Below are 144,179 nucleotides of genomic sequence, written 5' to 3'. Positions count from 1 at the left end.
ATTTTCATTTGAAAGGCTTATAACATCAGGATTGGCTACCTTGAAGTTACCTTGAGGTGCTTCCGGGGCTTAACATCCCCGCGGCCCGATCGTCAACCAGATCTCCTGGTTGCTAGGCTGGTCAACCAGGCTGTTGGACGCGGCTGCACGCAGCCTGACGTAAGAATCACAGCCTGATTGATCAGGTACACCAAACTGCGTTTCCCAGTTTTCAATATTGAAAATCTTCGTCTGATGTCACTGTAAGCTGTAATTTGAGTGTCTTAAACAAATATAGTTATATTGTAGTTCCCTACTTTATGTATATACTTTACGTATATGACTTTATGGATAGTCAACTGTCCAATATAGTCAACTGTCCAATATATTCAACTGTCCAATATATTCAACTGTCCAATATATTCAACTGTACAATATAGTCTACTGTCCAATATAGTCTACTGTCCAATATAGTCTACTGTCCAATATAGTAAACTGTCCAATATAGTAAACTGTCCAATATAATCAACTGTCCAATATAATCAACTGACCAGTGCAATAGTCGTCGATGGAAGAGCTCTAGGAAGAAGAGTATCAGTAAAGGCATCACAGTCATCTCTACACGGTGAACAAAGCGAAACCTGCAGAAGCACAATAAAGATTTTCCTGCTTTCCTTCCTTTAGTACAAGCAGTGAAAGCTATACTATAGGCACTATAGTGCGCCTATAGCCCAAATACCCACTCAAGCCTACATACCACAACACAACTAGCATGCATCATTTACAGATAACTCAAAATAATCGAAAACAAAGAGTAACCAAACACAAGCACTCTAAGAGCTGCATGAAAGTCTTTAGCATTCAGTGTGTAAACTCTAAGCCTACGATTAAAGCAAGATCCTACTCTAACCTCACTCAGCAAGATCCTACTCTAACCTCACTCAGCAAGATCCTACTCTAACCTCACTCAGCAAGATCCTACTCTAACCTCACTCAGCAAGATCCTACTCTAACCTCACTCAGCAAGATCCTACTCTAACCTCACTCAGCAAGATCCTACTCTAACCTCACTCAGCAAGATCCTACTCTAACCTCACTCAGCAAGATCCTACTCTAACCTCACTCAGCAAGATCCTGCTCTAACAGTTGCCTAATTCCCGGGTACCTATTTACTGTTAGGTGAACAGAGGCATCAGGTGAAATGAGACGAAGCACGAGACCTTCGATTTGGGAGTCAAGAACGTAGACTACTGTACAACAGGAATCATATGTTACATGCTCACTGATGTTCAGTGATGTTCACTGGTGTTCACTGATGTTCACTGGTGTTCACTGGTGTTCACTGGTGATCACAATATGTCCGTGTCTTATTGTAATATGTTCGTGTCTTACTGTAATATGTTCGTGTCTTACTGTAATATGTCCGTGTCTTAATGTAATATGTCCGTGTCTTATTGTAATATGTTCGTGTCTTACTGTAATATGTTCGTGTCTTACTGTAATATGTTCGTGTCTTACTGTAATATGTTCGTGTCTTACTGTAATATGTTCGTGTCTTACTGTAATATGTTCGTGTCTTACTGTAATATGTTCGTGTCTTAATGTAATATGTCCGTGTCTTAATGTAATATGTCCGTGTCTTACTGTAATATGTCCGTGTCTTACTGTAATATGTTCGTGTCTTACTGTAATATGTCCGTGTCTTACTGTAATATGTCCGTGTCTTACTGTAATATGTCCGTGTCTTACTGTAATATGTCCGTGTCTTACTGTAATATGTCCGTGTCTTACTGTAATATGTTCGTGTCTTACTGTAATATGTCCGCGCCTTACTGTAATATGTCCGCGCCTTACTGTAATATGTCCGTGTCTTACTGTAATATATCCGTGTCTTACTGTAATGTATACGTAGTTTACAGTAATGCATACGTGGTTTACTGTAATATGTCCATGCCTTACTGTAATGTATACGTGTTTTACTGTAATATATCCTTGCCTTATTATAATGTATTCGTGTCTTACTGTAACTGGTCCTAGCTTCATTAGTGCGTATTTTTGCCCTACTTGTGCATGTCCGTGGCCTGCTAGTATGTGTCCGTGACCTGCTAGTATGTGTCCGTGTGCTACTAGTATGTGTTCGTGTGTTACTAGTATGTGTCCGTGCCTCCCTGGTATGGGGCTCAATGTTACAATGTGTATCTCATTGCACAGTGTCCACGTCCTAATAAAAACAAATTGAATCCGTGTCTCTGCTGCAGAATGTTCGTGTCTGTCTGCCGTGTTCTCAGTTTAGAATCCGGATCCCAAAAATGTCTTCATGATATCGGTTTTCTTCCTGAAAAACAAAAGATGATAACTGATTATATCCGAAATGGAAATAATAATAATAAATATTAATACAAAATAATTATAATAATCTTGGTGATAACGTTAGTAAGTTCCTGGGGCCAGATTCACTAAAGCACTTACGCAAACACTTACGAACCTGTACATCTTTTCTCAATCTTTGGCGGCTTTGTTTACAATTATTAAACAGTTAAGGAGCTCCGAAGCACCAGGGAGGTTGTTTATAACAATAACAACAGTTGAATTGGCAAGTTTTCATGCTTGTAAACTGTTTAATAAATGTAACCAAAGCCGTCAAAGATTGAGGAAAGAAATATACGTTCGTAAGTGCTTGCGTAACTGCTTCGTGAATCTGGCCCCTGTTCCAGGAAAAAATAAATGAAAATATCGGCTTCCTCAACGAAGAACTAACACCATCTCGTAAAGCTGCATAAGAAAAATCTAATATATATTCTAGCAATCAACCCTTAGACAGTAGTTATAGCTCCTCTAAGGGGAAAATAATAACAATTAGGGGTCAGTAAAAAGCGCCTTTCACATCTGATTTTCTGAATATCAGATCAGTTGAGGTAAGGCTTTTGCCTCTGGCCAACAGAGGGCTCTGGAGTCAGAGGCTATGAGGTTGAAATTTCCCAGCTACTTAGTGCCCTCAGAACCACGACGAGGAGAGTATGTTGTCTGCCTTCTGCTCACTATAGGCCTCAGATTCCCCGCCTCGGCACTTTAGCAAACTGGAAATTCGTGAATTTTTCATTGATGTTAGTGATGATTATATTATTAGTGACGACAATAGGATCTCCTTGAGGGTACTTGTGGAAATAGTGGACAATACAAAGATGGAACAGCACGTCCCTTGTGATGATGACGTGGTGTCATGTCATGTCATATCATGTTATGGAAGCAAGTTATGACAGCTGTGATTATACCAACATCGCGGGAACTAATCTCGCTACGCTCATAGTAAGGTAATTATTTTTGTATTACTATTTATTCGTGATATCCAAATGATTTTTGATAACTTTATATGAATTAAATATTAATTTCATAACATTTTAAAGGTGGGGGGGGAGGGGAGGATTACAGAGGATCTCAAGAGGCTAAATTGGGTCCCGGTAATACAGTCGGGGTTTATTCTCAACTCACAGCCGGTAACTCCGGGTTCGAGTCCCGAATGGAACAGTAATCGTCGTAAGCGTTTCCTATCACCTAATGCCTATGCTCACCTAGTCAGCTTGTTGTGGGGGATGCATCCTGGGAAGGGTCAGTAGTTTGACCTTGGGGGGGGGGGGGAGAAGGGGGTACCTTGATATAAACCTAACATGTATATATACACTGGCTGCCTGTCCCTCGACAAAATTATTAAATTCGTTTTATCGTTCCATAAACTGTACGAGCTAGAAACTTCCAGGTAGTGATTACAGCACACGGGAGAATAGCCTAAAACCTTGAACAGGAAAAAAAGAGCAAGGTTTTACTCTAAGGAAAAAGAGTAAGAATAACATTAGGAGAAAGCGGTTAGTTAACATATACAATACAATTTTATTTAGGTAAGGTACATACATACAATAAATTTATACAAGGATTGGTTGACTTATAGGTAGAGCTAGTACATACAATGCCTAAAGCCACTATTACGCAAAGCGTTTCGGGCATCGACTTTATGACTTTACTTTACTTCAACATGACTTTATCACTGCTGTAGCTGTTTTAGATTCAACTACTCACAACAAAGGAACATGCCTAAGCCACCCAAGAGGTGGCACGGGAATGAATAGCCCGTAAGTGGTAGATTTTTTGGGGGAGTGAATGTGGGATCTTCGATCGAGCGGTCTCTCACCTGAAGCTTGGATAGGAAAGCGAGCGCCTGGTCCTGGGTGAGGCGGGAGTTCTGTTGTAGTATGGCGGCCAGTGTGTTCTGGACGTCCTGGGCCATGGCGTCGCTGCCACACACGTAGACGTGCCCGCCTTGCTCCAGCAGGTGCCTTTGTACCTCCTTTCCGTACATCACCAACAAATCTTGCACGTACATCTGTCCGCACGTACACTCGAATTAGCATGATATGCACAACATCAGCAAGCCACATAACTTATCAGAAACATGGGTCCTAGTTGAAGTAAGACTCGTGTATAAGAAAGATATTCCATATTAGCAACGTTTACCTCTAACAAGATATTTTAACATATGAGACACACAGCAGAATACAATGGGAAGGTGAAAGGCAAACTGAAGCTGTCTCTGTCAATATAAGGCAAACCGAAGCTGTCTCTGTCAATATAAGGCAAACTGAAGCTGTCTCTGTCAATATAAGGCAAACTGAAGCTGTCTCTGTCAATATAAGGCAAACCGAAGCTGTCTCTGTCAATATAAGGCAAACCGAAGCTGTCTCTGTCAATATAAGGCAAACTGAAGCTGTCTCTGTCAATATAAGGCAAACCGAAGCTGTCTCTGTCAATATAAGGCAAACCGAAGCTGTCTCTGTCACTGTAAGGCAAATGGTCAGCAGCTAACGATCCAACCCGTCTTCTCGCCTAATACAGTACATTGTTAACGGAACTGACCAAACCGCTAATAAGTGCGACGTATGAGTAAATATCTAAGCACCATGTTGCATTATGTTGCTTTAATTGTTACTGAGCACACAATCTAGCACTAATAACGCTCCACGTATATTGTGATGCCTCACATAAAAAAACACATACTGTATATGATTTCGCATATTCTTAAGAGAACAACTGAACAATTGTCCACAGGTGAACAACAGTGCTGTATTGTAAACACGTGTCATGAAAGCTCTAGTCTATTATATAAGTTGCGTGAAGAAAGGCAGGCATGGGTGTTTCATACATACATAAAGCACTGTACCTTGGGCACTGTCGGTTGTCTGGAGAGGGCCAAGTGTATCCTGCTGATGGTCCCAGAGCGGATCATAGTCCACTTCTCGTCATCGTACAGGTCCTCAGCGTTGGTCCTGCAGCCGTAGTACAGCACCAGCTCTGGCAACTCTCCTGACAGAAACCCTGTCATTAATATCCTGTCACTGATGTCTCCTCCTAGTCTTGTTAATCTCGCAATATTGTAGCGTAAATCTAGTTCTCCCGACACTCTAATATTGCACATAATGTTAATACACCACCTTGATAATGGTTCAAAACGGATCTTGATAATGGTCCAAGACGGACCTTGGAAATGGTCCAGGGCGGACCTAGAGAACATGAAAGTATATCTGTTCAAGCACTCTTACTGTAACTTTTACTCTTCAATTATGCATGACTAATACGACCATTGGTAGCATATTGATACTAACGTTACATGACACCAGTATAATACCCCTTGGATAATAAGAGCACTTGCATAATCAAAGGGAGGCCCTAAAGAAAGTAATTAAACCAACCTGTTCTCACGTTTAATGCCCTGCAGTTCAGACGCTAATGATCGTAGCGTGAAAATCCCTGATCTATAGTGAAATTAAAAGCACCGTTTCTCGAACTAATTTAGTACTCTTTTGGTTAGAGGCAAAACCACTGTAATTTTAAACGCTTCTTAAATCGTGTGAATGAGTTGTCTAAAAAGGCACTGTTTGATGTTAGGTTATTAAGGCCGCCACCAGTGCTTACTAACCAACCAGCAAGTACACTTTAGTCCTGAACATAGTACAGAGCTAAAGTAAACTCTCAGTGTATCCACACCGAGGAGCTGGGCACACCTAAGAGGTACTTAAATTCTTCGATCCAAATATGAGAGCACCCTGTGGCTCTGTAAGGCTTATAAATAATAAATACATCTGAAATTCACCTGAGTTGGATTTGACAATCCAAACATTAATATTTTGGTATCGTTTATTATCTTATATAAGAGTTCCTGAAATCGAAGACAACGTGCAAGTCTTAAGATGCCAAGTGGAATGTTTTCTATAGTCTAGATTGCAATTATATTTTTGAGGAGGGGGGGGGGGAGGAAACTGAAAGCAAAACCTCCAAGGTCATTTGGATTCCATCACAAACGTCACGCGGGATGCCCCATACTCCTTGGCCAATATTTTGGCCTCAAAAGTTCAAATATTATAAAATTATCAAATTCACAACATTTTTAAGAACGCAGCATCATTTTTATGTGAACTATTCTATATTGCATTGACGTCGACCATCGCATATCATGTCTCATTGATGCATACGTGTGAGATGGTAAGTCTTCCTCCTAAGTTATGTTACTGAAGCCCTAAATGAGTTCCCCGTGAATGTATATGCGAGAATACGTTGTCATACAAAGCTAAGATCATTATCAGCAGAACGCGGTAAGCCATTATGACTGCTGAGCACTTAAAAGGGACACGGGGGACAAGGAGCTGGAATATGAGAACGGGATGAAAGAACGGTATTTAACCACTTGGATCATTGGGTATCGAATACTGACCCTGTATTATACAAGACCCTGTACTATACACCGACCAGTTCATACAAAGCTAAGAAGTATTCGGATAGCAAGTCACAATAACGTGACTGAAAATTAGACATCTAATTAATACATCTGAAAATAAAAGTGGTGATGATGTTTCGGTCTGTCTAGGACCATTGTCACACGACTTGACGCTGGTCCAGAACGGACCGAAACGTTGTCACTTCCTTTATTTTCCGATGTTCGGGTTGTGGGAGTCTAAGAGGTATTGCATTTTGTGAGTCACCTTACTTGTATTATATTTCTAAGTCTCTAAAGTTACCTTTTCCTTCTGTTTTTTTGTGGTGGTAGTGTTGCCAGAAGCCTCTGAAGGGCGCGATTCCGCTGCCAGCTGCTACCATCATCACTGGTACCGTAGGGTCACTCGGCATGTGGAAGTTGGTAGCACTGAAATTATACAAATCAGACGACCATAGACCATGACCAACTACACTATGACTGAAATATACAAATATATATAAGTTTATAACGAGGATAGTAACCAGGTGCAAAATATATACACACAAAATAAAACACAAAACAATTTATACAAATTGAAAAAAAATTATATATATTTAGAAAAGACCTTTAAAAACATTATAGGCGTGGGATCTCAGGATTGTAGTTTCCTTTTTTTATGGTCTTAACTAGAGACCAGGGCATTCCAAGAGACATTAACTCCCCCCCCCCCCATAACAGACCATGACCAAGGATAGTTAACAAGACTATGACCATCGCCAGGAGTAGATCAACAAGAGACCTAGTGACCAAGACTGAAGGACAGGTCAACAACAGACTCCTAGCGAGTGGTAGCTAAGGCTCTCACTCACCCTCACAAGACTCACCTTCTGTGGAAGAGTTCGAGACTTCCCCCGGCTTTGTTCTTCTTCAAGAACCCTGTAGCGACGCCCTGGTGCACGGCGCCTGCTCCTCCTGCAGGAAAGGCAGACCTCACTCAAGACAATTGTGGTAACAAGTGATACTAATTAAGATGCTGTACCACCTGGCTTTATCCCACGACAGCTAATATATCATCTTGTGTCCGTGTGCCTCTAAACTTTACCCCAGGAAACTGGTAGCGAAGTTAGATGTTCAACATAACTTGAAAAAAGTTTATATATTTTGTAAGCGTGCAAGTGGTAACACGTTGGCCTTGTGGGTTCTTAGGCCGAGTGCTACAATATAAGTCAGAAGAGGGTTGTATGGAAACCGCAATGTCGCTTGGTAATTGTTTAGCTTATGTAATGGTATAGTCGCATCACGTGACGTCACTATGATATGACACCACATGACGTCACTATGATATGACACCACATGATGTCACTATGATACCGCCGTAAAATTTATCTTCCAATGTATTTCACATAATTTACAATTAAGTTGTAATATTTTACTGAAGCGAGAACACGGCCGGAGGCTAGACGAGGACTTGAACTTGGAGGATTGAACTTGAAGAGACTGTACTTGAAGGATGTAACTATAGATAACCGCTGACTTTGTTTATAAACAAAAACACTATTTAAGAGTGACATAAATATCACTTAAATACAGTCTCTGATCAGGCAAATTTTGTCATGAAAAAATCAACTATTTCCTATGCACAACTCCATATCGAATTTATGAATACACATTGTGTTCTAATATGTCATATTGGATCATTTAAGATATCGATAACCTTACCTCTAGTGCGGTATTGGAGGCCAGAGACAGTGAGGTGCAGGAGGCCAGGGTGGAGGTCGGGAGAGGTGCTGATGGAGTAGTACCTTGGCTGGAGGAGAGGCAGGGCGCTCAGCACAACTCCGGCCTCCACCTTTACGCTGGGGAACTCCTCCAGGACCTCCAGCAGGTGCGGGAATTGCCATGACCTCCACTGGCGGTACTCCTTCTGGTCCTGATGGAAACAGAACAGCCAACAACTTGAGTACCACGAATAATCGTAGAAGAAAACTTGAAAGTCCATATACTTACAGCTTGACTTCTTGCACTAAAGCTCTAAGCTGAACTTCTAAAACAAGCGTTTTTAAAAATACTGAAGGTCCACAATAATCTTAGCAGACAGGTTTAAGTTAACCAATATATCTTCCAAAATTAATGAACACAATTTATTGACAATAGGAACAGATCAAATGACACATGACCCAGAAACATGACACGAAGGGCATCGTCCTGGGTCAGAGGAGACAGCCCGGTCAATAGGTATAGGAAGAGGTGATCAAATGAGGGGCATTAGAAATGATAAAGCTGAATAATTAAGTGAACAAAAGGTAAAGCAAATTACACAAACGAACATTGACAAGAAGACACAGACTCAAGTTAACTTTTGCGTCTACAGAGAAAAATAATTATAGCCGTTACAAAGCCTTGGATTAGTGCAGCTCCACTAAATTTAATGTCAAATTAGTATATATAAAAGGCTAAACAGTATTTAGCACTATCTTTGTTAGAAAGGGTATGAAATATACTAAAAATTAAGGTAAACATCTGATAAATACTTTCAAAGTTAAACTACAATCTCTCATTAAACATCACAAGAAAAAGTAATGAGAACATACACATTGTGTATGAAAAATGTGAATTTTCATACACAATGTGTATGAAAAGGGAAGGATCGCTTTATAAGCGTTCCTTGATGCAGCAGTGCCAGTAGTGCAAACCGGCCCATACAGGGCAGGTGTATTACTAGTGGTTGGGCATCATTCTTTCACCCCATACCAGCACCACAACTCATTGTCCCCATATCTCTTCCAAGTGCTATATAGTCATACTGGCCCAGCTCATGGAGACTGAGTGATGAAGATTAAGCCACCCTAGAGGTGGCACGGGCATGAATAGACTAATGCAACTGATGCAACTAATGCATCTTCGTAACGCAAGATGCAACTGAGAGACTTGTGAAATACCGAGGCGAGCTGGGTGAGGCGGCAAGCCTGGCGGTTGTTTGTGGCGTGGGCGGCCAGGAGGGCGAGGAAGGCGGGCGAGGGCGGCGTGGTGATGTCCAGGAAGCGAGACAGGAGGCTGCGGATGCTGGCCACGGGCAGGTGAGGGTGATGCTCCCAGCACACTCCTGTCGCAGGAGATACATCTCTCACTCTCTTGATAGTCACACACACACAAATATATATATATATATATATATATATATATATATATATATATATATATATATATATATATATATATATATATATATATATATATATATGTTCCTGGCTGGGTTTGGGGAGTAGAAGAACTCCCGAAACCCTCTCAAGGTACGCTCCAGGTATAGCTGTCTATCTGTCTCTGCTATATATGCACAATGTAAGGATAGTAACATTGTGTCCTGAAAAATATAATGTTCTGACAAATGAAGTTAAAATCTGACCGATTTGGGCTTTTAAACCTAAAACCCAAATACTTCTTGTGATTTTCTATAAGTTCACCTGTGATATTCTGACAACCAAACCTACTTGAGGACACACACACGAACCAATTTCTGTACACCTGTCTCATCCTCTCAGCTCTGTGCACCGCTGCTATCTGTATACTATTGAACACCATAAATGTCCGTCACTATTTAAAACTTCGTGATAACCGCAGAAACCTGCTAATTCCAAGGAACCAATTTAGCGCCTACTTCTGGAAACCTTCCAAGTACTTCTCGGCACCTGGGACGCATTTCTTACCTTTGTTTTCCTAATGAAATCACTCCTCCTGCGTACTACACTACAGCTGCCACTACAGCCAACACAACATGTACTTCCTTAGCAATCAAGTTTATGTATGACCACCTGACTCTCAGCACTATCTGTGAACCCCTGATACCGCTTTTATCTGCAGATACTCGTGAAACAATTTTCTGGTGTCCCGGGAGATTACTGAACCAACCTTCTGGTGTCCCAGGAGATTCCTGAACCAATCTATTAGTGTTCTACGAGACTCATGAACCAACGTTCTAGTTCCTTGGAAAACCTGTGAACCAACCAACTTTGTATCTAAGGAAGCTTGTGGGCGCTGTGAACCAGCCTACGTGTAGTGTCCACCTACCTGTGGAACCCTGTCGACGTTGGAGGAGGATCTGAATGGGAATGTCTACATCAGGACAGCGGTGAAGTCGAGCGATGAGGGCCGTCACCATAGCCGGGCTGTTGGCGGGCAGGAGCCCGACGTGATCCCCGGGCTGGTACTTCATCCCGCCACCCTCACTCACATCCACTACCACCATCTGGGTCCACCTGCAGGACGACGCACACAGTAAGAGGAGGTACTCGTCCTTATACCGAGGTATACCGAGAAGCTGAATATATATCTATTACACTGAAACTTTACTTCGGTTCAGAGCTAAAGTAAACTTGCTGGTTGATCAGTAAACAATTGTCGAGGCTCAAAGCTGATAATCAACTGTTTCTTTCAAGAGCTATAAGTGAGTCAGTAGCTTTTAATTGAATATTTGACAAACTAAATGCAAACGTTAATGCTGATGGAGAGGTTTATAAGAAGATCCTCATAAGAAGATAATCTCCACCGTCTGGAACTAGCAAAGCCTAAGTGTAAACATATTTTGCTTCAGAGAAGATCCCCTGATCGTAAAAGAAGCTTACTTCTTTATCCTGGAGAGTTAATGACCTAACAAATAAATCTCAAATATTGTCTATAAAACACAATTCTCTCATTGAAAACTAACTTGGTCCTAGTACAAAATTCCTCTCCTAAAAATTGTATATATTTGTGCCTACCATAAACCCCCAGATTTTCATATTGATCTTTATTCATCCTTCTCAAATATCCAGTATTTACATACAGAAACACTCCAGCATTACCGCTTTTTGGATAACAATATCTGCGCATCATTTTCAGTGGTCATTAACTCACCTGTCCCACTTAAACCTTACCTGTCTCCTTCCTCGTGTAAAATCTTTGTCTCCAGCACCGGGAAACTTTGAATCTTCTTGCCGTGAACTTGGGACAGACCTGGAATATGTGTAACATCTGTACAAACTGAAACTTAATGATTTGCTTTACTGTTTTTATTACTTTGTTTGGATAAGTACTGCGCCTTACATGTGATATTGAGCCTGTTTATAGTAACTCGCAGAGAGAAGATTGACACATTTGATTGGTTAAGCACATTGAAACATTTATGGCTAATTGGTGCACACTCCCATTGATGGTGAAGCTGCTTCTTGTGACAGTGAATTAGTGAATAATTCAAATGATTGTGAAGAGATTATTGTGAAGCCACATTGATTGATCGATGATGATGTGTGAGCGATACAGACAAAAAAGGAAGATGAATAATGACTGCCGAATTTTCAGAGAGTGCGATATAGTGATAATTGATAAGACACTGAAAGTGAGGGGTCGCTTATGATGAATATTAATGACACGTATATGGTGAAAAAGCAGTGTGTTGCATGTTATCAAGAGATTAACTGAGGAAGAGTGAAGGGGCACATTCAAAGACGGACGCAAACATTTTCCATGTCACAAAGAGAACATGGGACTTTGAACATGGTCCCTTGGTTGAATTCCTGACTTTTGTAGTGAATAGGTCAGTTTCATTCTAATCATGATATTAAATCTCATCGAGCAACCCATTTCCTCAGGATATAGTCTAGTCTTCACAGTTGGGACGATAAAGTAGAAAATAGAAAGGAACCAACATTGTAACAAAGCTGTTTGGTAGATTGTGATATCAGAAGTCTGATGACCACACCACACATCACTGTGTGTAGAAACTACAACGTTTCGGTTCCTCCCGAACCATTATCAACTCGTATGTGTGAAGGATAGATGAAATTGTTTATGTAATAATCTAAGATGTGGTCTGATAGAGACCTTTTGTACCCTCTGTAATGTTTTTGCGCTACCGCTCACAGGATGAGTATGGGGTGCACAATAAACTAGCCGCCTTCGGCGGCAACAATCAAAAATCAAATCAATCGTATAACCGAAGCGTCGTCATTCCTTAACTTTTTGATGCGTGGTTTGATCATAATATCTTCAGCCACGTTATTGTGACTCATACTCTGCATCTCACAGGTTTTTATCGAAACTACGTTTTGGCTCGAGTGGACTTACAGTGACTCGTTTCAGAAAAGTAACAATCACAGATAAAGCTCCTGTCTACATGAAAATGTTTAGATAGCATGATTTTGGGAATTATACAACTCTGGTGGAAGAACAGACATTTAAGGAGTAGAACAGACGTAACGGCCACTGCAATAGAAAGCTACAGTTCGATCGGTCAATCGAGAGAGAGAGAGAGAGAGAGAGAGAGAGAGAGAGAGAGAGAGAGAGAGAGAGAGAGAGAGAGAGAGAGAGAGAGAGAGAGACGGACGGACAGATAGACAGTCAGACAGACAATATTACTCACCTTGTGCCAGGGACGTGTGGTGTATGGCAGGTGACAGTTTGACAGCATCGGCAGTAAGCTCCTCGATCCTGAGGGTGGCATCTTGACAGTCCTCGGCACCAAACTCCTCAGCCGCCGCCTGGTACAACACAATGTTGCGGTTAATTACAACTTTCCTTGTTAACACTACTCATAGCCCAGTCGATAGAGCTTTGGCCTCACACGCGTGGGGTCCGCGGTTCGAAACTCCTACAGCCCATGTGAATGGATCGTAGTTTATTGCCCGTCGGCCTAGATAAATATTGTTAAAGTGTGTTGGGTAATTATCTAATATTTCAGCCTATTATGCTAACTAATAATTACATTTGCTTTGTTTTTTCTTATCCTCCACAGGGTGTATGTGACAAAAGTACTCACCTAGTTGCGCTTGCGGGGGTTGAGCTCTGGCTCTTTGGTCCCGCTTCTCAACTGTCAATCAAATGTGTGCGTGCATGAGTGGTTATGCTTAAGTTCGTCACCTGTAGAGCATGCATGTGGAGGTTGAGTTACTGAGTGATGCTACCTGGAACACCTGAATGAGGCTGGTGTGAGAGGCATATGTTTCTAACACAGATGTGCAGTCCCAACAAACACACAATGTAACTACAACATTTGTTTATGTTGTAGGAGTAATAAAGTTGCAGCAAAGTTGCGTTTAATTTGATGAGTCGTTATTGAGCTTCCATAGAGCGTACTTTAGATCAAGTGTTTAGGATGTGGCATTCACTAACTGTAGGTACTTGTCCACAACTGTGCAGCTTAAAATGAGAATATGTATTACCAACTGTGCCTACTTTAAAACATCTGTGAGGACGTGAAGTCATAACTGGCCACTAACTGTATTAATATAAGAAGCTTCAATACTAACATACGTATTAATATAAGAAGCTTCAATACTAACTGTATTGAAGCTCACTGTATTCAACAAGTCAGTCACTTAAGTGACTGAATTGGTTTGTATTTTATGCCTTGCCTGCCTTAAACACCCTTGTGGACCAGATTAGGATGATGTACTACCAGCTGTGCCTACCTTGAAAACCTGTGCAGACCAGGTGTTGAAGGCTTGTTCTTGGTTGTCAAGGTCATCACCACAAGCCAATTTCAGAATACAGTCACCACCTGACAGGTGTAGAAGGTGATCCACGTACTTGCCGAAGGCACAGAAATGTTTGTAGTTGCTTGACCCCAGGGCAAAGACTGCGTACCTGACACCAAAAAATCATTCAACTTCCGTCTGAATTTGTAATACCCAAGAAGTATCCTAGTATTAAGAGTTTAAAATGTTATCCTTAATAGAATAGTAATGTTATCTCTTAGGCTGCACAAAACGTCTATTGACGTGATTCAGTACGTATGAGCACAGTACGATTTGCATCAGTAAACACTCGCATTTAAATAATTATAAGGAATTTAATTCTGCATATACACTCTTTAACCCTTAAAAGGCGCAGCAATTTAAAAGTACTATAGGGAGGTGCACATGATTAAAAAATAGTTAAGAAATCAAATGAAAAAAAGTTGCCTATGGGGATTGGATTGGAGAAGATAATTGAAAATACCAATCGAAGCAGTGCAAGGGTTAACACTAGAAAAACTCTAATTTTATAACTAATAAATAACTAAGGAAAATTCATTTATATTATATTTAAAGTCATTAATTAGATGATTTTCAGAACGTATTGCAACGTAGAGCTCGAATATATCGCTCGCAAAAAAACTATAATGAACACATTTGTTTCTCTTCAGACAGAAAGAAAACATAGTAATGCTTTAACGTTAAAGGCTAATTTCAGCGCCTGAGATTGATATAAAAAATAAAATTAATGTGAAATTTGTTATATCCCAGGTACAATACAGAAACTTTATTAATTATTTTTCTTTTCCGTTTACTCGTAGTTTTAACTCATTTGTAAAGAATATAATCGGTCAATAATTTTTTGTCTGAATATTTAAAAATGCGCATATTGACTTAACCACTAGACTTTAACTGAACAACCAAAGAGTAATAAGAACGCCACACAATAACTAACATTGAGAAATTCAACCACGATTTATATATTACACTGGCTGCTGTGAAGAGGTGTACAATCATAGTATAAGCCTATAATGTCCAATAGGAGATTATACATAACCAAAGCACTACACATGAAACACTCTTCCAGCTGTCACCAGCCAGCCCTCAGGTACGTCGTACCATTAACAAGACTAAGACCAAAACACCTACTTGAAGCTGACGGAGGTGGCCGGGGTGGAGGTGCGCCTCACCAGGTCCTGCTGGGGTCCCTGACGTAGTCCCAACATGCGCAGGAAACTGCTGAAACCGTTCATCATCTTGTGGTCGTTCTCCTTCATCTTCGGGTTGGTTGTCATTTCTTCAAGTACAGAGCTGGTGGTAGTGCTGGCAGGAAGGTGAATGTACTCGTGACTTCATGTATGTTTCATTAAAACACACACTCATACACACTCATACACACGAAAATATGTATAAACACACATAGAATAAACATGCACCCAGTTAAATAAACAAAAACAGAAATCACATTAAGATGCTTCGAATGTGAATAATAATACCAAATATTTTTTTTCTAGATACTAGATATTTACTATATTTTTTTTTAATGGACACATCACCAGACTACTTAAATGTAGTTAATACATAATACTTACATTTTGAAACTGTTGTAGTCTTCCTGGAAGGATAACCTACAGAAAATAATAAAAATTGTGCTTTATTTACATATGCTAACACTCGAAGGAGATATAGTGCCAGAATTTTTTTTAACTACTGGGATCAGCTGCCATGCAATTAGCAATCTCTGGGGTTTCCATTACTTTTTTTATACGTGTTTCCAATCGGTTCCGATTGGAAATGAAAGTCTAGCGGTTTCTATCCGAGTTTAGCGGTTCCTCGTGGTGTCTAGCGGTTCCTAGTGAAGTCTTGCGGTTTCTATTTGAGTTTAGCGGTTTTCTAGAACTAGGGAGGACCTTGATAGCCTATCAGGGACATATTGCCTCCTCCTTTGGAAACCTGGAAACATTCATTCGTCTTCAGTAAGCAGGTCTCGATGATTGTTTTGTCTCTATAAAGGTTATATTCTCTTGGTGTTTTTAACTAATTATGGTTTTTAGAAGTCTCTGAACTTATTTTTTATAGCAAATTTGTTGCTAAGATGTTTGTCCTTTTTGTTTGTTTAATTTTGAATTAAATTAATTTTTTAACTAAAATATTATCATAAGGCTAATGCTGCAAGACTGATGGCGAATATACGAATCTTAGATGAAGTTAAAACTGCGCTACAAATGTATTGATCTTGTGGTCGGGTGTCGTAAGAGTGCAGGTATTGTTTTCATGATCTTATGTGGCTCTTTATTCCACAAACATTTTCCTGTTAGAAGAAACTATAATTAAGTTTGACGGGATTTTTTAGTTTAACTTAAGTTTAAGTTAACTTACAGTTTAAGTTAACTCCTAAATTGTGCAGATATTTAAAACTTCTACATTGAGGCGCGTCAACTAAAAATAGTTAACAAATCAAATGGAACAGAATCCCATATGGTGATTAGAGCACAGGAGGAAATTTCAGTTATGTATTCAATATAGTAAACATGGGTTGATATACTCAGTCTCCCACTAAATATATGAGCATTATACTGAGGAAACCATACAACAAAATTTACAAATATCAGCACCAACAATTAATGAAATATAATTTAAATAATTTTAATAATACACATAATATTCAGTGACTGCATAAATGTATATACAACAAAACATTGAAAGATAGTTTACTAACTTTTGAACATTGGTGTTCCCAGAGTTAAGCTCTTCCTTAATGTTGTACAAAGTCTTGACGAACTCCTGCGGACAGTAAAGAGAATCAGAGGAAGGTCAAAGCTGAAGCTAACTAAATCGTAAGCTTATACGTAAATATGACTAGAAAAAATGTTTTACTCCAATTACCTCGAACTAAATATATTTGGATGGCCGGACCAGGGGCTAGATTCACGAAGAAGTTACGCAAACACTTACGAACCTGTACATCTTTTCTCAATCTTTGGTGGCTTTGTTTATAATTATTAAACAGTTAATGAGCTCCGAAGCACCAGGAGGCGGTTTATATCAATAACAATAGTTGATTGGCAAGTTTTCAGGCTTGTAAACTGTTTCAATTATGTAAACAAAGCCATCAAAGATTGAGGAAAGATGTACACGTTCGTAAGTACTTGCGTAACTGCTTCGTGAATCTGGCCCCAGGAGCTAACGCTCAACCCTGCAAACATATTTAGGCATATACACAGAAAACTAGAAAGATCTGGTTATCCATAACCCCAAACTTGGTGTCTTCAATACAAATTAGCAAAATAAAGTCTGCAGCATTCAGGAACATATAAAATATCAAGCAGCTTTCAGGCACATACTTAGAGAGACCTTCAGAACATTATAAAGATCCTACGTAAGACCAACACTAAAATATGCAGCCCCGGTCTGGAGGGCCACGTAAAAAAAATAATAATAAAGTAGACAATTTAGAAATCCTCAACAAAACGTGTCCCAGAACATCACCTTCACCTACTTAACTCACAGCATTCAGCCGTTTTGGGGTTTGGTATTTGGCTTAAGGCTTATTAACCGTTGGAGGGTTACTAAGGCCATCACAATAACTTTGTGGCCAATTAGAAAATATACCTTTATTGTGAACATAGTCCAGGACTAAAGTACACCTCTTAGTGTATATAAACTGAGAAATTAACATATGTGTATATATATATATATATATATATATATATATATATATATATATATATATATATATATATTAGATTGTGTGGTATTTGTCTCATAAGCTCTCATATTACCCGGGAAGCTCCAACGCTAGCTTCCCCTGGATTTTTTACCTCTACAAATATTACCAAGGTACTGGAACGAGTCTGGGGCAAGGATATAGTCAATCTTCCGTGGCTAATTACTGCCTATTTTACTCTAAACTAACTTCCCTATGACGAGATACAATCCAAAAATCTTATTAAATATTTGCCGTACATTAGAGGTGGAATAAGAAAATAGTACAAAACGAAATAAAAAAAATAGCGAATATAATACCATTTACATTTGCGTGAAACAATCATTACTCGAACGACAGTGTGGCTCTCTCAAGAATCCGAACAACCGTTTGGCAACGTTTACCTCCGAGTGGACCCCGACGCCCTCACCTCGATGGGTGAGAAGTCACCATCGTATTCGCAACACAAGCGGACGTCGGCAACACTTCTTTTGTGCGAGTTGCAAGCAAGTGCAAGGGCCATCAAGAAGAGGTACTCGAAGCGAACTCAACAAGCAACATACGGAAATATGAAAAGGAAGGTAAGTCATTGCATTAACTAATTGGGGGGAGGAGGGGTTAGGAAAGTTGGCTGGGGGAGGTATAGACCTATAATGCTCCTCCTCTGCAAGCACGTGTATGTGAGAGCGCTTGCGCGCACGTAATCGCACGCACATATCCACACAGAGGATCTCGTGATCTATTGGTCAGCGTTCGCGACTGACACTCGAGAGACCCGGGTTTGATTCCCGGCCGAGACAAAAATAACTGGATAGTTTCCTTTCACTGGATGACTCTGTTTACCTAGAAGTGAATAGGTACCTGAAAATTTCCAGGTACCTATTTACTATATATAATAATTATGTGTTTGTTTTTGCGTTTTAGAGAGAGATATATTTAGTAAATATGAAAGTAGACAGGTAAGGAGTCAGTATATTAGACAAGCGACGGCTAGAATGGCGTGGGGTCAAAGAGATAATAGCTCGCTCGTGCAGGAACAACTGACGAATACAAATAAGTGAGTACACACACACACACACACGTACCCAAACTCCCAGAAATACACTCACGAGCAAACAACAACATACCACATACAAACATGCACACAGAGTCACAAACAAAGTGCTAACTACACCTCCTTGACATGTTACAATAGATTGCCTGCGTCATCTCCGCCTTTCCCCACCACCACCACCACTTCCTCCCCCACCCATCTGACCAATAAGTGGGAATTCACTTGATTCTTTCCTTCTTCTTCGTCCCTTCATCCACTTACCTGACCGTTTTGTGGAGGTTCCCCTGCGCCTGTAGTGGCGGCCACCACCAGCAGGAGACCTTCGCCCGATAACGCAGCTTTGCTCACCTCGTAGTCTGCCATAGACAGTACCTGTAGGGACAGAGGTCGTGCTCTCACAGCTTTTATTTACGGAAGGTGGACAGTAGCAGGGAAAGCACATTTAGAGGAAAAGTTTGTTTTTGGAAAAGGCGATGTGAACCGAGATTAATGTGTAATAGCAAACAGTAATTGAAGTAGGAATGGATTATAATCCACGAAGACGATTCAGAGAAAAATCGTCGTTTGTGTAGGGGAAGAAAGACAAAGTGGTAAAATTGCAAACGAAAGGGAACAGAAGAAAATGCGAAGTGAGGACACAGTGAAAGACAATAGAAAAGACAAAAAGCTATAATTACAAGGACGAGACGGGACTGCATTACAGGCAAGGAAAATATATAGCAGGTCATCTTAACTCTGGAGGCTATCGATCTTTCTTTGATCATAAAATAGGTCTTATTAGATAAAAACAAAAATCTCATCTTGGTGATCTTGACTAAAATATATACTAACGTCTTGGAAGTTGCTAATGTATAGTATAAATATATATATATATATATATATATATATATATATATATATATATATATATATATATATATATATATATATATATATATATATATATATATATATATAGTATGCCAATTTTCTTTGCAACTTCTCACATCCGACATATAAAGCCTGCAACAGGAGCTAATAAAAGAAAACGAAAAAGTCCCAATAACTCTTCCATGTATGCGATGTTTAAACAGCATTCTTAAATGCTTAAATGCTGGAAGGACTGCAACTATTTGTCATATAGGACTTGTGTTGTTACGAGGTGAAGGTAACATAAACTTGAGTACACCACGAATGATACTGAAGCATCTACCTTGGGTTTGAAGTTCCGTTTGAAGACTTCAGAGAGACTCTTGGCGTAAAGCTGGGACTTGCCAGTCTCTGTGGCGTACACGATGGTCACGTGAACCCGCCTGTTGAGGGCCGCGCTGTAGAGGGTACTGGCGAACAGTACACTCCTGCCAGAAATGACGAGTTATTTAAGTAATATATATATACAAATGTAATTAATAACAGAATACAGTTAAAATGTTAATTATTACTATTAATATGTGACTTTTTTGAGAGAGAGTTGAGTATATATCCCCAGTCTGTTTCTAGCTAGTCTAAAGAGATAAGCTTTACATCCGTTGTGAAATATGTAACTCTAATAAAGGGGTTATGGTTAGGTTATATTTAGACAAACACTGTTATTCTCCACTGGGAGTGGCATGTCGAAGGGAAAAATGTATAAAATCCAGCAGTCGTAATATTTGTACTGGGCCTCCTCAGCATGTATTAACGTCAGGAGGTCATGTGTTATTTTGTAAATTTTGCAGCTTTGGGAGCCAACTGCCGCTGCCTCTATACCAAATTTGCAGTTTCAAGCTTCAAATACTGCGCTACAATCTGGGCTAAATATGGCCAGGCACGCCGGGCAAAGGTCATAGAGATGATTCTAATTCAGATGATATTCAGCTCCAAAAATGGTCACTCTCCAACAAAACGCGCCGTTATGAAAATACTTATGAGTAGCTAAATTATTAAAAAAAAATACGTTTGGCTTATAAAGGATTTACAGTGTATATGGAATAAACTGCTCTCTGCCCCTCCAGCACTATGTTATGGTCAGTCGGGCAACGTTTATACAATTTACTTCAACATATTCATATATTATAAATATTGCCCTATTCGAGATGTTTTTCTAATAATTAGCAATTCGGTAAAATATATGACAGATTGTTACGGACCTTCAGATTCAGCCAGTAAGAGTTTAACATGTAATTATATATCTAATTAAATTAGTACCAGAGAAGGCGGCTTGTAATAAATCTCGTGCGATCTGTCATAGAATGAACCGTTACTAGAAGCAATCAGACAGTGACGAGTATCTGATTGGTCTATAAGAAGTTTGTTTTTATATTTCTGCCACTGAGTACTCAGAGATACGTAAGTGAATAAAGCCCTTATCGAGAAAAATTCGAACTAGGTCGAGCCAAGTGCTTTCAGTTATATAAAAAGTGAGTGGGGGACAACTGCAAAATTTTGTATATATTAATAATGTTTTGAGGACGGGCTGAAGTCTCATTAGCTGCAGTTTTCTAAACACAGAGTTACTGTGACGTTAGCTACCAGTATTAAACTGATTATTTTTCCTATAAACGAGCATTTGGTTTCGAGCGGTTGGTGCTCCTGAACATAGTATTCAGACTTACAGAGCGACCTTCCTGAAGAGTTTCCGGGAGTTCGAGGAGTCTAGTCCCAGCAGGGCTTTCTTGTACTTGGCGTACGTGATCCAGGCGGGCACCTGGTACTCATAGGCGGGCTTGAGGTAGTACAGGGACATCTCCTGGTGGAAGACCGGAGTAAGGGCCCCAGAGACGGGCGGCACGATCCACGCCCAGTCTGCCGGACACCCGCCCCGCTGCTGGTACTCGTTCTCCGCGAACTGCATGAAAGACTCCGCCGCTGTATAGTGATCCATCAGGGTCACGTTTGCCTCCTGAAGCATACACGGACATATTTAGTAGACCAGAGGATTTTGAGATTACATACCGAATTATTTTGAGACTTTGATACCATTTATTCTGCATGATTTGTTGAGCCTTTCTTACCCCTAATTCGTTCCATGTATTCAGTCTTACAGTAGATCAATGTTTCTGAAATATTAAATACATGGAAGGAAGTAGGGTATGAAAGCCTTAACTATGCAGAAAGAATGGTATTAAAGCCATTATCCTGCTTCCAGGTTATCCTGGAAGCAGGATAACGAAGACAAAACCATTTAAAATACAAAATTCTTATGACTAAATAATATACATTGGAGGAACGCCTGAAATATAATCAACACGAGTAGAAGCGAAGACTAAACCAGTGCTAACAGAAAGACGTATAAGATTTATACAAACAGCCCGAAAGGAGGGTGTAAGAACTCATATAACTTGAAGGAGAGAGTCAAGGACCCATCACTTACTTTGTAGGAGTGCAGAACAGCGTGGTGGACTTCAAGAACAGCTGCGTCCTTCCAGAGCGTGATATTAGACCTGGTGTCCAGACCCATTTTCTCGCCTACGACCTGTGTAAGAATTTGTAGCTATAAGCCATCCAGAGTGTCTTAGTAACACATTGTATATTGTTGCATTAAAACATAACCTAACCTTTTAATACCAACATGAACAGTAAATACTTCTCAAAATTAGAATAATGAATTAGAATAAAATAAATATTTATATTTTTCATGATCACGGAGCAAATATTATTTATGAAGTGGACATTATTGCAATCGGAAGGTGGCATTATCAATCGGCTATAGCAGTCAGCATGATTAGTTACTACACGAGGTAAAATTGCCAGTCAGATAACAAATTTTATTTGGAAAGCCAATTGGTCGTACTCGGTACGTTAAATAGTCATTTTCTTGGTTGAAGTTTATGTTCATATACAGACAATATCAATCAATAGTATATAAATTTGTCCAATCAAGACTATTTTACGGAAATTTTCCGAAAAATAAAATTCAATTGAAAAAATATAGAAAGGTATTAGAGGTATGATTATTAAATCTATTAGATGGGACAACAACGAAAGCCTTAGTGAGGTCAAGGTACCCTCAGTAAATTTTGTCAATCCTTAGACCAAAAACTCTACCCATATATCTAACTTGGAAATCGGCAACAGCCCATATTTTTCTAACTTTATAGGCCTGTATTCTCGAATTTAACTAGTATGACCACCAACTGGAGCGCTCTACCATCCCCTGATCGCTCGCGCTGCGAGCCAACTCTCTCCTCCACGAACTACTCGTCCTCCAAAGCAGAGTGAATTGGATGTCATGGATTTCATCAGGAACGGTGAGACGACGTTGAGAGACGCATCTAGAGGAGGTAGTGAGAGACACACCTGGAGGAGGAAGTGAGAGACACACCTGGAGAAGGAATTGAGGGACGCACCTGGAGGATGTTGTATCGCTGAGAGTCACACAGGTCCCTGGCCGCCACCTCGGTGGACATGTACCAGCCGTTGAAGGGGGCAGCGGTGAACTCCACGCCTCCACAGTCGAACATCATGGACGACACCGCAGGCAAAGCGAACCACTGCAGCTCCAGCTCCTTAAACCACTCAAACCTATCCAAGGACTGAAGTCAATTCCAGTGATGGCTTACCCCTACTAGTGGCGGCTTACACTGTTATTGGTCACTTTTGTGGCCTACCTCATTGGCTATTGTTTACCCTTACGAGGTAAACAATAGCCAATTATAAGTGACTCAAGACAAACTCGCCCCCTGATCACGAGAGACACAAGGAATCCAGGACACCCACCTGGGATGGTGAAGGGGGACACGAAGCACCAGGTCGTCGGGGATAGGGAAGAACTGAGGTTCTCCCGTAGCTGCAGACAACACCAGAGGCAGCACGTCAAATCTGCCTCCGCCGCCTTTCCACCCGAGGCCCTCGCATATCTGCCTCACACGTGGAACGTATTAGTCAGATGTTACTAATAACAGCCAAGGCCCTTTCCCCTAACACACCTGAATAGATACAACGCCCACGAGTGAGGTTACCTGAGTGAAGGTGACGTACGCAGGGTCTCCCGTGACGGTGCCGTCGGGGTTGGCGTAGCCGGCGAAGCTGATGAGCTGTTGGTTCCACACCCGGAAGTCTGGCTTCCCAGGCCGCCGCTGAGGGAACACCGTGATCACCGACCTGCAGGAGGAGCGCCAGGCACGTCTATAACCTCTACCGCCATTATGACCTCGTCACTTACCCCGTCCACTCCCCGTCCATATACAGTACATGCAAAAACAAATTCTGGGGCAGGATAGGTTGGGTTAGAATAGGATAGGTAGGTTAGGTTAGCTTAGGATAGGTTAGATTGGGGTAGGTTAGGTTTGTTTATAAAGTAGCATTGGCATTGAGGCAAACATATCTTTCTCATGTCTTAAACTCTACTAGAGGGAAGAGGAGACAAGAGGACCGGTAGCTATGTTCTCGCTTTCCAGTAATTAAAACTATATGTATTTGCCTGAATTTACCTGGTCACCATCTCTAGTGACCTAGAAAGGGACAGGAAGCCAACAGCTTGTCGAAGATCACCCCCGACCCCCACCCAACTATACCTGAGGATATAATCCAGGAGGTAAGCATATTGTTAGGTTAACCTGGATTAGATTGTACAAAGTTGGATTAGGTTTAGATGATTTTGAAATGAACAGGATAATCCGGTGGTAAATCTTTTGTATACGAAATTACCCGTATTCATATACCAATGAATGCAGTCAAATATCTCTCAGTCGTATCGCATATAGATCGTTTTCTACTTTTTAAAACTGTATATATATATCGTTGATTTAGGTTCTGTTGCTTGTGGTTAGAGTGTAGTTTATTGGGTTAGGATTGGTTGATTATTTAGGGATAATGACAGGTACATTCGGAAAGTTGTTTATGAGGTACAAGAATACCTCATAAACTTTGACCAATACTATGAGGTTCTATGGCACCTGCTAGTATAGGTCAACGGGCCTGATGCACTTCTTTCAATTTTTTATGTTTTTATTATGTTGAATTTTTATGTAAGTAAGGATCGCCATCCATTGACGATCCGCTTTAAGTCCAGGGTGGGTTGTGCATGGTTTCCCGTTATCAGGGACAGGAAGCCTGTACTTAGACTTATCCAGGTCCCTTCCTTTGGCCAATTTCCGACCTTCCTGAGGATGCAACCGACAACAGTTGTCAAGCTCTCTGGTTTCCTATTTAGTGCTAGGTGAACAGTGCCCAACTGTCTCTGTCCTGCCCGGTAATTGAACCGAAACCCTCGGTTGTGCGCCGACAGATGTGTAGATCACTACGCCACAGGACCCATGCAAGGGAAAAAGAGACCACCATATATTGTAATGTCCCTTTCGAATATCGTAGTGTGTCTCTCTCGAATATCGTAGTGTGTCTCTCTCGAATATCGTAGTGTGTCTCTCTCGAATATCGTAGTGTGTCTCTCGAATATCGTAGTCTCTCTCGAATATCGTATTGTGTCTCTCTCGAATATCGTATTGTGTCTCTCTCAAATATCGTATTGTGCCTCTCTCTCGAATATCGTATTATGTCTCTCGAATATCGTAGTGTTTCTCTCGAATATCGTAGTGTCTCTCTCTCTCGAATATCGTAGTGCGTGTCTCTTTCGAATATCATGGTGTGTCTCTTGAATATTGAACTCTGATATCATCATATATCTGCTGAAACATAATGATATCAGATACGCACATAGAGACAACTCACATGCGTCATGGGAACGTCAGGATGTCTCCACACTGTTAAACAATCCGGTGAGCTTATACTGACGTGTACCTATATTCTGGCGGGTACACCAACGTCAACAGGCAGGATGGAAGATAATGATTAAATGGCAGACACACAAAAGGAGAGGGAAACCCACCTGATGTTGCCGTCATTTGTACCGTACTTTAGGTGTCTACAGATTGCTGCAAACATTTCTTGGGGCGTTGTGACATCTCGTGCATCAAACACCTGAAAATTAAGAAGAGATGTGTGATTATACATATCTATATATAATACACTCTCTCTCTCTCTCTGTCTCTCTCTCTCTCTCTCTCTCTCTCTCTCTCTCTCTCTCTCTCTCTCTCTCTCTCTCTCTCTCTCTCTCTCTCCATATTACCTTCAGTCTGGTCCAGTTAATCCTGCCGATACATCGCGGGGCGTTCCTCCAGGCCAACTTAGCGCCGTATTCCATCTCCTCTAAAGTCAGGTGGTAAGTTCCCCGAGCCAGGACGCTCGCCTCCACCTCCTTCCAGCGGCCTGTGTGTTCCTCACTCGACAACCTGTTAAACCCAGAGCTCTGTTACATGGTATTTCTCTCAGCTCCTCCAGCACGTTATACTTGCCTCACCACACTACTTCTCTCAGCTCCTCAGTGTACATGTCACATGCATTAACGCTCTTCCTCGCCTGTTTCTTATATCCCCCTGTGCCTGATCCTAACATTCCTCAGCGTGGGAGTGCCGTCGTGGTTGAGGCGTCTAGCAACATAATGGTAAATACAAGAGATATTGTGATGTTGCAATACCCTCAGTAAGAGTATAACTATGGCAGGACACCGTCTACTTCCCCGAGATATAATAATGTATTTCTTATTTCTTTTTACGTGTAAATGAGATTAGGTTTTGTTTATGTGGATGGTTATTTTTGTGTGTAAGTAATACGCAATGGATTAATGATTTTTCATTTTTTTCATGATTTAGGCTCTATAGTGGATGGCTCAATGCTTGTTTTCTAAGTAGGTCTCTCATGGAGCGAAAGTAGTTAAATTATTAGCTAAATCACTGTGGCTATTATTGCACACACACACACGATTTTCATCATTTTCACGATGAAAATTTGCCACAATGAAAACCAACACTTACTTTTTCATGGAAGTGTAGTAGTCATCTAAGAACTCCTTGGCCTGGGTGAGGACCTCCGCGGGAGGCCGAGGCGTCGTGGCCATTCTCCTGATGTTCATTAACGAGCCATTGCACACCTGCTCCGTGCACTCACCTTGCTGAAAATACATTTGAAGTACTTAGGTGTGTCCATAACATGTAGGTTATGGACTAAAACGATAGGCTACCTCTTGCTAGTTTTGCAACGCAATGAAATCGAAATAAACGTCAATTAATCTCACTGATGATTATAAGCAGCAAGCGTGTGTACTTCAACACCTGAATTTTTTGTGTGTGTTCCAGTTTACTTATTTTCAAAACGTTACGGTAAACCGTATCAATAAGTTCGAGAACCATAGGAGGATTTTTTTTAATGCTCTGTGCGGCTCCTTGGTCAATATAGAGGTGTCATCATCATTGCAAGTAAATGTAAATAATTATTTTAACTATGCCTTTCATCACTCAAAATCAATTTGTGTTAATTCAGAACAAGTATGTTTTGTTGCCAGAGCCATAGAATATATTATCATACTGCACGGTTAGGTGATCGCTTGGCAAGAACACTCTGGAAGCCTTATTCACTCTTGTTTCCACTTTGTGTATGATTACACATTGTGTCCAGCCTGTGATAGAATAAAATAAAGTTAAAAATAATCTATGTTATGCTGCTGGGTCCAGGAGCTGGAGTTCACTCCATGAGAGGAGTGTTGTGTACAGAGGTTGTAACAAACTTTGGGAATTGCAACGTCGTTGTTTGTAATTTTATATTGTGAAATTGTTTAGTCGTATAGAGATACATCTAAACTCACTTTGGATGAAAGGGCAAATCAACTTATAACAAATGATAAAATATCTGAAATTCTTGCAATTCTGGGAGGTGCGTGTTGGCATGCCTAACCCCGGCGCGTCTCACCGTTTAGTCAGCATTGAGAGAAACAAAATCCTATAAATGGCGTAAAATAAAAGCTTATAAATGGCGTGAAACAAAAGCTCACAAAGACATGAAACGAAAGCCTATAAATGGCGTGAAATAAAAGCTCACACTGGCGTGAAACAGCAAACCAATTTTTAAGAGTCACGCAGGACAAAAGACCAACCTCAAAATTGACCTTCAAGGTAAACTGACCGCCCGGTTGTCATGGCAAGTAGTTCCGGACGTGCCTCCGGAGCCTCTCGGGGACTCCACACCTGCTGGACACTAAACTATTTTATATACCTGACTTTACCAAACTGCTCATAGCTTTATATAGTTTAATTCCTTGTAGGTTTTAACAATTGTGTATACCTGACTTTACCAAACTGCTCATAGCTTTCTATAATTTAATGTCTTATAATTTTTTAGAATTTGAAAGTTTTTGTTAGCAAAAATATTATCGCATTTCTCATCATTTTGTCGAAAATGTTTGTTCATTGATGTTAGCTGTTTTTGATGATTGAAAATAAGTAACTTTACCAAACTAAACCCTAATCTTGATCTAACCTAACCCAACTTAATGTAAACCAAACCAAATTTATGCTAACCAAGTCTAACCACACCTTTTAAAGTATCTAAATTGCCGTCAACTACGTTATCGAACAGATTTATATAGTAACGTCCGATGCCAACATCGCATAATTTATGCAAAATTATGTATCATGAATCTCAAGTGCTTCAGATGTCTTTGATGAAGCTTGTTTCTTCAGCAGACATGTTACTTCCCCTGTAGACACTGAGGGTTAAGTACTGATAAACTATTACAACGTAAGAGAGTCGTCAAGACTTTCCAATCGTGTTGTGCAGGAAGCCTCACGTTTATTGTGCAGGATGCCTCCTGTACGTTGTGCAGGAAGCCTCGTGTGTACAGAGATAGCCTCGCGTGTATTGCTCACATCCTCTGCTCCGCTTAGTAGCATAAATGTGATGATATTTACCCGCAGAGAAACCCCCTCGGAGTGGCGCTTAATTTATGCTGTAAAAAATATTTCCGGTCTTTCTATTTCGAAATTACTGAGCGAGCTTAGAATTGTGAAAATGTTCAGTGCTTCAGTAACAGCTCTCCACAATTGGGGCTACAGTCGCACCCTTCCAAATTGGGATTACAATCACACCCTTACAAATTTGGGCTACAGTCACACCCCTCCACAATTAGAACTACAATCACACCCCTCCAAAATGTGTACCTAAGTCGCAGCTTTCACACAATGCTGAGAATGCCCAACTTTAACGCCTTAATGAATACATGAGAAGAGGGATAACTTAGCTCCTCCTCACATTCCTTTAGGACCATGGCAAACACCTCACCAGGGACTTGACTGACTGATTTTTCGAATAGTTTATGATATCTGTTCGCTAAAATGTTTTACTCACAATCTTAAACAATTAGAATAGAAACAGACAAATTGTGGGGTTGTTAACAATTGTATCATGCCCTTCATACTCTCAAACCTATGGGTCTTGGTAATATCCGTGCGTAATCATTTGGTTATACAAATACTGGTCTTGGGAGTTGAGAGACATTGGTCCTGTTTTAATTAAGGCTTCAAAGAACATTTTTTGAAGGATAATTTCACAAAACCAAAATTGTACTGTGCATGATTTTTGGCAGAGTTTTATAATGTATAGTCACATGTTGAGTCGTACTTGAGTACTGGTGGTGATTTTATGGTGGTCGTTTCTGTACCCTAATTCTGCCTGCGAAGTGGCCCCCTTTCCCCTGAAATGACTCAACCTACCTGATTGGTTGATGAAGAATAAGCCACCCAAGAGGTGGCACAGGCATAAATATACTTTGTGATAGATTGGTTGATTGGTAAAAAGTGGTAGATTTTTTAGAGTGAATGTGATCTTTGATCGTGAATCAACTTACCTATTTTGTCACCGTACCTGAGGAGCAGAGTTGTAGCAGAGGTGTATATACCTGTCACTAGTACGCAGGCAGGTGTAGTAGTGGAAGCTGCATGTGTCTAAACATACCTGTGAGGCGTGCACCTGTAGAGAGTCACAGTACTCCTTCCCGTAGGCGAAATTAGCCAGCCGTCGGGGCTTCGACATCTTTCCCTCCATCTCTGTGGGTAATTTAAACATTCATTTTAACTCTTAATGATTATTCCAAGACTTAACTTTAAATTTCCTGAAAATTCTTTTTTTTATTATTTAATATACATTTTCATAGTAATTAACGTGTTTTTGTTCTCGTTATCTTATCCCTATTTATAATCTTTGGATAATAATTTGCATGTTTATATTCTTCGTGAGCCTCAGTTGCTGCTCTTGGGTCGGTGTTGTGGAGCAGTGAGGGGAGGGAGAGAGGCAGGAAAGGGAGAGAGGGAAGGACAGAGGCAGGGAGGGAGAGAGAGAGAGAGAGAGAGAGAGGGTGAGAGGCAAGGGGAGAGTTAGGGGGAAGAAGGTAATTATCTCTGAATACATCTTTTCCTAAAAAAAATTTTTTTTAACTCGATTAGTTTTTAGGTTTTCAACATAACGTCCTCAATTGTCTTTTTATTATACATATTATTTGTCCACTTTCTTCATCTCAGTCCACTCTTTGTATTTTGCCACTTCTAACTTTGACCATCTGTCGCAAAGACAATAGGTTGTCATTACTTATGGTGGAGATCCACCCCATGCAATAGGTCTCCACCCCATGCAATAGGTCTCCTCCCCATGCAATAGGTCTCCTCCCCATGCAATAGGTCTCCACCCCATGCAATAGGTCTCCACCCCATGCAATAGGTCTCCACCCCATGCAATAGGTCTCCACCCCATGCAATAGGTCTCCACCCCCATGCAATAGGTCTCCACCCCATGCAATAGACCTTGAACACTGAATTACCCAATATACATACTGTACACATTCACTATACTGACCAAACCATCATGGCCACCCGTCCTATTAGAGAAGCAGTATAACTTAAAATACAACATCAATAGTTGGGTTTCCTTGACGTATAGATTGGAACAGGAACAGTTGAGAGGAAATCCTTAGGATTTTATCACATTTTTAACAAGATATTCAGAGATAGAGTCTCATTTTCTTCAAGGATAACCTCAGTTAAGAACCCCTTACTGAGTAAGAATACAGAACTATCCTTAACTCCTATTCCCCCCTCCAGCTCAGCTAAATCAACCGCTGCATCAGCTTATACAGTAGTAATAAACTCTTCCCACTTAAGACCTCATCACTATGTCTTGCCTTCCTGACAGCCTGCTCAAGTTCAAGTACGTTTATTGAGACAATAAAATGCATCTCAAAGGGATAGAGTAGTTTAGGCTATTTCTACCCTCCATCAGCTTGTCCAGTCCCACTGAGCGCTTATCATCTGGCCCTTCCGGATCCACTCTCACCTCTAGACCAGCACAATCCACCTTCAATCCAGCTAAGAATATTACAGTTGCAATTTCTATAAAATAGAGGAAATGAAGCCCCTCTTAACTGACCTTATACCCTCTGAAGTTAACACCTTCCGCCAAGGAAGCGAGGCTTCCAATGATAACCAATTTAGGAAAAGTTATGGGAATCACAGTACAAATGGTGAAGAAACTCACAACGTCAGCCCAAAATTAACCTTCAGAGCCTTGAGGTAACACAAAACAATGCCATGCGATTGTGTGTGACGCCCTGTGTTCAACCCTGATCCTCGGCCTTCAGGGTGACACAGGCCTCGCAAGTCTAGCCACCAGACGAGACAAAATGTGTGTCAACTATCCGTCACTCCGGATCACCCAACACAACCATACAGATCAAAAATTAACCCAACAGTTCACCCACATAACCATCCTTTACACGGCAGCCAATAGCAACAATTCCAGATTCGTGTCACAAATAACCTTAGTACAGACTTATATATACCAAAACTATGAAATCCAATTTATTGTCCCCACCATATTCCCCCTTGGTATTACGTAACTCCTTAAACATCAGCACTAGAAGGCAACATACCAAAGTCTGCACCGAAATCAACCATAGCTTCAACCTTTGCCTCCACAGTGGAAAGCTGCTACCAGAATATCACAGCAATTTACACAGATGGGTCTTATGTTCCTACTAAACAATGAAACCTGTCACTAGTACCGTATGAATCCCGTTATCAATATTCACAGCTGAATTATGTGCCATACACCAAGCTCTACAAATCATCCCAACACTACCAGCTTGGAAATACACTCTCTCTAGTGACTTCAAAAGTGCGATGCAGGCAATTACAACTACACCAAAACGTGCAAAGAGCTCGTTCACCCATGCCTTCAATTTCTCCATGAACATCATATAAATGTATATGACATTTCCATCCAATGGGTCCCACACACTCCCCGTAATGAGCTTGTAGATGGACTAGCAAAAGCAATGCACGATACAACTCACATCATTCAATTTTCCATATTGCACGAAAATCAGCCTTAAAAGTGGCCATCACACAAGATTACTGAGCTTAACAATATTTGGTTAAGCCACTGTGAGCAATAAATGGATCGCTCGTTAAACTTGTCGTGTGAGAGAGGAGTCGCCGCCTTACCTGTGCTACGGGAGCCGTCAACACTGATACTGACTTCATACCCTCAACACATTCTTGAGACCAACGCCTGCAGAGGTGGAACAAGGACAAGAAGGTTCTTTTCGTACCCTCCCTTCCCCTCCTCCCTTCCCCCCCTCCCTTCCCCTTCCCTACCCATCGCTACCTCCGCCCTTAACCCTTCCTCTACCCAACGAATTTTATTCGTCAACTCCTCCTCAATAATACACGCCACCACCTCCCCATACCACCTCCCCATACCACCTCAAATGCGCCCTCTTCCCCTCCCACCCTCCTACACACTCTCTAAGGCTCCATCACATACAATATGTTTTAAATGAACAAATCCACAAGGGCCGTGACGAGGATTCGAACTTGCGTCCGAGAGCATCCCTTCCTTGTGAATTTGCATCCCGGCCCTTGTGGATTTGTTCATTTGATGCATCACGCAATTGTGATTTCTGTGTGCAGTATGTTGTTGTTGTTTAAGATTCGATGCTTGGAACAAAAAGTTCCAAGTAGCACGGGCTATGGTGAGCCCGTTGTGGACTTACCTGGCACAGGAGCGGGGCTGACATACAATAAATCTCCACCCTATACATAGTTCTCACTCTCATACGTTAGGTATACACCATAATCAACATACAAAATACTTTGACAAGGACAGATGATTCAGCACACGAATACTGGGACACGTAGGAAAAATAAGTTCCCAAGTGAGTCATTGAAACATAAGGAGAAAATAATTCAGAGTCAGGATAATGAAAGAATGAAATGAGTTAAGAATGTTTAAGACAAACGTCATTCACAGCTTTAAATACAGATATGACAAACCTAAAAAGGGCCTGGAACCTACACTAATCTATTTAAGGGTTGAGAAGAGGGAACCCATGACCGTAGCTTGCGCCCTGCAAGTACAACTAAGTGAGCACACATAAATAAAATATAAACTGCCCCTGGAGAGCTGAATATGGACTCATTCAGTTAGTCTCATGCACCGTCTGTCAGAATAAATCTGGAATCTGCAACACCTGCTTGGAGTCTTTATCATGTGAAACACAGAATGATGATGGAGAAAATCCAGAGGTTTTCCACCAGACTAGTCACAAAATTTTGGGGTATGAGTTACTTGGAAAGACTAATGGAAAGACTGTGTTGATATTTATATGAGTACCTTTATACACTGAATTTATATATATATATATATATATATATATATATATATATATATATATATATATATATATATATATATATATATATATATATATACATAATACACACACACACACACACATATATAAATGTATGTGTGTGTGACAGGAAACAAATCAATGGGAAAAGACAGAACACGAAACAAAGGGTATATACAGGATATATAATCACAGGTGTACAATTTATTTGCTTGCTTCTGTGCTGTTTCGTGTTTTTGACGTGGGTAGAATGTAATTATGTGTTAAATGGCTGTTGATTGCTGGTTTTGACTTTTTGATGTGTAGGGCCTCGCTGATGTCGAGTCTCCTGTTATCGTTGTATCTGTCGATAATTTCTGTGTTGCTTGTTAATTTCTGTGATTTCTTCGGTGATGGTCTGGTTGTGTGAGGAGATTATATGCTCCTTGATGGAGTTCTGTTGTTTATGCATTGTTAATCGCCTAGAAAAAGGTCTTGTTGTCTTGCCTATATACGACGTTGGTTTCTTTCAAGGCGTTCTATATATGTATATATATATATATATATATATATATATATATATATATATATATATATATATATATATATATATATAAAGTTGTGAGGGGTACCACCTCGATCTGGTGCAAATGTGAGGACCCATAGCCTCGGAGAAGAAAATAAGGAGTATTCAGAGAAGACCTTGTGGATTCTCACTGAATACTTTAATATTTTCTTTCCTACCACCCCCATTATTTTGTATGTACACTTATATGTTTGTTTTATTTAAACTGCGTTACAAAAAAGGAGTTACATATACGGTACAAAGATGATTATTACAAGTTGTCGAGTTCCTCCAGCTCCTCAGATGGCGGGCAGGTACCCTGAATGCAGTGTGCATTTCCCCTCTGCTATATATATTCAACTTAGCTGGAATCCGAAGGAATAAAATTAGCTGAGGTAGATTTTCAGCGACAGTTAAAAGAAGTTACTACAGTTAACGTTAACATAAAAAGTGTCATTTATAATATAGTTCGTTATTTCACTTACGTCAGGTCTTTATTTCGACATTCCTTATGCACATATTCGTGCCACGTTCCCATCATAGTCACTGGTGGACATACACATTATTCCCTCAGTTCGAACCCCCTGGAACAAACCCCGTGGTACACTATGGTACAAAACCCATGGTATAAACTCTATAGTACAAATCTAGTGGTACACGCGGGTCGTGCGCTAATGACGGAGAATTCACTTGAAAACACCAAAGGGATCTTTTCCACGAAAATCAGATTGGTCGCGGTGGTTATCCTGCTAACAGGGAAAAGAGATGCATGGGCGTTGGTCAGATTCGTTTACAAAACGTGTGTTTGAGAGAAATGCAAGAGATTGTGATTGATAACAGGTGGATATCGTTTATCTTTTCCACTTTTGTCGTGGGTTTTCGTTAGTAGCATCAATGTGGAGTACTGCATCACTAACATCAATGTGGAGTACTGCATCACTAACATCAATGTGGAGTACTCCCCATCACTAACATCAATGTGGAGTACTGCATCACTAACATCAATGTGGAGTACTGCATCACTAACATCAATGTGGAGTACTGCATCACTAACATCAATGTGGAGTACTGCATCACTAACATCAATGTGGAGTACTACATCACTAACATCAATGTGGAGTACTCCCCATCACTAACATCAATGTGGAGTACTGCATCACTAACATCAATGTGGAGTACTGCATCACTAACATCAATGTGGAGTACTGCATCACTAACATCAGTATGGAGAATGACCAGCAGTCAGACCATTGGAGACTGACCACACATTTCGCCTTCCTGAGAATCGAACCCGGGAATTTGCACAAATGAGAAATATTGGTACGAATTTAAAAGGGGGAGAGAGGAAACTTTACTACAAAAGTAAGACGAGATCTTTTTTGCCTACAATGCCGTCTAACGTTGAAGTAAATTGCCTTTGACGTAGGCGCGAATTTAATGCAACTTTTAAAAAGCGTCTTGAGTGGGTTTTTTGAGAGCATATGGGTAATTCGATTCACATTTTTAACCCTCTGTACCACGTGCCGTAATAATGGTGGAAGGTGTTGAAGTGTCTTTACTGGTGGTAGAGTGTGCTGTAGCAACCCGTTCTCGCACTTTTTTTAAGTCAATATTGACTTATTAAATAAGTGCATATGTGACATACTAGTTTATTGTGAATATTTTAGTTTACCTCGAAAAGCTTCATAGAAAACACCGACCTTACCTAACCTTGTTAGTCTGTTAAGATAAGCGTCTTATTGCTTCGTAATTGCAATTATTACTTAATCTATTATAGGTATAGGTTACGAAATAATTGTAATTACGAAGCAATAAGATGCTTATCTTAACATACTAACAAGGTTAGGTAAGGTTGGTGTTTTCTATGAAGCTTTTCAAGGTAAACTAAAATATTCACACTAAATTAGTATGTCACATATGCACGTATTTAATAAGTCAATATTGACTATAAGAAAGTGCGAGAACGGGTTGTACAACGGCTCTGCTGGTAGAAATAGAAGTGGTAGTACAGATTGTTGTAGTGGCTTTGCTAGTAGTACAAGAGTGCTATAGTTGCCCTACTGGAAGTAGAAGCAATGACTAGTCACGGTCAGAGTCCTGTTATTAACAGTAGTGTAACAGGCTCGTTATTTTTCCACTCGTGTCAAATTACCATCACCGCTTCTCACCACGGACGCTGCTGCTTCCCAGCATTGTTGATCCTTGACGAGTATGAGCCGCAGGGAACGGAGGCGTGGCAGAAAAAGTCCGTTTTACTTTGATATACAGATCTATTGGTATATACCCCTATACTGTTTAGATATGTTAGAGAAGACTGTATCTTTCTTTTCCCCCACATCTTGCCCGAAGTGCTGTGCGTATTAGTGTCTTTAGGCATAGTATATGCTAGTAAATATACTATGTATATACACTAGTAAATATATTCTATCTAGGAATTGAACATTCTGCTTGTAACTCATTCTGTTTGTGTTTACTTTTACTTAAATAAACTATTATTGTTAGATTTTTATTATGGAATATCTTTCTCATTTTCTGGCAGATAACAAAGTCGTGGATTAAATAGCTGTTACGTTTTCTATCTTTCTCGCATATTTTTGCGGGTAACTCAAACAAATTTCATCACTTTCAATCGACGAATACAAATATACACCGCATCAGGTTTGAATATGGGACACACCAAACTAGCAGTACACAGCTCTAAGTACAGAACAGACATCAAAGAAGTCTGCATTCACTGTCAGGTGCCTGAAACAGTCGAACACTATATCTCCTTCACTGCTTCCGACATCATAGTGCCAGAGTAAATTTCAAACAAGTCTGTATCGCACTTAAAATACCCTTTACCATCGAGCATATATTAGGAGGCGGTGACCACTCGTTAAAAGAAAAATACCAAATAGCCAAAGTACTGGCTAAATATCTCCAGTCGACTAACAAATTGGGTCACATCTGATCCGCGCCACATTTATACCTAGCGCTACCAACAGCTAAACACAGAAAACAAATGCCTCGTCGCAGCACCAAGGATCAGCTGACGCCATAAACACAACATACCGGTGCGGCAATTCTCCCTACAACACACACCTCTGTTTTAGTCACCGTTCCTCTATCTACAGCACAACGCAACAAGCACCTTTGTAACTCCGATCATCCTCAACATCAACGCGTCCACCAACATCAGTACTGGTGCAGTCATCGGGAGGATAAACCCTTCATGCAAACTGCACCTACTATCAACAAGAAGAAGAAGAATACCAATATGCGTGGAAAATTGGTTTACAAACTCCAGTGGAAGAAAGGAAATGTCAGAAGTGTTGATAAACGCCCGACAGACCTCTTGAAATAATGCATTTGTAACAATGCAGAGTTACAAATGGCTTCACACTAACCGTGAAATTTATTGACGAAGGAAAATCCAAAGTTGCCTCCTTACCGAAATCAGCATATACGAGTTATAACCACAGTACGAGCAAGACAGAACAACACATCGACTAACCCAGCATCAATACCATCACCGCAACCTTACACCACAGTCTTCAACCACACCAACCATCATCATCACAATACCACTGTATTGTCAGTCACTCCTAGCACCACCACCACCATAACAATAAACCATCACTCGCCCTCAATAAATTATTATCTCAACCGAACATCTTAACTCCAAAACAATACAACTACAATTGTCCAAACTCCAAACACTATTTAACCCTGAAACCCAAATTCTCTCCCCCCCCCCCTCTTAACTACTGTAACGGTTCTATTGTTACGTAAAGTATGGTGACAATAAACACAGATACTAACAGAAAATATATATTTGGTCGAGTATACAGAAGTATGCAGGTGATACCTTGGCGAGCAATGGTGTGAGTTGAGTGCACTGAGAGTCGGTACAGTATCTGACAAGTGTCTGTTTTAGACCACACTTGAAAGTAGACTAGTTATTATTATTCACTACTCTGTTGCTTATATGCTCGGGCATCACCTGACCGTTCTCTAAAGGTTGGCAGGAATATTAACTAGAAGTAGGGAAAGCGATGAGTCCCACCATCTTGTCACCACTTGGTCCGGGAGACATCTCCCGTCACGCAGGGTGCAGTCGCTCCTCCACAGATCTCAAGTATCAGCTCTTGATACTGGTAATGGCTCAAAAGGCCCACCACTTACGGGCTATTCATGCCCGTGCCACCTTTTGGGTGGCTTAATCTTCATCAATCAATCAATCAGCGATGAGTCACAATAACGTGGCTGAAGTATGTTGACCAGACCACACACACTAGAAGTTGAAGGGACGACGACGTTTCGGTCCGTCCTGGACGAACTTTCTCAAGTTGATTGAGAATGGTCCAGGACGGACCGAAACGTCGCCGTCCCTTCAACTTCTAGTGTGTGGTCTTGTCAACAAGTAGGGAAAGGTTTGAGTTCCATAATTAGTACTATGAAGAGCTTTGCTTCTCTCGTTAGGCTAATGCATTTAGAGCGAGTATATTATTGGGATAATCTACTCGCCTCACTACCACCATAACCATCACATAATACCATCTCACCCTCATTGTCACTACCGGTACCATTACAGCACCATCATCAACCCTATGCTACTAACACCACCACCACCCCAACACCTTACACCAGTTGATTGACGGTTGAGAGGCATGACCAAAGAGACAAAGCTCGACCCTCGCAAGCACAACTAGGTGAGTACAACTAGGTGAGTACCACCCCTACACGAATGGGGGGGGGTTGTTTTCGGGACTAAAGAGCCAAAGCTAAACCCAAGCAAGCACAACTAGGTGAGTACATACTCGCCACTACCCCAACACAACCATGCACACCCCCCCCCCCCCCCCCCCAACGCCCCAACAAGGTTTGATTGGGGTGTTGGTGGTGAAATTAACTAAATCTCACAACCCTAGTAGAAAGAAGAACTCGAAAGGACATGATCCTGACATGCAAGATACTGAGGGGGAACAGACAAGGTGGACAACAACTTTTTCTTTAAATTGAGAGAAAGTGGAAGGCACAAGCGGGAGCCGGAAACTAAAGTGATTCGAAAAAATATAAGGAAATTGTCGTATCCTGTACGGGTGGTTAACAAGTGGAATTCACCGAAGGGAGATGCTGTAGAAGCCACCTCCATCCACAAATTTAAGGTTAGATTCGCCAGAGAATTTGAACGTCAAAATACTTAAATTATTACGTCACAGGGACAAGAAGGTTAGTAGGCAGGGCATAAAGTTCTCACTTTCTCTGTATTCACTGACAGGCAGCTGCCACCACCACCCCTCACACCACCACTACCACCCCTCACACCACCACCACTACCACCCCTCACACCACCACCACTACCACCCCTCACACCACCACCACTACCACCCCTCACACCACCACCACCACCACCCCTCACACCACCACCACTACCACCCCTCACACCACCACCACTACCACCCCTCACACCACCACCACACGTGAAAATTAACAAAGCATTTCCACAACCGAGCTTCCTCTTGTCCTGACAGGTGGCCTCGGGGGCCAAGCGACCTACAGACGCGTGGCCCGGACACAATACCCTCCCAGGTACCCATACTACGCAGCTATTACCATCCCTCACACCACCGTAGTCTGAACAGTCACTATACAAGCGAAGGCTCCCTGGTTCTCTTCCCGCTCCAGGACAGAGACCTGTGTGGACACCTTTCCTTTCCCCCCAACTGCCACAGTTCTCCTAGCAGTAAATAGGTACCCGGGGGGTCTTAGGCAACTGTTGTGGGTTGCATCCTGGGGTAGGTGAGTATGGTTGGTCTAGGGAGGACCTCGGTAAGCCTCACAGAACATCCACCACCACATGGTTGTAAATTGATTGGTGGGTAGCGTTCCAGGAAGAGACAGTGAATCATAAGATGAGCTATGGGAAGGGAAAGTTCTGAGTCTATTAACTGAGAGTCAGAAGTGGTAGACAGTCTCTTAACTACCCCCTAAGATGATATTAAGATCCCAGACGCTACGACATTCCCTACCACTTCCAACCTCTCATCGCCCTAACTCAAAAGATGTCGATGTTGAGATGTCACAATATGCATGAATAAATCGGGGTTAAATATGCATGAAAACGTTTCTTCAAGGTCTGTATTGAATTTTCCTTTACGTCAGCAGTGGGACAATATATTCCACAGTGCTACGATCATGTAGGCAAAGACTCTCTGTCCCCCTGAGTCACACTCACAGTCAAATATGCTTGCAACTCCAATACTTTTGTCATGTTTGAGTATGTCTAAATAATTCAGACTCACAAAAGTTTCGATAATCCAGAAAGAGCCGGATGATTGCCTTCTTCTTTAATATTCTGATGTCTTTTCTAACAGAACTTTGTGTAGACAATTGTGTAAAGTCACTGTAATCGGTTTCTCTCTCTCTCTCTCTCTCTCTCTCTCTCTCTCTCTCTCTCTCTCTCTCTCTCTCTCTCTCTCTCTCTCTCTCTCTCTCTCTCTCTCTATCTCTCGTCTCTCTCTCGTCTCCTAGCTGATAACCAAGTCGTGGATCGATAGCTCTTCTGTTATCTGTATTTCCCATGTTCTTCTCTGTTCTCTGACCCTTCCTTGTACTCTAATACTCTCCCCCTTTGCCATTCCAACTCCCATATCCTCACAACCAATCTCATTCTCTCCCCCCAATCCTTTCTACTCCTGAGCTTATCTTCTACTCTCCAAACCACCCTATGCTTCCCAGAGCTCATCTGCTTCCTAATCTTCATCCCCACTCCAATACTCTCTAACCAACTATGCCCAACCACTTGGGATGGACGGTAGAACGACAGTCTAGCTCTACGCAGGTCGGCATTCAATCGTTCAACACACTAGGACGGTCGTTCCCCGGCCGTCCAAGTGTGTTGGGCACCATTCTTCCCCACCTCCCCGTCCCATCCCAAATCCTCATATCCTGATCCCTTTCAAGTGCTAAATGGCCGTAATGGCTTGGTGCTTTTTCCCTTCCTCCCTCCGCCTATACTTCTCAACTCATCCCTTACAATCAACGGACATTTGCAACTATTCCCTTCCGTCTCTTCCCCTTCTCATCGACTTGAGATTGGTCCAGGACGGACTGAAACGTCGTCGTCCCTTCACTTTCTAGTGTGTGGTCTGGTCAACAACTTCAGTCTCTTAATCTGTCAGTGTCCGAGAACACAGCTGTGTTCTCGGACACAGCTGTGTTCTGTCCGAAAATTTTCATATCTGATAACTATGGAGGTGGTGGTGGTCGTGTGCAGTATGTGGTGGTATGTGTGCAGTATGTGGTGGTCGTGTGCAGTATGTGGTGGTCGTGTGCAGTATGTGGGGGTCGTGTGTAGCATGTGGTGGTCGTTGTAGTATGTGGTATGTGTGCAATATGTGAACTACAGTAAACTGCGCGTCATATGGGAATTCTTGAACAAATACGTGTGAGACCATAGTGTATATTATTCATTTTGTGTACGTATAATACCTTGGTGTACATTGTTCATACAATAAAGGTCTATGCACCTATAAAGGTATACACCGGAGCATGTATACCGCATACATCGAATGTCTAAGACCTATGAGTATACTGCTCATTCGGTATACGTTTCATACCAATAAATTTAGAATTTGTTCAAGCCAGGTATACACGAACTCTAAGAGGTGTGTTATTAAGGCACTAATTGACAATTTAAGGTGAAGTATTGTTTACCTTTGCGTCAGTTAATGAACCTGGAACAACGAAGATGAGTCTGACCACGAATGAAGAAGCTGCCTTACTCAGGAGGCTGATTGTGTCTTAGTGCTTCTGACGTGAATAACACCCATCCTTTTATAATCGACCTGGAATACGGAATAGTAATTGGTGTAATTGTCACTTAATGGAATCTCCGGTAACCTTGAGAGGATGATCTTTGTGTGTGTGTGTGTGTGTGTGTGTGTGTGTGTGTGTGTGTGTGTGTGTGTGTGTGTGTGTACTCACCTAGTTGTGTTTGCGGGGGTTGAGCTCTGGCTCTTTGGTCCCGCCTCTCAACCGTCAATCAACAGGATCAGGTGTGTGTGTGTGTGTGTGTGTGTGTGTGTGTGTAATTACCTAAGTGTAATTACCTAAGTGTAGTTACAGGATGAGAGCTACGCTCGTGGTGTCCCGTCTTCCCAGCACTCTTTGTCATATAACGCTTTTGTGTGTGTGTGTGTGTGTGTGTGTGTGTGTGTGTGTGGGTGTGTGTGTGTGTGTGTGTGTGTGTGTGTGTGACAAATCCTGCAAGCATAAATTCGTCGTTATCATATCCTCTCGCATAAGTTATCTCACCGTGTGAAACAGCATGACCAATTATTAAGCATTTGTCTGGAAACATTAGTAGAAAACACACCTTTCCAATTATCTATAAAAACCTAATCTAAACTAATCCTAACATAGCCTAACCTCTCGATAGTCTATCAAATCTGAGGCAGCAGCACTTAACTGAGGTTTCAGTCATCGTGGAAACGATTAACAGCGAGAGTGAGGAGGAAATAGCCACAGGCAATAATCACCAACCACACACACTTCCTCTGGGAACACGAAGGACTTTGAATTTAAAGGGAAATCGTCGATTAAATTAACGAGTGATGTCGCAGCCGAGAAACGATAACAATGGAGTTTCATTTCTATATATCACAATCTCTCTCTCTCTCTCTCTCTCTCTCTCTCTCTCTCTATCTCTCTCTCTCTCTCATACTAGAAACATACTAGAAACATACAAATATACTAAAAACATACAAACATACTAGAACACAACGTGATTGGACATCCACCGGGATATGTAGTTTACCTGAGAGCCACTAACACTAGTGGCCTCGACGAGGACAAGAAGTCGGCGGCTTGTCGAAGGTCCCCCCCATTTGGCTTGAGGATCTTTTCCAACTGTACTTTAAAAGTTAACAGAGTTAACCTAGGTGCGATATAGATATACAATATAGATATACAACCTGGATATATAACCTAGATATACAACATAGGTGAGTTGGGTTCGTGACTAGAGGCACAAGAGTGAAGAAACTTGTAGCAGAACCTTAAAATAAGAATAACAATGATAATAATAATCTTGATTCTTGTCTTTAATTGTTTCAAATTTTTTTTGACATATAACATCGACAAGAGTTTTTTCCGAGGCTGTCTTCGCTATCTCATCAACTCCCTCATTCAACAGTATTCCCACATGTGAAGGGATGCACATGAATCTTACTTTATACCCATTTTTGTCTAATGTCTTAACATTCTCTCTCTGCCCGACAGACCACTGGAACATTATCTAACACAGTGCACAGTTACAAACCCATTAAGATTTCAACTTAGATTCAACAGAGCAGAAGAAGTTGTTAAACACATATGGCAAAATCTTACTGAAGCGACCATACGAGTAATAAATACTCATAATCCGCCCAAGTAAAACAGAAACAAGCAACACTTAGTGGGCCAGCCAGAGGCTTAGGGCCCGCGCAGGAATATCCCTGCAAAAAAAAAAAAATCTCTCTCTACACTCGATCACAATATTCTGGTATACTGGTCGTCTGCTATTGAAAGATTCCAACGCTCCTTTACTGTCTATAAAGAAACAGGCATTTTTACCACATTTGACTACTTACTCAATACCCAAATGAGCCATAGAAACATTAGATATAATTTTGTTCAGTGTTAGAATAGTTAACAAATAGAATGCATTAGGCAGTGATGTGGTGGGGGACAGACTCCATACACAGTTCCAAATGTAGATATGATAAAGAATCTGTACACAGGTTGATTGACACTTGAGAGGTGGGGGCCAAAGAGCCGAAGCTCAATCCCGGTAAAGACAACTAGGTGAGTACATGCAGCCTCTCCCCTAAGTAAAAAATAGGCTGCCTCTTCTTCAGTGGTAAAACACACTCAATGACTCCCTGAGTGGTTAAACACTTGCAGCCTTGTTTACGGTGGTGAAATGAACTTCATCCAAGTAATTATTAATCATATTCTCAAGCCGCCTATACCCGTCGAAGCCGTAAATGCCAAAACAATGTTAATTAACCTATAAAATCTACCTAGAAACAATCATCAGAGCAAATGAAAGTGGAAGTGGGGTACATTTGACATTCCTGCCTTCGTCGAGGCCACTAGAGTGTTAACGGCCCTCAAGTAAATTCAGGTGAATATTCCTTTTTAGCTAAATATATACTACAATGAAAGGTATAAGTAATATAGAAAATTATTTACTCCGTTTCCTTAAAACAAGAAAAAGATTTCAAGAGAAAGGGGGTTCAACGAAAGTACAACCTTTAGCTGGAATTCAGAAACAAAAGAAGTTAAATATGCGATGCGAAATTGTGTAAGAGTCATTTAGAGCGATATAAGTGCCTTTATTCCACGTTGTAATATGTTCGCTCGTGAAAGGACAGTACGCTAAAGCCAAAATAAAATTTGATAAAAGAAATACTCTGTTAATAAATATTGTCACATTTACCACCTGACGAACGGCACTACAGCTCTTTGTGAACTTGGATCAAGGCAAGTGCAAAATTTCCCAATCGTAAAACAGGAAGAGAAATTAATTTGTCAGCTCCTTTACGAGCAATTCTCACAGACCTCCCTCTCACAGACCGAGCGAGGCAGGAAGGCATAATTCCCCCATTTTGCCAGATTCCTGTTATTGAGTTGGCTTCAGTCAAGCCAGGTCAATACCCAGGAAACTGGCTTGAACCTAAGTTCAAGCTAGCACTTGGAGTGAGATAATCACAAGTCAGACGCAATAACTGCTCTCCAACCCTGAAGAACAATGAATTTACTGCAATGATATCACGGCTCTGGCATTGGTAATGCTGTTATCTATATCAGGATAAGCCTAGATAAGCCTCACTCCCCCTTCTTACAAGAATGTAAGGAATTTTATATATATAAGTAAATAAAAAAATAGATCAAAGATGACATTTGAGGGATGAAAGGTGAGGGATGTATAAATAAACGTTGCACCGACGGAAGATAATTATTCTTTCACTTCCTCCCGGCTCCTCTCGTGCATCCTGCTCTCGCACAAGACAGCACATATATGACTTATTGCTTATAGTCACTATTTCGCTTATAAATAAGTATATATGTGACATATTCCAAGATATATATTTTTCAAGATTTTCTATTCTGTTTTCTATTCGGCTTTTCAAGGTAAACTCAAATATTCACAATAAAATAGTATGTCACATATGCACTTATTCATAAGCAAGATATTGACTATAAGCAAGTGCGAGAACCATTTCCTATGGACCCCCTGACTCCTCTCACACCCTCCGGGTCCCCTGACTCCTCACCTCCATGTCTTTTGTCAGCTAATGCTCCTTCCTCCTCCTTCATTGCTCTTCCCTCTTTCTTCCTAATCCCTCTCTGCTATTATCTTATCGTCTCCGTCAGCATACTATCATCCCCGTCATTATATTTCCTTCTCCAGCACTACGCCTATTAATTCTTTCATGTCCGTGGTCTGCAATAAGCTGTCTTGCATTATAAGGGTTTGGGTTTCTGATGCCGCATTGATCACATTATGCAGCTCAGCAACTTCCTCTGCTGCTGCTGTTTCAACCCTGCAGCATACTAAGCCAAACTCGCACAAATTTAGGCAGAAAACTTTTACTTCTTGCATGTGCAAGATCCTTGAGAGGATTGTTCTCAGTAGGCTAATGATGCAAATCACTAGCCTACTGATTTGGAGTCAACTCACTCCGAACCTGTAGGGCTTTCTCCCATTGGAGGACACAATTATGCTTTGCTGAGTACTTCATCAGACAGATTGATTGACTGATGAAGATTAAGCCACCCAAGAGGTGGCACAGGCATGCATAGCCCATAAGTGGTAGATTTTTTGCAGTGAATGCGATCCTTGGTTGTGAAAAAAGATGCATCAGGCGGGACCCAAAGACTCATGTAGCTTTTCTTGGGCTTCAAGCTGATTTTGACTCAGGTAATAGAAACTCATTCTGGAACAACTAGCATTTTTGTGGGCCAAGGGAGATTTGTTGAAATGCATTAGGGGGGAATTTAATTAGAACTGCGTAGTGTGTTAAGGAAGTTAAGCGTGTGTTTACACTGGCGGGCGTTGTTCCTATGAAGCCTATATTATGTCAATCACATCACCGAACTTAATAACATATATATTTATGAACTTCACTTATTAACTATATGCCTGCTAAGCAGAAGTTTTTTAGCTGTTAATAGGGTTATATTGTGGTTTTATTAGAGACCAATAATTTGTATACGGAACGTACAATTTTTTAATATTTTTGTGTCCGAAATGGTTACCATATGTGTTATGCGTCTTCAGTGCCAACTAACTTGTATTCGTTGAAATACGTTTATTGAGGAATAAATACTCACAAAGGGATGATCGAGGTAGCTCAAGCTACTTTAACCAATTCTGCACAACGTGTTCATTTATATAGTGGGCCAAATATGTTTAATTAATTAAAAATTAATACGTATAGTTTTGTAATGTAATCTGTAGTATATTTTTGACATCATATTATTCTATCGAACCTTATGTGAAATGTCGACAAAATTTCGTGAACCAACCGATCGATCATTCAAAACAACAACAACCATTTCTGTTTCTACAGCCAATCGTTAGGTGGAGGAAATCTTCACCTAATTTGCACGTATCGCGTAGAATAAGAAGAAGAAAGAGGAAACCTTCACACAAACTACACGTATCATACGGAAGAAGAAGTCTGACTTACTCAGAAGGAGTGTCTCCCAAAGAGGATAACTCCTGCAGTCATCGAGAAGGAAAAGCCTTTGCAAAGCAAAGTCTGGGCTCATTGGCCCTGTGTGGGTCGCAGTTGAGAATTTTTTTATGGTTTGTCTTGCAGAGATTTTTGTGAGGTAATTTGAAATTTAATAAATTAAATTTTCCTTGGCAAAAGTTTGTAATGATGCCAGAACATGGAAATTGGCTAGTCTGTCTGATTACAAAAGCTACCAAAAGCTACTCAAAGCTTCCTAGCATTACGTAAGTAATGAAGAACTATGATATAATAACTCATTATAATGTTGGTGCTGAATATAGAACATGAAAAAAACTTATTTTTACTCTGAAATAATGTCATCTATAACGAAATTGGGTTCATCTAATTACCCAAAGCCGTAACATTGTCTCTTGGATCATTGATTTCTTGTGGCGTCACCTGCCGCTTAGTTTAGTCTAATTTCGCTATAAAAGTGATATTGTTTCTGAGTAAAAATCTGATTTTTCATGTTCTACATTCAGCGCCAATATTGTAGTAAGTAAATATATCATATTTCTTCATTACTTACGTAATGCTAAGAAGCTTTAGGTAGCTTTGAGTAGATTTGGGTAGCTTTGTGTAATTAAATGGACTGGGCATGCCTCAGATGGGTATGGTAAGGTAATTATCTGAAGAAAGTGCTAAGGCAATAGGGCTACAGCTGGATGAACTGACGTTTAAAGTAGGTTATAAACGCATTGCAGTCAAAAACTTTGCACAAATTAGTTTAATTAACTCATTATGGCTCCATACCCATCTTGTGGATGGGGGCAGAAAGGTTATCCACATAATGAACTCAGAAACTGGACTACAGTTCCTGAATCTAAGAAATTTACATATTTGGTGAACTGGTTAGTCATTTATTTATTTATATATTGTAATATTTACAAGTACAATGGATGATTTTTTTAAGGCTTGGTGCATGTAAAGCAAGTAAAAAAACTTGCTCATAGTATAATCTTTTACAGTACTGACAATATTTGTTCTTCACACAGTTGGCGAACTTGAGAGAGTTGGTAATTGAGACCAACCCGCTTTCGAGCTTGAGAGAGGGTTGGTCTCTTCACTCAGATCCAGTATGGGCTATGCCTCTACCACCCAAAATGCTATGCATGTTAGTGGCTTTGCAAGAATGTAAAAATACCAATCTTATTTAATCTCACACACACCCATTATACCTTCTTGTAAATAAATATTCTTATTATTATATAGGGGAAAGTTTGTTGATGTGCTAGCTAGGTAATTGACAGTTTGATTTTTGTTAGTTCAGTACTTGTACAAACTTTTCTTGGAGAGGGGTTGAGTGTTTTGTAACCTTTTGAGGCTTTTGCAGGCTTTTCACCTTACACTGGACGATAACTTACACTCATGAGTGCTCCTTGCCTGTTAGATGTGGAAAGAGATATTCAAAGGTTCTTGCCTCCAATGAGTGCTCCTTGCCTGTTAGATGTGGAAAGAGATATTCAAAGGTTCTTGCCTCCAATGGGTAGTGTATCTCACAGGTGCCCAGAAAAGAACTTTTCATTACACTCTACATTCTATTTTTTATTGTATTGGCATGCTATATGTTTTTAGGATTTATTTTGAAATTGGTACTATACTGTATCTCTATTAGTATTTTCTAGGCATAAATATATAAAGGATGGTGAAAGGAATAATAATTTAATATAATATTCTGTGTTTAATTATTACTTATATTTTCCCTGATTTAATTGTTTGGCTGAATTAGAAATTCACCTTGGGTTGGGATGGATGAAATTTAATCTTGTGCCAAACTCAGATTTTGTATTACTAAAGTGAGAAAGTTGGCAATACTGGAATATTAGCTGTACTGCTATTTGGGCTAAAAATGTAACAGGTATTAAAAATGTAACAGGTATTTTAATAATTTATGTAATATTTATAATTACGGAATGAAACTTAAATTCAAATGAATTTAATTTGAGAAGATATATTTGTCTATTTTTGTTATTTTTTATATTTTTAGTTATGTATTTTTGTTTTCATTAAAATAGTCTCAAATTTATTTTTCAGCTCAATTACCTGCTGCTATAAGAGTTACCAGATCATATTTGATCGATCACCAGAATCGATCCCAGAATTCTGGTGCTTCCCCTAGCTGCTGTCAAATTTCTTCCTTCTGTTGAGGCTCTGGGATCCAATAGGCATGTAGAGTTCCTTCCTGGAGTTTCATTGAAGTTGCAGTAGAGAGGTCCTTGGCTGCCCTTATCACACATGTTCACTTGTCCTATCTCAGTACGAGCCTGACACTTTTCGAGTGTAACTCAGCTGTGAAATTGATGGTGTTTCTGAATTGGATCCATCCTCATTTTTGTGTGGGTTCTTTCCCATTTCCTGCCTGTGGTATGAGGTCCTGGTTGCATCTTAAATGGCAGACAACCATTAGTTTTGTTTGGCACATGCACTGTTTTTTCAGGGTTTTCCTTGGAGAATCTTCCTTTGTCTGTCAACTGTGAGCATTTCTTCATGTCATGTCAGGGCTTGACAATTCCACATCCAGGTGCTCATGATACCTTGGGCATTGGTGGCAGTGCGTTTCAGGGCTTTCTCTTGCTTAACAGTAGTTCTCTGTTCTTGTGGGCTGCAGAAGCTTATTCCCAGGCAGTTCCATGGGGATCTCGATCCCCTTTCTGAGTTATCTTCATTTTCTGCTCTGTTTGTTGCTTCATTCTAGTGGGATGCTCACTTGTCTTTGCTTTGTCACTTCACTCTTGTGGATGCTTGTGTAGACTACTAATTTGAGATTCACATCCATGCATGTCTAGAGAAGATATGGAAAATGTAGAAAAAGAGGGCTAAGGAGATTAATATTAAAAAGCTTACTGTCCTACTAACTCTGCTTTACAATTTTGCAGCATTATGGAGAACCAACACCATCTTCCTCCAGCAAATCATCCAAGGCATATCTGATCCAATTCAGAGAATAGAGTTTTAGTATCCCTCAAGAGCTGTTTAAGACAAAATGTCACCAGTCCCTCTTAACAAACTACTTCCACTAAATCTTGCTCAGTTGCACTTCGTGTTTTTCATTCATAATCGAGCTATGCTTAAGTGCACTTAAGGAAACTTATGTTGAAATGATGTACTAAAAAAAAACATGAAAGAAATTCTTGGTAACAAATCTGAGATTTTATGGGTAAGCATATCAGTATTCTGTATTGATAAGAAATTCAAAACAATCTTATCTAATGAGACAATAGGTTCATAATGAAATGGATTTCATTTGTATTATGCATGTCTGAAAAGCACAAAAATGTACTCTAGTCACACATTAGAGAACTAATTCAGAATAGGAACCACATATGTATTATGAGGTTCATAAAACTTCAGAGATCTTCTTCCATTAAATAGAAAATTTGATTCAGAAAAACATGATACGTAATACAAAAGAGCTGCTATATGAGTGTTCACTGTGTCAAAAATGTTTTTCAAATAAATCGTATCTTGTAACACACATGAGAGTCCACACTGGAGAAAAACCATATCAGTGTTCAGTATGTCTAAAATTATTTTCACAAAAATCAGCTCAAGTACAGCATATGAAAATCCATACTGGAGAGAAACCACATCAATGTTCAGAGTGTCTAAAACCCTTTTCGCGGAAATCGGCTGTAGTACAGCATATGAGAGTTCATACAAGAGTGAAACCTCATAAATGTTTAGAATGTCTAAAAAACTTTACACAAAGATCCTCTCTAGTACAGCATATGAGAGTACATAGAGGGGAGAAACCATATCATTGTTCAAAATGTCAGAAAAACTTTTCAACTAAATCAGATCTAGTACGGCATGTCAAAGTTCATAGTGGATTGAAACCATATCAATGTTTAGAGTGCCTAAAACACTTTTCAAATGAATCAAATCTAGTACAGCATATAAGAATTCATACAGGAGAAAAGCCCTATCACTGTTCTGAATGTTTAAAACACTTTTCAAGTCAGTCAGCATTAGTACGACATATCAGAGTTCATACTGGAGAAAAACCACATCAGTGTTCAGAGTGTTTTAAATACTTTTCAAATAAATCTGATCTAGTGAAACATATGAGAGTTCACACAGGAGAGAAACCATATCAGTGTTCAGAGTGCCTGAAAGTATTTTCAACTAAAACAAGTCAAGTACAACATTTGAGATCTCATACAGGCAAAAAACCATATCAATGTTCAGTGTGTATAAAAGACTTTACAAATAAATCAGATCTAGTAAAACATGAAAAATTTCATAGACAAAAGAAACCATACCATTGTTCGGAGTGTTTAAAAGGTTTTACAAATAAATCAGATCTAGTAAAACATATGAGAATTCATACAGGAGAAAAGCCATATAAATGTACAGTGTGTCTAAGAGACTTTTCTCAAAATTCAAATCTGATAACACACATGAAAACTCACACAAGAAAGAAACCTTAAGTATTCAGTTTTATTAGCTATGTTTTCAGCAAGGGCATGGTAATATAGGAACAATAATATTGTTTTATGGGTTGGGTAAAGCTACTGTTTGGTCTTAAGTCACTATATTATAAAGTATAAGGTAACAATATGGTATATTGTCCTCAACATCCTGAATATTTGTGAACATGGGCTTTCATAATAACTTTTCTAGGATTTGATTATCTCTTTGACTTGTATATCCTTAATGTATTATAGAAATTGTAAATTAAACTTTTATGGTTTTGAGCTCAAGTAATCAATGAGTGATCAGGCAAATTCCTCTTCTTACTACCTTCTAAATCATCTACAGCATGTCCAAATCATTGAATATATATATATATATATATATATATATATATATATTTGAATCTTTGACATATATATATATATATATATATATATATATATATATATATATATATATATATATATATATATATATATATATATATATATATATGTCGTACCTAGTAGCCAGAACTCGCTTCTCAGCCTACTATTCAAGGCCCGATTTGCCTAATAAGCCAAGTTTTCCTGAATTAATATATTTACTATAATTTTTTTCTTATGAAATGATAAAGCTACCCTTTTCACTATGTATGAGGTCAATTTTTTTTTATTGGAGTTAAAATTAACGTAGATATATGACCGAACCTAACCAACCCTACCTAACCTAACCTATATATATAGGTAAGGTTAGGTTAGGTAGCCAAAAAAAGCTAGGTTAGGTTAGGTTAGGTAGGTTAGGTAGACGAAAAAACATTAATTCATGAAAACTTGGCTTATTAGGCAAATCGGGCCTTGCATAGTAGGCTGAGAAGTGAGTTCTGGCTACTAGGTACGACATATATATATATACTGTATATATATATATATATATATATATATATATATATATATATATATATATATATATATATATATATATATATATATATATATATATATATATATATATACATACAGTATATATATTTTGACTACTGATTTTGGAAGAAACTGGAGACAAGACTACATGTACTTGGGTGCTAGATAATTAGACTACCAACACAGATTTTACAAAAGCATGACAAAGAATCCTATATTAAAATGTGTAGATAGCCTTTCTCTGTCTGAACATTTTCAAGTCTAAATAAAACTACTCAAAATTACAAGTCTTTATATTCCTTTGAATTTGAGGGGAAGAGAAAGTGGTGTCAGTTGATGAGTTGATGGATGCTTACGGTTATATTGAGTTATGTTGACTTGTAGCTTATTTCCTTCCTGAGAAGGTATGACAGGGGTTTTCAACCTTTTCCCTCGATGTACCCTTTGAGCATTATTAATGTCATTCATACACCCCCTGTAATGATAACTAAAAAAATACGTAGAACAATATTGTTGTGTATATTTGTAAATAGCATCCACAATGGCATCTACATAGCAATTAAATAATGTGTGAAACACAAATGACAATTTAAATGAAAATTATAGAACAAATATCATTCACCTCTGGTTGTGTAGTATTAATGTCAAGGAATTTGGACTGTACTGGGTTTTAATTGTACAAAAAGTATGTAAATAACAATCTTTAGAAAATATTTCACACATGAACTGCAGTGAAAGAAAAGGAAAAGTTTCAGCTGTTATCTGATAACTTACCTGAAAATATTACTAATACTGCCTCAACTGCAATGGGAATTGTTGGGTGTGTTTCCTATCACCTAATGTCCTGATCAACTAGCAGTAAATAGGCAACAAGGAGTTAGTTGGCTTGTTGTGGGGTTGCATCCTGGGAAGGGTCATTAGTTCGACCTTGGGGGGTAAGGGGGGAAACTTGATATAAACCTAACATGTATACAGTACTGTATATACGTTGCCTGCCTGTCCCCCAACACAATTAATTATAATAAATATAAATTATACACACAGGCTTCGGCTTTTAAGACAGCCTACTGAACTAAAAGTAGAGGTTGATACCACAGTAAATTAATATGGCCAAGTTCATAAAGCAAAGTGCTCTCAACAATAGGCTGTTTAGATTTCTGTGCTCAGATATAGATTCTGATCATGAAAACACCTGGTATCACTCAGGTTCTGTGGTAATCGTGAGAACATGTCCTGAGAGTTTGTGAACTACAGGATGAGCTAAAAGAGCTCATTCTGTAGTTCATGACTGGAGCTCCTGACCTAACTGGACAAATGTGGTGAGTGGGGGTTCAGCAAGGTTCCATATTGGGTCCAACCCTTTTCATTATAGACAGTAATGACATAGATGAGAATATTACAAACCACATCAAATTTGCAGATGACACCAAGATTTATGGTAAAGTAGAAAAATAAAATGATACTGAGGCGTTACAAGAAGATCTACATGAACTCTACAAATGGTCGGAAGATTGACAAATGGTTTTTAATATCGAAAAATGCAAGACCTATGTGGAGCATAACAATGCACACCACAGCTACCAAGTCAACATCATTACCTTTGCAGCAAATTGATGAAGAAAAAGACCTTCAAGTCATAATCTACCAATCGCTGAAAGTTGTACAAGTGAGAGCTGCAGTAAAAAAAAAAATGAAAGCCTAAGCCTAGGAATAGTAAAACGAATCATTGTCTTTAAGAAAAAGAAGGTTATTATTCAACTGTTTGATTCTCTGGTGTGCCCCATTTGGATTTTTGTATCCAAGCATGGAGTCCTCATCTTCAGATGGGCATACAGTATCTGCTTTGGAGAAAGTCACTGGACAACAAAAATTATCCTAGAATTAAGTCTACTCTCATATCAAGAATGGTTGAGAGCTACAGGGCTAACAACATAACTCGACCTCACACTAGGCTGTTTAAAGCAGCGGCCGTCCTTCCCAGATGCATTCATCAATTTTAACCACCTGTGTATTAAAAATTGGTTTGTTCTCATATATAAATTAATATTATACATAAAAGTTCTCTGTATAGTTAGGCATAGGTTAGATGTTTAGGTTCTGTTGGCAATTATTTGTTTTTGAAATACAGTACGTGGGCAACCCGTCCTCAGACCAAGCCTATTCCATCCAGCGGTCGACCCCACAGACGCATTCATCAATTTTAAGTTACTGTTCAATAAAGATAGTAATTTTCTCAAATATAATTTAGTACTACAGGTATTATATATTAGCAATTGTGCATATTTCGGCACTGGTAAAGTGTATAGGTTCTGTTGCCGACTATTTGTATTTATAGTACGTGGGGTGAAGCATTTCTTGTATATATATATAAATAAATAAATAAATAAATAAATAAATTTACAGCGTTGTAGTTCAAACAAAAGCAGTCTCCGTGGTGTAGTGGTAAGACACTCGCCTGGCGTTCCGCGAGCGCTATGTCATGGGTTCGTATCCTGGCCGGGGAGGATTTACTGGGCGCAATTCCTTAACTGTAGCCTCTGTTTAACGCAACAGTAAAATGTGTACTTGGATGAAAAAACGATTCTTCGCGGCAGGGGATCGTATTCCAGGGACCATAGGATTAAGGACTTGCCCGAAACGCTACGCGTACTAGTGGCTGTACAAGAATGTAACAACTCTTGTATATATCTCAAAAAAAAAAAAAAAAGTCGTCAGTGAAGCACTTGTTCCGGAAGTATTCGGACGTCGTCAGTTGTGAGTCGTGTGTAAACCGTTTTTCATTCATAAACAGTAGGTTTGATGGGTGCATGGATTGGAACTTGGGTCTTTGTCTAGAGGACGGGCTCACATGGGTGAAGCATTTATAGAAGTGAAGCATTGTGGTTTGAACAGAGGACGTGAGCGAAGCACTTGTTCAAGAAATGTTCGGATGTCATTGTAACGTACGATTATGTTACGTTGTTGGGTTGATTAGATACACAGTGTTTAGTGAGTTTCATATTTATTTAGTAGTCCTGGATACAGCAGTGTCGTAGACGTTGAGACGAAGCCTGGAGCAGAGCAGAGAGCTAAGTGAGGCCGGAGTCGTGGAGCTCTATGTGGTAGAGGGTGGCAGCTCGATGCGGTCGTAGTCTGCTGTCTGCTCTGTGTCAAAGCTGTAGCGTCTTGGGTCGATTAGAACTGTACACGCCGAGTGCTACATTGTTGACTGGAAATTGAACTGTCCGCTATTCAGATGATTGATGAAGATTAAGCCACCCAAAAGGTGGCACGGGCATGAATAGCCCGTAAGTGGTGGCCCTTTTGAGCCATTACCAGTATCAAGAGCTGATACTGGAGATCTGTGGAGGTGTAAATGCACCCTGCATGACGGGAGATGTCTCCCTTGTGAATGTGTTAAGATGAAGATGAAGCCACCGAAAAGATGGCACGGGCATGAATAGCTCGTAGGTGGTGGCCATTTTGAGCCATCACCAGTATCAATAGATGATACTGGAGATCTGTGGAGGTGCGACTGCACCCTGCGTGACGGAAGATGTCTTGTGCAGTATCAATAGATGATACTGGAGATCTGTGGAGGTGCGACTGCACCCTGCGTGACGGGAGATGTCTCCCGACAGGCCCGCTATTCATCAAATCGCTTGCTTATATGGTGATTACACCTCAGCTTCCTCCAACAAGATGAGAAGGGTACGTATTACCTGTAATTGGGGAAAGGATTGTAGCTTCTGTAGTTAGTGCTAATTAGTACTATTAAGATAATGAGATAATGGAGCGAGTATAAGATTAAGCTACATCATCAATTGTGAGGTTTGTGTAAACTGCTTTTAATTAATTCATAAACAGGAGGTTTAGTGGGTGCATGGAATAGACATTAGGTCTTTGTTTAGAGGACGGGCTGGAATTAACGAGCTTGGATCTTTGTATATGAGGCTGGGCTGAATAACACAGCCCGTCCTCTAAACAAAGACCCAAAAGTGATTCCGTTTACTTGACAAACCACCCCTGTTTATAAATGAAAAATGGTTTACACACGACTTACAACTGATGACGTTCGAACACTTCCGGAACAAGTGCTTCACTGACGAATTTTGTTTGAACCACAAGGCTGTAAATTCTTCACCCACATACTACAAATACAAATACAGCCCGTCCTCCAAACAAAGACCCAAAAGTGATTCCGTTCACTTGCCAAACCATCCCTGTTTATGAATGAAAAACGGTTTACACACGACTCACAACTGATGACGTTCGAACACTTCCGGAACAAGTGCTTCACTGGCGAATTTTGTTCGAACTACAACTCTATAAATGCTTCACCCACGTACTACAAACATCAGCCCGTCCTCCAAACAAAGATCCAAAAGTGATTCCATGCACCCGCCAAACCCCCTGTTTATGAATGAAAAGCGGTTTACACACGACTCACAACTGCTGACGTTCGAACATATCCAGAACAAGCAGCCCGTCCTCCAAACAAAGACCCAAAAGTGATTCCATGTACTTGCCAAACCCCCTGTTTATGAATGAAAAGCGGTTTACACACGACTCACAACTGCTGACGTTCGAACATATCCGGAACAAGTGCTTCACTGACGAATTTTGTTCGAATCGCAACGCTATAAATGCTTCACCCACGTACTACAAATACAAATAATCGCCAACAGAACCTAAACACCTGACCGAGCCTATCCTATGCCTATATATACACAATATGCTAATATATTATAATATTAATTTATACTTGAGAAAATTCCCGTTTTGAATGAACAGCATGTTAATTAAAATTTATGAATTCGTCTGTGGGGTTAACCGCTGAATGTAATGGACTTGAGTCGAGGACGGGTTGACAAATATATATAATCACCAACAAAACCTATTAAACACCAAACCTAGCCTAAACAGTGCTGAAATATGCACAATATGCTAATATATAATACGTGTAGTATAAAATTATATATGAGAAAATTACTATTTTTATTGAACAGTAAGTTAAATTTGATGAATGCGTCCGTAGGGTCGACCGCTGGATGTAATGGACGTGAGTCGAAGACGGGTTGAATAACATTACAACCCTTGGTCTTTGAATTTACTACTTCGGCAGGTAAGCGGTTCCATGGGGTTTATAACCATATGAGTGAAAATTAATTCCCTGTGTTTTGTCCTACATTGCGGCTTGATGAGCTTAAAGCTGTTGGAACACGTATGCGTTACATTTGACCTTTTAAAGAGGTGGTCTGGATCAATATCCTCTAGCTTGTTCATGATTTTAAAGGTCGCGGTATGTGAGATCACCCGTGCCATGTCTCGTTTCCAGTGCTGTTTGTCCTGTGAACCTCAACTGACTTAAGGTTCTGACTTAACCTTAAGTCAGTTGAGCTGGCTTAATTCTGGAATTACTTTTCGTCGCTCTCTGTTGAATTTTCACCAAAGAAGGTATGTTCTTGCATAATAAATGAGCTAAACTAAATAAAAAAACTAAAACCCCGTAACTAGTATAGTTTAATTCCCGTTGTGGCAATTAAAAAAGTGATAATTATAATGACTGTCATTAGTATTAACGTTATATTTAAACAGTATTTGTAATTTCTCTTTCTTTTTAATTAACAATTATAGGTGTTCCTCTATAAGTTATGACCCAGCGAGCTCTGTACATCATCATAACAATAACAACAATCAAGGGTGGTCCGGGGCGCATCCGATCCCACGATCGTCGTCGCCCCTAAATCAACACAACAACAACAACAACAATCAAGGGTGCATCCGATCCCACGATCGTCGTCGCCCCTAAATCAACACAACATAACAACAATCAACGTAACGCTTGAGTCCAATCCTCTCCCACAAAACGTTCAACTGAATCCCTATCTTGTTGAAACATTTGTCACTGGCATTAAAAATACACTAAAAAAGACGCTGGATAGACTCCTAACAAAATTCTTTACACAAGTAAACCAACCACCCTTAGGCTGACCTAACACACCTCATCCACATCTATAGAGAATGACATCCAACCTAACCCAGCTACCATTGCTGTATACAAATCGTTTGAACTGATGCTGGACAAACTCCTAAATAACTACTTAGCATGCCTTACCCAAGTCACTCCCCAGGATGACTTGCCACAAACCCCAACTACAGTCACTAAGAGTAAGAAATCTCCAGCTATACAAACCTCCCAGCAACCTGACACTTTGACTGAAAAACTACATATACCACTCTCCCATGACACATCCTCCAACAACTTGCAGATATTCAACATGCTGCACTACTGGCACGTCAAAGATCAATGCAATCACATCCTAGACATAAAGATCCGAAATATGACAACATAACCCATCTTCAACTAACCTACCCTAACTTAACCTAACCTTATATACATTAACCCTATGTTACTTAATGTACTCTAACTTACCTTAATCTACCCCAAACCTATCTGAATTGTGACTAACTCCCAAACATACGGCAACCCTCAAACTCAGTCTCCTGACTAAACCACATACTTTTCATAGAACAGCAACACTTTGCTATTGCCATCAACACAACTCCTCATCTTTGCCATCCTGAGTCCATTTCTGTTCATATGTTTATTTTTGTCTTTATCCTCACACAAATAGAAGACTAATCTCTGATCTCTGCCAAATCATGAACATTGATGCACCACTGTGAGTGCCACTTCTCTCAATATTACCACTTGTGCAGTCATCGAGAGGAAAAAAATTCATGCAAACTGCATGTATCGCGAAGAAGAAGAAGAAGAAAAAGAAGAAGGAGAAGAAGTGCGTCTTGGCGCAGGCTGACATTTTTAGTGACATTACCTTGTTGTGAAGATATTTTAACAGTTTGATGGAGACAGATTGATTTATGTGGTAAGTTAGAATGTAAATGGAATTCCATTAATTTGTTTAATGTTAGTAATGACCCAGAAAAGCGGAAAATATGCTTTGATGAAGTGTATGTTAGTGACGTAACATACTCATTTATTGGCAGTTATACACAGCTATGAAATAAACATATAAAAGTTAGAATATTAAGCAAAACATTTATAATAATTAAAACTTTGTATCAAACGTGACTGGGCAATAGAGCTTACTAGCCTAGGTATTAATCCAAATAACTTCCTCTAAAGGTCAAATGTGGCACAAGGGGCAATATCCTCAAGCACAACAAACCACAATGTAGGACAGAAATCAGGACATGCTTTTTCATCAATAGGGTTGAAACCACCTATGGAACCACCTACTCACTAAAGCTGTAAATGTCAAAACATTACTGCAGACCACCATTAACTGAAAGTTGCACAAGATGGAGTTCCAGTAAAAAAAAGTTAATGAAACCCTAGAAATAGTTGAACAAACCTTTAACTTTATGGAAAAGAAGGTACAATAATTATTCAACTGTACTGTATAAATCTGTAGTGGACCCCCCTAGTGGGGGTCCACTAGGACAGTGTGTAGTGGACAGTGCATCGGACTCGTGGTCCTGAGGTTCCAGGTTTGATCCTCGGTGGAGGCTGAAACAAATGGGTAGAGTTTCTTTCACCCTGATACCTAGCAGTAAATAGGTACCTGGGAGTTAGACAGCTGCTACGGGATGCTTCCTGGGGGTGTGTAACAAAAAGGAGGCCTGGTCGAGGACTGGGCAATGGGGACGCTAAGCTCTGAAATCATTTCAAGATAACCTATAACTCCACTTCTAAAGACACTTCCATTCTAGGGACTTATATTACAAGCTTCTCGCTTTGCCCAATCGACCAACATTTAGCAGGTTACCTGTCAGCTGACCTGAGTGATGCCTGTGCACTTGGGAATAGATAATAATTGTAATTAGTGGACTAGGATTAATGTAGAATTTCTGGAAAGTGGAGTTCTCAGGGATAAGTTAAGTAACATTAAGAAACACATCTAATTATCTACATTGCAACTAATGAGGGTTTGGAGCAATTATATTACTCCTTAATATAATTGCTACAGAGTATTTATTTTATTATTGAAAATATGGTCCAGCTCAGTACCTGGTTATGAGTGTTTCAAAAACAATAATATCAATACGTATAGAACCAATAAGAATATTTTTTTTCTTTGGGTGGTTATCTCCATTTGCATTACATTTGTACAATGAATTAATAATTAGCACTACATCTTCCCATATATCATAAATGTTAGCAGAAATATAATGCTTGTTAACATGAGAATAACATGTTAACATGAAATAAAATGTAAATACATGTAAATAAAATGTAAATACATGTAAATGCAAGTTATGTATAGGATTCTTGGCTTTAAGGAATTAAATGAGTGGTGGAGGTGGCTTGCTGAATGAGTGAGGCTGCCAATATGAACCACGTACCACCACTGCTGTCCATCACTCACCCACTGTAACTACCTCATTTTGTTATATCAACCCATCCACACTATTTTGTCATTAATGCAAAGATATTCTGTTATTGTATATCACCGATATCATCTGGTGATTGAGTGTATAAGAGTACAGTGTACTGTACTGTATATGGATAATGTTGATGCTTACAACTTTTAGTGCTTTGCATTACTGAAACCTTACAGCTTGTATGCTATGCAAGATTGCATGGTGTTAACGTTCGCAAGAATGATATCGCTGAGTAGTGAATGGCTGAACTGTGGTTTGCCATGATTGATGTGCATCTGTTTAGTAATGCAAATACAGGAAACTAAAGCATTAAGGATCTTTTTCAATATGGCAGACAATCATCAGAGCTGTCTCAGAATGGAAGATGAAAGTTAGCATCTCAAGCCATGCAAAATAATCAGCAGGCCATTTACTTCAATTTACCCGAGGTCTACCATCACTAGTTACCTTGAGAAGAGGAAGTCAGTGGCTTGTTATAGGGCCTCCCATTATTTTAGAAGTTTAAAGGTTAAAGTTACTGTACAATATATAAGAAAAGTAGGGATATATTTATAAATGCATAAATGTTGATACATTTGAAGTTGAGTGCTGGGGTTATATGTGAAGAAGTTTCTTGAAGGAAGAAGTTGATGGAAAGTCATCAGGGTTAAAGAATTTATCATAATCTGATCACTTTTTTATGTACTGTATAGTTTGCAGTCTTTCTGTTAATGTGTCTGTCTTATGTTGAAGAAACTTGTTAGTGTACCAGACAAAATTCATGATTTTGTAACAAAAATTTATGAAATTCTCAAACAAAGTTAATGAATTAAATTCAATCACTTAATAATTCATTCAATCACTTAATAATTCATTCTTTTCTTTTTGCAGCTCATCCTTTCACCAGAAGAAATATGCATAAGAGTACCAAAATCCAGCACCATAAAACTCAAGTAAGTGGTAGAAATCACTGCATGTGTGCTATGTTTAACCACTGTGATGCACTGCATTTATTGTGACATTCTGGCTGTGCACCGAAAATAAAGTTTTCCAAAAACAGTATTTGTTTTTTGTTTTTTTGTATTGCTAATTAGCACCAAGGAAGTACAAAGTCTCTATCTCTTGTAGTTTAGCCATAGCTGCCTGGAGAAGTTGCATTTTTTCGGGAAAATTAGGAGATTTTCTGCATGGGAATAACTTTGATGACCTATTTTCAATGTTTCTCACTGTATTTATTTAGTTTTTTTGCTGTAATAAGCTGTATATATGTGTCAAAGATGGTGTTTGTTATGTATAACTTTGAAAATATACATACATATATATTCAGATATATGCGTGCATAAATACAGTACAGTATATGTACACCATGTATATATATATATATATATATATATATATATATATATATATATATATATACATGTATGTATATATATATATATATACATGTATGTATATATATATATATATACATGTATGTATATATATATATATATACATGTATGTATATATATATATATACATGTATGTATATATATATATATACATGTATGTATATATATATATACATGTATGTATATATATATATATATACATGTATGTATATATATATATATATATATATATATATATGTCGTACCTAGTAGCCAGAACGCACTTCTATGCCTACTATTCAAGGCCCGATTTGCCTAATAAGCCAAGTTTTCATGAATTAGTATATTTTCTCTAATTTTTTTCTTATGAAATTATAAAGCTACCCATTTCATTATGTATGAGGTCAATTTTTTTTATTGGAGTTAAAATTAATTTAGATATATGGCCGAACCTAACCAACCCTACCTAACCTAACCTAACCTATCTTTATCGGTTAGGCTAGGTTAGGTAGCCGAAATCGTTAGGTTAGGTTAGGTTAGGTAGGTTAGGTAGTCGAAAAATAAATAATTCATGAAAACTTGGCTTATTAGGCAAATCGGGCCTTGAATAGTAGGCTGAGAAGTGCGTTCTGGCTACTAGGTACGACATATATATATATATATATATATATATATATATATATGTATGTATATATATATATATATATATATATATATATATATATATATATATATATATATATATATATATATATATATATATATATATATATATATATATATATTGGTGTATACTGGCAGCAGGTTTTCTTTCAAACATGTTTCATTGAATATGACCGCATATTCTGTATTTATTATTTTCTGGTTTAGGGCTTCTATCCCTCTAACTATTTTCTTAGCATCAGGGCTTAATTGGAATAGGAGTTCTAATAGAACTCCTATTCCAATTAAGCCCTGATGCTAAGAAAATAGTTAGAGGGATAGAAGCCCTAAACCAGAAAATAATAAATACAGAATATGCGGTCATATTCAATGAAATATATATATATATATATATATATATATATATATATATATATATATATATTGGTGTATACTGGCAGCAGGTTTTCTTTCAAACATGTTTCATTGAATATGACCGCATATTCTGTATTTATTATTTTCTGGTTTAGGGCTTCTATCCCTCTAACTATTTTCTTAGCATCAGGGCTTAATTGGAATAGGAGTTCTAATAGAACTCCTATTCCAATTAAGCCCTGATGCTAAGAAAATAGTTAGAGGGATAGAAGCCCTAAACCAGAAAATAATAAATACAGAATATGCGGTCATATTCAATGAAATATATATATATATATATATATATATATATATATATATATATATATATATATATATATATATATATATGCCTAAATCTTATAATTGAACATAGCACACATTTTGTCTGAAATATATAATGGTAATCACTCTTTTGCTGCTGTTAAACTTTCAGTGGCTCATAGATATGGCTGCCCTACACGCTCCTAAAGCCATGGCCTTAGGATTGTTTCATAGGCCTAGGTAGCTTAGAACACGTTACTAAGCCCAAAAAAGGAAAGTGAGGGTCTCAGGATGTTTTTTCAAGATGAGGGTTGGTTACTGGAGGTCTGAGGAAGTAAATGTGTGCCCCTTGTATGCATTGGATTTTCGATTCTTATGATATACAGTACTGTACTAAAATCATCATTTCTCGGCTGGCGCATTTTCGGGCAAAGGAGTTTTTTCGGCTGGCACAGTACAGTGGTTGATGACTGCTCACTAATTTGCCACTCACTAACCTGAATCTCTTGGTAACTTGGCCAAAATTATATCTCGAGTTTGAGACAGAGATGTTGTCATCTCTGTCCTGGCTCATCATTTATTGCTTGTTAATGCCAAATACTGTCACCATGTATTCTTCAGCTTCAGTAGAGCCTCTTTCTGGCATTGGGGGATTGATGTTTCTTTGTCACCTAACCTCACCTCACCTAACCTAACCTAACCTAACCTTTTCTACACATGGAAAACATGAATGTTTCTGAGGTGCTGTAATTTATAGTATTCCTCTATTTGGCAGTTGGGGATTTCAACGTCAAAATTTGGTGTATTAAGTGAGAGGACAGGTTGATGTAACAGGGGATACCTGTATAAATGCTTACTTAGTAATTAGAGATATGTAGAGTGCAAAAATGAGAAATTGTATTCAGGAAATAAACTTTTCTTTTTGAATTTTTAACTATATTATAATGTAACAAAATTATCAACATCATACTGCTTCTCAAGTTAATAAGTAGGTTAGGAGGTATTTACCTTGAGAAGATAGGTGAGTTTAAAAAAGAAATGTATTTTAAGATTTTCATAATGCCATGTGTTCATTAACTTTACTTTCCATACTCAACAGCGTCATGAAGAATCACTTCTACCATGCTCCAGCAAATCACCCACAGCAGTATCTTGATCTGGAGTGAGATGTTCCTCATAAGTTTCTAAAGATAAAATGTTATTTAAGCTCTTCATAGCAAACTACTCCATTTAGCTTTTACTTTTACGCATGCACTTTAACAACAAAACTTACAAGTTCATATGAAAGTGGAGCTTCTTCAGTCTTATGCATGTTGTAAGACACCAAATATCAACAGGAAATAAGCTATTCACATTGGAATTAACATGATTTGAAAGACTTTTGAAGGAAATGAACATAAACTCGTATAGGGGAGAAAATGTGTTAGTATTCAGTTATCTAGAAGATTTCTAAAATATATTTGTATAAAATATTTGGGTTTAAAATAAAAATAGATTATGTAAAACATGAGTCATAATACAAAAGAGAAGTCATTTCAGTGCTCATTGTGTCCCAAAAACTTTGCTCGAAACACACATTTAGTGCAACACACAAGAGTTCATACAGGAGAGAAACCATTTAAGTGTTCAGTGTGTCAGAAATGCTTGTCAGCAAAATCAGCTCTAGTTCAACACATGAGAGTTCATACTGGAGAGAAACCCTACAAATGCACTGTGTGTCTGAGAGATTTTACAAATAGATCAGATCTAGTACGACATACGCTTGTTCATACAGTAGAAAAAGCACATCAGTGCTCAGTGTGCTTAAAAGACTTCAAGCAAAAATCGGCTTTAGTGCAACATATGAGAATTCATACTGGAGAAAAACCATATCAGTGCAAAGTATGTTTAAAAGATTTTGCAAATCAGTCAAATCTTGTGCGACACATCAAACTTCATGCAGGAATAAAACCTTATAAGTGTTCAAAGTGTTTAAAAGACTTTTCACATAAATCTGATTTAGTAAATCATATTAGAGTTCATGCTGGAGAAAAACCATATCAGTGTTCCGAATGTCTAAAAGACTTTTCAAATTATTCAAATCTATTACGGCATATTAGAGTTCATTCAGGAGACAAACCTTTTAAGTGCTCAGAGTGTCTAAAAGATTTTTCTAGCAAATCAGATTTAGTTAATCATATTAGAATTCATACAGGAGAGAAACCATTTCAGTGTTCAGTGTGCCTAAAAGAATTTTCACAAAATTCAAATTTAGCAACACACATGAAAATTCATTCAAAAAAGAATCTGTAATTTTTATGTTTCTCATAGACAAACTATTTCCATCAAGCAACTGCACATTGTCCAGTCATAATACAAGGACTAGAATAGTATTTTGCAGTCATCGGAAGGACAAACCCTTCATGCAAACTGCACCTACTATCAAGAAGAAGAATAGTATTTGTGTGTCATTCCAGATCCATTGTTCTGTCTCGAGTCTATAGCATTCAGAGTAACATTATTGTACATTACCTTCCATGAATGATCTATTGTACAAGGGCTCTTTAATTTCTGCAAGCCAGCTATAAAACATGTCAGGGTGTTTTCATGTGATCTAGGTTAATTTCTCCAGTCTCTGGGTCTACTGTATTTGCAAAGTATCATCCATTTGCCTTTCAGTCTTTTATCTTGTATATCATGGTTCCCAGAAGGCACTGTTAGTTGAAGGCACTAATGTTATACAGTACTGTATATGTAATGTCAGTCGCTTTCAACCATCGGTGCCCCCACAAGGTTATTGTTTTTATCACCTATTTGAACATGCTTCTGTCCATAATTACGTTATCAGTTTTACTTTGATATTTTTCAGACATTTACCATTTGATCACGTGTCTGTTTCCTTGTTAACATCTTATCTTGCCATAGTGAGACACTGCTTGGGTTATGTAGCACAGTTGATGGCACTTTACCATAGGCTGTATAAAACTTCTTGAAAGTTAACAGTGAAGGGTGATAAAGTTAATGACAATTATTATTATTTACCCCCCTTATTAAGAGAAAATGTGATTTTATTTATTTTATTTATTATGCACCCCATACCCATCCTGTGGGCAGTGTTGGAAAGGGTTACAGAGGCACATAATGAGTTATGAACTAAACACCCATAGTTCATTTAACTAAGCAAATGACACTCTTGTGAAGCTAGTTACAGAATTGTTAATATTACATACACATATATATTATGTATATGCATATATGTAATATTGCATGTTTGTAATATGCAATATGCATGTATGTATACACACACACACACACAAGAGGAAATTAATTTCCTTGCTGAGTATGATGTTATTCTATGCACTAGGAACACCAATTATATGGTATGCTAGGAACATAAGGGCCATACCATGTTCCCAGAATTTCTCTTTGCTATCAAGCACCTTTTCAAACCATTTTGCCCCATCAGTGGAGCAGAGGGAGCATGTGGGATAATAGATCACCTACTTCCAAGATGAACCACCTGCTAAAACAAAAAAAGAAGTCACAAACAACATTCTCTAATGAATTTTGGCAGTGCACCAACCAAAACTTTGAATAACCTAACTAGGTGCTTAGTTACCTCCCACACCACCATCAGTCAACTCCCTGATCAGCTCGGGATCTCTGTGGAGTGAACACCTCATTCTAGAATCCTGTACTACAGAGCATTTTGTAGGTTCTTGCTGAGACCAATCATCAATTTCTAGTTGAGTGTCTAGCTTTTCTTAGTACTTATGTCCCATGTATGGAGTTACTTCAGTTTGCTTCATATTTGAATCTAGAGTTATCTTCATTGGCATCATTAATGAAGAGTGATCACCACCAGAAATATCTTCTCTTAGGTGTTTGTGTTCTTCCTTTGAGTTAACCCCCTCATGACCCGTGCTGTGTGATATTTCAGGACTTGCTGCAGAAGTGAAGCCTGTGTAGTATGAGTTGTATTGTGATTCTGGCTTGTTAGGAAGGTGAAACTGCTCATCCTAGCCAGGATCCCTTCCTTGATGTGGTGTCAGGGTGGGTAATAGTTTGTCATGTATATCTCACTCGAATCTGGTAGATTCACCTGAAAAATTGTCCATGAGTTCAAATTAGTTGCCTGTACAATGAGGTTCTGTGTATCATTTTGACAACGGTACCAATTTAGTATTGGCTTTAGAGGTACTTATCCTTAAATGGATTAACCCCTGCACTGCACATCTATTAATAACTGACTACTCAGTGGTGAGCAAAAAAAAAAATATATGGTCCTGAAACATTATTTTTCATTTGACACTGTTAGGTAGCATCCATGAAGCACAAAAATCCAAGTATAAAATCTCTACCTCTTGTGGTTTAGCTGTAGTGGCCTGGAGAATTTGCAATTTTTGGTAGAAATGAGGTTAGATGCCAAATGCGAATAATTTTGTAAATGTATTTTCAATGTTTCTTACTTTATTTATTTGTTGTGCTAACAGGTTGTATTGATGTGTCAGGGGTGGTGTTCATTATGTATAGCTTTGAAAATATGAGCATGTACAGATATGAGTATAAATATTCACTCATCATGTATTTATTGTTACTATATATATATAGCTTAAATCGTATAACTGCACATAGCACACATTTTGCCTGTGAATACATGGTAACTACTCATTTGCTGTTGGTAAAAGTTCAATGGCTACCCTGCACATCCTGACACTGGATGGTGGTGTGCCAGACATGATGCTCATCTTTTTAGTAAGGCCCTAGAAGGAAAGTGAGAGACTCAGGATTTTTTTTTTCAAGATAGGGGATGGTTACTGGAGGCCTGAGGAAGCAAATGTGAACCCTGTGTATGTGCAGGAATTTTAAACCTTATGCAGTACCCTAATACTTCCTCTGACGGGATGTGTAGTTTGAACATATCTAGCCACTACATCACATGATGGGATGCACAGTCGAAGGGTTAAACACAAACACTGTTCAGTATATCATATACAGTATTGTTTAATTCTTAAATGTGTGTTGTTTTCTTTGAGTATGTTCTGCTTAGTTCTGAACCTGATACTGCTGCTAGCAACTTTGCTGGATGTCTCACTCTGTTCTTCACACTCACTGTTTGTGTTAATTTTGATGTTTTTAACACAATTAATATTTGTGCTGCGTCTTTCACTCCCCAAGCAGGTTCAATCTCTTTTTACTCTCAGCTGTGAGGTGTTACCAGCACTGGACATGTGTTTTGGCTGTTTTAGCTGGTTTGTCCAATTATTCAGCCTTCCTCTTGTCCAGTCAAGAGGAATAAGTTTTCCTCTTATCCAGTCAAGTTGAATTAGCCTTCCTCTTGTCTGGTCCCCAGCACCTGTGCTGGTCAGGGTGCCAACACGGTAGAATTCATGCCCTGCAGGTTATTGTGGATGTAGGGCTGGTGTGGTAAGCTTCAGGGGTATCCCCCTGACTGAGGACTGGAGCCCAAAGCCTATTCCTTTCACTTCTGTTTCTTGGTTTGATGGGAGGTGGCTTTGGTGCAATCCTTGGTGACTATTTGCCAGAGGCTTTATATCTCTCTCACTGGTTTAGGCTTTGGGGTTAGTATTGCTTGCTGATCCTGGTCCTTCTGTGTCTTTATTGGTAAAGAGACCTTGGTTTTCGGGGTTGTCTGAAAAGGACCCTTGGTTGCTGTTTGATCTGGCTGGTGGTCTTTTTCCTAGATTGGAGGGCTGTAATGACTGATATATAAAGTTTAGCTTTTGTTGTTATTACTGTAAAGGTTTCTCTTAGTTAAGATACCAGTTTGTTTTATTTGTGTTAATTTTTATGTTTCATAAGTGTTGGAGAGTATGTATTAGTAAATGTGTATGCTTCGGTGTGTGTGTGTAACGTTTTCTCCACATGTTTTTGTGTGGTAGCGTTCCTGCACCCCACGAGGACAGAGAGGTCAGACACGCTACACACACAGGTTGTGTGGCGTGTGCTCGTGAGGTGCCCACTTCACTTTCTGGGATTATTGACCTCCATTATATTTGTGTGACTGGAATGCTGTTGTTAAATGGATGAGTGAGAAATTATTCCTTGATTGTGCATTGTTTCATCTCCTATGTCTTAATAAATGTAATGCTGCATGCACTCTGATTGTCGAGTCATGCCAATTCAAAAATATGGTACCAGCCCCATGTGGTTACTCTTGTGTTTGAAGTGTTTATAAATGCACATTGGTTCTACATCCCTGTTTTAAAGTAACGTACCTATACTATAAATAAGAAAGTAAGGACGGGTTTTGTTAGTCTGTATTCTAGAGTACGGCTTTCAAACTCCTGCCCTTACAGGGCTCCCCATTATGAGGTAGCCACAGTTTCAACTTAATTCTTCTACAATCCTTTTTTCCTTCCTCTAGGTTCATTGCTGGGTCCTTGTGTTTACTTGGGTTTGCCCATTCTTAAAAGACTTCACACTACCACTTTGATTCAGAATGTTCCAGGTGATCATTGTTCTGCTAAGAGGCAAGGGGCTGCACATCTGAGATGGGTGGTTTGTGATGCCATCCCACCCAGTTCATAGCCAGTGCCAGCAGCTGGTGGCTGTTCAGAGTATTTCACTGTGTTTTTGCTCCCCTCTGGTCACAGTTGTCTGTTATCTGTTACTAGGTTTCTTTATGTTCCTTTTGGGGATGATGCTTGTGATGTCACTTTATCTCCATTTTAGCCAAACCCCCCTTCCATTCAGGCTTTGGCCTGTCAGGTGATTGCTTGTTTCTGAGCTGGAGCTTTACAGTTACAACCTTTGGCTGCCTTTGGTAAAGAGGATTTTGTGGCTCTGTTACTCACTTTGAGAAGTCTCCTCTGGGTTACTTGCTTAAGTGCCTGAAGGGAACAGATTTTAAAATTTTAAATTAATAGAAGAAGTCTTTGGATCTAAGATTATTGAAATCCTTGTATACAGTAGAAATCTTTGTATACAGTACTGTATTATGAAATATGTGTTCTTAACTACAAAATTGTTCATTCTCTCCTGACTCTGATTTTCTTTGATTAACCCCTCAACTGTGGATCACATGCTGGTATGTTTGACTGGTTATGTGCATCACTTCCAGGGATGCTTTAGGGTTCTGTGCAACATTTGGAATCCCATGGGTACACAGGCTCACATCCTCTTCCTCAGGTCTTCAGTAAACAGATGCCAGCTGAGAAAATAATTGTAGGCACTCCTCTTCCTTGGTGTGAGGGCCTCACTATTAACGTAAAAAACATACTGTGGTTGCTATGTGCTGTTGCATGCTGTCTGCATGCAGCAGCAGCAGCAGCAGCAGCACACAGCACTGCCATGCAGCTTGCATCCTTGCAGCTTGCACTTGTAGATGGTGAATTTAATAAGAAACTTCAAGAATATAATGGTGATAGTGAGAGAAGATCCTGACTGTGATAAAGACTGTACAAGGTATCTGTGACATGGAGAGTGAACCTGATGCACATGACAATGTTCCCAGTAGAAAGCCTACTCCATCACCACAGCACACAGCCATGGTTTGGTGTGTCTGTGCATCATGCAGTGGTACCTCACGTTCCTTTGGAAATGAACATGTGGAAAAGGATTAATTTTAAGGATTTAGTGAGGAGGATTCTGATGATGATAATAATATTAATAATAATAAGTGTTAGCGATATGCGTAGCGATGTTGGGTGCCACTTTGTTTCGTTTGGTACCGAGTGTGTGGAGATTGGCTGTGCATGGACAATTAGTTCTCAGAGTATCACACCTACCAGAACTGCCTAGTGGTGTGTAATGGTGCATGAACAGTTATATATAACATGTGTATACAGTGTTGCAACAGTATGTATATAGTATATATGTGTACTGATGTTCTACACATTCTGTGATATAAATACATTATTGACAGCCCAATGCAGCATTGCACTGTTAAAACATGATAAAAACATTAATAATACAAAGAAAATTAAATATATCAATGTAAGCAGTTACTATTTGGTGTTGTATCACTGGTTATAAGGTCATCCAATTCACCAGAACTGCTTAGTGATTCATAACAGTGCAAAAGTATGTAGCTAGGTGTATATAACATGTGTATGCAGTGTGATAACAGGAGAAGCATTATGTTTTATTGTTTTAAGAATATAATATGTTGCACATATTGGTGACATGAATATATACTTGTGCTGTTCCACACATTCTGCGATATATATTATGTTATTGACTACCCAGTTGGTATACATTTGTACTGAAAAAATGGAAGCTATTTAAAATATGATAAAAACCCATTATATTAAATGCGCGCGTTTAAATGCCCCTCCCCAACTCCTTTCCGAGAGCAATTCTGTCGGAGCTTGCTGAATAAGTGATCAAGATTTGATGCCACCATTTTGACTTCATCGATTCACTACATACAAAGTAAGTGACAGAAATTTTAGTTTAACTTTCCACTGATCAGGGAATGTTTTTTAATAATAGAACAAATACAATATTTTGTTTTTCCTGCACATGGGGGTGGGAGTTTTCTGTTTAATTCCTTGTGCAGTTGAGGGGTTAAAGTAAGTGCTTTATGTTTTAATTGATTAACATTTTATAATTATTCATATATTTATTTGTATTGTTATAATTCAATGCTAGGACCAGCTATTGTTTTACTTTATTGGTATACTGTACATTAATATTGAGGTTTGCAATAATTGTTGTTGATAATTTAATTATATTTTTTGTATTTAATTGCAATATATTATTTGCAGATGCTGTTGCAAGTATAGGGAATATTTTTCATGCTTTTTTTATACTATCTACTTCACTACTCAATAAGTACAGCATAAAGTCATTCTTTCTTATGTATCAAAATATTAAGCATAGGTTGTGTAGTCTATATTATTTAGTAAACAAAATAAATTGAAGTTACGACTAAATTAAAGTTGTTTATGATTAGAAGCTGTAATTAAATGTTCAAATATTAAACTTAGTTCTTGTAATTTTTTTTATCTTGAATTTAGAGACCCTATTAGCTTTCAGTGTGTGATTCAAGTGTTTCACATACAGTCTCTATTATAGATCCGATGAGCTATGCTATAATCATTTGAACAGTTATGTGAAATTAAAGGATTGTAATTCCAGTAGGCCCCCCTGCTATTGTGTAGCATTTTTTTCACATCCTGAGTCTACTCAGAAAAATAATTAGTACTTATTATCATTACAATGTTTCCCAGTGTCTAAGGATGGGGGAATGCATTACCTCAGAGAGGACAGGAGAGCAATGTGATTTGACATGACTACCCGAGGTGCTCACAGGGCACTGTGTTATGTTTACAATGTCAGATCTAAATAACGAGCTGTATCATAAATTCTGACATCAAGAAAGACAGTTTTGTCACATCACTGCTTTGATCTAATTCTGTACAGCATTTCAGTAATTCTTAATGCTAAAACCTCTCATAAAGTTCATATTCATACCTGATGCTATAGACATAATGTGAGTGCTGTGTAGTTTGACCTCATGCATAATATCAGCAGAAGAGATCTGTAGGAAAGTAAAGTTAAAAATACTAAAAATGTTACCCATATGTTCAACATACCATATCTTCTGATTAACAGCATCACAGGAGAATATCACCATTACACACCATCACACCATACACAGCCAAATTCCACTGCATCATAACATTTAGAAAAATATTTAGATTTTTTTTATTTAGCTTAAAAACAGTATAGTAAAATTTAAACACATTGGAAGAAAGGAACAATTGGCTGTGCCTGCTATGCATTTGTTTTCCAACAGACACCTGAAAGGAGTTATTAAAACAATAAATCAATTCAGTATTATGTGCCATATAGTTCCTGTAAAAGTATGGACCTGGACTTAAAATATGTTTTGTAATATCTAAGACAGATAAAGTGATGATATTTAGGAGTTATATGTTTGTAACACATCCTTAGCTAAAATAATTTAATAGCAAACTATAATATATATTTTGATATCTTAGCTTCCCTAGCTTGTTTGAGTATTTGCCATACTAGATTACAGTATCTCATGGTATTTGATGGAATAAACCTTAATCTTATTGTCCAAGTAGTCTTGTTTTTCTTACAGTTTGTCATCTTACTTATTAGCCAGACTTTCAGAATTACAATCAATTTAATTTTTCATCAACCCACTTAACTCAACTGTCCTTAGATTTACTCTCTTGTGAATCAGATCTTTAATATATTTCTGCTTATATCTTTGTCACTGTACTGTGATCTTGAGTGATATAAAAGTACTCTATATTTACCTGTGATTTGAATGGTGCTAAATAGCTATCTTGGCTATGCACCTTCATATAATGATTACTTACAGACAGAATAAGATTGTAATGAAGCATAATACAAAAAGTAGGAAGACTTTTCAAGGATAAATTACTTAATAAACAGTCACATTAAGAAATAAATAGGATAATGTGCAATGCTCCTTCATGCTAGACATAGCTACCTTCGTACAAATGAGAGCACGGCTACATCATACCAAATTACCACGTTAAAACATCATTGGTGTTCCAGACCAAGACTGGCCCAATTTCTTCATGAAAGGTCACAAGTAGGATTTTTTGTATTAATCTAAGTATTTGTGTTTTGGTCAAAAGTTAGGTCTATTATTCAGAATAATATTACTTTCTAGGAGCATGTGATAGGATGAATAGCAATAATTCAAGCAATGGTATGTAGATTTCTTTAAATTATGTGAAATCTGTTGACAAGTGCAGTATGAATCATGAATTATTGAAAAATTTATATCTGTGTTTTATATAAATTACTCTAGTATTAGGGATTATAGGATGGCAGATTCCAACATGATAATTCGAGCATCAAACATCATGTAGCTGTCTTACAAACACACTATAGGTATCTGCTAGCAAATCTGGCACTGCTTGAAGTTAAGATCTATGATGTGTGGAAATTTTAAGTAGGTAAATTGCCACTTGCATTCTAATTCATTATCAGAATGTATTCAACTTCGTCCCACCCAAGAGGGAGCAGGCTGGGGAGAGTTCTAATCTGGGTGAGGAAGTACTTCTCAGAAAAAAGTAATGAATCACAATCAAAGGGAATCACAATCAAATTCAAAGTGAACTTAATGCCCTCTGAAGATCTAAAAAATGACTACTGGATTTCAGCTTAGACAAATACAATGTTATACAGATAGGAACAAGAGTGAAAAGACCTGTAGTGCAGTACAGAATGATGGGAAGACAGATCCCTCTAAAAGTAAAAGAAAAAGACCTGGGAAGCTATATAATCACAAATCTCCATTGTCCATGTGGATAACATTTTTATCCCTGCTTTCTTTTCTCCATGTAGCTAAAATTGCATTTAACAGTCGAACCCTCTCAAACTCAGTTGTCCTTGATGACCGTCCAATGTTCTGTTTAAGATTTGTTCCTTTTTCCATGCCAGTGCAATACATATTGGAAAGTTGGCCATGGTGTTTCGACTCAAAGGTGCATAATACTCTTTAATTCCATTTGAATAACCCCTACTAGCTCACTGTATTAATTGTAGTGGTGCCAACCTTACATTTTCCTGATCCTGTACATACTTTAACATGGAATAGTTTATCCCACACTTTAAACACAAGGACAGCATCCGTACGCTTAGGGACTCTATCTACAAAAAATCTATCTACAGGACTTCTGGTTCAACCATGACAATGGGCGAACGTCTGGACACCTCCGCCTGCGGGTCCCTGGATCACTTTCCGTTTTCACGTTTTGGATTTGATACTGCCGTTTGGCATTCTTCTTCAATGATCCAGTTGTACAATGCCTGGCACACATATCGTCTTGGATCATGAGATTGTAGATAGATTTTTTTTGGCGTGTTCTGGCTGGTTCTCTTGGTGGAGTGACGGTGTCCGGTGCCGGCTTGGCCAAGAGGTCCTGGGAGTTGGTGGGTCTTGGTGGGCTCCTGGTGTGCCCTTGGACGTGGTGGGTGGTTGGCTTCTGCTCTGCTGGAAGGCACTGGATAACTTTTGTGTTTTAGCTGGAGGCCGAGTTTTGGTTTTGCTACCCAGTGGGGCGGGGCCGGTGCTTGTCACCTTGAGGGACTCCTGGGGCTCCCCAATCATCTACCCCTTTGCGTTTCTTTGCCATGAGTCATATTAGTTTCCAGTGATTGGCGTCACTCGTTTCACGATTAGGCTTGGCATTTCACCTTTCCTGGTTTTGCCATTAATCCATCATGGGTATGGCGGGGTGCATCCGATCCCACAATTGTCATCGCCCCTAAATCAATAACAACAACAACAACAACTTAGGGACTTACTTGCACTTCAGAGACATCACATATGCTCATGTTGCTCATCAGATGCCCTTACCCTTCCTTCACCCCCTTCCCTTCTCTTCTGGTCCAGAATTGATTCACTGTCCATTTGATAGTGCCCCCCCCCTCTGCCTCTCTACAGTCTGTTACCAGAAGTGGCCCTTCTCAATGCATGGTTCCAACCAGTTCCTTTTTCTGCACACCCAAAAAGAGTACACACCCAGCAAATTTGTGTGTTAACTTTTCTGGAGCTGAAGAGATTTGTTCTTGCAATAATGGTTTGTAGTGGTATATTGTGATGCTTAGCTTCCATTGTACTGGCAGTTTGGTAAAGTTTAAAATTTTTAATCATAAAGAAGGCTTCACAATGGTATTTGAGAATGTATTTCTGTGTAATAATCTAATTGTAATTACCTGAGTGTAGTTACAGGATGAGAGCTATGATCGTGATGTACCGTCTTCCCAGTAATCATTGGCAAAGGAAAACCTTAGTATGTCTTTTCTGCATCTTTGTTTTCTTAGTTTGAATCTTTGGCCTCTTGTAGTTGCAGATTTAAAAATTTCTCCTCTATTATTTTGATTCCTATTTTTGTTTTGTATGTAGTGATCATTCTGAAAAAAGCAGAGAACTGGGTATTAAGGTGTACAGTATTATTTACAAGCACAAAATGGCTGTAGTATGTCTAGTTCGATGTAGGAATAAATTATTCACCAAATAGTTATTTTTAAATTAGCATCAGCTGTGTACAGTCTCTGCAGAAAAAATGTCATTTAGCATTCTGTGGCATCCAGATGATTTGGACTCAGTGACAGACATTTTGAAATGCTCGTCTTCTTGAAGGGAATTGGAGCATTCCACTTTTTATTTTTTCCTAGTTTCATTATATTTTGTTTTAACTGTTTTATTTGAAATTCAACTTTAAAATTAATGGTTTTCTGTGTTTTTTAACTGCATATTTCATTTCAATTAAACATTTTACCTATATTTAATTCAAGGACTGAGGACTTGAGTCGATCATAGTTATTTTCTTCCTAAAAATACTGTGACCACGATCATTGGTTCATTTTGAGGTAAGAACTGTGACCATTGGCTCTTTCTGAGGAACAGGTACCTACTTTTGATTATTAGAACAGTTCATTCTTTAATAATTTGTATACAAGGGGGCTTAGTGTTAAGTGTTCTACAGTGTGCAGTGTACCTATCAATTATTTTTGGACAGCTGATGATATTTACATATTTATATGAAGTATGATTGTGTGCTGATCTGTATGGCTAGTTCTGATGCAGTTCTTTATTCTACGAAGACTTAAAGTGAGTTCACATTTAATTAATATAAATTTATCATGCTAGTTATGATAAATTTTAGTCTGTTTCTTGATATGTGTTTGTAGATTTATCTTTCTAAATTTTAAGTAAAATCACAATAACATGAGTGTTTGCTTTGGGACCATCATTTACTCAACCAAAATAATCCATGACAAAAATTTTTGAAAACTAACTAAACACTCTCACAAAGTAAAAGGCACAGAGGTGTTGTACATTCATGAGAAAAAATGCTCACTGGTAACATGTCAAGCCGGAATATAAAATTTGAGTAATGATTCATGCCTAAAATATATATTAGAAAAATAAATATTAAACTCTCAAACAAACAAGATAAATTTGCAGAATATCAAAGCTATAAAGGTAGGCAGGTGCTGAGATGCGGAGAGCTGCCAGGCAAGAGTGGACCAGCGAGGGTAAGCTGCAGTGGTGGTGTCGCTGAGGCCAAGTTGCAGAGGAAATGTAAGTTTAGTTTGAGTCCAGGGTGTGAAAGTCTCCTGGGGGCCTTGTGTCAGTTTCTGTCGATCCAAAGAGAGCTCCACAAATGTATCATATTCACCCAGATTATGATTAATTTAACAGGAAGCAAGGTGCTTGGTTGGTAAAACCTTTGGAGAGCAGACTGTCAGGATGTAGTAGTAGTAGTAGTAGTGTTGATGGTGTACCTGGTGGTTAGAAATAGTCACAGATGGCACCAATCTTTGCTGTATCTATAAGGGACAGTTTGTCCTGCACTCACTGCAGGACTGGCATAAATGAGCAGAGGGGCAATTTATTGTGAGAAAAAGTAAAAAATAAACCTCACATGATAAATAATCTAATTAGGTCCTTGTACTGTACCACTTTTGTCCATATGGACAACAGGTGGTCATATTGTTGAGGAGGATATTGTTTTAGTGGGTTGATCTTTTATCGATTCTATGCTATTGCCTTCTCATTGGCTACAGTTGTAAACCAACACAACAAGGGGAGGGGACACAAGGTTTACATTTGTACACAGACTTTTTGTTGATATGCGCTTTCTGGGATTTTGGTATCTGATAAGCAAACTTTTCAGCCTGCATATCAAAATAAGTAATGTAAAGTCCTATCACAGATATATTAACATAGGATAAAAAACCCACACTTATGAACTATGTATTATTCATTGAGATGTAAGTCCTGTTCAAACCGTATACTTTACTCAGATTTTGATAATTCAATCGATAGAGGGTGTAAAACTTTGTGTAGTTCAAATCTTGACATAAGATACATAAGCTTGGGCTTCTTTTTCCTATATCAGAATAATAATAACCCAGTTTTTCTTCTATAGAAAGTTAAATAATCCTTGCTAATCTTTCTGATCCCTGAGCCAGGTAGTGTGTGATGCTGCACTATGGCTGGCTGGCAGTCTGTGTCTTAGTGTATACTACTTGATGGTCCATAAAACCAGAATAACCAAATGGATGACAAAGAAACTTTTAGCCAAGTCTGTGATCACTGGTTTATGTGATAATCCTAACAGGTGAGTAGTAAATTACATTATTTGTTATACAAAGAGTACTTTAAATACTGGTATTCATAAAATGTTTGTGCCACCTGGCTTTTGATTAATTTTTTCCACATGGATGAAGTGCTTGCATTGGTTTTGTTATAATAACTCACCATGATATATAAATAGATAAGATACTTGATGTCACTACAATGACACCAAGGACAACATATGCCAAACTGATTTTTGTCACTAGCCTTCATCTGCAGTTGACAGAAAGTAAATTTTAAGGTGTAGCAGTTGGTTTCTGGGGCTGTGCCTCTAATGTGTTATGAAAGCTGATAGAAGCACCTCCAAATCAACCAGATGTGGAGGTGCTGATGTAGGAAGATGATGATTCACAATAACATGGCCAAAGATTTGACACCCACTCTACACATCTAAAACTGAATAACCAAAAATGTTTTGGTCCATCCTGGACCATTATCAAGCCGTGTAAGTATCAAATCATCTCTTTTTGTATTTTATAATTTAGTGTATAAGTGACGGGTCCAAATTAACATAGGACCGAGTAGTCAAGATAGGTCTCGATGGTTACCACTATCAGTTTTATTAAGTTATGTAACATTGTGAGAAGTTTCCAATGCATATTTCGAACTCCTCTTCCCCCTCCCTTTGATATTAGCAGATAACGAAAAAGCCATCAGTTTGTCTTACAGTTAGAAAGCTTTTGCTGGTGCAGGATATCCCATACAGTATTTAATTTGGTGTTCCTATGTGTTGCATGATTAGCATAAGTACAGTATAACCAGTTAGTAATTTGACCAGCCTGTTTTCTGGTGGAATATAACTTGATTTAGCTATAACACTGTGCAGATATCCATGCAAGAATTGGAATGCTTGAGATACATTATTGGGCTTAGATCAATGGTATGATTTCTAATGAGTTTTGGGTTTCTCCTTTCTTAGCACTTCGTGTCCTGTAAGATATTATTAGTTGTAAAAATAACAGCAGTATTTGCTAGTTTGATGATGAATTAGGTTCTAGTACCATTCTGAAGTAATGTGGTCTTCCTGCTTTATCTTTATGTCTCATTGTTGTTTATATTATTAATATGATGATCATTATCAGTATGCTAATCCTTGTTGTGCCATAAGGCAACTATAACATTTTTCTAAAGCATTTCTTATGGGGGATTGGGGGGGGGGGGAAGCAAACTTCTTGTGGTTTTTCTTCTGTAGAAAGTTAAATAATCCTTGCTAACCTTTCTGATTCCTGAGCCAGGTAGTGTGTGATGCTGCACTATGGCTGGCTGGCAGTCTGTGTCTTAGTGTATACTACTTGATGGTACATAAAACCAGAATAGCCAAATGGATGGCAAAGAAACTTTTTGCCAAGTCTGTGATCACTGGTTTATGTGATAATCCTAACAGGTGAGTAGTAAAATACATTATTTGTTATAAAAAGAGTACTTTAAATACTGGTATTCATAAAATGTTTGTGCCACCTGGCTTTGACTAATTTTTTCCACATGGATGAAGTGCTTGCATTGGTTTTGTTATAATAGCTCACCATGATGTATAAATAGATAAGATACTTGATGTCACTACAATGACACCAAGGACAACATATGCCAAACTGATTTTTGTCACTAGCCTTCATCTGCAGTTGACAGAAAGTAAATTTTAAGGTGTAGCAGTTGGTTTCTGGGGCTGTGCCTCTAATGTGTTATGAAAGCTGATAGAAGCACCTCCAAATCAACCAGATGTGGAGGTGCTAATGTAGGAAGATGATGATTCACAATAACATGGCTGAAGATTTGACACCCACTCTACACATCTGAAAATGAAGAACCAAAAATGTTTTGGTCCATCCTGGACCATTATCAAGCCGTGTAAGTATCAAATCATCTCTTTTTGTATTTTATAATTTAGTGTATAAGTGACGGGTCCAAATTAACATAGGACCGAGTAGTCAAGATAGGTCTCGATGGTTACCACTATCAGTTTTATTAAGTTATGTAACATTGTGAGAAGTTTCCAATGCATATTTCAAACTCGTCTTCCCCCTCCCTCTGATGTTAGCAGACAACAAAGAAACCATCAGTTTGTCTTACAGTTAGAAAGCTTTTGCTGGTGCACAATATCCCATACAGTATTTAATTTGGTGTTCCTATGTGTTGCAATTTACATAAGTACAGTATAACCAATTAGTAATTTGACCAGCCTGTTTTCTGGTGGAATATAACTTGATTTAGCTATAACACTGTGCAGATATCCATGCAAGAATTGGAATGCTTGAGATACATTATTGGGCTTAGATCAATGGTATGATTCCTAAAGAGTTTTGGGTTTCTCCTTTCTTAGCACTTTGTGTCCTGTAAGGTATTATTAGTTGTAAAAATAACAGCAGTATTTGCTAGTTTGATGGTGAAACAGGTTCTAGTACCATTCTAAAGTAATGTGGTCTTCCTGCTTTATCTTTATGTCTCATTGTTGTTTATATTATTAATATGATGATCATTATCAGTATGTTATATGCTAGTCTTTATTGTGCCATAAAGCAGCTATAACATTTTTCTAAAGCATTTCTTATGGGGGATGGGGAGGGAAGCAAACCTCTTGTGGCTCATTGAAGCTATCTCACTGAGATTGCTTCCAACTAGTAGGTCACTTCAGCTGTGGATTTCTGTTTGGCCTACTAGGGCCAAGGCCAGAATTAGGCCTTCCCTCACATAGGTAGAGAGACACTCTGCCACCCCATGGAAAGCATCCAGGAAGTCAGTGAATCAATACAGACCACTGCTGGGTTCAAAAGAGACTGAAGTCTCAAAACTTCCAGACGAATTCCTCCCAACAATGTAAACAAACGATTAAATCTCTCATTACCAGCGTGAACTCATTAGTATTACCCCGTCAGTTAAGGGAGGTGGAGAAGAGGGTTCCTGGAGCTCCCAGTCCCCTACATCAGTTCTGATGCTTATGTGGAGATCCACTGTAGGGCTCTTGGGTTGTCAGTAAGCCATACGGGTCCTGCTGCTTCTAAGTTAAGTGCCAGTCATCCTTGAATGTTGTCCTACATAGGCCAATTGCTTGGCATTAAAATAAAATACAATAATTTAATTAATTGTGTCAAGGGACAGGCAGCCAGTGTGTGTTTATACACACTAAGTGTATATCGAGGTCCCTCCCCATGGTCGAATTACTGACCCACCCCAGGTTGCATCTCCATAACAAGTTGACTAACTTCTGGGTACTTACTTAATGCTAGTTGAACAAGAGCATTAGGGGGATAGGAAATGGGTCCAACCATTTCTGTCCTACCCTAGATTTGGATCCGGAATTCTCAATTATGGGTCGAGAACGAACTCGACTGTACTATCAGGTCCCTGTTTGTATTATTCCTTGTTTCAGTTAAGCTTCATGATTTTTTTCGTCTGGTTTATGTTGCATAAAGCTGGCTCGTTGAGCACTTGGTGCTGCATGTGCTCAGGATTACCTTCCATGAATGTTCCCTGGTGCTGCCCCAACACTGACATACAGTGCAGTAGTTCTGTTCTCTGATGTATTTGGGAGTTTGCTCTTTTAGAGGCTGGCTCATTGGGATGCAGGCCTTGCCTTGAGAAAGTCAGGAACTTTTCTATCCCTTTGTCTAGGCCCCTGGTTGAATGAACATTTACACTGTTTTTAGTGCACTTGTTCATAGACTTGCTCATACAGCACCCCAAGTTTGCCCTCTAAGAAATTATCTGGGCAAGTGTTTCTTTGCTTATTCCTTTGTAGGAGCCATAAGAACAATATAATACCACTAACATCACTTAACTGGGATAAAACACTGCAGGGTGCCAGAGTGAGATGCACATCACTCTCACTCACTATGAATGCCTGGGGAAAACTAAACCTCATAGCTGTGTAGCTTCAGAGAGCTAGCAGACACTGACATGTACCCTGTGTATACTTTTGTCTCAAATGTTGTACCCACAAGACTATCAGTCATTTTTCACTGTAAGTACATGCTGCCTCAAGCAGAGCGGTATATACTTCGATGAATACTATACAGTATATATTACAATTTGTAATAGTTACATCTGGGTGAAGGTACCAAACTGTTAAGGATTTTGTTTCTCATACTTCAAGACAAGGTCTAAACAAAAACACATCAACAGTTAAATCAGTTTATTGTTAAGTACAAACAAGTTCAAGCAGGGAAGGAAAAGCACTAACAATTTTGACACTGGTTTGGGAGGTGAAACCACACTGGCCTATTCTCAGCGAGTTGCTGGATAGGCTCCCATGATTCTCACTGTGTTGAATGGGAGACAGATGACACTACAAGAGCAACACACTCATTCACACACTGCCATCACATTCTTTTTCAAATTTAACACTTGGATGGCAATCATGCGAATGATACGAGGTATCATTTGTCTTTTACAGGGCTAGATTTGTAACACAATGTACTGGTACTATGTTTCTCTTGAATGTTGCTTTAAAAATGGTGCTATATTTGGCTTACAAGGCTCACTTATTTGAAATTCCCACAGTTGATACTGATGTGCAGCTATTTTGTAGTTCAATTTCTTCATTTATACAATACTAATTAAATTTTACAAGACATATCACAATTAGAATATTGATTAATTGTGGTAACAATGCAAAACAAAATTTTCAAATGCAACATATGCAAGCAAAAGGCCAGAAAATAGTTTGCTAGGTCATGATGCAGCATCTGCAACTGGAAATGCTTCTCCTCACATACGACAATAAGTTTATGGAACAAACAGTTGATGCACTAGCCAGAAAAATTATAAATGAAAATTCTTGAATTGCAGGTATCCTGTCTCCTTAAACCTATCCTTGTCAGGGGCTTTGATCTAGACAAAGAGTGTTTGAATATATTATATCAGGAACAGGGGGAGTCTTTTGCTTGTGTAAGTTCCCCAAGACAAGGTCAAACCTGTGATCACTATTCCATTACTGACAAACCCAGTTGTGTTCAACTTGTTTGGCAAAGCAACCTGTGCATCATTCACTATGGATTATAGTGAATCACTGTAATATGGATACAGTATGAATCACTGCATCACTACAAGATGGATTATTTCATATTTGTCTTACACACACAGGCTTAGCACTTTCTCCTCATAATTTCTTCACCTTCTTGGGTATCACCTTGTGTCCTAGTCCTTTATTTGCAACTGTATTAGTGTCTGTAATTACCTTTGTATTTCTTTACATTTTTGTTGCAATTTGTATTACTGTATTATTAAAGTGAGGAGTCTTTGTATTTCTCTGTTTATAAAATTTTAGCTGCTAATATGACTAACTTATTGTTTGCCATCATATAGGAATACATGTAGTTTGCAAATATTTCCTTGTAATCTCTGTGAAAGGTGCTATTGTTATATATTGTGGTACACTATACAAGTGGGTATACCGTATACAAGTGGGTATGTATTCTGCAGATGAAAAAAAATCTATTTATTGACTTCTCTGTGTATACAGTATATGGATACTAGTTGTGGAGGTGCCAGCTGAATGCACCTGTAGTGAGCATTACTTTGGTACATTTTCCTGTTAAGTAAAGTAAAGGTACCATTAATATTTACTGAAGGTTAATATGCATGCACTACTAAAGGTATGACACTGAAAACCAAAGCATTCTCATTGCCAATCAAGCATAAAGGATTATTCCTATGTAAATGATGACAAAGATTAAGATCATTAGTGGGATAACCATCACAGTTATTTTGTGGATGACGAGTGCAGTTGAGGGTCTTGTTTTCTTCCTCTGGCTTAGTTCTCCAACACATTGTACTGGAAATACATGAGCTGTTTTGTATGAGATTTTCAAATCTTGGCCAAGTCTTTCTCTTCGAAGTAACACATCAGTCACCACCAGCATCACCACCATGAAGAAGTCCATGCAGATACAAAAGACAAACCACACATCAATGAGTTTAAGATAAGCGGTCCTTGGAATGGCAATGCTGGTCTGTGCAAAGAGGGAGGCCAGCACTAGGAGACTTGTCAGTGCCACCATTATGCGGTTAGTGAAGTCTTCCATGTCAAAGAAAAACGTTATATACGAGATGATGACTAGTAAGAAGGTTGGGATGTAGGTGTTGCTGATGAAGTATCCATTGAGGTTTGTAAAAATTATATTAATCTGGACACAACTCTGAGATTCAATCGGAAATCTCTTCAACGTGACGTCTTCCACCTGATATAAGAAACCAATGAAGTTATAAAAAAATCTGAATTGAATGTAATGAAACATCAATTTCTGGGCAAGCCCAAGTAGTTCCCTATAGCTACTCTCACTGATAGTGTACCAACTACTAGGTCTCATCATCCATAGAATTCTATAGGCTACCGGGAACCAGAACCTGATTCCTCCTTTCACAGAGGTGCAGGGAGTGGTAACATTTATATATGTATTTATGCCATCACCACTGCTGTCTTCAATCAAGACTGCAGCTTCCAGAACTGCCAAAAGAACTCTCCCAACAATGTGAACAAATTATCTTGAAATTTCAAATCTCTTGAAACTAGCTCCACGTCAATTGCCTCACTTCCTCCACTTGGTTTGTGGGGAAGGGGTGAAGCAACTAACGATCAGCCACCTCATCCAGCCTCGGTTCCATGCTGTGTACTGTGCCAGGTCATCGCTCTGCTGCTTAGGCTTCAGTGTTTTGCTGTTACATACCATTAAGTGATGGTTTTTGCCTTTGTTGGTATTTCTGTATACTGTAGTGTAACATGAGCCTAGACATCAAGAGTGCTTGGGGATACATGAGCACAGGATACTCTTTCCTATGTGCTCCCTAGTGCTGCCCTTGCATTTTAAGATTATCTCCTCTGGGGTGTGGGGGATCATTTCCTCAGAGGTCCTCTTCACTTGTGGTGGCCCTCGCCAAAGGCGAGTAAGGTATCTTCGGATTTTTCTGCTTTTACTCAGGTTGGGAGTGACATTGGCTGGCTTGGGGCACACTGAGTATTTGTATGCTACACTATAGCATTCTGAGGTACTCCTTCACAGGCATATAAGCAGCTGCTGTGTTAGATTATTATATTGTCTATATATGCATACTGAATTGCATATAGATTCTCAAGACTTCCTTCAATTAAGGATCTGGCATAGTATCCCAGTGCTTGGATGTTCTGCTTGGATAATTTCCTTTCAGCCATGGAAATTCCCTGTGGGTTTGGTGGTCCTAGTGATATTCATCCCAAACCTGCTCTCACTTTGTGAGAGTTTGAGAGATGCTCTCTGTATGTGTCACATGTCATTCAGCCCATTTGCCTCTGCTGTGCTACCTGTTGGGTCGGTGGCATCTTTGACCCTGGGTCCTGTGGGGGTTGCTTTCCCATATGGCTTTGCCTTGTCGCCCTTGATGTAGTTCAGGCTTCTTTGGCAGAGACTGATTTTTGTTTTGGTTTGTAGTGGTCTGGGTTGAGTGCCTGGTTGGATGCCCTGTAGCTGTCCCATTAGTAATTAGGGATCTGGAATTGGAGGTATTTGGTTACCTTTTCCTATGTTCCATCCAAACCTCTTCCTTACCACCTTAATGGGGGTGTGGTTCGCCCCCATTTCCCCTCCTGCTTCTAGCCCGGAGGCATCTGTAGGTTTCTGGGTCAGACTGAGGTTTTTGCTCATTATGTGGCTTGGATGGCTCCTAGGGTTACCCCTTCCAATGTGGGCACAGTCAGTCGAGTCTGCTTGTCCTACTGGGACTTATGGGTATTTCTTTTAGCCAACCCCTCTTAACTTGGATTTCAGGTTTCTGTCCTGGGTGGTGGATGTGGATGCAGGCTATCCCAGGGCCCTCAACGGCATCTTCTGGGCCTTGTGAAGAAGCCTGGTGTGGGCACTGTTTAACCATGTGGTTCCTGGTTCTGCCCACGCCATTTTTTGCAAGGGAATGGGTGTTCATGTTTCCCCTCCCTGTGTTCATATGCTTTGCATGCAGCTCCCCCCTCCTCCTTAGGTTAGATTCCACCTTCTTTTTGTGTCTGTCAAGCTTATTCCTCTAGACTAGAGGTTCCTGCCTCTTGGGTCCCTCCTATGGCAGCTCAAGAGGGTTTTTTCTGTTCTGCCTTTGAGACCCGGTTCATACCTCATTGTTAGATGTTGTGTTCTTTGCATTTTGGTCTATTTACTTATTGGTTGCATTTGAAGTTTCAGCATCTTCCTGGCAAGCAGACAGGATCTTTATGTAGCTTTTGTCATTCCCTCACACACAGGCATGGCCAGGGGTGTCATCCTTGGTTACATGTTATCCTTGTTCTTTTTTAGGTTGTGGTTCCCATGTGGCTTCATGCTCAGCTTCCCTTCTCATCAGTGCTTGGGGCGGCTGGCCTTCTGGTCATTGGCCTTTGTTTCTGTTGTGCATTCCTGTGTCTCCTGGAGTCATTTGGATTCGTTCCGAGGGCCATTCAGGTGCTTGGCAGGAGAGGGACTCCTGCCAAGACTCGAGGAGAAGGGAGAACCAGTCTCGTAACAGATTGGGCCAATCTTCTGAAAGAGCCAGAGCCGCGGAAAAATACCCGGGTGACACGGGAGCCCCTCAGAAATCAGTGCACGTGGGACCGCAGCCGAAGGAGAGACTCCGGACAAAGAGACAAGGCAGGGGTCCAAGTGTCCCGCACAAAACCCAGCAAGGCCCAAACCTGGGAGGGAACCAGATGGGACTTCCGCCAGTTCACCAGGAACCCGAACCCGGCTAGCTGGGAAAGCACCACACCCCTGGCAAGCAGACACGTGGACCGACTGGGAGCCCAAACTAACCAATTGTCGAGGTGAGCCAACACCCGAACACCTAACAGACACAGACAAGCCACAACGACCCAGGTAAGACATGTGAACACGCAAGGTGCCAGGTTCAACCCGAATAGGTGACAACGAAAGCAGTAACCCTGATGCCCCACAACAAAACCGAGCCAGTCCCTGAACCTCGTGCCAATATGTGTCCTTGAGGTCCAGGGACACCATCCCAGCGCCTGGCTCCAAAAGAAGCCAGACCTGGGACAGAGTGGTCAACTGAGAGGAGAGGCAAAAAACCCATGGGTTCAGACGGGACAAGTCCAGAATGAACTGCAGGTCCGCACATGGGACTGGAAACGGGCGGGAAACCCACGTGAGGGACGTCGTCGTTTTGACCATGCCCAAGCGCACCCACTCCAAGACGACCTGACAGAGCGCAGGAGAAGAGGCCTGCCCTGCCAGCTCCGAACCCCCCAAAAAAGGAGGAGCCACCTAACGCCACCGAAGGCCGCGAGAAACGACCTGAAAAGCCCATGAATCATGGAACCAGGTGTGAGCGAACAGAGCAAGCCTCCCCCATCACCCCGTCAACTGGGCGATCCGTGAAAGAGCCGATGCCCCTTACAAAAATCCGACCGGCATACAGAGTGAGCACCGCACCGACCAGGCGCAGCCGGGACCGAAGGCTGCACCGGCTCCGAAACTGGCACCTGTGGCCCACCTCGACAGGCAGAACAGCGGGCCCTGGCACGACCCCTCCTGGAAGAACCCATCCTTGAGCCCCAGAGAACCAACAGGTCAGACATAGGGTGGCAGCTGGAAGAGGCTGCCTGCATATATTGTTCAACCGTAGAAGCAGCAAATAGCAAAGGACAAAAGGGCGAAGACAATCTAAGAGCCAGGGCCCAAGCGAATTCCAAGGAGGAAGCAAGCATCATCTGCACATGCAAGGCAGGCAGGGAAAAACCGCAACAGCACATCCTGCAGGATCGGCGCAAACAGCTTCAAGAGGACAGACGACTCACAAGCAGCCGAGGCCAAGGCGCTAGACCCAGGAACAGCCCCAAGCACCTCTACATCCTCCACAAGCCAATCCGAAGACAGCTCCAGGAGGGAAAAGAAATAAGGGAAATGCAGGAGCGCGCAAATCCTCAGCCATAAGCGCTGCCAATGAAGCTGAACCACACCAACATCCCACAGAAGAGCTGGAGCGAAGAAGCGCTCATTAAGGTGCACAAAGTCACCCCCAAAGTAAACCTGGACCACAGTCAACGCCTCACGCCACTCATGCATGCGGGAATGGCAGAGGGTGTCCCAAGCATCCAGCGAAAACAAAGGGCAGTCCGCTAACCAGGAGGACTCCGGAACCTCATAACAATCCCAGTATGGAGACGAAGGCCCAAACCAGAAGGAAGACAGATCCATTATAGAGGCATAATCCAGGTCACGCAGGAGGTAAGCCGCAATGGCCACCCGCACCTCAACTGGAGAGATGCAGGAAGCCGAAAACCTCCAGAACACGCCCAGAAAATGACATGTCATTACATTCAACGCTGGTTTTCTGGTGGTAGCCCCAACGGCTCCCAGAGCTACTTCACCAAATACTAAGGAAAGAAGGGGACTTGCTCGGAAGGCGGTCGGTGCTCCACACCTCAACTCGAAGTCGAGTTGAGGTCCTATCCTATCTCTCTTCTCCTCAGTTTGTTCTGGCGCCTTCGGTATAGGATTGTTTTTTGAAGGCTCTTTTTTCTGTTGGCATTGGCCTCCAGGCCTCGGGTCTCGAAGCTTCATGCTTGCTGATGCAGGGGTTTCTGCTCCTTCAGTCGTGGAGTTAGGTTTGTTCGTCTGCAGCCGTCCCCTTTTCCAGTGAAGAATGAGATTGCTGCTTTCTGGAGGGGCCCTTGGATTGTTGATGCTTGATTGGTCAGGCCGGGGGTGCATCACGTTTTGTGTCCGGTTGGGACCCTCCACTATTATTTGCGCACCACGGCTTGTGTGTTCGGGGACACGCTTTGGGCTGATCCTGTTTCCTTTCTTCCCTGTTCGCGGGTACGGGTCTGTCAGGTCGTCTGCAGGGTTATTAAGTCTAGCCAGCATGCAGTCTATCCCCGTGCCCATGACGTTCGTACATTCGCTGCTCTGGCTGCCGTTTTGGGGAACATGTCATGGGTTGACATTCGGGTGCAGGGTTTTTAGCGGTCGAACAGGGTCCTGGAAGCACCTTACTCCGTGAACGTTCCTGGGCCTAGTCGAGCCTTTTGTCACTTTGGGTCGGCGTCTGCAACCTGTCTCGACTTCGAGTTGAGGTGTGGAGCACCGACCGCCTTCCGAGCAAGTCCCCTTCTTTCCTTAGTATTTGGTGAAGTAGCTCTGGGAGCCGTTGGGGCTATCCCCAGAAACCAGCATTGAATGTAATGAAATGTCATTTTCTGGGCGTGTCCCGGAGGCTCCCTGGCAACCCACCCTTCCTCCGGTCGGCGGTTTTCGTGTACAGTACAGTATTTTGATATCCAGCCTTGGAACAGGAGGTGTGGAGCGCCAGCGCGGGTGTCTGGGGCTTGCCCTTCCCCACCTCCTAGGGAGGGGGGGAAGCTCCGCAGACATGCGGTGCGGCTCGTGTGACGTCATGCTTGCTTGTTCGTTTTCCCTTGGGGGAGTTCCACCCACTTGGTTCATTATTTTCGTTGGTTTCACCAGAATAGGGGTGTGTTTTGGGGAGCTTACCTTTCTGGGTGCCTGTCCCAGTCGATGGCAGATATAGAATGTTCCAAAATCACATGTGCATTTCTATAGGCCATTGCTCCCTCTGAGGCACGAGGAGCATGGCCAGGTTTTGGCCATGGTTCCCGGTAAGTCTAGAACTCCACCCACGTTGACTGATGCCAAAAGTTAGGACTATCCCTATCAGCCTGGATAGCTCCAGGAAACCTCTGGGACTCGCCCAGAAAAATGGCGTTTCATTACATTCAATGCTGGTTTTTTGTTGGGCATTTTGCCACTTTTTTGTTGGGCATTTTGCCACTTTTTTGTTGGGCATTTTGCCACTTTTTTGTTGAGCATTTGGTAATTTTTTGTTACGAGCCTAAAATTCCAAAATGCCCAACAAAAAAGTGCCAACTGCCCAACAAAATAGTAGTAAATGCCCAATAGAAAAGTGGCTACCGCCCAACAAAAAAGTAGCTATAGCCTCACAAAAAAAATGGCAAATAGTCAACAAGAAAGTGGCAAGCACCCAACAGGAAGGTTGCAAATGCCCAACAGAAAGGTGGCAAACGCCCAACAGAAAGGTGGCAAACACCCAACAGAAAGGTGGCAACTACCCAACAGAAAGGTGGCAACTACCCAACAGAAAGGTGGCAACTACCCAACAGAAAGGTGGCAACTACCCAACAGAAAGGTGGCAACTACCCAACAGAAAGGTGGCAACTACCCAACAGAAAGGTGGCAACTACCCAACAGAAAGGTGGCAACTACCCAACAGAAAGGTGGCAACTACCCAACAGAAAGGTGACAACTACCCAACAGAAAGTTGACAACTGCCAACTTTCAAGAGATTTCAATTGTTTGTTTATATTGTTGAGAAGGTCCAGAGGTTCTTGCTGCGGTGGCGATTGAAGCTAGTTGTGGTCCGTTTTGTCTCGCTGATTTTCTGAATGCCTTCCCTGGTGGTGGCATAAATATATAAATGTCACCACTCCCTGCGGGGGCCAGGTTCTAGTGCTGGTCCCTGGTAGGCCTATAAAACTCCGTGGCTGATGCACCCAATAATTGGTACACTGTCAGTGACAGTAGTTACAGGGAGCCACAATGAGCTTCCCCCAGAACATTAACTTTCAAATAATTTTTTACTCTAAATTAGTTATATACAGTATAACAATTTGACTACAATTAGAATTTTCTTTTAAAAATAATCTCACGTTATATTCCAGTAGAAGCTTCATTCCGGTGAATATGACGGTTGTGTTATTTATAAATACATCATGAAGGCTACACTTATCGAGGAGTAGGGTGAGTGAGCAGTGCTGAGAGTCAAATGGATAATAAGTGAGGTCCATATGGCAAGCCGAGGTCACAGTGAGGCGATGCTTGCTCCTCAACCGATTGCTCCACCCTTCATAAAGCAAGTCTGTTAAGTGAAAACATATACACTACCTAAATCTGTAAATGCATTAAAAACAAGGGTAATATAAGTTTTGTAAATGTTTTAACAGCTAGATACAGGCTACAGTACATAAAAAATATTCCTCGATTCTACTGGAAGTTCAATCCCTGGTCTCTGAGTAGAAGCCAGGTATCGTACTCTTCAATCTTTTATGCTATAAAATTAGTAGAATGATTATTCACATCTGTGCCTGATACACTAGCACACTTTATGAAATACCATAGGGTATTTCATAAAAAAAAGTGTACCAAAATTGTCAAATATGTTTAGCCAAGCTAATAGATAGACAATGATTGACAATGATAGACAGATAGACAATGTAAACATTAGCAATAAAAATGATGGAAAGTTTCTTGGCATATTCCTAGACAAGAGACTCAACTTCAGTACCCACATACAACACATAACTAAGTCTCTAAAACAGTTGGTATACTCTCCAAAATCAGATATTATGTACCTAACTCTGCTCTCATCTCTCTATATTATGCACTAATCTATCCCTATCTCAACTATGGTATCTGTGCATGGGGTTCAACCACTGCAAACCACCTCAAGTCCATCATCACCCAGCAAAAATCTGCTATCAGAATAATATCAAATTCTGCTTTCAGACAACACACAGCCCCCTTGTTTAACTCCCTAAACATGCTAAACATAATCTCACTCCATAAATTCTCTTGTGTCAACTACATTTACAAAACCCTGTTCTTAAATGCAAATCCTTGTCTGAAACTCTTCCTGGGCAGATGTAATAGGACCCATCATCACTACACCAGAAATAAATATCTCTTTGATATCCCCAGAATTAAACTTAATCTGTGTAAACACTCTATGCAAATAAAGGGACCCAGTTTATGGAACTCACTCCCTACTGAATTGAAAAGCTGTCCAACTTTTACATCATTCAAAATCAATACTAAAAAGTACCTAATTTCATCTTCATAGTTTTTCACTTTTTGCCTTAAAATTGCACTGTATCTATTGCTACCCAATCTCCCAACCTTTATGTTCCCAATTTGAACATCTTTACCATTGTGATCATTGCTGTCTTATATGTGCTGTCAATCTGCTGTATGGTGTCTATTAATCTTGTTTTAAATTACTAATCAAGCTGTCAATGTAATCAATCAGAGCTTTAATATAACAATGTGCTTTAATATACTTACTAAGCTCTCTCATCTCATTTTCTCTTGCAATGTATCTTTATCATTTATCAATTCTGATAGAAATTACCTACTTAAAATTATCTGCTAGATTAAGGACCTGCCCGAAACGCTGCACGTACTAGTGGCTTTACAAGAATGTAAATACTGTACTATCCAATGTATTCTTGCAAACCCAATGTACCTTCTTGTATATATATAAATAAATAAATAAATAAATAGCCATAGTCAATCCATTTTGCATCATATTTACCTCATAACACGAGTAACGTATGACAGATTCTGTTGAATTAGCAAAGATTAATCTCATAAGTAACAATTATATTATTCTTAAATAGTTCAGCTAAATAAAAGGCCTACATCATGGTGCAAATGGTAAAAAACCAGCGTTGAATGTAGTGAAATGCCATTTTCTGGGCGAGACTCGGAGGTTTCCCTGAGCTATCCAGGCTGATATTACTAATGTCAGACTTTGGCATCAGTCATGTGTATGGAGTTCTTTAGGCCTACTGGGGACCACGAGGCAGAACCTGGCCCCCTCAGAGAGGCATGAGGAGCAATGGCCTATAGAAACCCCCATGTGGTTGGAAGCATTCTATGTCTGCCATCGACCGGGTCAGGCACCCAGAAAGGTAAGCATCCCAAAACAAACCCCTATTCTGGTTAAGAAATTATTACCGAGAACCAAACTAGTGGACAGAACTCCTGTAACAAAAATGAGCTAACGAGCATGACGTCACCACGTCACCACACTGCGCCGCCGTCTGCACAGCTCCCTCCTCCCTGGGAGGGGGAAGGGGGAGCCCCAGACCCCTCACGCTGGCTACCCAAAACCCACGTTCTGAGGCTGGATATCAAAACACGCGAAAAACTGCCGACCGGAGGGAGGGAGGGAGGGCTGCCGGGGAGCCTCCAGGGGTCTCCCAGAAAATGACGTTTCATTACATACAACACTGGTTTTCTGGAGGGAGCCCCATTGGCTCCCTGGAGCTACCTATCAAAAGACGAAAAAGAGAGGGACCTACCCAGGAGGCGGACGTTGCTCACCCCCCAACTCGAAGTGGAGACAAAAGACTGCAACCGCCTACCCAAGGCCATACAGGCCCAGGAACATCAACGAAGGAATGCGTAACCAACCTACGAATGTTGTGGGCATGGGGATAGACTGCATGCTGGCTGGAACAAACCACCCCGCGGACAACCCGAGAGAACTGCACCCTGGAACAGGGAAGAAAGGAAACTGGAGCAACCCAAAGCATGACCCCAGTCACGGCAGCCATGGCACACAAAGAATGGCGAAGCGCCGCAACCGAACACAACACATGATGCACCCCCGGCCAGACCAACCAAGCATCAACAACCCAAGGACCCCTCCGGAAAGCAGCCATGTCAGTCTCCGCCAGAAAAGAAGGAGATGGCTGCAAGCAAACAAACCTATCACGAGGACCAAAAGAACAGAAACCCTGGGGCCGGAGGAGAGAATGAAGCACCCTGACTCGGCCCCCAGAGGCCAACACCAACTAGAAACGAGCCTCGGAAAATAATCCAGAACCGAAGGGGCACAACAAACTGAGGAGAAGAGAGGAGAGCACCCAATCCAAGAACCAGGACGGCTCAAGCGGGGCAAGAGCAGGCTGGAGATGAACTACACTAGAGACATCTCGTGAATTGGTGCAGAGGGAACACCAAAACCGGAACAACCAGAAGTGACTCCACCAGCGCCACACGAGACAAGGCGACAGTATGTGGCAAGATGATGGCTCTGAACCTCCACAAGAGAAGGACAAGACCACACCAACAAAACACAGCAAACCTACGAAGGGACAAAAAGAAAAAGAAAAAGGAAGGACCGCCAAAAAACCCCACATCGCCGCTGCGACGAAGCACGCAGGTGGGACACTATCAACGAAGCCACCTGAACACCAACAGATGGTGAGAGACTCGAGGCAGAACCTAACCCGCCCCACCATGGACTGATCGAGCATAGGAAGAGGCAGAGCCGCGGGAAAACCTCAGGTGTGAACACCGAGCAAGCAGAGCTGGAAACCCATGCTGGCAAGGAACCAGATGGAACTGAACCCCCAGGACGTGTACACTCATGGGGGTACCACCGAAATAGAGAAGAGCACTCAGTACACGGGGCCAAAACCAAGGCAGACCTTCCCCCACCAGGCAGGCAATCAAAAGAAAAAAGAAAACCCCGCAAGAGGACAGTATACCCAGGCGAAACAGAGCCAGCCGTTATGATTGGCGAAAACAATTTGCGCAGTACCCTGCGCCCCTTACCAGTGCAAACTGCCTTCTACCCTAAGGTGAACAAGGGAGTTGGAAGACCCTAGCCCACAAAGGGCGGCCGAAAACTGAGCAGTAAACGGCCAGAGGCAGAACCCAAGGAACTTGTGGAAGGTGGCCCCAAGGGCAGTACTTACCAGGCACCTAGGGAAGGGAACCCTAGGCGCATGCAGCCCGAATACGGAAGAATTACTCCTGGCTCACACACCCCCTACAAGACAGCCACCACGCCACAAGGCACAGAGCTGAGACCAAGTCTGGAGCCAGAGCACACGACCTCTGCCTAACGCATCAGCATTAGAACTGGGGTTTTAGGTAGCCGGCGCGAGGGGTCTGGGAATCCCAAGACCTCACCTCGGTATGAGGTGAGGTCTTGGGATTCCTCACCAAGGGGAGGGGGGAGCTGTGCAGACAGCGGCGCGGCGATATAGTAACGTCATGCTCGTTAGCTCATTTTTGTTAGGGGAGTTTTATCCACTAGTTTGGCTCTCAGTAGCAATTTCTTAACCAGAATAGGGGTTTGTTTAGGGATGCTTATCTTTCTGGGTGCCTGACCCGTCAATGGCAGACAGAGAATGCGTCCAATCACATGTGGGTTTCTATAGGCCATTGCTCCTAGTGCCTCTCTGAGAGGACCAGGTTCTGGCTCGTGGTCCCTGGTAGGCCTAAAGAACTCCATACACACGAGTGATGCCAAAGTCTGACATTAGCAATATCAGTCTGGATAGCTCCGGGGAGCTGACGGGCTCCCCCCAGAAATTAGTCAGAAATATAGGCAGATAAAATTCATATGGGAATTCAAGCATAATAAGTAATTGCAGATAGCAATTGGAGTCATATAAAGGTTAAGGTTCCACAAACAAGTACAGTATTTAAATAGAAATATAAGAAATTATTTCCTCAGAAAATGCTACAATATCTCTTAAATTTATCTTGATTCTTCCATATTTCCAAGCACTTATATTGAGATATTTATAAAGTTTTTACTAAAAGTATAAATCATATTTAAACAATAATAAATATCAAGACTTAACTAAATACAGACCAGGCTAAAAAAAAAAAAGATAAAAGGCTTATTGTATTCCTGAAAAAAATAAGGGAATGAAAAGGTTTTCAGTCACTGGCTACCTTAGTGGCTTGGCAACACAGTGTAGATTAGCTGGGTAACATGATGCAGGTACCATCATCCCTTGTATTTATTAGAGCTCATGGTCCAACAGAAAGAGCATCGCACATAGCAAGCCTGCCTGAATGTGGTCAAACACCTCCTAGTGCTCTGATAAATGTGTGGGTAAATTTTTCTGGGATGGCCCCTCAGTAACTCCTTGAGCTAAATGCTGGTCCAGTTATGCCTTAGGCAGGGGTGGGTTCCATTGTCCTGGTACATCTTGCTACCAGGAGCCAAGATCAGAATTTAGTATACCGTAGGTTAGAATTAAAAAGAAAATACTACTGCTTGAAGAAAATTAGGTACCTATGGTGTTACGGACTGCTTGAGCCAGTAACCAGTCACCAAGTCAATGGTATGATCTCAAGAAGTGGCAGTTGCAAGTAACTGTGCAAAGAATAAATGGTGGGTAAGCAATATGCAATAACACCTAACACAATAACAATTTGAACTGTATCCTTCTGGCTCTCATGTGGCCAGTTCAGCTCTGGTGCCAAGCATTCCTGGCTGGTTATCCCATTCCTGTTTCTCACCCAAAGATCTGCCTTCCCCAGTTTGTGAGACCTCACCTTAAGTATTACCTCATTATGTTGGCATTATGTCATCAAATTTGAGTACAAAGGATTTTAACAAATAATCTATATTCTCATTCAAATTACGAATATTTAAGTTAAGAATTCTTTATGGACACCCAAAGGCAGTCAAATTAAATAATTCAAGAATATATTCTATACATTAATAAAAAATATTTGTCATACCTTCCTTAGCAATGGCTGTGTTGTCAGGTAATGGGGATGTTTCCCTGAGAACCACTGTCTCTCTGGTGTGGGTAATGACATGAGTGTAGCTGTTCATTTCTCCCCGCATCTCTATCTCTGGCGTCCATATCATTCCTTCGTCTGCTGCATTAAGAGCTGGATCTTGTCGTAATTGGCGAAACTTTAGTCTTGAATCATGCCAGAGGAGATGTACTTGCAGATCTTGTTCCAGCATGAAGCTCATTACATCCAACTTCTTGATGAACTCAATGTTAACATCAATGTCTACCAACATTGGGCGCCCGGATTGTGGTCCAGGTGGTGGCAGTAACTGGTTGTAATTCTCCGAAATAACCACCACCTGTCAACAAAAAGCACGTTCTCTCTGTACTATGCAAAAACTTCCACAAGAGGATTTAATTTATTTCATACCAAATTATTATCCATTTACATCATGAACATTTAACAAACCTCACAATCGGCCTCGTCACTCTGATCCTCACAGTCAATATTTAAGTTACAGCGGTAGTCCAATGGTATGCAGGTCCCATCATCACATGTGAACTCGCCCAGCTGACAGATGCTGAAAGAGAGGGTCAAATTGTTGCTGCCACACCTGTCACTTTCAATATACCACCTGTGTCGGCCAATAGGGAAGATGCCTTGTGAGGGCAGCATTTGTCCTCGTATAAAGTCCATTTCCTCGTGGATCAAGTTCCACGAGTCATTAGCCTGAATAGTATTATTCTCTGTTCCCCAGGTGATTCGTGAAACAGATTTTCCTAGAAAGATTAGTCGATTTTCAGTCTCTGTTAATATAAACTCTGTGTCGAAGCCCAAAGCGCCACACAGTCCTCTCAGCCGTAGAATGATGGTGTCATTATACTCACAATAGGTGCACATCAAGGTGTTATTGCAGTTAGTGGGAAACCAGAATCCATGCCACTTTGAGCTTTTAGGAGCAATTGATACACTTATGCATGATACAGCTTCAGTCTGATAAAGGAATTCATAGGAGATCTTCAGTAGTGATGGGATCTGCCATGTCTGATAATGCCTCCAGGTATATGTTGTGAGATCTCCTTTCAGTCCCAGCCAGACACTCTCAATGTAATCATCTCCACAGATGTCTTGGTATGGCATCACAAGATCTATTAAATTTTCATTCTGTCTGTTGTTTTGTGGCAGTCCCAGATGTCCCCCAGTTTTGTGGCACAATCCAACGCTGGCATGGAACGAGAGACGTACAGGAAATATTAGATTATATGCATTTACTCTGTGTGCGCACTGTGATTTCTGGCTAACATTGCTCATTTTTAATGCTTTACCTTGCATGAAGAGGTGCATTTGTGTTAGATCAATTACTGGCTGGTGGTCGACTTCCATGGGTAAACAGCTAACAAAATCGATCATCTTTTGAAGAGGCAGGAAAACAGAGTAAAGCCGAAGATCAGTGAGGTCGCCACAGAGGGATTGCATACTTTTAAAGAGACCACCATACTCGTCTTGGTCAATCCCAAGCAGCATGTATCCACCCCCTTGCACTATGGCCCCCGTCTCGTTCTCCAGTAGTGGTTTCTTGTACTCCAGCACATCACTCCACACCTGAAACAGTCATCACGATTATCACATGATTGCCCGTAACATATTCCATGCCTAGCTCATGATCTATTGATTGCCAGGTCATCACTATTTACTCTGCCAACATCTCACCTATAAGACTAATTTGAAGATTCATCAAAGAGTCTGCTGGGGGCCTTGTGCAAGGGGTGACGGAACCTTCACAGACTACAGCAATGAATTGAGTGAAATGCTGAAGTTACAGTATGATTCTGTTTTCAGTGAACCTCTGAACACCTTGCAGATCAATGATCCAAACAAATTATGAATGTGACACCACCATCAAACTATATAAGAGATGTTATGACAACCCCCACTCAACTTTGGAGTAGTCATAGACAGCATACCTATGCACTCTGCACCAGGCCCAGACTCCTGCAATTCTATATTCATTAAGAATTGTATAAAACCACATCACAGGCCCTAAACATCTTTTGGAGACTGAGCCTAAATACTGGTGTTATCTCCTGACATACTTAAAACAGTGGAGATTGAGTCAGTTCACAAAGGAGGTAGTAAAGCTGATGCAAAAATTTATGGACCAATAGCTCCAACATCATAAAAATCATCGTAACAGTGCTAAAAAGTAAGTTCATAAACCATATGGAATCACAGTATCTATGTAACCCTGGGGAACATGGGTTCAAAACTGGGTGCTCCTGCTCTCATGATTGCTATACCACTATTACGTGGTCGTAAATGCCAGGAAGTCAAACAAAATGCTGACTAACAGAATCCAGAATGTAATAGTCAACAAAGTAAAATCTGAATCATCCACAGTGAAAAGTTCAGTTCCCCAAGGTACCTTGCTTTCTCCTGTACTTTTCTCTCATCCTCATATCAGACACAGACAAGGATGCAAACTATAGTACCGAATCTTCCATTGCAGTTACACTAGAATTTTCATGAGATTAGCCAATATAGAGGACACAGCAAACCTCCAATCTGATGTTATTCAAGTCTTTCAATTTGCCACAGAAAGTAACGTGATGTTCAATGAGAAAATCTGTAGGAAACGTGATGAGGGTTCGAATCTATGCGCTGGATATTCACAGGCACATGCTCTAGACAACAATTCCACGACATGGTCAAATGGATTGCAACCTGGGGTACTAGGCTGTGCATGGGGCATTGTGACACTCTAGTTTAGTTTCAATTGAAGCCTCAAGAACTCTAGAGGGTGCAGTAGTACCCCAAGTATCAATCCTTGTGACCATGTCATGGTATAGTTGTCCAGAGCATGTGCCTGGGAATGCCTAGTGCATTGGTTCAAACCCACATCATGGTTACTATGGATTTTCTCACTGATGCATCTCGATAGTGTAATTACTCTGTGTAATGATGTTAATGCAGACAAGTTCCAAATGACTCTAGTATGGAAAAGAAATCATCAAAGCAGAAATCACATATAAAACAGTCAAACCACACTATTGAAAGAAAAAGCAATGTTACAGATTTAAGAGTAATTTTATTTGAATCATGTTGGAAGGCCTTACCTTTAAAGAACACAACAAAGTTGCTGCCACAACTGCAATAAAAATGACAGGTTGGATAACAAAAATCTTCCAAACAACAGATGCTGTGCCAATGATGATACTTTTCAAGACTTTAGTGCTCTCTTAGAGTGGCGTATTTTTGTACATTAACAACTCCACTCAAAGCTGGAGAAATTGCTGACCTGGAGAGCTCATAGATTTTTTACCTCCACTCAATAAAACATTAAATTATTGGGACCGCCTAAAAAAATTTAATGTTTTCCCTAGAGCGCAGGTGGGAGAGATACATAATAATTTACACTTGGAAAATATTTGAAGGACTGTTTCCAAATCCACATACACAAATAATACCACATAAGACCAGAAGGCATGGCAGAATGTGCAAAATAGCCCCACTGAAAAGCAGAAGTAAAATTGGTATGCTAAGACAATTAAGTACCTTCAAAGGATACTTGATCAACCAGGCTGTGATTCGTATATCAGGCTTCGAGCAGCCGCATCGAACAGCCTGGTTGATCAGACCAGCAACCAGGAGGCATGATCAAAGGTTGGGCCGTGGGTACATTGATCCTTGAAATCAATAACAGGTAACAGGATTAGCAACTAACCAATTTTAGACAATTCTCGGAAGCACCCATGACAGGAGTAACAGTGATATTTTTACCTTAAACTCAGAAATATAAATGCCCTTTTATTGATGTGTTACACGAACTAGGTGTATTCAGTGTTACTGTATTTCAGAGCATATGGATAAACAAAAACCATAATTCCCTTCCACAGGTGCTCCTGGAAGCTGTGTAAAACTAGTTAGAAGCTTAGATAGCTTGCCAACCCTTGGCAGAATCTTTGCGGCATTTCCAGGTTTGAGTTCCTAGAAGTGAGTATGGCGGATTGGATAGAGGAATAAACTGGCAATCGGGTGAAAAAAAATGGGTTATGAGTACAAGCCAGGGTAAAAGCTCTTTATACTGTATTACATTACACTATTACTAATTTTATTTAATTGTCGATTTATTCACCCATGTTAGACTAACCTCATCATTCAAGACGACGGTAAGGTTCCGAGTGGACAAGTCAACTGCCAGACAGATGTGGATAGGGTAGAACACATCAAAGGTCATGAGCTTCCTCCAGGCCAGCAGGTCACAGCAGGTGAAATACAGAGATGAGTAGCTTGTGTCTAATACTGCAGCAGGATCAAATGTTACATCATAATTTTAAGCTAATTATACTATTATTTAAATACAAAAGGACCTTACTAACATTTTTTCAATACTGTAGTACCATTGAAAGTAAGGCATTTAGCATCATCACGAATCTGATGATACAGTATCTGTAAATTTTAATCAGGATGAATGTCACAGTTATTATTTTGATCACTATACAGTGGAACCTCAGTTGACGATTGCCCTAGAGGACGAATTTGTTGGTATACGACATCAAATTCATTGTAAAATTTGAATTGGTGTACAACGATTTACTTGGAAGATGATGTCTGTTCGTACGCGTATAGTCTGTACTGTCCTAGTTGTATGCAGGCAAAACGTAGGAGAGAGAGTACCCCAGAAACGTCATCACTGCCTGATGTTATAATGGAAAGGGACTCCCCCTTCCAAACACTAACACCTCTCCTCCCCTCTTCCAAATTTTTGGTTGACCACACGTCTCTGGGAATGGATTACAATTGTAAACGAAGGTACCACTGTATTTGTATTTTATTTGAATTAATAATAAAATCTGTTATAGATTCAGCTACTCGGAACAAAAAGTTCCAAGCAGCATGGTTTATGGTGAGCCCGTTGTACATAATAGTACATAATAATACAAAGAAATGACAATGGCATGAAATATCAATGAGAGAAACCTGGTTGTGGCACCAGCTGGGGTCTCCAAACTGTGGACTTAGTGGATTCCTGCTTAGTGGACTCTACTGATTCTAATTGTCAAGGCAAGCATCTGATATTCAGGATGCTGGTTCAAATCCCCACACTGCTCCAACTGATTTTCTCAACAATAATATTAATAACAATAAATAATAATAATGATAATGATGAGAAAATTGAAGCAATGAGGTGACTCGAACCAGCAATCAATTAACTCCCATCCGTGTACCGTACCCCTGTACCATGACTTTAAATAAGTTATACAACTTGGGATTCCACTGAATCCACAGGAAGTCTGGAGATTTCTACTGAAGCCAGTCCAAGGTTTATTATATATATATATATATATATATAATAAACCTTGGACTTTATTATATATATATATATATATATATATATATATATATATATATATATATATATATATATATATATATATATATATATATATATATATATATATATATATGCGAACAAGCCAGAATGGTCCCCTGGACAATATGCAACTGAAAACTCACACCCCAGAAGTGACTCGAACCCATACTCCCAGAAGCAACGCAACTGGTATGTACAAGACGCCTTAATCCACTTGACCATCACGACCGGACATAATGAGGTGATAGCCGAGGCTATTTGAACCACCCCACCGCCGGCACTCGGATAGTTATCTTGGGCATAGCATTTTACCAAATCACCTCATTCTTAGGGGCACACGTGAGGAACACAAATGCGAACAAGCCAGAATGGTCCCCTGGACAATATGCAACTGAAAACTCACACCCCAGAAGTGACTCGAACCCATACTCATATGTGACTCGAACATATGGATTAAGGCGTCTTGTACATACCAGTTGCGTTGCTTCTGGGAGTATGGGTTCGAGTCACTTCTGGGGTGTGAGTTTTCAGTTGCATATTGTCCAGGGGACCATTCTGGCTTGTTCGCATTTGTGTTCCTCACGTGTGCCCCTAAGAATGAGGTGATTTGGTAAAATGCTATGCCCAAGATAACTATCCGAGTGCCGGCGGTGGGGTGGTTCAAATAGCCTCGGCTATCACCTCATTATGTCCGGTCGTGATGGTCAAGTGGATTAAGGCGTCTTGTACATACCAGTTGCGTTGCTTCTGGGAGTATGGGTTCGAGTCACTTCTGGGGTGTGAGTTTTCAGTTATATATATATATATATATATATATATATATATATATATATATATATATATATATATATATATATATATTATATATATATATATATATATATATATTATATATTTTATTACACACACACACACACACACACACACAGGTGGGTACGAGTACGAGTGGACTGCGGCTTCCTGTTAGCAGGCTGAAAGATTTCCCTTCCCATAGCCTTACCCACTAGTTTCCCTGGAATACAACCCACTAATCATTTAACAACCAGCTACCCAGTCACTGCTAGTAAAACAGAGGCATACAATTAAGGATTGGTGCCAAGTCAATCCTTCCCAGCCAAGATACAAACCCAGGCCAAAGTGCTCATGAAGTGCAGGGTGAGTGTGCTACCACTGTGCCACGGGGACTGCTATAAACCCCGAACACCTCTTGCCTCTAATTTAGCTTCTCAATGTAAATATTATGTTAGTGTGCCTTCTTGGTGTTAAAGGTAATTATAATGATAGGGTTTCCAAACAAACATACTAGACCACATGGCTACAAATTATCTAATAAAGACAAAATACTATTGTGGCAACTATTGAGGACTTCCGTAATGGGTTGATTTGGTTCCAAGTAATGTTTGATGAATCAATGAATACAGTAAACGGCATGAAGTGTAGAATCGTTAAATAAACTTAAACTCATTTTATTTCTCATTATTGAAGAAATTGTATTACTATTGTAATTTTATCTGGACGTACCTGGTTGATTGGTTGACATGTTTTTTATTTCAATCTTACATGCCGCTGCTGCTTGGGTTCCCCTCCTCCCCCTCCCGATTTGCCCACACTCATTGTGCTCATTCTTACAGGACTGCACTCCACGAAGTTCCCTGCCCAATGCTGTACACCAAGTGGAAGACGAGTGTTGCAAAGGACCAACTGGCACCTGGGGGGCGAACTCTGCTACCACTCAAGAGGTGCAGGCTGTCTTATCACATCCCCACCTCACTGGGTTATCCCTCTGATGACTCTACCATCTGCAGCATGTGCAACACCCAGATGCACAAGCTCCATGCTGCCTCTGGAACACCCCCTCCCCTCTCGCGGGCGACTGGAACACTATCAGGCGGATACTAAAGCAACTGCAAGAGAGTTTGGCAACTTCTCTGTGGGCCCACAGGGAAGCTGGCAAAGACTTATCTATGTGATGCTATACACAAGGAAGACAGTGCTGTCCTACCCACAGGAACGACTGGCCTCAGGCCAGGCCAGGCTCGGAGAGTAGAACAACTCCCAACCTTCTACAGATATGCTTCATGTATGCCTGACCATACAAGCAAATGCAAGAGGATGGCCATGCAACTTCCACTTGGCATGTGAACAACACTCACAGCCTCCCTATAGCGTAACACAATGCATATATGAGATCAACTGGGCTGAGTATGTGAACTACAGCCAGAGGTACTTAAAACCAAAGAACCTTCTCGCAGTTCTCTCACTCCTCATGGTCAACTTCTTGCAATGGTCACTAAACCAGGGCCTCAGCTAGTGCATCCTGCACTCCTACCTCTGTGCCATAGCCTTCATACACAAGCTACATGGATATCCAGACCCCCCGCAGTCCTTCATTGTCACCCAAATGCTGAAGGCGGGCCAAAAAACAGTGACAAATGGGCCCCCACACCATCTCTTCCAGAGTTTAGTGGACTCTCTCTGTAGGCAATACTTCAGCAGCTATGATGTGGTATGCTACATGGTCTTCCTCCTTGCCTTTCATGCCAACCTATGTGGAAGCGTGGGAGTCACCATGCAGTGTAGCATCCACACTGTGCCTTTAACAGCTTTGCATCTTCCAAACATATATTACACTCTTCTTCCACTACTTTAAGCACAACAGGACAGATGCCCTTCCCCTTGCCTCAGATCTTCCCCACTAGCTCCCAACTACCTAGTGTAGGCCCTGCAGAATTTCTTCATTCAGAGAGGCACCCATCCTGGCCCCTCTCTTCTCATGCACAGATGGGGTATTTGGTCAAGCACGTCAATTTCATGAATGCCCTACCCACAGCCCTGGGGTCCCTCTGCATCACACCACAGGGTTGTGCCATCCTCACCTTCTAAATTCGCCATGTCATGCAGATGTGGTACAACAATCTTCCCTTGGATCTCATCAAGTCAGTGGGGTGATGGGACAGTGGGACTGTCCCGTCACGTGTTGTCAGTGGGACAACATGTACATTAGGCCGTTCTTAAATCTCCTGCCTTGGTGCAGCATGCTCGTCTGCCCTGTCCTGGTGGAATGGGGGGTTCCATGCCAGCTGACCTGGCAGGTGGGGAGGCTTCACTGTAACCCTTTCCCTCCCCATCATCATTCTACAAGTCATTGTTGTATCCAATGTTATCACATTTTTACTTTATATATTATAAAAATTTTCCATGTATGCTACATGCACTATATATTAATTGACACTTGGTTTGACATGTAAATCATTTTAATTGCCAGTTAGTGTTATTTGACACTCTTGTGTGTGCAGCATTTGGTACTATTGTTATCACTTTTAATGTTACATTGTTTATTATTATTACATTGCAATCCATGGCTTCAAACATTAATTTGCAACATTTTCAATATAATGTAAAAATAAAATTAAATATTTATTCCCAGTATGGTGTTTTTCTCACACCTTCGAAAAAATGAACTGAAGCAACTTTTTCACAGTCATTTATGACATATGTAAACGAATATATGTGTTAATTAATATGAACTATCTTGCTCTTGATCGACATAACTCTTATGGTCAAATGTAGTTTCTAAATAAAATCATGAAGTGTACTGGCCTTGACATGGTTGAATGCAATGCACTTAGGACATTCTTATTACAATTCCTTCTTACTAACCGATGAGGAACTCGTTGTCGGTGCGGAGGGTGGAGTAGGAGACCAAAGGCACCATGCGGCGCAATCGACGGAGTGTTAGATGAGTGCAGAATGTTACCTGGAGTAAATATTTTATCATTATTTTATTGAAGTAATAATATTTAAAAAAAATGTAATTATCTTATTTATACTAATAATGATATATATGGGCTATGTTGTCATTGTGCCCTGTAATTAATGTGTAAGTTTCCCAATTATGCATGTACAGCTTTATGAATAAAAGATTTATGAAAAACTTTTTTGAATTAATAAATAATAATATGGCACAATGATCATAGAGTCTGGCACAATCTTTTTCATATTTGTGGCTTTATTTAATATGAATTGTTTGTAAGAACCAATTAACCACTGAATCATGTTAAATATTTATTAAATAAAATTCACTGTCACACAAGTTAATAACATGCCGAGCCATTGTGGATAACCTTGTGCATAATAAAGTTACACCTGAAATTCATTTGCAAGACTGTTTGTATAGGCAACACAAGCTTTAATTGATCCAAGTTTATCCATGTGTTGACAATACAGCAGTAGTTTTGATTTGATCAAAGTGAAAAAACATTTGCCTTTAGAGTGCTTGGCCAATCGCAGTGCATCATCAGGGACAAAAGTGACCAATCACATACCCTACTGAGGTTATGTAACCAATCACGTTACGTCATCCTCTGACGTTTTAAACACAAGGCGTTTAACCATTCAAAACTCGTGGAATGGAAAATTAATCCCTCATTTTAGTTTAACCCCTCAAGCCTCCATATCTTTCCCTCAGGAAAAGCCGGTGGAAGCTTTGCATCTCTCCCTCGAGGGAGAGAGATCCTCCACGTCTGTCCCTCAGGGGGAGGGAAAGAACCTCCACGTGTGCCCCTCAGGGGAAACAACAATCTCCACATCAGTCCGTGAGAGGAAGAGAGAACCTCTACGTCTGTCCCTCAGGGGGGGGGGAGGAAGAAAGAGAGACAGAGACAGAGACAGAGAGAGAGAGAGAGAGAGAGAGAGAGAGAGAGAGAGAGAGAGAGAGAGCCTCCACGTCTGTCCCTCAGAGGGGAGAAAACCCCCCCACGTCTGTCCCTCGGGGTAAGAAAACCCCTTCGTCTGTCCCTCAGGGGTGTCCATTTATTTATTTAATTATTTTTAACAAGAAGTTACTTTGGGGGTTTACAGAGAATATAGAAAATAAGTTGAATTAACATAAGTTGAATTAACATGATGGGAATTAACATTCCCATCAACATTGGTGTTCCTCAGGGCAGCATACTTGGCCCTCTCCTCTTTCTCATCTACATTAATGACCTTCCAAATGCCTCCCAACACCTCAAACCAATTCTATTTGCTGACGACACAACCTTCATTTACTCCAGTCCTGACCCTCTTGCTCTAAATGCCACAGTAAATACTGAGCTAAATAAAGTCCATCTTTGGCTAACTGCCAACAAACTCACCCTTAACATTGACAAAACCTTCTATATTCTGTTTGGCAATAAATCCTCTAGTCTTATAAATCTCAAAATAAACAATACCCAAATTTGTAACAAATTAGATGGCAAATTCCTTGGCATTCTCATTGACCACAAGCTGAATTTCCAGGGACACATTCTAAATATATCAAAAAAAGTTTCAAAAACTGTGGGCATTCTTTCTAAGATCAGATATTATGTACCACGCCCTGCTCTGGTGACTCTCTATTACTCCCTTATCTATCCTTATCTCAACTATGGTATTTGTGCTTGGGGTTCTACTACCCAAAATCACTTACGTCCTCTAATTACCCAACACAAAGCCGCTATTAGAACAATATCCAACTCTGGCCCCAGACATCACTCGGTACCCCTACTCAAATCTCTTAATATGTTAGATATTAAGTCACTGCACATTCTCTCATGTGTATTATACATATATAAAACGCTAAACTATAATGCCAATCCTGATCTTAAAAGCTTCATAGAAGGTTGTAACAGAACCCATGAGCACCACACCAGAAATAAATACAGTTTTGATATTCCTAGAGTACGTCTTAATCAAACTAGAAATGCTCTGCAAATCAAGGGGCCCAGAATGTGGAATGACCTTCCCAACCATGTTAAAGACTGTACCTCTCTCAACCAGTTTAAGATAAAAACTAAACACTACCTAATAAATTCCCTGTAATCTACCTCACTCCTCTATTGTCAACCCATGTCTGTTATTTTCTTTTTTTTTCTTTTTTTTTAATCAACACTGTTTGTCAACCTATTGTATTTGTGCTGCTTTTTCAGTCATGTTCCCCCTTTTTTTTTATCTTTATTTGTATTTGTTCTCAACATCTTTTATTCTTTATGCCCAATTAGTATTAAGTTCTAGATATTAATGTTTTTCTTGCCCGAAACGCATTGCGTAATAGTGGCTTTAGGCATTGTATGTACTAGCTCTATCTATATATCAATCCATTAATGTAACATCACTTGTATGTATATACCTTACCTGAATAAACATCTGAATCTGATCTTGTAAACCCACTAGCACGCATAGCGTTTCGGGCAAGTCCTTAAACTAACAGAATCGAGTACATTGGATCAGCTTCATCCTATTGAAGGCTCGTAGTTTAGTTTTAAGAAATCTTGGTAGTTCTCAGTAAATTTTAATAATTATTCTATGAATTATTATCTGTAAATATTTCAATTGTAATATATATATTTCAAATTAAGATATATACAATAGATTATGCTCTATACAGATTGAAGAAAATGCATCATATATTATGTATTGTAGAAAACGTATAGAGTAGGGTATACTACACAACCGACCACAGGATGAGTATTGGGTCCAATGCTACCAGCATATGTACTCTGTATCCCCGCATGTAGTCTGTTCCACCACGTGCACCTTGCACTACTTCCATATGAAACTGGAGGCAAAACTCTGCTGGGTTATAAAATCATCCTTAATTGCTCTCAACTCTTTAAGACATAACTGTAACATGCTCGTGTCCGAAGCTAGACACAAATACAACAAAATTATTAAGGATGGTAACAGAGTCCATTTCATCTGGTCTCCATCTCATGTTGGCCTCCGAATGCATGATAGAGCTGATAAGTTAGCCAAAGAATCTGGCTCACTACCACCTGTTGGATGGGTATGGGCTCCACTACCACCTGTTGGATGGGTATGGGCTCCACTACCACCTGTTGGATGGGTATGGGCTCCACTACCACCCATATGATGGGTATGGGGTCCTCTACCTCCTATAGGATGGCTATGGAGTCCACCATCAACTGTAGGATGGGTATGTGGCCTACTACCGCCCACAGGATGGCTATGGTGTCCAATACTGCGCACTGGATGGGTATGGGGTCAACTACTACCCGTAGGATGGGTTTAGGGTCCACTACCATCTGTAGAATGGGTATGGGGGCTCATTACCACCCACAGGATGGGTATGGGGGTCCAATACCACCCACACGATGGATATGGGGTCCAATACACCACCCACACGATGGGTATGGGGTCGACTACTGCCCACAGGATGAACCTCCACGTCAGTCCTCAAGGGAAGAGAGAACCTCCACGTGAGGAGCCTCAATGCTTGTCCCTCAGGGAGTGGGAAGCCGCATGTCTGTACCGCAGGGAATGGGAAGCTTGCCAGTATTTCCCTCAGAGAGTGGGAATTGCTTGCATGTCTGTACTGCAGGGAGTGGAAGGAAGGAGTTTCCGTGTTTGTTTAATAATATGACTACAAGACTGCCATTGTTTGACATACAATTGTAAATATTACAAACCACTAAGCTGGTTGCCCCAATCACCGCTGGACACAACATTCATATGCAGGGAAAGTAAGCGGTTGTCCACAGAAGGCAAGCATTTAATTTATAATATAAATAGAAATGATAAAATATTTACCAAAGCCCACGATTCGCACTTAGGTAATTGGTAGAGACTCACCTGAGTCATGGTACTCACCTGGGTCATGGTACTCACCTGGGTCATGGTACTCACCTGGGTCATGGTACTCACCTGGGTCATGGTACTCACCTGGGTCATGGTACTCACCTGGGTCATGGTACTCACCTGGGTCATGGTACTCACCTGGGTCATGGTACTCACCTGGGTCATGGTGCTCACCTGGGTCATGGTACTCACCTGGGTCATGGTGGGGATGGGCGGCCCCTGCCACCAGAGCCAGGAGTCATTGCGGGGCCACAGGTCAGCCTGGAAGGTCACCATCGGCACTTCCTTGGCCCACAATCCTGCAGTACAGATTGTCATTGAGTAATTGTGGAAATTTAGGTCCCAATTATACAGTCGGGTTCGTTCTCGACTCGCAATCGGGAATTCCTGATTCGAATCCCAGGCGGGACTATTGGTTGGGCGCGTTTCCTATCACTTAATGAGTCTGTTCACCTAGCAGAAAGTAGGTATTCAGGAGTTAGTGAGATTTTGTGGGATTGCAAGCTTGGGAAGACCTAGCGTGTATGAGTACACGCTGGCTGCCTGTCCCCCGACACAATGAATTATTAAATATATAGCACCTAGTGGTGCTTCGATAGGCCTGTAAGAACATAAGAACATAAGAATAAAGGTAAATCTAAGTTTGTTAACAAAAATAGAAATATGGTTTAGAACATATATGTCGCGATTTGATCAATCAAATGAAGCAGCTTTCATCTAAATGCTGTAGAGAAAATATTTTAATACAGGAATGTTATAATTTAATATACAATCGACTTGATAATCGAAACGGATCGAAACGTCGTCGTCTATTCAGTTTGTAGTGTGTGGTTTGGTCAACACAGGTATGTATTTTTAGCGAAAAATTTATTCATATTCCAGGTCAGATCAATTGACTGATTTAACAAATAGCAAAATGATAATCGATCGTATTAATGTTTGAGTCCTTAGTCCCAATCTTGAAGGTCAAGTTGGTCACTTCTTGTTCAGTATAGTGTGTCAACACCACCACTCCCTGCCCCACCCCCCGGCCACCACACCCTGGCCCCCCCCCCCCCCCCGTCACCACACCCTGCCCCCCCGTCACCACACCCTGCCCCCCCCCCCCCCCCCCGTCACCACACCCCGCCACACAACACGACTCACGCCCTCTTAAGTCAACCCGAAGTATATTTGGCAAACACTAGCGCCTCTCGAGAGCTAAAAAAAACAAAACACGGCAGGCGTAATAACTCACTGACGTCCGATAAACATTGTTGTGTTTGCCAAATACTTTACGGTACAAACTCATCACCACTGACGTCAGAGAATATAAAGCGATATTAGGGGCGTGGATAAACGTGTGTTAAATATTGAAATTGACTAAAATATAGATAACATGATGCATACAAAATTATTATAATCATTTATTTTTAGCGAACAATCTGTTTTTAAGTAACTATTGAGTGGTTCGTGCAAGGGTTTTAATTCGTGCCGCCCAGACTGTGCTCACAGTCAAGACCGTGCCCACAGTCAAGACCGTGCCCACAGTCAAGACCGTGCCCACAGTCAAGACCGTGCCCACAGTCAAGACCGTGCCCACAGTCAAGACCGTGCCCACAGTCAAGACCGTGCCCACAGTCAAGACCGTACCTACCGTCAAGACCGTATACCCACCGTCAAGACCGTACCCACCGCCTAGACCGGTTTACGGTTAATAAATTCTTGAAAATTATCAGCTTTTCAATTTTCGGTGAAGTCTTACATCATTATCAAATTATTTATGTTAATAAATAAATTTATATGAACATACAATAGCAAATAATTCCAATAAATCTGAAATGCCTTATACAGCTTATGGAGCAGGAGATCCTACTGCAAGACACACACACTCACACTCACACTCACACTCACACTCACACTCACACTCCTCCCTCGTGGGAAGCCCCCTTGGGAATGAGTGATCACTGTGTATTGATCTTTCAGTTCCTGGTAGAGCTAGGAATTATCTCCTCCCAAAAAAGAACTAGGAAACAAAAGGCTGGCATACCGAAAGGGGAATTATGAGGAGATGAGAAGTTTCCTAAGGGAAATACCTTGGGACACAGACCTCAGAGTTAAGTCTGTACAAGACATGATGGACTATGTCACCCAAAAGTGTCAAGAGGCAGTAAACAGGTTTTTCCCGGCCCAATAGGAAAAATCCGAGAAGCAAAAGAAGAATCCATGGAGTAATAGGGCATGTATGGAAGCAAAGGAACTGAACAAAAGGGCGTGGAGGAACTTCCGGAATAACAGAACACCAGAAAGCAGAGATACCAGAGAAACAGGAATGAGTATGCTAGTGTGAGAAGAGAAGCAGAGAAAGATTATGAAAATGATATGGCAAACAAAGCCAAGACCGAACCGAAGCTACTCCACAGACACATCAGGAGGAAAACAACAGTTAAAGGACAGGTAATGAAACTTAGAACAGGCGAGGACAGGTATACAGAGAATGAAAAAGAGTTTCGTGAAGAATTCAACAAGAGGTTCCAGAAGGTTTTAACAATAGAACAAGGTGAGGTCACTGCGCTAGGAGAGGGGGAAGTAAACCAGGCGCCCTTGGAAGGGTTCGAAATTACGAGAGATGAAGTCAAGAGACACCTGCTGGATCTGGATGTGAGAAAGGCTGTTGGTACAGACGGGATTTCGCCATGGGTACTGAAAGAGTGTGCAGAGGGACTTTGCTTACCACTCTCCATAGTTTATTGTAGGTCACTGGAGACGGGAGACCTACCAGAAATATGGAAGACGGCAAATGTGGTCTCAATGTACAAAAAGGGTGACAGACAGGAGGCACTGAACTAAAGGCCAGTGTCCTTGACTTGTATACCATGCAAGGTGATTGAGAAGATCGTGAGAAAAAACCTAGTAACGCATCTGGAGAGAAGAGACTTCGTGACAACCCATCAACATGGGTTCAGGGAGGGTAAATTTTGCCTGACTGGCTTAATAGAATTCTACGACCAGGTGATAAGGATTAGGCAAGAAAGAGAAGGCTGAGAAGACTGCATTTTCTTGGATTGTCGGAAAACCTTTGACACAGTACCGCATAAGAGGCTGGTACATCAGCTGGAGAGAGAGAGGCAGGAGTAGTTGGTAAGGCGCTCCAGTGGATAAAGGAGTACCTAAGAAATAGGAAGCAGAGATTTACGGTTAGGGGTGAGACCTCAGATTGGGGATGAAGTCACCAGTGGAGTCCCACAGGGCTCTGCACTTGAACCTATCCTGTTCCTGATATACGTATATGATCTCCCGGAGGGTATAGACTCATTTCTCTCCTTGTTTGCTAACGATGCCAAAATTATGAGAAGGATTAAGACAGAGGAGGACTGTTTGAGGCTTCAAGAAGACCTAGACAAACTGAAGGAATGGTCGAATAAATGGTTGTTAGAGTTTAACCCAAGCAAATGTAAGGTAATGAAGATAGGTGTAGGGAGCAGGAGGCCAGATACAAGGTATCATCTGGGAGATGAAATTCTTCAAGAGTCGGAGAGAAAAAGACTTGGGGGTTGATATCACGCCAGACCTGTCCCCTGCAGCACATATCAAGAGGATAACATCAGCGGCATATGCCAGGCTGGCCAACATAAGAACGGCATTTAGAAACTAGTGCAAGGAAGCATTCAGAACTTTGTATACCACATGTCAGGCTAATCATGGAGTATGCAGCCCCAGCATGGAATCCGTATCTAGTCAAGGATAAGACTAAACTGGAAAAGGTTCAAAGGTTTGCCACCAGATTAGTACCCGAGCTGAGAGGTATGAGCTACGAGGAGAGACTACGGGAATTAAACCTCACGTCGCTGGAAGACAGAAGAGTTAGGGGGGACATGATCACCACATTCAAAATTCTCAAAGGAATTGATAGGGTAGATAAAGACAGGCCATTTAACATAAGGGGTACGCGCACTAAGGGACACAGGTGGAAACTGAGTGCCCAAATGAGCCACATATTATAACTTTTTTAGTGTCAGAGTGGTTGACAAATGGAATGCATTAGGAAGTGATGTGGTGGAGGCTGACTCCATACACAGTTTCAAATGTAGATATGATTGAGCCCAATAGGCTCAGGAACCTGTACACCTGTTGATTGACGGTTGAGACGCGGGACCAAAGAGCAGAGCTCAACCCCCGCAAACACAACTAGGTGAACTAGGTGAATACATCATCGCAGCCAACAACCATAACCACAGAGCAAGCCAGACACCCATAACCCTACGCAATTATAACAACTGATTACCAGATTGAAAACAAAAATGCACAATTGGTCGCAAGTACTTGGCGACTAAAGTTACTGCTACGGAAAGTAGCGATGCCACGAGCACTAACCTGGTATAAGGTATAAGGACATTACGGCAGCAGAGACGAGGATACACTTCTTCATGGTGGGGTCAGTGGCGTGGGTAATGTGTTTCCATTCATTTATTGTGCGCCCTGTAGTTCCACAGTGAGGGTAGTGGAAATATATATATATGTCAGTGAATGTGTAAATATGATGTCTGCTGACCAGCTGTAGTTGACCGCCTTGGTAGAGGGTAGTTGCTGCGGCCGCGGCTCCCAGCTAAATGATCGTCTGCCAGACTGATTGTATGGAATGCATTTGTAAATATTGGTCAAATACTCGATAATCTAGCGGCCATTCCTCCCTGTTTATGCAACCCGTCCTCGACTCAAGTCCATTACATCCAGTGGTCGACCCCACAGAAGCGTTTATAAATTTTTACATTCTGTTCATTCAAAACAGGAATTTTCTGAAATATACATTAAATATATTAGTATATTGTGCATCTATAGGCATAGGTTAGGTTAGGTTAGGTGTTTAGGTTCTGTTGGCGATTGCTGCAACCCGTCCTCGACTCAAGTCCATTGCATTCAGCGGTCAACCCCACAGACGCATTCATATATTTTAACATGCTGTTCATTCAAAACGGGAATTTTCTCAAGTATAAATTAATATTATAATATATTGGCATATTGTGTATATATAGGCATAGGATAGGTTAGGTGTTTAGGTTCTGTTGGCGATTATTTGTATTTGTAGTACGTGGGTGAAGCATTTATAGCGTTGTGATTCGAACAAAATTCGTCAGTGAAGCACTTGTTCCGGATATGTTCGAACGTCAGCAGTTGTGAGTCGTGTGTAAACCGCTTTTCATTCATAAACAGGGGGTTTGGCGGGTGCATGGAATCACTTTTGAGTCTTTGTTTGGAGGACGGGCTGAATGGATTTGAGTCGAGGATGGGTTGTTCCATGCACTAGCCAAACTCGCTGTTTATGAATGGAAAACGGTTTACATACGAATCACAACTGATTTCGTTCGAACAGTTCCGGAACAAGTGCTTCACTGACGAACTTTGTTCGAACCACAACGCTGTAAATGCTTCACCCACGTACTACAAATATAACAGGCCGTCCTCCAAACAAAGATCCAAAAGTGATTCCATGCACCTGCCAAACCCCCTGTTTATGAATGAAAAGCGGTTTACACACGACTCACAACTGCTGACGTTCGAACATATCCGGAACAAGTGCTTCACTGACGAATTTTGCTCGAACCACAACGCTATAAATGCTTCACCCACGTACTACAAATACAAATAATCGCCAACAGAACCTAAACACCTAACCTAACCTATCCTATGCCTATATATGCATAATATGCTAATATATTATTATATTAATTTATACTTGAGAAAATTCCCGTTTTAATTGAACAGCATGTTAAAATTTATGAATGCGTCTGTGGGGTTGACCGCTGGATGTAATGGACTTGAGTCGAGGATGGGTTGCAACAAGTGTTCACTCATTGCAACACGTGTATGACTCGTGACCAATTCTCCTTCGCTGGTCGAGTTAAGATATTTACGATAGGAAGCACAGAGTATTTGGGGTGAAATTGGGTTTGGGACATGTCATTAGTGCCGTGCATCCAGGAATCTGTTTTGTTACCTTTATAGTTAATAATATACGAGAAGAAGCTAGATATTGGAGGAGGATGTTAATGCCAACGAATTTGCAAATGACCCGAAAATGGGACGCTGGATAGAATGAGAAATGTCACAGAGTTCTAGAATGACCTCATAGTATTCTGAATTTGTGCACAAGGGTGTAAATGAAATTCCTCCTAGATCACTACAAAGTCTTAAACTACAAGAGGATGATGTATTTCGTCTTTTCTTAAGAGAGAGAGAGAGAGAGAGAGAGAGAGAGAGAGAGAGAGAGAGAGAGAGAGAGAGAGAGAGAGAGAGAGAGAGAGAGAGAGAGAGAGAGAGAGAGAGAGAAAACAAAATTACAAAAAAAATAAAAAAAGGGAAATAGTGCATTCGAAGACCAGGAGAAAATTTTGCTGTGGAGATTGAGAGGAAATTGAAAATATTGTTTATGTGACGACAGTAGAACGGGAGCGACGGACACGAAATAGTTGGCCCTGATGTGGCACTTCTCCTTGACACAAGCACATGAACACCCACACACACACGCGCGGGCACAAACACACACTAACACAAACACACTAAGGCACACGTACACAGAAACACAAACAATTGAGAAGTGTTTCATTCACTTGATGCCTCAGTTCACCTAGCAGTGAATAGGTAGTTATGGTAGTTCGACATGCAGTTACTGTAGGCTGTATCCTGGGGACGTACATACGTACGGGCTGTGCGTGCGTGTGTGTGTGTGTGTGTGTGTGTGTGTGTGTGTGTGTGTGTGTGTGTGTGTGTGTGTGTGTGTGTGTGTACTCACCTAGTACTCACCTAGTTGTGTTTGCGGGGGTTGAGCTCTGGCTCTTTGGTCCCGCCTCTCAACCGTCAATCAACACGTGTACAGATTCCTAACAGATGTGTGTGTGTGTGTGTGTGTGTGTGTGTGTGTGTGTGTGTGTGTGTGTGTGTGTGTGTGTGTGTGTGTGTGTGTGTGTGTGTGTGTGTGTGTGTGTGTGTACTAAATATATAATAGAGAAAATAGGTCGGGAGTAAAGTACATTGGCAACCAATGGTTAGAAAGGCGGGGGTCCAAGAGCTAACAGCCAGATACTGCAGGCACAAATAATATACACAAATAGTAAACCCACACACACACACACTCCTTTCTGAAGAAGATTTTTGTGGTGCGAAAGTATTTAAATTATTTTGTCATTCAATTTACTTTAGTTATTCTTGTATTCTAAGGTCACGTTTTCTGTGACATCATATCTCTCTCGCGTAACCCTATATTAAACAATCCGCGCGAATTCGTACACAAGTCGTAATCCGTCATTCGTTGGCACACAGACGCATACATATGGTCGAGTACCTCGAGTACCTCAAATTACAAAGTTTCACCGTATTATTCCAAAACACAACATCCGATATTTTAACTCGGTTCGTATGGATGTGAATTACTGAAGCTGTTTAACGCATGCTGTCATTAGGACATTTTCTAATGGTATCCATGGAGCTTATCCACTTTTCTACAAGGCCTGGGGTATGTTTCATTGAGATATATACAAGAGTTGTTACATTCTTGTACAGCCACTAGTACGCGTAGCGTTTCGGGCAAGTCCTTAATCCTATGGTCCCTGGAATACGATCCCCCGCCGCGAAGAATCGTTTTTTCATCCAAGTACACATTTTACTGTTGCGTTAAACAGAGGCTACAGTTAAGGAATTGAGCCCAGTAAATCCTCCCCGGCCAGGATACGAACCCATGACATAGCGCTCGCGGAACGCCAGGCGAGTGTCTTACCACTACACCACGGAGACTGTAGACTTCATCAAGCATACACGTGTCTACTTACGAAACTGTAGCTTCTTGCAGGTCTACGTTCAATTCCCGACCTTCCAAGTGATTGAGGACTGATTCTTTCCCTCCACCCGTTCCCAAATCCTTATCCCTTCCAAGTGCTTTATAGTCGTAATAGCTTTGGGATTCCTCCTGATAAATACCTTACGAACTTGTGCATCTTAACCTCGATCATGGCGGCTCTATCTGCATCTTTTCAACAGCGAGCTTCGAAAATTATTTGGACAGCCGAAAAATCTAAAATTGGACAGCCTCGTAGCGCTTGGGATTGATTGATTGAATGATGAAGATTAAGCCACCCAAAAGGTGGCACAGGCATGAATAGCTCGTAAGTGGAGGCCCTTTTGAGCCATTACCAGTATCAATAGATGATACTGGAGATCTGTGGAGGTGCGACTGCACCCTGCGTGACGGGAGATGTCTCCCGTCGCGCGCTTGGGATGTTGTTGTTGTTATAGATTCAGCTACTCGGAACAAGTTCCAAGTAGCACAGGCTATGGTGAGCCCGTAGTGGACTTACCTGGCACAGGAGCGGTGCTCTTGGCGCTTGGGAATTCTTGCACTCTTATGTATGCAAACTAAGGTGACATGATTGAGAAAGATGCGCAGGACACTAAAGTGTTTGATGAATCTTTGCCCTGATGTCCTCACCTGCACCAGATGCATCAATTATGTCCACACCTGCACCAGATGCATCAATTATGTCCACACCTGCACCAGATGCATCAATTATGTCCACACCTGCACCAGATGCATCAATTATGTCCACACCTGCACCAGATGCATCAATTATGTCCACACCTGTACGAGATGCATCAATTATGTCCACACCTGCACCAGATGCATCAATTATGTCCACACCTGTACGAGATGCATCAATTATGTCCACACCTGTACGAGATGCAACAATTATGTCCACACCTGTACGAGATGCAACAATTATGTCCACACCTGTACGAGATGCCCCAATTATGTCCACACCTGCACGATATGCAACAAACATGTCCACACCTGTACGAGATGCCCCAATTATGTCCACACCTGCACGATATACAACAAACATGTCCACACCTGCACGAAAATAAAACGACGGATTTCCATGAATAATCCAAGCTAAAAGCGCGACAGCTTTAAGGAATTAATTTCAATGTGAAACAGATTACTTCTGAATAATGTAGCATCTTCTGAATTGATTGTTGTGTCCATGTTCTTGGTGTCAAAATTGGCCTTAATCCACACTAGTCCCCGGGTCTGTGTGTGTGTGGTGTTGGGGTAATTGATTACCTGAGTCTTTGTCCCTGTATAAAAGTGGATTAAAAGATGTCTCTGTGAGCTGTTAGTACTTTCGGCTGGTACATTACTACTGTTGTTACTACCACCAAAAATTATAGTATTAATACTATACTACTACAAAAATGGTGATATTACTACTATTTCTCCTTTAACTTTACCTCTATTGATATTCAGTTCTCCCTTCCAGTGATCCAGGGGTAAGAACTACAGTGACAAATTTATAGAACTGGATCTCACAGCTTTGGCATAGGAAAGGTAAATGGAGTGACATGATTAAGACATGAAAGATCCTCAAAAGGATTGGCAGGGTTAAAGAAAGCCAAGTACTCAGGATGGAAAATAGCAAGACAATAGGGGCACCGGAAGAAGTTTGAGACTAAAATTAGAAAAATAGATGCAGTGGAACATTTAATGTGAGAACAGTAAAATAATAGGATAAACTGCAAGCGAAGATAGAGTAAGTTAATTCATTTCGAGTCTAATAAATTCATAAGATAGTTGAATTTTTAGCGTTAATACAATTTGTACAAGTCGATAGCTAGATATACAGGTCCCAGGCGTTGAAGACCAGCCCAGAAAGCGTAAATATACACTCACTTAAACAAGAGAATACAATCACACCGAAATAAAGTATACAAATACACTGGTAAGGATCAAACACATGCCTCATAATTCATTAATCATAAAGAGCGGAAAACAAATATTATATCCTAAGAAATGTTTCTGGTTGGTATAATGCCAACAGTTCAGTTTCCTGCTTGGGTCAGACACCTTTTGTCTACTGCCTCGGCCAGACAGGGGGCGCCCAATCGCCAACTTGGGCCTGATGGGGTCCTGTCTCCTGCCGGAGTCAGACAGAGCCCAACACCCTCACTTGATCCTCAGTCATTAAAAGTTTGCAGAGTCTCTCCTTGCCGACTTTTATATGACACTTTCCCAAGATTGTCCCCGAAGTTGTCCCAGTGTGCTCCTTGTTATATACTGTACATTAGATGTACCAATAAGGGATATATATATATATATATATATATATATATATATATATATATATATATATATATATATATATATATATATTATATATGACACACTGACCCTCACTGTCTATCCCAGTACTAATACCACTCCACCATCGTGCATATTGGGTACAGTTTTTCATTAAATCCTTGAACATGCTGGGATTGCACTGAGCATACATGTGTGAGACAAAGCTTGGAAGGGACACCAAGCTGTAAATCACTAAACTCTATAACCCCCCCCCTCCTTCTCTATATACAGCTACAAACTTACATATAAAAATAAAACCTAAATAAGTGTCAGAATATTAAAAACAAAAGCAAGGCAGAATTTCGAGGAGCTGGATATCTCTCTGTAGATACTGATGGCTAAGCACACTTCACACACACACACACACACACACACACACACACACACACACACACACACACACACACACACACACACACAGAAAAAGACACTTTACCCCCAAAATAAAAAGGCAACACCGTTCCAAGGCAAACAATAAGAGGTTAATCCCTGAGCCGTGGGTCCAGGCACGTCTCCTGCCTCCCACCAAGACTTGCTGGGAGGTCTGATGAAGCCGACACTGCTAGCCAGACGGAGACACGCAGAGGGACAGGGGGTAAAGGAGAGGGACAGGGACAGGGGGACAGGGGGGTAAAGGAGAGGGACAGCAAGATATACAAATTCACCAAGCAGTAAAATAGGTACCCCTGGAATTAGGCAACTGTTGTGGTTTGTGTCTTGTGAAAGGTCAATAGTTCGACCTTTGATATCTAAGTACAGGCTTCCTGACCCCAAACAACTGGAATGAAAACCATGTTGTGTTATTTATTGCTCCTCTTGTACAACTTTAACCTATATTATTATTTTATTAATTTTTAAAGCAAATTATAGTTCCAGGTTAGTGAAAATGGATATTTTAGGCCACGGATATGTAAGGTTTCTAACCACTAAGATCCGAGGAAGCAAACATCACACTATACACACACCCTCCCCATCCCCCCCTCACATCATACACACACACCCTCCCCATCTCCCCCACACCATACACCCACACACACTCCCTGTCCCAATTACTGTAACCATTTTCACTACACACTCTTCACTGAAGAAAAATCTTCACAACCTCCCTTTCTCATCTCTCTCTCTCTCTCTCTCTCTCTCTCTCTCTCTCTCTCTCTCTCTCTCTCTCTCTCTCTCTCTCACACACACACACCCACACAGACACCCTTCCGTGCATAAATTACGTAGGATATCATGAGTCTGTGGCATTAGATATCAAGGATAAATTACCTGAAATATCCCGGGTTATCGTGTCAGATACACACCCCGCCACTTCCTTACCTCTGTTGGTTCTGATGGCAAGTCTTTGCCTCACTTTGCATGCCACAGTCAGCTTTAAGCACAAACACCTCGTTCTATGTCAAGGCTCGGCTTTCCTCCCCGCTGCAGGCAGCTTTAACTTTACCTTTATAGACGCTCGCACTTCCAATAGTATTTCACACCTTTGGGTAGATGATGATTCTCGGTGTCACCAGACTGCGAGACGGAAACACGAGGGGTATAATTGATCCCTTTCATCTATTCCACTGGGAAAGGACCTCCTCCTCTTCCCCTCTATTAATGGGAGGGGATTTCTACCTTTGTTTTGTTATTGTGAAGGGTCCTCCTCCTCCCATCTGTCACTGGGAGATCTCTGCCTTTCCCTCTGCCGTGTCAAATATCAACATATCCCGAGTAGATGCATTTAATTTTTATAGATACTCACATGACTAAGTTCCTAGTTAATTGTACATATTTTTCCTGTTAATTAAAGGTTCTTCAGGAGGATAGCTACAGTGGTCATGTTTACGTTGTCTAAAATCTTTAGATTTCCTAGGGTACTGTTTACGTTTAAGGGTTAATGTTAATTATTTCATTATTATTATGGTTGTCATATAGGCGTTTAAGGGGACAGTTTGATAGCGAATATCTCTATCTGAAGGGTGGAACACGCGGGTGGAACACACAGGTGGAACACGTGGGTGGAACACGCAGGTGGAACACGCAGGGGGAACACGCGGGTGGAACACGCGGGTGGAACACGCAGGGGGAACACACAGGTGGAACACGCGGGTGGAACACGCAGGGGGAACACACAGGTGGAACACGCGGGTGGAACACGCGGGTGGAACACACAGGTGGAACACGCGGGTGGAACACGCAGGGGGAACACACAGGTGGAACACGCGGGTGGAACACGCGGGTGGAACACGCGGGTGGAACACACAGGTGGAACACGCGGGGGGAGTAGATACCTGCCGCTCCTTGAGTAAACTGTTGCTCTGTTGTTGTTATAGATTCACGTTAATCTCCTAATCTCCTATTTTGTGCTTTAGTAATGTGTATTTATGTTTGTAGGTTAGATTAGCATTTTAAAAGCACTACAATCACCTTCTGTGGTTGATTGTTCAATACATCACTGAATTATATGTTTAACAGATCTCTCACCCTATCCATGGAGGACAGAGGAAAATGTATATATGCTGGCTAGCATTGGAAATGTGAGGAAACTTTTGTGATAGAAAATAATAATAAAAAAAGTGCTCTAGTGAGGGGAAACTTCATGGTCCTATGGCCCACCTGAAACAAGCATCACATAACACCAGAATTAAAATTTTTAATTGGAAGAGCCTTCCAAATTATATTTTCTATAAATTTTCCAAATTTTCTCCTTTAAGTAAAAAAAAATCCTTCTCCTGGTTTCCAAAAATCTAAGATAATTTAGAAATTATTATTAAGTGTAGCCAAGACGTCAATATTTTTTTTTTATAAACTGTATATTTGAATGAAAGCCCCAAATATTATTACGAGATTAGGATATAGTGAACATATGAGATTCCCATAAGTGATATATTTCAGAATAATACCGTATATGCAATTTAAATAAGACAAGAACTGTTCTTCAAATCCACTCCTTACATTGTTGCTACCACTATAAGCTCTTCATAAACAATCAGCCTAGTTTGGATCTAATGGCCTATTGCTGTTTGAATTCCTCTGTAATCCTTTTTAATCATTTGTGAGCTTTTGTAATCCTCTGTAATCCTTCTATCCAAGCAGGCTGAGGGTCGCTTTCATTTAAATATCTGCCTCCACCTAGCCTGCTTTAAAAATAATTACTTTTAATATGTATGAATGAGGCGTGAGCTTAATGGAACGCCTGCTAATTAAAATGCATATTACGAAATCTAAGTAATGCAAACATGTCCTAAAAATTAAAATTAATATTTAGATTATTAGAGTGTGGACAGAACATGCAAGTTGAACTGATCACGAGAGTCACAACACACACAACTAAGTTACTTCAACTGCAACGTTAGCAAGACAAAAGTTAGAGAAAACCTTAATGTAACTGAAATATTGAAAATCTCATTAGAAACCTTAAAGTTTTAGGCCACATCCTCTTAGACTAGATGGTTGAGCGACGACTTCGCGACTTGCATGGTTGGTGTTCAATCCCCGGTGTTCCAAATGATCGACGTTTCTTCATATGTTCACCATATCCCAGCTCATTGGTCTCATATCCCAGCTACTTGGCCTCATATCCCAGCTCCTTGGCCTCGTATCCCAGCTCCTTGGCCTTATATCCTAGTTACTTGGCCTCATATCTCAGCTCCTTGGCTTCATATCCCAGCTACTTGGCCTCATATACTATTTTCCCCCCTACCCTCTCTACGGTAAGGGAAAGCAGACTGCATAAAAAAATGTAGCTAATAATCACATATTTACAAAGAAAAAATAAATCAACAGGTCACCCTAGGATGTTAAATCCTATAAGGCTCACTCTACTTAAAATAAGAAGTAAATTAAAAACATAGACAAGGACCCCTTAACACCTCAGGGACTCAGAACCGTCTATAATCGACGAGGTTTCCTCAGATGAGAGCGACCAGTGTTATAAAGGTTTCTACAACAGAACAACCTACCATGACTGGACGGTCGAGCTAAAGAATGAAGACTGTGATGAGACTCCCTTAACATTCAGGATGACGAATTGGAAGAGACATCACTCACTGAAAAATTTTTAAAAGGAAACTGAAGTCGAGGGAGGTCAAGCATAAACCATTTAAGAAAATACAACATGTTTCTCAATTTTCCTCCCTTCAAGTAGGTCGGTGTTCAATCCCCGACCATCCTATTGGTCGGGCACCATTTCTTTCCCATTCCCAACCCGAATCCTTATCCTGATCCTTTCTAAGTGCTATATAGTCGTAAAGGCTTGGCGCTTTCCCCCTTCTAATTCCCCCCTCTCAACCTTCCTTCCGAGCATCTCCCCTGTCCGGCACTCTCTCTCTCCCTTCTCCAATTTTATTCCCCCTTTCTTCTGCCCCCTCTTCAAACATTCTATTCTGTCCCCTTCTCCTCCTCTCTCTCTTTCTCTCTCTCTTCAAGGGGAGAGGAGGGTGTGAGATACCGATATATCTTTAAGTGTGGCACTAAAACCGACCCCGACTGACCTATGACACTCCCATACCCCACAAGCTTCATGTGTATAAGTCCAGTGATGCCAGCCCCAAGCCTCTGGCTTCCAACCTTGGACAGACAAGCAAATAAACAAATACAATGACATTCTCTCCTATTGATACAAATTTGCTGGCGTATAAAACGATAAAACGCACCTATTTTTGCGGGAATATTTCCGATAAAACAATTTAAGGTGTTTACAAACACCTTAAATTGTTTTGTAAGAGAGGGGCGGGGGTAGGACACATAAACTGTGTCTATAAATATAATATGTGTTCGGTTGAACAACAAAATAAGAAAAATCATGCGTCCTATTCGCCAGCAAATGCGGTGTAAAGTTCTGATGACCTGCCTATCCTCTGTCTCCTATCCATCTATCCATCGGGGTCATTATCGTCACTAGACACGCCACGAGAACCTTCGTGGACGAGTTCCCTCATCTCTTTTAAGTCAACGAACCGCAGTTGACAAGATTATAATCAGTTCACATTCTGGAAGGGGATTCAACGCTATCCTATTTCGACGAATCTTTCATGTCCCCCATTTTTATTGGCGGCGTCTTCTAGTATATTTGTGACCCCACAAACACACGCACGCAATATTCTGCTCGACGTAGGCTGAATCTTACCTGTTAGTGTCGAATATAGCGGTATATCTTACCTGTTAGTGTCGAATATAGCGGTATATCTTACCTGTTAGTGTCGAATATAGCGGTATATCTTACCTGTTAGTGTCGAATATAGCGGTATATCTTACCTGTTAGTATCGAATATAGCGGTATATCTTACCTGTTAGTGTCGAATATAGCGGTATATCTTACCTGTTAGTATCGAATATAGCGGTATATCTTACCTGTTAGTGTCGAATATAGCGGTATATCTTACCTGTTAGTGTCGAATATAGCGGTATATCTTACCTGCCAGTGTCGAATATAACGGTATATCTTACCTGTCAGTGTCGAATATAACGGTATATCTTACCTGTTAGTGTCGAATATAGCGGTATATCTTACCTGTCAGTGTCGAATATAAAGGTATATCTTACCTGTCAGTGTCGAATATAACGGTATATCTTACCTGTCAGTGTCGAATATAATGGTATATCTTACCTGTCAGTGTCGAATATAATGGTATATCTTATCTGTCAGTGTCGAATATAATGGTATATCTTACCTGTCAGTGTCGAATATAATGGTATATCTTACCTGTCAGTGTCGAATATAATGGTATATCTTACCTGTCAGTGTCGAATATAAAGGTATATCTTACCTGTCAGTGTCGAATATAATGGTATATCTTACCTGTCAGTGTCGAATATAGCGGTATATCTTACCTGTCAGTGTCGAATATAGCGGTATATCTTACCTGTCAGTGTCGAATATAACGGTATATCTCAACACGTGTCATACCCCTCGTGTCGTGGGTGTGTCATGTTGTGTGCTGGAGTAGAACACTATAGCCTTACATAGTGTAGTCTGGCAGATGATAGTTCAGCATATTAGTCTACTATTGTTATAATTATTGAATTCTTCATTAAATATTTTAAGGACCAGAATCCTAAAGTTATATTAAAGTTAAGTCATATTAGAGGAATAATTAGATGGTTTATCGTTCCAGCGATGTGAAAAGTGATATAATTATAATCCTGTCATAAAGCAGATTTATGGTGTTAATATCTTTCGCTAATTATGTGTTGTAGTGAACGTAGCAATTGCAAATTATGCTAGAACGACGTGTTTGAGCGTGAGTGTGTGTGTATGTGCGTGTATTCACCTAGTTGTACTCACTTAGTTGTGCTTGAGGGGGGTTGAGCTCTGGCTCTTTCGGCCCACCTCTCAACTGTCAATTTTTTGTTTTGTTTTCTTTCAAACACGCACACACCCAAAGTTACACACTAACTCCCAGGTACCTATTTTGTTCCAAGGTGAATAGATGCATCAGGGTGAAATAAACTCTGCCTATTTGTTTTCGCCATCACCAGGGATCAATCCTCGGTCTCTAGGATTACGAATATGGAGCGCTGTCTACTCAGTCACCAGACTCCTTGTGTGTGTATGTATGTGTGTATATGTGTGTGTGTGCTCACCTAGTTGTGCTTGTGGGGTCAAGCTCTGGCTCATTGGTCCTGCTTCTCAACTATCACTCAACTGATGTGTGTGTGTGTGTGCGTGTGTGTGTGTGAGAGAGTGAGTGAGTGTACTCACTTATTTGTGCTTGCGGGGGTTGAGTATTCACGCTTGTTCGCACTTGTGTTGCTCACGTGGCCCCACAAAGTGAAGTGATTCGATGAAATAACTATGCCCAAGCTTACCACCAAGTGCCGTGTCTTACCACCAAGTAGCTCCAGTCCTTAAATCATCAATATCCGGACACCACAGGCTGCTCTATCTACAGACTTCTCTACCACCTTACCTATCCTTCACCGCCTTACCTACCTTTCACGACGTTCTTTACCCATCTATATCATCCCTACCCTCTACCACCTGCACTGTCGTTCACTGCAGTCAGCAGTCTGATCCTCGGAACTCTCCCCGATTACTCCTCCTGACGTCAGCTATAAAACTACGATATTACCGATAACTTGATTAAGAATTTAGATTAAGAATGACATTTTATTGTGATTTCCCGTCGACTTAAAGGATGTCACAACGTCCCTGACAACGGTAGCAACTGGGATAGCCAGTCACAACGTCCCAGGCAACGGTAGCCTGGGATATAGACGTATCTGGCAGCTTTCTCAAAACCCAAATGTCGAGTACACAATGTGTCAACTTTGTGAAAGAGAAAACATGCACTCTCTTGAACATTATATTGTAGAATGTCCCATACTGACTGACTTTCGCCCTCCTGGGCTAAGGTATACTGAACTCTGTAGTTACTATATGAGTACTGGAACACTTGATGATATATTGGACTTGTATCCAAAATTGACCATGTAATGTATCAATCATACAATGTATGTATGTGATGTAACTATATAACCTGAGCTTGTAAAAGCACCTTCATCACCTTCAGTGATTAAGTGCTTAATTGCACACTAGTTTCTTTATCAGCTACCTCACCCTGTCAGGGTAAATGAGACAAATGTATGTGAATGCATGTATGTGTGTATATATGTATGTGTATGTGTGTGTGTATGTATATGTATGGGTATAAAGCATATATGGAAGCTGATCAGAATTACATTTCACCTTTGTGAATGTACATTAATGACACTATGTAAAAGACACATCTAATACTTTATGTAGGGCGTACGTAAATCTGTGTATCTTTGTATTTACGTATGTAGGTTAGCTTAGCATTTTAAAAGCACCGAATCACCTTCTGTGGTTGAGTGTTCAATAAACCCTTGAACTGTATGTTTAACACTTCTCTAACCCTGTCCATGGAGGACAGAAGAAAATGTATATATGCTGGTTAGCATTGTAAATGTGTGGCCACGTCTGTGGTAGAAAAAAAAAAAAAAAAAAAAAAAAAAAAAAAAAAAAAAAAAAAAAAAAAAAAAAAACGGTAGCAACAGCGAGTTGAAAACAGTAATGCGTGGGGGGGGGAGGGCAACGGTAACAATGCGACATCAATTTTGAGGTAACAACGGACGCATGTATTATCTAATATATATATAATAAAGTGGGTTATCCGGCTATGCCCGGGTCTCTCTCTCTCTTCCCACCCTCGTCCCCTGTCCCCCCTGTCCCCCCTCTCTCTCCCTTTCACATTTCACGCCCTCCACCTCCTCTCTCCTCTCCTCTTTCCCCTCTGCTCTTACCTCCTCTCTCCTTCGCTGGCTTCAAATATGTCCCTTCACTCTTCGAACATCTCCCAGTCTTTTCCTTGTCTCCCTATCTCTGTATGTCTATCTCTCATTCTAACTTGTCTTTTCACTATATCTTTCTCTCTCTCTTTTATAAAAATATATAATAGTCTACTATTGGTGTGTATGTGGTCCACCGGTTGGAGAAGCCTAATAGTGTGAAATATTACAAAATATATTAGTTATTCATTTGCTTTGAGAAAGTTTCGGGGGATTGTAAGTCTTTGAAACCGTGGGAGGATCATCTATTTTATGCTACTATGGCCAAAGTATGAATAGCAGTCAGAACATTTGTGCTAAATTTCCTAAGATCAGTGAATAATGGTGTATATTACTTGAGTTATTTTTAACTGTTCTTTTCAAATTATTTAGTTAGGTGGAGCAGAGAGGCAGTGTTAAATATCGTCGTGAGGGTCAGAATGTGATCTTGTGAATGCACGTTATTACCGTTTGAATTCTTGCGACCCCTACCAGCCTATGTCCGTACCGTGCCCGAGATCACTTCCCCTGCAAAGTTGGTGAGGCTAGCTCCAAGCACCTGGGGCCAGATTCACGAAGCAGTAACGCAAGCATTTACGAACCTGTACATCTTTTCTCTGTCTTTGGCGGCTTTGTTTACAATTATTAAACAGTTAATGAGCTCCGAAGCACCAGGAGGCTGTTTATAACAATAACAACAGTTGATTGGGAAGTTTTCATGCTTGTAAACTGTTTAATAAATGTAACCAAAGCCGTCAAAGATTGAGGAAAGATGTACACGTTCGTAAGTACTTGCGTAACTGCTTCGTGAATCTGGCTCCTGCCTTCAGCCTTGGACATAATCTCATATGGATAGTTTGGGTGTTCTCGTAATTGATAAGTTTTAACGTTTACAAATTTACAATTACAATATAATTGTACCTACGTATTTAGACTGACGATCCACGGAAGGCGACGAGTGATTCTCGGATATCTTGAAATCTTGTACAGATGATAGCCCAGTGAGAAGAGCTGAAAGCTTCTCTTTGTTCATTCACTGTTTAAAAAAAGAGACACGTTAAGTTGTTATTGTAAAGTGTTGCCACTAAACTTGTCTGTCGCACGTGCTGATAGTAATGTCTGCGTGAAGAGATGAGGCACGTGTGTGCTAATTTAGAACCAGTAAGTGCACGTGTACTAGTTGAGAACCAGTAAGTGTACGTGTGTGCTAATTGAAAACCAGTAAGTGTACGTGTGTTCTAATTTAGAACCAGTAAGTGTACGTGTGAGCTAATTGAGAACCAGTAAGTGTACGTGTGAGCTAATTGAGAACCAGTCAGTATACGTGTGTTCGAGGTGAGGGCTGGTGAGTGAGTGCTGGAAGGCGTGTCTGTCGACGCCGCTAAGTTTCGCCTGAGGGAGACAGATCAGTTTTTGACGTATTTTAATATTAACAGTCACGCAATGTTTCCTCTCGTATTTACAATAATTAGTTAATGAATGGACGGTAGAAGGAGTATGATACGATGCCATGTCAATAAACTAAGTATTACTTATATTCTGGGATTAAAAGATATACTTCAATTATTTTATCGCTCAAGTGCAAACCATAACTCATTGGTAGTTGGTGGGGTACCGTGCCGATTCGCTGTACTTCGCACTGTTAATTTTCTTTCGTACGATTATTTTAGAGTGGCATATTGTCCTTTAATTGAACTACAAGTTGTTACAAATATCTCAAACAGTTCATTCTTTTTTTGTAGTATAAATCGATTAATTTATCTAACTGTTTTGATTGTTTATTATAGATTAATACTGAGTTAAATGCATAATTACATAGTGGTTTGGTGAACGATAGTTCCCTTTTATTTCCCATACTGGCTGGTGTTGATGTGTCAGTCAGTGTGTGCAATGGTTGAGAATAACTTGTCAGAATTACTACTATTCATTTCTTATTTAATAAATATGTGAAGTTAGAGGCTCAGAGGCTCAGTGAAGCCTCAAGGGTATATTTAGTGGGAGGTGTATCGATCCTCTCGGTGTATATACACTCAGAGTTTCTTTAGTCCTGGACATTGTCCTGGACTGAAGTATACTTGTTGGTCATTTAGCAATTGCGGTGGTCTTATTAATCCTCCAGAGGTTGATAGGCGTTAAGCCCATCACCAAAAAGGCGTTTCTGGCTTCTGACAATGAATTATTTGGCGTTGAAATGGAAAATGATACATATATTAATAACGTGTCAACTAAAGCCATAGTTCGTTTTCAAGCCAAATATAAATTTGTGCGGATTTCATAAAGTCACTTCGTACAGCTTTACCATAACATAGAGAGATAAAGAGAGAAGGGATAAGTTATGGGGAGGCTTCCGGGCTGAGTGAGGCGACATCAAAGTAACACAATGTGACCCGGGTATACCTTCACCTACGAAATAACTCTCAGTAACCTTCACCTTCCTCCTTCAGTGTCGTAGAAACGTTAACATTTCTGCAAGACTTTGCTGCCTCGACACAAATTTCCGGCGTACAATTGAAGTGTCAGGCGTGAAGAATTCATTTTTCTGGCACTGTTGTTGTTAAGTTGTATAAAAGATATGTTATAGAAGAACCACTAAATTAACATTAAACAATGTAAAGTAGCATTGTTTAATTTTCAATGTGGGGGTTTCCGCATACTTTGATCTTTGTTTTCATGATCGTTGTTGCATACAAGATATGTTATTTGGACTACTCACTTGATATCATTATAGCACACACGTCTATAGTTACTGTAGTGACAAGATTTTGATACGGTCTGACTTTTTATAAAGCGTTAATGATTGGATTCAAATGTCGAATTAAATCCTTTTAACTGCTTATCAAATCTTTGATTGACTGCTGCCTCCATTTCCATTTAAGTTATCACTCCATGAGTGATAACTTAATGACTGCCTAATTTCACCTTTTTTGTGTATTGGTCCTTGCATAATATTTACAAATAATTGTGTGCTCGAGTTTAGAGTTTTAATTTATTTGATGCTTAATAGTTCAGGCAACGTCTATGTTCACCCCATCAAGCTTAATGTAGAACGAACAATAATCAGTTACTAATATAACTAAATCAAAAGTCAATAGGCGAAAAAAAAGAATTATCACCCAGTAAGACGGCAGTTAAAAATAAAATGAAGTGAATAAAGGAGCGATATGTAATGCTATTAAGTCAGCAGTCAATTAAACAACATTCAATTTAGAACTTAGCTATAAGCGATTTGGTTCTAATTTAATCATATCAAAAATAGTGTGTAGACCTTAACACTATTACAGTATACTAAAGCCGCAGTTTACATTGTTGATGTCGCTTCCAGAGGGTTATTAAGACCGTGATAATACCTTATCAACCAGTCCTAATCACAGTCGAGGAATACTGTAAACTCTACAACACACCCAAAGTGGTGTATTCAGCAATACAAAACAGAATACACCTCCTTCCCTTTGGATCATAAACTCACATGAGAGTCACTGCTTACATTTGCTCTAATCCTTTGAACCGTTGTTGTTGTTATAGATTCAGCTACTCGGAACAAGTTCCAGGTAGCACGGACTATGGTGAGCCCGTAACTTACCTGGCCCAGGAACGGGGCAAGTAGCACGGGCTATGGTGAGCCCGTAGTGGACTTACCTGGCACAGGAGCGGTGCTGAATGTCAGTCCCTTTTAACCGTCACTCAATCCTTGGGGCAGAAGATGTGCTAACGTTCACTTTCAGCGGCCCTCTCCATGGTGTATCACCGGGTTTATCCACCAGATACTGCCGCCAATATTCAGTAATATAGGCAGCTCCTCGGGTGTTGACTGGCTAGGACCAGAATATATATTTTAGAATTTGTCGCAGTTAATATTTCCCTCTGTAAGGACGTGTACAGAGATCCCTACAGACGGGGATAGGATGGAGTATGAGCAGAGTAAGAAGGATGTGAGGATGAGGAAAGGAATCCGGACTTTTTTCGGTCAAGAGGATCTTCTTATCCCTTGCTCGATCAACTCTCTCGCATCTAATATGTCGCATTTTGTACGGAAAGGATCAATCCGTTATAAATGCGACTTATTGGTAACATATATAATATTCCGTAATATTGATATTTTCTACGGATCGGCCTCGATAGACTACGTTGGTTGCTCGCGTTTGTACAGTTCAGGTTGGGCAAAAGAGTTTCATTTTTTTTCCTGAGTGACAAACTGAGAAAGTCTGGCTCAATAACCAACCGAGAACTCTGTGATCATTTGGAGAAATTAAGACAAATCGTTTTCACGGATTTCTCGCTCGTGGGATTACTTTGATGTGGTTATGGCTACGATTGATGCCGACGGTATTGATGACGATGAATTGTATCCCAGTGGAACGTGTGTATGAGAGACGTGGGAGTATTTGCCAAATTAGCGTCGATTTTTCTGGTATCAAAAGACATTGGATTTGTAGCATTTCCCATCAATCAAATATTTAATTTCACGTGAACTAATCCACTGTCATGTGAAAATGATGCAATAAAATTTAAACTAAATTAATTACAGTATTTTTATATTGCACAGAGACCATAGCGGCTTGCTAGTTATAATTTATACAATAAATAATTAGTAAAATTAATTACGAATAAGCTAATTTGCACAGATTTTTTTTAGTGCATTATATATGTGGCAAAACTGAGCAGGTTTTTAGAAATATTAAAGCCTATATATGCTTTTTTCAGTCTGTGTATCGTGGAAAAGTGGTAATATTTTCCTCTGTGAGAAGAATCCTTTATATGTAATATAGAAGAAAAACATATTAACAAATTGCTTGAAAAATACGTCGGACTGAGTTTTCAGGTATTTGTGTACACAAGATAAAATACAGATGTGCTGAGGTTCGTCCGGCCACTCTCGTGAACCATAACAACGGATCCGAGGTCAAATTGATTGAATCAGGATTTATAAATCCAATTTGGAGACTCTCCACTCTCAAAACAGACAGATCTCACACATAATTTGGCTAAAATATATCGACAATTTCTAACTAAATTATCCCTGATTCGGTAATACAACAGAAGTCAATATAAAGGCCAACTAAAATTTCGGGAACAACCAGAAACTGGTAGCCACAATTCAAGGCGCTCAGCTGTCATTAGTCTCATGTTGGCTGTACTATTTTCGAGGACATCTCCAATCACTTGGGCTGGGCGGTAGAGCGACGGTCTCGCTTCGTGCAGGTTGGCGTTCAATTCCTGACCATCCAAGTGGCTGGGCACCATTTTTTGTCAAGTCAACTGACTATATACAGGCTCTAGTACACGATTAACTCCAGCTTCATTTAGTAGCTAACGAGACTGTAACTTGACGTAGAATAACATCTCAAAGGTTGCAATTTCACTTAGGAATATCTTTGTTATTCCTAATGATCCCCAGTCGGCGTTTTAAAGAGAGAGAGAGAGAGAGAGAGAGAGAGAGAGAGAGAGAGAGAGAGAGAGAGAGAGAGAGAGAGAGAGAGAGAGAGAGAGAGAGAGAAACAGAGAGGTGGGGAGGGACTGTGGGCTGAGTAAGGATAATGAGAAACAGAGAAACAAGGTGAGACTCAGCCCAAAGGAAACAGTTCCCAGAAGCAGTAAGTGGGTCTTAGCTGACCCAAGCCTCGTCTGACCATCAGTAATCCCACCTGCCTCTCCGGAAAACTTGTTTGAAATCTGTTTCTTCATAAACAAAAGCAAAAACACTTTTGGTATATAAATTGTATGTCTTACTTACGTTTGTTTTTTAATATATTTCTTACTACCGTTATAATGTTCTTGATCCCACGTTCCTCAGGTTGTGAACAAATGTTTCCACTGGAGCCAGCATTACTTATATATTAAGAAACCTAAATAAGGACTCATTCAGAACACTGTATGCAACATATGTGAGACCAATTGTGGACATATGCAGCTCCAACATGGAGTTTACATCTCGTCAGAGATCAAATTGAGGCTGGAAAAAGTTCAGAGCATTGTCTAGAATGCTGTAGGACTTGAGATCACAGTAGCGACTAATAATAATAATAATAATAAAACAATGATAAAAAATGATAATTTTATAATTAATAGCACAATTACAATAACTGTTATTATTTTAATTATTATTATTATTATTATTATTATTATTATTATTAATAAGTATAATATTTTGTACCAAAGTCAGGAGACGAGAAGCTCAGAAATGGGAAGATTTGGGAAGAAAGTCTCATATATTGCTTCCACTTGCAACGAATGTCTTGTTTTCCTGGGCTGTTGTTCGCTGACGGTCGCTCGCTGTTAACTTCAGGTGGTTCTTGATGGTCTTATATCCGACGCTAGTTAGGCTCCGTAACTACCCTTCCGGACCATTTTTATACTAGGACGGCCACACTTGCTACGAGAGTGTTCTTGTTGTGTTTTTGTTTGGAACATTGTGTTGTGGAATGTTTTGTTGGAGCTGTCTTCTGTTTTGTTGGTTTACCGCTTAGTCTACGCTACCTCCTCCTTTCTGACACTTATCTTAGTTCTCTCTCTCTCTCTCTCTCTCTCTCTCTCTCTCTCTCTCTCTCTCTCTCTCTCTCTCTCTCTCTCTCTCTCTGTATCATCTGTTCTATTGCGATCATTGTTTGTCTCTAGTTTATTCATTTACATTCTTCCTACTGACAGCTTTCCATTTGTAAAAAAAATCAAATCAGAAATAGCGTGGCAAAAACCTTTTCGACTCGGTATAAATTAATTAGTACAGTAACAATAGAATGAAGGCGAGAAGGTAAGTGTGACACCTGATAAAACTGATTGCATTTCATGCCTTTGACAAAAGAAAGAGTCTTGGAGGCTGGTTTAACAGTCTTGGAGAGCGTCTTGAGACCGCCTTAACAGAGTTCAAGTCTCTCATGCAATCTGAATCGTGTTCTCTGAAGGAATCAATCAGGAGAGGGATGAAACCAACAATGTGAAACTCCGCTTTGAAACAAACGTTTCCTTGGAGTAATATTGCAACTTGCTTGTGTAATGAAAGTATATATATATGTGGACAAATCCACAAGGGCCTTGTGGATTAGTTCATTTGATGTATCACGCTATTGTGATTTTTGTGTGTATATATATTTGTATATCTGAGAGGAGGTATATCTCTACATATTTTAAAGATAATTATTTTATTTTATGGTTCTTGTTACGTATCGCCTAATTTGTTGCTTGTAGAGAACGTGGCACAATTCGTTCTTGCTCTGGCATTTGTTACATACTTTCATGTAGTCCTGGATTCATATATCCAAGTATATATATAAAATGTTGTTCTGCTAGAGATCTTGCTGTCTCTATATGGCTATTAATTGTGTAATGTTCTCCGGGCATCTTCAGGTAATTGCTCGTGCATTGAGTCTGGATGTTGACGGCGGCTGCTCTCTCTTTCTAATTGCCTGCCAAATGGTTAATTCCTTTTGGAAGGCATTTACTATTGTCACCGAAGTGGGGATTTCATCATCCCTTTCTGTTTACCTCTCTTTATGTTGTATCCTCCTCTCTCACCTGCTTTTATCTTCTTCTCTCCTCTCCCACCTGTTTCTGTTTCCTCCCCCAAGCATTAGCAGTAAATAGGTACCTGGGAAATAGACATCTGCTACGGGCTGCTTCCTGGGGGTGTGTAACAAAAAGGAGGCCTGGTCGAGGACCGGGCCGCGGGGACACTAAGCCCCGAAATCATCTCAAGATAACCTCCCACCCCTGCCAATCTAGTTCTATTTTCTCGTCTCTCCCTCCCACCTGCTTCTGTTTTCGCCCCTCCCTTCTCTCTTGGTTCTATCGTCTCCCTTCTCCTTCCACAAACATCTATCTTCCTCCCTTTCCTCCCACTTTTTTGTTGTTCTCCCTTTCCTCCCACCCCTTCTATATTCTTGTCTTTCACCATCTTTGAATCGAAAAGCTTCTCGTCCATATTAAGCATCTTCCATGCCTCTTTCAGACTTCAAGTTTTCCTTATATCGATATAAATTCTTTTTCTCTCTTTTACTCTAATATTTCCACCCAGTCTTCCTTTATTTCTTTACAATGTTTATGTCCTTTTCTCTTTCTCTTTCTCACTGTATTACCTATTTGTTTTATCCTGATCATTTATGGCTTTGACCTATTTATCTAATGATTTATTTTACACCTTATTTTGTTTTTGTCATAGCTTCTGTGTTCTCTGTTGCTTGGTCTGATTATTTTGTTTCTGAAATTCCTCCAAGTTTGATTTAATAATTCAGTGAGCATAGATATTGTCCCTTAGCGACTGTATTCGCTTCACAGCTTCTTGCGTCAGTATCCGCTTCACAGCTTCTTGCGTCAGTATCCGCTTCACAGCTTCTTGCGTCAGTATCCGCTTCATAGCTTCTTGCGTCAGGATACCCGCTTCATAACTTCTCCGTCATGCTCAACAGTTAGTGGCCGGTTACTGCATGAGATACCTGTTACTTAAACTAAGATTTTCATTTGCACCATTGCATGTATTGCTCTGTTAAACGTTTCACGGTGAAAGACTGCATACCCAGTTTTAAAGACCAGGGTCAGGATTTATCAGGCATTTACGCATTCGCTTACGAAACATGTACATCTTTAAGCAATCAATGGGGGGGGGGGGTTGATTTACACTTGTACTTGTACACTCATCCCACTGGTATGTGGGATGAGGACTCCCACGTACTGTACGTCTGGCAGCCCTGTGCACTCCTACCATTTATTAGTTTCTTTAAATCACAACTGACCGTCTTTATTATTTGTTAACTCTGGGCAAGAATAGAAGATTCCGTCATTGTTGGGTTGCAACCCGTCCTCTTAAAAATAACGTTACTTTTGGCTGGTGTGCTCACTATGGCCAAATTTGGACGTAATTTGAAATGAAATCGACTCACAAAAGTGACGTACTGTCCCGTTTTCTGTTTGAGTCGTCCGGCCTACTCGGTATGGTTAGAAGAGGAAACATTCAATTAACGTTTTTCATAACGTTTTGAAACTTTATGATAATTTCCTGCCCACCTAACCTATCAGAGGACCCTTAACTTACTGTTGTTGAAACAAAATCCCAAATTTATTTTCATTTTTTTTTCATTTTCAAATTACGTCCACTTTCGGTACATGTAACACCCACCCAGCGGTAATTGGTGACCTGGATATAAAATGATCTGTGAATCGGGTATTGGACAATAATATGGAGCTATGTAACGAAATGACTCACCACTTGGTTCACTTCTGGTATATTCCACCAGAAGTAATATATCAGAACTATACCTTGAGTGAGTTCTGAGAGTTCCCGGCCTGAGGCCAGGCTTGACTAGTGATAACATACCCCCACAGGCTCTTGCTTGGAGCGGCCCGCAGGCCCACATTTACCCACTACAACCGGGTTGGTCCGGCACTTTTTGCAGGAACGTGTCTGCTTTCAATTTCATTTTATTTTCGCTTATCACCGTCTGGATAACGTAAATCTCCTTTTTCTCATTCCGTGCGCAATGTCCCCTCGCCCTTAGGAACTGCTGGGCTTGTGTTTTTCTAACACAGTGTTGTTTGTACCCGTCAAATGACGGCAGTGAGGGAGTGTCGTTGCCATAGCACCGTTCTTGGTTAATTGCGATTGCAAGAATGCAGATCATCACTAGAGACATCTTAACAAGAAACACTGAAATAATCGACAGGAATAACGACAACACAAGACTGGACGTCAACGCCTGCACATCAAAACGTTAAGACCAGCAATCAATATATATATATATATATATATATATATATATATATATATATATATATATATATATATATATATATATATATATATATATATATATATATATATATATATATATATAATCACGAAGCTGATCAAAAGAAAAGGAAGTTAAAGATAAAGAGAGAGAGCTTTCCCTATTGTCTTTGTGTGTGCACGAAGAACCAAGAAAATGGTAGAGAAAAATATATAGACGCCGGTAGTGGGGGCAATCTTCTGCATTCTATTGAAAACTTTGGCAATCTTCCTAAGCCATCTGGGGGAAGGACCACGAGGATGATGAAGAAGGCATTATGAAAGGAACTTGCCTGATCATGTGTACAGCTGCCCAACAGACTTCGTTTAAGTCCGGTACTGAAATTTGTTCAAATTGCAAGTTTACAAGAGGAACTTGCTGTCTTAATGATCACTGTGTAAGAAGATGGAGCGTACTGCTCCATATATATATATATATATATATATATATATATATATATATATATATATATATATATATATATATATATATATATATATATATATATGTCGTACCTAGTAGCCAGAACGCACTTCTCAGCCTACTATGCAAGGCCCAATTTGCCTAATAAGCCAAGTTTTCATGAATTAATTGTTTTTCCACTATCTAACCTACCTAACCTAACCTAACCTAACTTTTTCGGCTACCTAACCCAACCTAACCTATAGAGATAGGTTAGGTTAGGTTAGGTAGGGTTGGTTAGGTTAGGTCATATATCTACGTTAATTTTAACTCCAATAAAAAAAAATTGACCTCATACATAATGAAATGAGTAGCTTTATCATTTCATAAGAAAAAAATTTGAGAAAATATATTAATTCAGGAAAACTTGGCTTATTAGGCAAATCAGGCCTTGCATAGTAGGCTGAGAAGTGCGTTCTGGCTACTAGGTACGACATATACATATATATATATATATATATATATATATATATATATATATATATATATATATATATATATATATATATATATATATATTTAGTGTTTGTGGTACCCTTTCTATTTAGAATTTAGTGATACCTTTAAGCTTAATGAAAGAACATCAAAATAAATAATAAAGTATCCCACTCCAATAAGCAAAAATCTTTAATTAAACTATAGAAATAAGCAAAAGTTTGGAATACGAATTGCATGGGAATTCTTCAGCACATCAGCAACATTGGTAAAAAGAGAAGTGAAATGGGTGGGGGATGCACTGACTATCCTGAAACTGAAGGGGTGCAGAAACGCATTATGAAAACGATAGATTGAAATGAGTATCCCAGCTTCAGGTACAACCTTACTAGGGATCTAATTGAAAAAACAAAAATCTGGTGATGGATTATTGATGCAAAGTATATGTTGAACATGACACAAATGTTAAAGAAATGTGTACAACTAAACCAGGTTCTTTACCGGTATAACCGACTTCCAAGTTGTCAGCATAAGTAGTGAAAAATATCATCAGAGACTTGCAGTTTGCAAAGACTTAGAAATGAGATAAAATATAAAAAGAATTGCTGAAGAAGGAAATTGATGTCATACATAAATCACTATTAAATATCTATAACATATGACTTAAGAGAAGAAATAATAAACCACATAATACCAGTTAATTCATTATCAGCATTTCTAAAAGTAGAAAAAGAAGGCTTTAAACTACAGACTAATATTCGTAAAATACATTCGAAAACAAAATACATTCGTGGTGAACTAAAAAAATAGTTTAACTTAGTAATTATAAACATCATATAATATCAATGCAGCTCAGAGAAAGTAAATTTTGTATCAGTGTCAGATGTACATGTTTCCTTGATATTTTAAAGTTTAGAAAATATCAAGTAGATGAGGCAGAATGAAAAATGGCAAATTAATTACACGACTTGATTATGGTCCAGGACGGACCGAAACGTCGTCGTTTATTCATTTTCTGATTTGGAGTTTGTATATCATGTATTTAGTGGTAATATTTAGCTCTGTTTCGCCTCATTTTCTCCTTTCAAAGCTGCCAGGAATTTTATCACACGCTGCAGGAGCTGCACGTTTCCAGTGAAGCATTCTATTCTATATCGTATGAAAATGTATCTATAACGTATATATCTAAATCACTTTAACGTGAAGGGGTGAGGGTGAATTTGGGATAGATGTAGGGTGGAGAACGGGAAGAATTTAGGGATGGGGGATGGGGGAGGTGTGTGAGAGGTGAGGATGAGAGGGAAGGGAGAAGGTGCTGGTAGGGTGAGGGAAGGTGTGGTGTGAGAGGTGATGCTGGAAAAGATAGTTTGGAACAGTTAAAGATAGAGATAGGTGACGGTGGTATAAGGTGTACATTGGTGAAGGAGAGGTGAGAGTAGAGGAGAGGTGAGAGTAGAGGAGAGGTGAGGGTGAAGACGCGAGGGGAGAGGAGAGGAGAGGAGAGGGCTGAGGAGAGACTACTATTCATCTATCAGTAATTACTAATAGATGAACAGAATGAATAGATTAGTAATTACTAGAACTACAGCTCACGGGGATGTGAGCTGTAGCTCTTCATGCCCCGCCTACTATAGCCTTGATGTACTTGATGCGTTATAATTTAACTTTCCTGGCGTTCGAATCTGGCCTCGAAGTTGTGGATGGAGGTGGCTTCCACAACTTCTTCTTGCAGTGCCCTCCACTTGTATGAGGGAGGAGTGAGGGGAAAGGTATGGGGTTGAAAAATATGTATATCTAGAAAAGAATTTTATATAAACAAAAGTGGAAGGGAAGGATGTAGACGGGGTAGTAGGGGGGATGAGGGAGGGGGAAAAGAGAGAAAGAATGCAGACGAGGAGTCACAATAACGTGGCTAAAGTACGATCGACTTGAGACTTGAGCACAATGGACTTGAGAATGGTCCAGGACGGACAGAAACGTCGTCGTCTCTTCACCTTCTAGTGTGTGGTCTAGTCAACAGAGAAAGAATGCATAAAGCGAGAGAAAGGCAAAGGGGGGAAGGATGAGAGATCAAGCTGGCTGGCTCCCTCTATTCTTTTATTATTTTGTCTTCTGGTTGTTGGTTTTACCCTGACGCCTTTGTCGAGGTCTTTACCAGTGGACTCTTCTGTGTTGACCTACAGCTCCCAGACCTTGTTTGCCCTCCATTATACATGCTGGCGTTTCCTTCCAACCGTTGTTGTTTATCTAGTTCGTGCAATCCAAAATTGTGAGTTGTCTTATCTGGACTTTTCTTTTGCAAGTTATAATAATAATAATAATTTTTATTTAGGTAAGGTACATACTTAAAGAGATTTTACAAAGTTTGTTGGCTTTATAGATAGAGCTAGTACATACAATGTTTATGTTATGTTTAACTTCGTCTATGTTTACTTCTTAATTTCATTTAGTAATTGAGAAGAAAGGAAATCATGCTGGATTTGCACGTTAGATAAATATTTTATTCATATTTTGAACATTTCCATTCATAAATCAAGCCTTTTAAAGAAAGTAATGCCATTATGAAACATATTGATTTTCGATTTATAGGGAAATACTTTTTTTTTGTAAGTCAAGAAATATGACTCAAGTATATTTTGGAATTCTGCCAAGTCTGAGAGTGTTTACAAGTTTACAGCCACAATAATCTGTCTGAACATTGATTATTATTCACTGAGTGAAGTTATGAGTTTTACACTTCTTTGTATCTTGAATAATCTGAATAACTTGGCTATTTACGTTAAAGATTTATCATAGCTTTATCATTATATTGTAATATGTATATTAGGTATTGACACATATCTACTTAACTGGAAAGACTGTTTCCTCAGTAGCCAAAATGGTCTTCTCTGCACTTCTCTATATTGTTTTTATCCTGAATTAGATGTTATTTGACATAATTCTATCTATAAATGAGTTCGAAAGTCATCCAAGGCCACGTTCAGACCATGGTTCTTTAAAGGCTAAATCCTATTCAAGCTGAAGTGTCAGTTTTAGGGACAAGACTTCGTCTGTTTACTTTGGCTTTTGTATACCGATGTAATGATAGTTATTTCTGGTTCATTTTGCATGATAATTTATCAAATTGTTGTTTATTGCTCATTGTTTTTATAAATATAATTCATAGCTTCAGTTCTCTTCTTGAATTTCTTCATTATCTTATTCCTTTTTACTCTTCTCACTCTGTTCCTACCCTTTTCTTTTCGCCCACAACTTTTAAATTCCACCGATATTCTTCCTATTTCACCCTTAGCTTTCTGTTTCCAGCCACACCCTTCCTATTCCACTCACAACCTTCCTATTCCACCCACACGCTTCCTCTTTTACTCCACCCTTCGCATTCCACATACCCTTTCCCACTCACCCAATCCTTTCCAGTCTCTCCTCCTCTTCTCTATTCCTTTCTTGATTTAATTCCTCACTATCGCTTCCAATTTGTATCCTATCCCTTAATCCCCCGAGTTCCGCGAGTGTGCTGTTCTGTCGCCTCAGCCTTGCCTGTTTTCTTTGACTTGATATTCTCACCTACATATATACTGCTCTCGCAGGCTTAGAGCCGGATCCTAATCGTATTAAATTTTGGTGCCCTGGTATTCTTGCCTTCTTTCTTGGGCCATGTCGTGACCTTTTCATTTTTTATGTCATTTTTAACTGTTACACGAATAATGATTTATTTTAGGTAGTTTCTAAGTAACTAGTAATGCCATAACAAACTGTAAATAGGCCAAGTTGCATATATATATATATATATATATATATATATATATATATATATATATATATATATATATATATATATATATATATATATATATATATATATATATAGTTAGTATGCATTGTTTTTCCACAGGGAAATAGTTTATAGTACACATGAAGTGTTAGCTATGATTAATAATTGTCACTACCAGAGTATGTGTGTGTGTGTGTGTGTGTGTGTGTGTGTGTGTGTGTGTGTGTGTGTGTGTGTGTGTGTGTGTGTGTGTGTGTGTGTGTGTGTGTGTGTGTGTGTGTGTGTGTGTGTGTGTGTGTGTGTGTGTGTGTGTGTGTGTGTGTGTGTGTGTGTGTGTGTGTATGTGTGTGTGTGTGTGTGTGTGTGTGTGTGTGTGTGTGTGTGTGTGTGTGTGTGTGTGTGTGTGTGTATGTGTGTGTGTGTGTGTGTGTGTGTGTGTGTGTGTGTGTGTGTATGTGTGTGTGTGTGTGTGTGTGTGTGTATGTGTGTGTGTGTGTGTGTGTGTGTGTGTGTGTGTGTGTGTGTGTGTGTGTGTGTGTGTGTGTGTACTCACCTATATGTACTCACCTATATGTGCTTGCAGGATCGAGCATTGACTCTTGGATCCCGCCTTTCTAGCTATCGGTTGTTTACAGCAATGACTCCTGTCCCATTTCCCTATCATACCTAGTTTTAAAAGTATGAATAGTATTTGCTTCCACAACCTGTTCCCCAAGTGCATTCCATTTTTCTACTACTCTCACGCTAAAAGAAAACTTCCTAACATCTCTGTGACTCATCTGAGTTTCCAGTTTCCACCCATGTCCCCTCGTTCTGTTATTATTACGTGTGAACATTTGATCTATTTCCACTTTGTCAATTCCCCTGAGTATTTTATATGTCCCTATCATATCTCCTCTCTCCCTTCTTTTCTCTAGTGTCGTAAGGTTCAGTTCCTTCAGCCGCTCTTCATATCCCATCCCTCGTAGCTCTGGGACAAGCCTCGTCGCAAACCTCTGAACCTTCTCCAGTTTCTTTATGTGTTTCTTCAGGTGGGGGCTCCATGATGGCGCGGCATACTCTAAGACGGGTCTCACGTAGGCAGTGTAAAGCGCCCTAAAAGCTTCCTCATTTAGGTTTCTGAATGAAGTTCTAATTTTCGCCAGTGTAGAGTACGCTGCTGTCGTTATCCTATTTATATGTGCCTCAGGAGTTAGATTGGGTGTCACATCCACTCCCAGGTCTCTTTCTCGAATCGTTACAGGTAGGCTGTTCCCCTTCATTGTGTACTGTCCCTTTGGTCTCCTGTCACCTGATCCCATTTCCATAACTTTACATTTACTGGTGTTAAACTCCAGTAGCCATTTCTCTGACCATCTCTGCAGCCTGTGTAAGTCCTCTTGGAGGATCCTACAATCCTCGTCTGTCACAACTCTTCTCATTAATTTTGCGTCATCTGCAAACATTGACATGTATGATTCCACTCCTGTAAACATATCATTTACGTAAATTAGAAAGAGGATTGGTCCCAGCACCGATCCTTGAGGTACTCCACTTGTTACTGTTCGCCAGTCCGACTTTTCGCCCCTTACCATTACCCTCTGGCTCCTTCCTGTTAGGTAGTTCTTCACCCATACTAGGGCCTTTCCGCTTACTCCTGCCTGCCTCTCAAGTTTGTATAGCAGTCTCATGTGCGGTACCGTATCAAAGGCCTTTTGGCAGTCAAGAAATATGCAGTCTGCCCAGCCTTCTCTGTCCTGCCTTATCCTTGTTACTTTATCATAGAATTCTAAAAGGTTTGTTAGGCATGATTTCCCTGTCCAGAACCCATGTTGGTGCTTGTTTACAAACCCAATGCTCTCCAGGTGCTC

General features: G+C 40.3%; 5 protein-coding genes across 13 annotated transcripts in view; 2 read left to right on the top strand and 3 right to left on the bottom strand.

Annotated features, from left to right (window-relative positions):
• The window catches only part of LOC123754968 (nitric oxide synthase, salivary gland), a 30,633-nt gene extending 829 nt beyond the window's left edge, over positions 1-29,804 (bottom strand). Inside the window, exons 1-25 of the mRNA XM_045737323.2 lie at positions 29,706-29,804; positions 26,735-26,871; positions 25,990-26,152; positions 25,750-25,841; positions 23,885-24,026; positions 23,643-23,782; positions 23,273-23,447; positions 22,297-22,398; positions 21,539-21,825; positions 20,158-20,302; positions 19,227-19,337; positions 16,925-16,989; positions 15,798-15,833; positions 15,355-15,528; positions 14,161-14,335; positions 13,113-13,230; positions 11,629-11,707; positions 10,784-10,971; positions 9,658-9,821; positions 8,438-8,648; positions 7,603-7,690; positions 7,041-7,165; positions 5,189-5,331; positions 4,163-4,354; positions 1-2,314 (exon numbers count right to left, since the gene is read on the bottom strand). The exon at positions 1-2,314 is cut by the window's left edge and continues 829 nt beyond it. Of these exons, the coding sequence (XP_045593279.2) occupies positions 2,264-2,314; positions 4,163-4,354; positions 5,189-5,331; positions 7,041-7,165; positions 7,603-7,690; positions 8,438-8,648; positions 9,658-9,821; positions 10,784-10,971; positions 11,629-11,707; positions 13,113-13,230; positions 14,161-14,335; positions 15,355-15,528; positions 15,798-15,833; positions 16,925-16,989; positions 19,227-19,337; positions 20,158-20,302; positions 21,539-21,825; positions 22,297-22,398; positions 23,273-23,447; positions 23,643-23,782; positions 23,885-24,026; positions 25,750-25,841; positions 25,990-26,152; positions 26,735-26,871; positions 29,706-29,795 (3,393 nt within the window). The 5' untranslated portion in view covers positions 29,796-29,804 and the 3' untranslated portion in view covers positions 1-2,263. The remainder of the gene's footprint in view (positions 2,315-4,162; positions 4,355-5,188; positions 5,332-7,040; positions 7,166-7,602; positions 7,691-8,437; positions 8,649-9,657; positions 9,822-10,783; positions 10,972-11,628; positions 11,708-13,112; positions 13,231-14,160; positions 14,336-15,354; positions 15,529-15,797; positions 15,834-16,924; positions 16,990-19,226; positions 19,338-20,157; positions 20,303-21,538; positions 21,826-22,296; positions 22,399-23,272; positions 23,448-23,642; positions 23,783-23,884; positions 24,027-25,749; positions 25,842-25,989; positions 26,153-26,734; positions 26,872-29,705) is intronic.
• Positions 18,354-51,561, top strand: LOC123754969 (zinc finger protein 271). Of its 3 annotated transcripts, none has more exons than XM_045737324.2 (3): positions 18,362-18,492; positions 46,585-46,823; positions 49,629-51,561. In XM_045737324.2, exon 3 carries the CDS (start codon positions 50,145-50,147, stop codon positions 51,180-51,182), a length of 1,038 nt encoding a protein of 345 aa, XP_045593280.1. In that variant the 5' UTR covers positions 18,362-18,492; positions 46,585-46,823; positions 49,629-50,144; the 3' UTR covers positions 51,183-51,561. The 3 variants fall into 3 exon arrangements, with proteins under 3 accessions (XP_069188988.1, XP_045593280.1, XP_069188987.1); XM_069332886.1 differs by having other exon boundaries at positions 46,585-46,849; XM_069332887.1 differs by lacking the exon at positions 46,585-46,823 and having other exon boundaries at positions 18,354-18,492.
• Positions 51,562-57,708: 6,147 nt separating this feature from the next.
• On the top strand, positions 57,709-105,297 carry LOC123754972 (zinc finger protein 271-like). Of its 4 annotated transcripts, none has more exons than XM_069332891.1 (9): positions 57,709-57,887; positions 58,688-58,939; positions 61,329-61,390; positions 64,230-78,219; positions 78,553-78,681; positions 79,472-79,620; positions 79,953-80,081; positions 100,641-100,764; positions 103,502-105,297. In XM_069332891.1, the coding sequence occupies exon 4, from the start codon at positions 64,637-64,639 to the stop codon at positions 65,420-65,422; it is 786 nt and encodes a 261-aa protein (XP_069188992.1). In that variant the 5' UTR covers positions 57,709-57,887; positions 58,688-58,939; positions 61,329-61,390; positions 64,230-64,636; the 3' UTR covers positions 65,423-78,219; positions 78,553-78,681; positions 79,472-79,620; positions 79,953-80,081; positions 100,641-100,764; positions 103,502-105,297. The 4 variants fall into 4 exon arrangements, with proteins under 4 accessions (XP_069188992.1, XP_069188990.1, XP_069188991.1 ...); XM_069332889.1 differs by having other exon boundaries at positions 57,709-58,939; positions 64,230-77,177; positions 78,071-78,219; XM_069332890.1 differs by having other exon boundaries at positions 57,709-58,939; positions 79,856-80,081.
• Positions 82,348-129,274, bottom strand: LOC123754971 (uncharacterized). 4 transcript variants are annotated; one of them, XM_069332884.1, is made up of 9 exons: positions 129,233-129,274; positions 128,834-128,944; positions 109,683-109,789; positions 105,531-105,627; positions 100,647-100,798; positions 96,968-98,101; positions 96,497-96,857; positions 90,871-91,079; positions 82,348-84,409 (listed from the first exon to the last, which is right to left on the bottom strand). In XM_069332884.1, exons 3-9 carry the CDS (start codon positions 109,764-109,766, stop codon positions 83,861-83,863), a joined length of 2,586 nt encoding a protein of 861 aa, XP_069188985.1. In that variant the 5' UTR covers positions 109,767-109,789; positions 128,834-128,944; positions 129,233-129,274; the 3' UTR covers positions 82,348-83,860. The 4 variants fall into 4 exon arrangements, with proteins under 4 accessions (XP_069188985.1, XP_069188986.1, XP_069188984.1 ...); XM_069332885.1 differs by having other exon boundaries at positions 128,834-129,257; XM_069332883.1 differs by lacking the exons at positions 128,834-128,944; positions 129,233-129,274 and adding an exon at positions 113,844-114,166.
• On the bottom strand, positions 117,911-118,360 carry LOC138369419 (secreted effector protein PipB2-like). The gene has a single exon (XM_069332657.1). The coding sequence runs from the start codon at positions 118,358-118,360 to the stop codon at positions 117,911-117,913; it is 450 nt and encodes a 149-aa protein (XP_069188758.1).
• Positions 129,275-144,179: the final 14,905 nt, after the last annotated feature.

Source organism: Procambarus clarkii, chromosome 28 (assembly GCF_040958095.1).
Source record: "Procambarus clarkii isolate CNS0578487 chromosome 28, FALCON_Pclarkii_2.0, whole genome shotgun sequence".
Taxonomy (NCBI): Eukaryota; Metazoa; Arthropoda; class Malacostraca; order Decapoda; family Cambaridae; genus Procambarus; species Procambarus clarkii.
This window is presented reverse-complemented; position numbering and strand designations above follow the sequence as displayed.

Bases quoted from the DNA above. Each gene is read 5' to 3' on its own strand.
- LOC123754969 (XM_069332887.1), top strand. From the start codon at position 50,145: ATGATACGTAATACAAAAGAGCTGCTATATGAGTGTTCACTGTGTCAA.
- LOC123754972 (XM_069332891.1), top strand. From the start codon at position 64,637: ATGAGTCATAATACAAAAGAGAAGTCATTTCAGTGCTCATTGTGTCCC.
- LOC123754971 (XM_069332883.1), bottom strand. From the start codon at position 113,898: ATGAAGAAGTGTATCCTCGTCTCTGCTGCCGTAATGTCCTTATACCTT. The intron at 98,102-100,646 runs GTTAGTCTAACA...TGACTGTTTCAG, and splicing joins CCGTCGTCTTGAATGATGAG to GTGTGGAGTGATGTGCTGGA. The intron at 84,410-90,870 runs GTGAGATTATTT...TTCTTATATCAG, and splicing joins AGCTTCTACTGGAATATAAC to GTGGAAGACGTCACGTTGAA.
- LOC138369419 (XM_069332657.1), bottom strand. From the start codon at position 118,360: ATGTTTGTTGTATATCGTGCAGGTGTGGACATAATTGGGGCATCTCGT.